The 144,179-nt window shown below is 40.9% G+C and overlaps 2 protein-coding genes and 1 pseudogene across 5 annotated transcripts; 2 read left to right on the top strand and 1 right to left on the bottom strand.

Moving 5' to 3' along the window:
- Positions 1 to 20,903: 20,903 nt before the first annotated feature.
- Positions 20,904 to 25,701, top strand: LOC137096184 (uncharacterized; annotated as a pseudogene).
- Positions 25,702 to 40,328: 14,627 nt separating this feature from the next.
- On the top strand, positions 40,329 to 121,380 carry ADRB2 (adrenoceptor beta 2). Of its 4 annotated transcripts, none has more exons than XR_009630749.2 (3): positions 40,329 to 42,276; positions 119,486 to 120,001; positions 120,780 to 121,380. XR_009630749.2 is itself a non-coding variant. In XM_060765097.2 (2 exons), exons 1-2 carry the CDS (start codon positions 41,073 to 41,075, stop codon positions 119,518 to 119,520), a joined length of 1,239 nt encoding a protein of 412 aa, XP_060621080.1. In that variant the 5' UTR covers positions 40,329 to 41,072; the 3' UTR covers positions 119,521 to 121,380. The 4 variants fall into 4 exon arrangements, 1 of the variants encoding a protein (XP_060621080.1); XR_009630750.2 differs by having other exon boundaries at positions 119,486 to 119,823; XM_060765097.2 differs by having other exon boundaries at positions 119,486 to 121,380.
- LOC137096055 (uncharacterized) lies at positions 65,975 to 69,377 on the bottom strand. Its single transcript, XM_067463715.1, has 2 exons — positions 68,757 to 69,377; positions 65,975 to 67,570 (listed from the first exon to the last, which is right to left on the bottom strand). The coding sequence occupies exons 1-2, from the start codon at positions 69,316 to 69,318 to the stop codon at positions 67,062 to 67,064; spliced, it is 1,071 nt and encodes a 356-aa protein (XP_067319816.1). The 5' UTR covers positions 69,319 to 69,377; the 3' UTR covers positions 65,975 to 67,061.
- Positions 121,381 to 144,179: the final 22,799 nt, after the last annotated feature.

Raw genomic sequence — 144,179 nt, forward strand, 5'->3', positions numbered from 1 at the left:
CTTCACAGCCCACCTTCATTTTCTTTCCAATATCACTTCAAACTGACCTGCAAGAAGGATTTTGTGGTTCCCAATGGGTGTATTTGGTATGCAATGTTCCTAATAAGTGGAATGTTTTTCCCTTGAACATGATGCCTTTATATACATATTTTCCCACCTTTTTGTTTACACTTTATTTCTCAAAAATGCCTTGTAAACCATGTGTGTGTGTGTGTCAACTATCAATTTAACTTCTAATATCAGATGGAATTTGGAGCCTTTAGGATATTTGGCCATCTTGTAAGCCTTACAAATGTATAAATGCTTATGGGGAGATGTGTGTTTTTTGCAACAAGGCAGGAAAGGTGCAAACATTCTGTTATCAAGAAAATCAAGTTCAAATACTGATCAAAAAATCTGTTTAGTTGATTTTACTTGCACCAGAAATTATCAGCTAGCTTTTAGATGTACGTATGTTTGTCTACACAGCAACCTAGAATTCTAAAGATAAATAGACCATTGCTAAAGGATTCTGGCTCACTGTGAGATGCAAATATGCCTGTGATGTTGAAGTATGGCTCTTCCTGGGAGTACTAAAACATCTATAAAAAATAAAAATAAAAAGCAGAGGCTTTCTAAAGGCTGCTAAAGTATTTTTCAGGGGTCAGTTTCAGCCCCTCATCACTCACATCTTTTCCCCTTCCATTGCACCCTCTAGTGGGTGCAATCAAGACATTTCAGACCCTTGTCTACATCATATGGTTTAGGACTCTGGTGGCCTTATTTATTTTATCCCCCCCCCCAAAGGAGGAATGGTTGGACTTTTAACTCAGGTTTTAAAGGATGGTTTTCAAAGATCCTAAAATGTCAGACTGGAGAATTGTGTGAAATGAGCAACTGCAGTCCCCAAATGATAGAACTTTCTGCTTGAACAAAAACAAAATGTTCACATTTTGGGTAGCATGAGGATTTATGGGGAGCAGAGATGGCTCTCTGTGGTCCTGGAAAGTCCAATGGGACCCTAGGATCTCTCAATGTTATGCATACCTGGTTTCTTCAATGTGCATGCACATGTGCATATATGTTCAATGTTTTCATTTAAACAAATAACTATCATCCAAAAAAACATAATGCTATATGACATTATTTATATAGTATTCTGTTAACAAAATCATAGAATCATTAGTGTTGGAAGAGACCTCAAGACCATCCAGTCCAATGGTCTGGGGGGGTGGGGTGGGGGTGGAATTTTCAGCTTTGGATGTGAAGGCAGAGTTTGTGGAGACAGTGTGCTGAATGTATTTTAGAAAGAAATTTTCTGCTGATTCTATTACCTTTTAAGGAGCTATCCATGGTGCTAAACTTAAGGTTATAAGAATATTCTTTTTAAGAGAATATTTTTAAAGAACCTTGGAAAGCTTATTTAACGTTGAGGTTAAGATCAGGAATAGACTTACCATTTTATATAAGGGAAACCATTTTACTATCTCATTGTATAAAATGGAACTTGAGCATCCACAGATGTTGATATCCATGAGGTGGTTTGGAACCAAACCCCAATAGAAACTAAGACCTTACTGTTACTGTATATGTTTTCTTATGTGCAGTAAATACTTTTCTATCCACTTACAGTGACATACAAAAAATTACCCAATCTGATTTACATCCTTATCATAGCTATATCCACTTGTCTGTATTTGTGAATACGCATTCAAATCATCTATTGACTTATGGTAACCCCAGGGATTTCATAGAATTTTATTAAGCAAGGAATACGCAGAGGTGATTTTGCCTATTTCTCTGAAATATAGCCTACAGCACATGGTGTTCATTGGTAGTCTCCCATCCAAGTACTAACTAGGGGTAACCCTAATTAGCTTCCAAGATCAGATGGGATGTGGTCCTTTAAAAATATAGCTTATCACATACAAATTGCAACATTTTATTATAATGCATTGAATGCTAGTGGTATGCTTTTTAACAGTTACAACTAAAACAATTAATGGGTATGTGTGCAAGGTGATCACTCCCATCCCACAAGATGCACCAGGACACACCCAAACACAAGTGTTTGGGGTAACAAATACCACAACGTATTTATTAGCTATAGCTAACTGCATGCTCTGCCAATTGCAAGTACTCCCACACAAATGGGTAGAGGCAACACACCAAGCTGAAACATCTGTATCTTTCCCCTGTTGACACAGCAGGGGGTGCTGTGTGGATGCCCATCCATTTGCTGATCAGGGTCCACCTGCACAGGCACTTCCATCAGCAGATAGAATGATAAATCTGTCCAAAGTTTGAAACTAGAGGGTATACAGCAGTGAAATCAAGTTCAGGGATCAGGTTATTTGCCTCCAAGTTGTGACAGAGCCGAAATATGAATATTAACAAAATACATGGATGGGTGGCTGAAGTGAGAACTTAAAGTGGGGAGATGGAGAAAGAGTGCACATAGACTTAATTTTCTAAGGAGAGGATAAGGAGGAAGCTAGGCAGTGAGTGAGTTGGATAAAAAACCAGAAATTGCAGGAGGCTGGCATTGTGGAGGCTGCCTGGATTGATTGTCAGATGTAGGGATGTATGCCACTTCAAAATGTACCTCCAAATATAATTCCCAGGTAGGTTACCTTACTTTGTTTCATAGCGAGGTCAGACATCTAGTTCTTGGTGTGCCTTAGAACCATTGGCTGAGATAGCTGTAATCTGGAACACTGAAAGTGCACAACCAGATGGCATTTTAAAAATATCTCCTCTCTTGAGTTGAATTTTAGTCATCCTCATTCCAGCCCAATATAATCTACACTGAATACATAACAGAAATCAAGGCAATCCTCCTATCATGCTGCCTCACTGAAGACAGACAGATAGTCAGACTTGCTTCATACTTGCTAGCCAGTCAGCTTGCCTAAAAAGTTTTGCAATGTGCTTCCCATGTGAAATCTGCAGGGTGTGTCAAAATAACATGAAAAGGTTGTGGGAGGTAAATCATCTTGCAAAGCTTTGGCATCACCTCCCTTTCCCACCACTTCTCTCATCACAAACTGACATCAGAATGAGACTTCAGTTCAGACTAGACAGAGTGAAGAACAGCGCCAAGCTTAGAGAAGCTCTGGTGTTTACCAAACTTTTCCTTAGCAGAGATTGTGATCAGTGAATTTGCTTGCAAGTGAAATGTTTAAAGTGCTCACAGCCAAGCTTTGGGTTTCTCAATATGTTTGTGCCAAACCATTCTTACTTCAATGTTGGTTAATTTTCTTTTTATTTTGTACTTATATAATTCATAACAAAGAGTTCTGTGAGTGTCATGGACTGCTGAAAAGACAATTAAATGAGTCCTAGTGCAAGTTAAGTTTGAAGTCTCCTTGGCAGCCAAGATGAAAAAACTGAGACTGTGATGTTTTAGAGATATCATGAGAAGACATAACTCACTTGAAAAAGTAACAATGCTTGCTAAGGTAGATGGTGATAGGAAAAGACAAAGACCAAAGACCAGATGGATAGTCTCAGTTAAGGAAGCCACAGCCCTTGAGCAGAACTGCTGATGACAGGGTGACTTGAGGATCTCTTCTTCATAGGGTCACCTATGTTGACTTGTAGACGCCAACTTGACAGCAGTTTAAACTTAATCTCCTTGAAATCAGTTGATATGATAGTTTAAAATCCATTCATATATGTGGAACCAATATATGACTAATATACATTGTTTGGATCCAAATTCTGAGTAGAGATTGCTAAAGCCAATAAAGCAGGAACTGAAAAAGAGCTTCATAGATAGTACTGCAGTGTTGCTTGAGTCTGACTGATTTTGAATCAATTTTTTTGGGAGGCAACATTTTAGGAAAAACTATTTGAAGGTAATATTACACCATCTGTATTCCAGAATAAATTAAAACAACAACCAATTATTGATATAAACCTGCTTTAACAGTGACATTGGAAGACAGTACTTAAAAGATAGTATCATGCTGATAGGAGCCACACTGAACAGGAAAACCCCACAGGAGCTATCTTTGTGTAAGGAAGCATGTGCAACCTTTTTTTTTTTCATATCATGCAAGTTGCCCCTTAACCCCTGAAATAACGAGACAGACAACAAAGGTATGGATTCAAATTGGGCAACTTTTATTGAATGTTACCTATTTAACTTTACCTGAGTGTCAAGGAACTTGGTGGCAAGCTGAGGCAGCGTCCCCAGCTACTTAGTGTGTGATGTCTGTGTGCCCTGGATCCCCAACCGGGCAACCTGAAGGTAAAAGTCTGGAGAAGCCTGTGTCCGATTATTGATATCAGCTTCTCTCTTTACTGGGCCAATTGATGTCCCCTCACCCATTTCTTGACTTCTAGGTGAGTGTTTGTTGTACAGTGCCCCCCACCCTTAATGGGTGCCATGTGTATACCTCCATGTCAGTGTTTTCCTGAACTATTTATGCTGGCCTAGTTAAACCAAACCACTCCATCTAGCCCCTAATAACAGTATAGGGTAGGCGAAAAAAAACCCCAGAACATGAGAGGCAAAAAATTCCTACCCGGCTCCAACGGGCAACCAAATATACTGTCAATGGGCGGGAGTGGTGGGCGGAAAGTCTGACAAGACTGAAGGTAAGAGGCTGGCTCACGTGGTAAGCCAGCCCCCGCCCTTCTTCCAGGAGGTTCTAAATGGAACCTCCCATTCTCTCCCTTCAGGGGGTGGGGCAAATCGCTCTCCCCACCAACTGCGTTGGTGTGGAGAGTCCCATACTTTAGTGGATAAGAATGATGGGGTAGGTGCAGTGATAGTGTGGTTTCCTTTTCTGAGTTATCAGCTTTTATTATAATCAGGTGATATATAATCAGGTGACCTTGTCTTACTCAACTGCTGAGTATGCCTGCCCTGTTTGACACAAGTCTGTCCATGCAAAACAGGTAAATATAACACTGAACGAAACATGTAGAATAATCACAGGATGTCTCAAACCAATACACCTGTTGATAAATTCTATAAGCTAGCTGGCTCCCCCCCCCCCCCATCCTGATGTTCAAACGGGAAGTTTCTGGTAACTGTGAAAGAAACAAAGTTGTACACTGTGAAAACCATCCATTGCATGGCTATCAGCCCCATTATCAGTAGACCGAAATCAAGGAAGAGCTTCATGAGAACCACCACTGATCTTAATGTCCCCCCAGCAACAGCAAGAGTACCCCTCTGTAGGCCCGTAGCCAGGATTTCGATTCGGGGGGGGGGCTGAGTTTCAAGGGGGGGCTGAGTCTGAGTGAAAGAAGGTCTACCCTAGCAAACCTTTTGTATCATTACCCCAATACCACATGTATATGGGATATATTGAGTATGGTGATCAGATCATGATATGAATAAACATAACAGTTTAAATAATGCCTTTTCGCAAACCACCATGAGAATTTGGGGGGGGGGGGGGGCTGAAGCCCCTCAAGCCCTCCCCCCCCCCCCCCCGGCTACATGCCTGCCCCTCTGGGCAGTTAAACCCAGAACTCCCAAATGGATGGCCCCCCACGAGGGTCTGCTTCCAGGGGCAAACCAAGAACGGGCAGCTTGGACAGCTTGGGCAGCCACACATGTACACCAAGAAACAGAGTGAGAACACAAGTCCCTGAACAGACTCAGAAGTGGAGTGGGCAGATCAAAAGACAACCTGACTAAATGGTGCTTTCTAGAAGAATCTTCCACCTTGTGCAATTGCAGAGCAGAACTAACAACTCAGGCTCTGTATGCCTATCCAAAACGCCCTGCCTCATGCACAGATGAAGAATTGTTTAAAGCTATAGACAATGTAGTCACCGTCGCCCATTTCTGTTCTAAATTTATTGTGCTTCCTCTATTTTTATCAGTTTTATACTTATTTGTGCAATGCTTTTGACACAGAATAAAAATAATTTTAAAAAATTATAATCAGGTTGGCAGTAAGTGGAAAATGTCTGGTTAGGGTATTCTTTGGCACCTATGTAATTTGCATCAGCAAAATTGTTCTGACACTTAAGCAGCCACAAATGTACACAGAGAAAGAGTGTGGGAACACACAAATCTGAAGCTGAACAAGTGAACCAAATTAAAGAACAAATGAACACACAACTCATATTTCTCCCCACCCTCTGATTAGTTTTCATTATGTACTTCATAACTACCATTCCTTGTAGTGAAAAAAAATACAGTAAGCAAATGCCGTTTTGCATTGTAAACTTACATAAATACTAGATACAAGAAGAAAGTTGAGGTTACTGACTTCCCATGCATGAGGTACAGTTACTTGGGAATATATGTAATTGCATTTAAGAACATTGCAATATATGCTTACAGTAAATGTCATAAATTGTACATTTGTAATCATACATGTACACAATTTTCATTAGACTAAAACAGGGGTCCTCAAACTAAGGCCCGAGGGCCAAATACGGCCCTCTAAGGTCATTTACCCAGCCCTTGCTCAGGGTCAACCTAAGTCTGAAATGACTTGTAAGAACACAACAACAATCCTTTCTCATCTGCCAAAAGCAGGTCCATACTTCCCACTGAAATACTCATAAGCTTATATTTGTTAAAATTGCTCTTCTTTTTAATTATTGTATTGTTTTAAAGTGTTTTTTGCACTACAAATAAGAAATGTGCAGTGTGCATAGGAATTCATTCGTGGTTTTTTTTCCAAATTATAATCTGGCCCTCCAACAGTTTGAGGGACTGTGACCTGGCCCTCGTTTTAAAAGGTTTGTGGACCCCTGGACTAAACCATCTAAAAATAGGAAAAGTTTTTTTCCCTTCTTATATCTAACCAGGTGAATCCTTTAAATCCCTCACAAGCCCAGGTATTTATGCTAGTCCTGCTTTCCATTCTTTGAGTGGTCATTTGAGGAGAGGCTGGGCTTCAGGATAAGGTGCAAGGCAGGAGAGGAATAATAAAATATTGACTAGTATATCAAGAATGCTAAATAGTTGTTTTCTGTTAGTCAATACCATATCCTTCAACTATCCTGATTTTTCCAGGATGGACACAATTAATTCTCTGTCATCCCACTTTGGCCCCTTCAACACAATTGTATAAAATCCACATTGAACTGGATTATATGGCAGTGTGGATTATCTACCCGCATTCTGAGTTATATGGCTGTGAGGAAGGGGCCTTTTTCAGCTGTTTCAAAAACATCCCAGTTTGTTATTCCTCTTCCTACTTTCCTTCTTTGTCCTCAGCTCACTGAAAACTGAATTCAAAGAGCAAAAGTAGTTTGCAGGGGGAAAGAAGAAAAGGTGGTGAAAATCTGCATGAATTTGTAGATTCAAAAAAATCCAACTGTTGCAACTTCTCCTGGCTTGCGTGTTCCTCCTTATTCGTTTTTGCCATCTTCACCATGCTCTAATGTTGTTTGGCACACTTGTCTGGGTGTCTACCTGTGAAATGTTGAAAGATTTTCAATAACAGGTCCGAAACGTCTGCAGAATACTGACACAGAGGAAGGCATTTGGTGGCATCATGCTTACAGAGTAGTGATTGCAACATCTATAGGGAGGAAACTGACTATCTTGTCACCAGTGGTTCACACAGTAACAGTAGGCACCCTGAAATAAGCCCAAATATGATACCCTTCCATTATAGCATGAATGTGAGCTAGGATTCTGTGTAACAGTCCATTCTGGAAAAAAATGAAGTGGTCTGAAAACAGAGAGCTGGAAAGAAAATTAGCTTTTCTAATTAAAGTTAATTCTAAAAGGTATTTTTATAGGCAATTTGTGTAAGCGCATGCTATTTTCTTGTCAGTGCCTTAAGGTTTTCCCCCTAAACATAACAAAAACAAAAAGCACAATTTAACAAATAAAGGGGGCAAGGAATTTTCATGTTAACAGTAATGAATTACTTAGAGTTTCAAAATAAATTACTTTTCAATAGTAACTTTCCAAACTCTGGCAAAATATGCCTTCATTTTGGTGATCTTTGTTGCAATAATGGAGACATCTGGTTGAGGAAATTGCCTGGGGATTCATGCACAAGTAAATGTATCCTTGACAGAATTATGTGTTTCTTCTTGAGTTGCTCAGAGAAGGGGGTCAGATGAAAAATACAAACAATCATAACAATAATAATCCCTGATGATATTATCACATTAAAAGCCAGCAACACAGCTGCTTTTCAGAAAATGAATGATGTCTCTTGCAATGCCACAGGACCTCTTCCTACCAAGAAAATGTAGCCTGACACCAACTCAGGTGTCGGGGTTTTTTTTGGGGGGGGGGCATGTTCAGCAATATTACATTAATTTTTGAGCATTTGAAGACTTGCTACCATAGCTGCTCTTCCTCACAGAAGTGTGTTTTAACAGGATTGAATGGGTCTTTCATCATATGCACTGACTCCCATTTTAATTTGAAAAATCTTGCCTAGAACACTAACTTGTTGTGTATAGCGAAAAATGAGGCATATCTAATCATAGATGATGAAGTTGCACCATGCTTAATATGATGTTGTTTATTTAATAATTTATTGCATTTTAAGCCTCCCCGTCTCACTGTAGTATACAACATTTCTCTGCCTCAAATATACCCTTTTAGCTGTGAGGTAGGCTGGAACTTAACTTGACAGTTTCATGGAGATCTGAACCAAGGTCTTCCCAGTCTGAGTCAACTGGTCTAAATGTTATATTGTATTGGTTTCAAGTCTTAGGTATTCTTGAGACTTACTCACACCCCTTCCATACAATTGTACAAAACCCATATTGAACTGGATTATATGGCAGTGTAGACTTGGTCCAGTTCAAAGCAGATATTGTGGATTATCTCCCTTGACATTCTGGGTTATATGGCTGTGTGGAAGGGCTCTCAGAATAGTTTTTTCTCACACTTTGTAACCTGGGATTACATTTATTAACAACAACAAGAACAATAACACTTGATGTAATTCTTCTAGTCCTTCCATGCAGGGCCCATCCACACAGCCATATAATCCAGAATATCAAAGCAGACAATCAACAATATCTGCTTTAAACTGAATTATCTGAATCTACTCTGTCATATAATCCAGTTCAATGTGGATTTTACACATCTGTGTGGAAGGGACTTAACCATCTAATTGCACTTTCTGATTAAAATTTGATATTTGTGAAAGGAAAACTAATATGGTAATGTTTGAGTTAGAAAATTTCGCCATTAAGTGACTTCCTATTCAGTTCTTACATTTCAAAAGTCATCTCATGAATAGATCCCCATTTGGTAACCTTGCAGGTTATTAGAAATTGTTGTTCTCTAATTGTGTTCTTTGTTCTCTAACAATTTTCATGGAAATGTACATTTGCAATCTTACTGAATGGGGAAGTTTTGAAGACAACTGAAATGAAATGTGAAAATGAAGGAAGAAAATGTTTGGGGATAATGTATTTTCATCTCAAAAAAATAGCTATGGAAATTTGACTGAAATAGGGTATTTGCAAAGGGAGTGTCTTCTTTCAAGAAGAGCCATTTCCCAGCTTTCAGCAACGGAAGGAGGCAAGATTAAAATGAAACCAGGATGACTAGCTTGATGTCACAATCAAAGATACAATATATTACATTTGGCTTCTTATATTCCCTTATCATTCACACACAAACACATGCGGGTTTGTATTTCACTGCTTTTCCTGGCTGCAGTTCATCCTCCCTCAGCCTTTAGAGTAACCTTGCAGAACAAAAAGAAAAGTCTATCTGTAGCAACATGTATGAGTTATTTTTAGTTTGGTGGAGGATTTAATAAGAAAGCTCTCAGAATTAATTTCCTTTCAGAGAGAAAAAAGGCAGCACATAACGTTCCTTTTCCTATAACATGATTAAGCAAGTTGCTTTCTGAATTTTGGGATAAATACTTGCATCACAGCTGCCTGACATCATTGGATTGGATCCGCATTTGGTCAAGGACAAGCTCCAGCCATTTTGTCATGATGAGAAAGATACAAGATAAAACCAAAATAGGATAGTTAGATGTTTTTTTCCAAATTGAGAAGCTCTGATATTTGGCTGCCTGTACGTTCCATGAATATGCATTCAGATCTAAATTTTATTTCTGCAATAGCCTACCACTTTGGGTTGTAAACTGGCTCATAAACTGCTCTGAACCCCTACATAACACAACTTCTCACCTATAGTGGACTTTCTTTCCCCAGCATCTGCCATCCACTCCAACTCAACATCATTTCTATTCTGTATTAACATGGACACATCATAGGAAGATGTTATCTCAGAGATGTAAAAATCCTTGCACTTCCAGCACCTCAGATATGGTTTTTTTTCATGTCAAGAGTGACTTGAGAAACTGGAAGTCACTTCTGGTGTGAGAGAATTGGCCATCTGCAAGGATGTTGCCCAGGGGGTGCCTAGACGTTTTGATGTTTCACCATCCTTGTGGGAGGCTTCTCTCATGTCCCCGCATGGAGAGCTGGAGCTGACAAAGAGAGCTCATCCATGGTCTCCCTGGATTCAAACCTGCAACCTGTCGGTCTTCAGTCCTGCAGCACAAGGGTTTAACCTATTGTGCTACTGGGGGCTTCTCAGATAAGAAACAAAATGAAGTTTCCCATCCACAGCAGACTGAGGAAACACACACAGCTTGGCTGGTGACAGTTTTTCCTGCTAGGGTAAAACATATTATTTCTTCCTTAATATTACAGTAACCAAATCCGTAATATGCATCAGTGATACCTTTATCAGGCCAACCTGTCGAAGGCTTTCATGGCTGGAATCACTGGGTTGCTGTAGTTTTTTTGGGCTATATGGCCATGTTCTAGAAGCATTCACTCCTGACTTTTAGCCTGCATCTACAGCAAGCATCCTCAGAGGTTGTGAAGTCTCACAACCTCTAAGGATGCCTGCCATAGATGCAGGTGAAATGTCAGGAGTGAATGCTTCTAGAACATGGCCATATAGCCCGAAAAACCTACAACAATGCACTGTGCTCACTTTCAAAGGTTGTTGGCTTTTCCAGCAGGCAAAGAAAGTTTAAAAAATGCAGAGGAAACAAAGTGATGTGTTGTAGCCTACGGGTCTAAATCTTGCATTTTTGGATGCTAGAATTAAAGTGTATTATGAAGACAGAAAAATGAACCCTCGACCCAGTCTCTGAAAAAAAAAAAAAGGTCATGGAGCAATGGGGACAAAGCCTATAAAAGAAGCTATAAAATTTGAGTTTCCTCTTGTCATAAACTCTTTTCCCTAGAGATCTAATCTGACCTTGTTCAGTGAAGCCAAAACATCCCTTTTTCTCAAGAGTTTAGAAATTTTCCCAGGAAGATCCCATGTTTCCAGGTCCAGACATAAAAGAAGTAAATTGAGGTGGACAGGTGCAGGTGTCCACCTCAATTTACTTCAATAAGCTAATTTAGATTGTTTCAATGAGCAACCAATACACTAAAATGTGCTACTAATATTTATCAAAATTTAAATTAGAAAAAGGTGTCTATCACAGTGTGGAGCAGTGAGAGCGTTACAATATAACCCCCCCCCCCCTTACTGCTAAGTGTTCATCTTATGCATAGCAGCCTTTCAGGAACGTATATTTGCTTTCCCTATGCAAATATGATTTATGGAGAAATAATACAAATAAATAGCCAACCCCCAATGCTCTCTCTCCCAAGGGAAACCAATTTCCAGTACCAGTTAACACTGGTACTGGAATTTCTCAACAGTCAAGGAAATGTATATCATAACATTGTTTTGTCTTGGTTTTTAGGTCTGTTCCTAAAGTTATTTGGGATGCTGGCTAAGAAAATGGCATTGGATAGACTTCATTAGCTCTAATTTCACCATACCAGCCATCTGAACCTTTCTATATAGTGTAGCTCCAAAACATTGGTTTAGTAAGGAAATTTTGGATTAGAAGGCCTTTCCATCTTTATGATTCTTGTGGCCTCTTACAGCTCCAAGATTCCAATACTTCATTTGCTTCTAAGTTTTCTGGTTGCAGTCAGAGGGGAAACCAACATCTGAAAATGTCTTCCTGAGACAGAGATAGGAAAGTACCATTCTTCCCAACTCCCTTGGTCTGTCAAATCATAAAGCACATTCACACCCTTTGATAGCAAATGCATTTGTTAAGCTTTCATTATGTGGTTAAGCAGCCTGTTTCTTATCAGAGAACATCTGATATATTTCACCATATCCTGTTTCCTACCACTGATGAAAGCATTGCATTGAAATATGCATATCTTGTTCTGCTCACTGTAGCAAAGTTAGCCTTTGAAAGTTAGCCTTTACATCTCCCATACATATATTCTTTCTTTCCACTGCATTCTTTCAACACTGAATCCATGGTACATATGTCTCAGAGGTTTACAATATATTTGCAATGTATGTATCAAAATACTCATTGATGTACCTTTCTTTAAAAAAGTTAAAAGACACATCAGGGCAATTGAAATAGAACTGTGGCAGTTGTAGCCCCAATGCATAAAGCCATATAAGTAATCATTACAGTCAAAATCATCCAGGCCATCATATTTCTGATTTCTATGTATGAATTCTATGTATGGGGATCCCAAGTAATCTTGTCTATCTCCTGAGGAATCTGTATAATGGCCAAACAGCAACAGTAAGAACAGACCACAGAACAACAGACTAGTTCAAGACTGGGAAAGAAGTATGGCATGGCTGCATCCTCTCACCCAACCTATTCAACTTGTATGCAGAACACATCATGCGATGTGCAGGGCTTGACAAATCCAAGGCTGGAGTTAAAATTGTTGGAAAAAAATTAACAACCTTAGATATGCAGATGATATCACTTTGATGGCTGAAAGTGAGGAGGAGCTGAGGAACCTTCTAACCAAGGTGAAAGAAGAAAGTGCAAAAGCTGGGTTGCAGTTAAACATAAAAAAAACCAAGATCATGGCAACCAGACTAATTGATAACTGGCAAATAAGGGAAGAAACGTGGAGGCAGTGATAGACTTTGAATTTCTAGGCATGAAGATTACTGCAGACTGAGATTGCAGCCAGGAAATAAGAAGTTTACTTCTTAGGAGAAGAGCAATGACCAATCTCGATAAAATAGTGAAGAGTAGAAACATCACAATGGCAATGAAGATCTGCATAGTTAAAGCAATGGTATTATCCATAGTAACCAATGGATGTGAGAGCTGGACCATAAGGAAGGCTGAGCAAAGGAAGATAGACACTTTTGAACTGAAGTGTTGGAGGAAAATTCTGAGAGTGCCTTGGACTGCAAGAAGATCATACCAGCCAGGCCCGTAGCCAGGATTTAATTTCGGGGGGGGGGGGGGGGGGGCTAAAAAAATTTCAGGGTGGGTTTCGGAGGGGGGGGGGGCTGAGTTTCAGTGAAAGAGGGTCTACCCTAGCAAACCTTTTGTATCATTACCCCAATACCCCCATGAATATGGGATATATTGAGTATGGTGATCAGATCATGATATAAATAAACATAACAGTTTAAATAATGCACCAGTAAGGCCTTTTCGCGAACCACCATGAGAATTTCGGGGGGGGGGGGCTGAAGCCCCTCAAGCCCCCCCTCCCCCCCGGCTACATGCCTGATACCAGCCCATACTTCAGGAAATAATACCTGACTGCTCACTAGAGGGAAGGATATTAGAGGCAAATATAAAGTACAAGAAATAATGAGAAGACAGGAAAGTTTGGAGAACATAATGATTCTGGGGAAAATGGAAGGAAAAAGGAAGAGGGGGCGACCAAGTACAAGATGGATGGATGGTATCCTTGAAGTGACTGGCTTGATCTTGAAGGAGCTGGGGGTGGCGATGGCTGACAGGGAGCTCTGGCATGGACTGGTCCATGAGGTCACAAAGAGTCAGAAGTGACTGAACGAATAAACAACAACAACAATGTATGGTTGTGAAAACCAGACAGCAATGAAAAAAAACATGAAAAAAAAATCAATGGATTTGAAACGTAGTGCTGGAAAATACTTCCATGGATGCCATAGACTATTAAAAGCACAGATGATTGGGTCTAAGAACTAATCACACCTGAAATCTCACTAGAAGTGAATATTACTAAATTGAGACTGTCAGAATGTGGACATATTATAACTTGATGTGACTCAGTGGAAAAAGCTATAACACTTGAGGGCAGCAGGACACAAGCATGGCTGCATTACAGTTTGATTCATTCTTGCAAGGAAGCCATAGACATGTTTTCAAGACTTAAGGAGGACAGTTGATGATTGGGACTCTTGGAGGCCTTTCATTCATAGAGCATTCGTAAGTTAAAATTGACTTAATTGCAAATAATGAGAATTCAAAATAATCTTCTAGACTATATTTAATTTTTCATAAAATAAATTAGCAAGGCATCCATATTCTCTCCCCCCCCCCCCCCGGTTTTGGAAGAGTATTTATAAGCTAATGTATGCAGATGTAATCAATTGAGCCAGAGCTAGAATTAAGGCCATTAATGAGACTTATTCAACAAGTGCAGTAGGAAGAAAGAGCAAAAGAGAAGAAGCCCCAAAGCGATTAAAGCGGCGACTCAGAAGGGAGGAAATTTTGGAAAGGGTTGTCTCAGAGAATTCCCATCAAAACCCTGAGCGGATTGGCTGCTGGGGATTCTGGGACTCATTGTAGACTAGTCCATATCCTTTTTTGACTTTTGTAAACAGAAGATTGTGGGGAAAATTATAGATCTGTATATTCATCTGGACTTGTTGCTAATCAATAACATGTCAAAAATATAGGTTACACTAGGTGGGTGTGATATTTAATAACGACCTCTGCCTCCATTGGCTAAAAAGAAGATTGACAGCCTACTGCTATATATTGAAACATACCGACACTGAAGTCAGTGAGGCATGCTCCCAGATAAGTGATATAGGATTGGAGATTAAAGCTACTGAGCTGACTCATACATGCTAAAGCAAGATGAGTAGGAGATAGGTTTTTCTTTAGTTTCTTCTGTTTTCTTCTATTTTGCTCAGATGGTCATTTATGTATTATCAAAATGAGGAAATGCATCACCAAAACAAAGAGACATAACTTTGAAAAATAAAACTGCGTATGCTGATGCATATATATTATTATATGAACATTTAGAAATAATTAGTATACTATAAATAGAAAACCAATACCCCTCACTAGAAGAACATAATCTCTGTGTCTGCTGTGCAACTATTAACTGCTGATGAGCAATTTCAAGACTGCATCTCTCCCTCCCACCCTGCCTTTTTATTACATTTTTTTACATCATTAAATACCCTAAATCAGGGGTTCTCAAACTTTTTAAACAGAGGGCCAGGTCACAGTCCCTCAAACTGTTGGAGGGCCAGATAATAACTTGAAAAAAACATGAATGAATTCTTATGCACACTGCACATATCTAATTTGTAGTGCAAAAAAACCTTAAAACCATACAATAATTAAAATGAAGAACAATTTTAACAAATGTAAACTTATTAGTATTTCAGTGGGAAGTGTGGACCTGCTTTTGGCTGATGTGATAGGATTGTTGTTATGCTTTCAAGTCATTTCAGACTTGGGTGTAACCTGAACAAGGGCCAGGTAAATTACCTTGGAGGGCCGTATCCAGCCCCTGGGCCTTAGTTTGAAGACCTCTGCCCTAAAGGAACCAGATCCTTTCTGATCTTGGAAGCTGAGCAAGGTTGGTTCTGATTGGTTCTTGGATGGAAGTCTTCCATCAAATGCCAGATACTGTATGCTATATTTCAGAAAAAGAAAATTGACAATTTCAACTCAAAGTATTCCCTGCCTAAGAAACCCTGTGAAATTCATGGAGGCCACCATATGTTAACAGAGAACTTCAAAGAACATATGTACACAAAGCACCAAAATTGAACTGAAAAACCTTTCAAAGAAAGGGCAACTTCAAATAAGGTTACCCTCTAAAAGACCCTCAAACAATAGTCTGATTTTTGTAAAACAGTCCATATAGTCACTTGTTTCCCTTTCAGAAGTTCCTCATATGAATATGAAAGTCAATATTTCAAAAAGGGCAATATAATTTATGGGCCATGGTTAGTATATTTTTGCCATATTAGTTACATATCATGTTTGTTAAAAGATAAAATACCTAATCTAAGACTAAAGTCACAGTGAAGCTTAATGAATGATTCAGCAGAAGCAACTGCCAGAAGGAAAACTTTTGTGAATTTCTGCCTTTCAGAGATGAAACGTCTGAGTTAAGTCTATGTGAGGGGAATGCACAAAAGTTTCAGTTAATCAAGATGTGTGCATTAAGTTCTATGTAAGAGACCTGTTCCCATGGTGGTTTGGTCAACCACTCTGCTCCTTAGAAAGAATCACTATCTCTCTGCATAGAGGAGGGAGAAAATGTGGAGGCAGTGCCAGACTTTGTATTTCTAGGTGCAAAGATTACTGCAGACGCAGACTGCAGCCAGGATATCAGAAGATGCTTACTTCTTGGGAGGAGAACAATGTCCAATCTCAATAAAACAGTGAAGAGTACAGACATCACACTGGCAACGAAGATCCGCATAGTTAAAGCAATGGTATTCCCCATAGTCACCTACAGATGTGAGAGCTGGACCATAGGGAAGGCTGAGCGAAGGAAGATAGATGCTTTTGAACTGTGGTGCTCGAGGAAAGTTCTGAGAGTGCCTTGGACAGCGAGAAGATCCAACCAGTCGATACTTCAGGAAACAAAGCCCAACTGCTCATTGGAGGGAAGGATAGTAGAGGCCAAGATGAAGTACTTTGGCCACATCATGAGAAGAAAGGAAAGCTTAGAGAAGACAATTATGCTGGGGAAAATAGAAAGAAATAGGAAGAGGGGCCAACCAAGGGCAAGATGGATGGATGGATGGATGGGATCCTTGAAGTGACTGGATTGGCCTTGAAGGAGCTGGGGGTGGTGACAGCCAACAGGGAGCTCTGGTTTGGACTGGTCCATGATGTCACGAAGAGTCAAAAACGACTGAACGAATGAACAACAACAACTGCACAGAGACATCTCAGAAACACATGCTTTAAGAGACACATGCTCTGACAATATGTTGTATCAGTAGCTAAGATATAAAAATGTGGGTAGTTTGGAACTACCAATATATTTATGCCTTAGTTTGTTGAAAATATAACCCTACTTTTTGCCCTCCAGCTTCAGACCTCATTCCATGGATCTCCATGGCCAAAGAAGACAAAATGACTATTAATACCAGTCACTGAAGATCAGCAGTGAGAGAGCACTGTGACCTTCATGTTTTTCATGTGGGTTTCTTGAAGTTCTGAGGTTGGGCAACATAAGCAGCCTCAAACTCTTTGATGTCTGAGATAAAGTTGCTTTCTGTGTACAGAAAGCCAACTTTAAATTTTCCTTTCTGCATTGACAATGGAGCAGAATCCTTCATCACGCCTGAATACAGTAAACTAGTTTTGTATCTCAGGATAAATAACGTAAAACAGAAAGTTCTGTCTTACTCTGCCTTTGAGAGGGTTGCCTCATTCTACATAACAAGAGAGCTAGCTTCTGGAAAGCAGTATGTAGAACAGCATTTGGATTGATTGAGTGGAGATCTTCTCCTGGTTGCATAATAAATTCTCTGATTCTACTTATCCTGCACTTACATTCTTCTAACCAGTATATAGGCCTCATCACATGGACTTCTGATTCTGTCCTAGGATGTCTCACATGAGTCAGGGCTACTTCTGGTGGGACTCCATCCTGGAAGCATGCTAGGACACCAGTGTAAAAACTGTGTTTTAACTCTTAGAAAAACATGAATTGTTCCGTCTCCCAGGAGACTGGGTTTATTGTCTTTTGGGTTGCTTAAATTGGTTGCCCCTTGCCTTTCGCCTAGGCCTCTGCAGCCTCTGCAAAGGCCTAAAAAGTTAGCAGCCAGAGGCAGGAAAGTCAGTTTTCAGGCCCTCTGCAATAATTGGCCAAAGAGTGGCTCTTTGGGCCCGCCCCTGTTTCCAGCAGCCATTTTGGAGTTCTCCCTGCCCCTTCAGTTTTAGAAAGAATCCATGATGTGCTGTTGGCAGACAAGGTACCTCAGAAAATATCATTGTAAAAACAATTGAGTAATTGAGTTTAATTTAGTTATAGATAGAGAGTAATTTAGTATAATTGAGTAATTGAGTTTAATTTAGTTATAGATAGAGAGTAATTTAGTATAATTGAGTAATTGAGTTTAATTTAGTTATAGATAGAAAATAATTTAGTTATAGATAGATTGAGTAATTTAGTTTAACTGAGACCTATAGATTATAGATAGATAGATAGATAGATAGATAGATAGAGATAGATATAGATAGATAGATAGATAGAGTAATTGGGTTTAACTGAATATAGATAGAGTTTATTAATATAGATGCAATTTATTATTCATTGATTGTTTGGTAACATTAATAAGCTGAGCCAAGTCTACAAGGACTTTGTTAATAAATACCCTGTTTATTGTTTAAAATTGAAGTGGACTCAGTTATTCCAGAAAGCTCAATTTGCCTAAAGAAAGACCCCAGCAGTTTCGCCCAGACATAGATAGCAGCACGTCAAAGTTTTATTTTAAAGCGTCTGGGCGTAACGGCACATGAATCATGATCTTCTCTGAGTAGAATAGTAAAAGGAGAGAGTCTATCTGGGGGACCCTCAAAGACAAACCGATCTCCCCGATTCTCTCTGCCATGATGCTACTTTTGACCTTTTTGAAAGACTGAGCTGGAAAATGGGAGTGGTGGCAGCCAGGGATGACCAGACTGTGGGGTGGTGCTAGCACTTTCCTCTCTCCATGAAAAAAAACAAAACCATTCAGTTTATCCATAGGTAATATCAAAATCCATAATTTTGGCCCCAAAACCTTCCGCAACTTATGCATGAAATTGACTCATACATGAATACATGTAGTATATTAACAAAATGTGAAGACATTGGAGCTACTGCTTGAATCTCTGCTTTCCATGTTATTACAAGTAAGGTTTTTGTATTGCCAATGTGGAAAATGTGTGATCCTTCTGATACGGAACTATCTGCATGGATAGGAATGATGGATGTTGTAGACCAACATCTCCTGGAGGAATATATATGCTCCACCTTTCCTTATGAAGTATCTAGAGTTGGATTCAGATCAAGCAGAGAAATGAGAATGTTGATTTGAGTGGAAAGACTGCTTTTCCTTCCCAGCTATTTCTCCACTCAAAATTACTCCTCTTCCAACATCTTTTTTCTCTTTCCCTAGAATTTAAAAGTCACGGGGGTTTGCATCTTTTACTAAGGGATTAAAAGCAACTTCCCCCTTCCTTCTGTCTGCTCAATCTGATTGTATGCCTTCAGTGTGAATCTTGAATTAGAATCCAGGAAACTGTTGAAGAAAGATAAAAATAAGCTCCTTCCTTAGTGATTTGTAGCCCAGAGTAATCTCAAAGGGCTCCACCTCATCTGTAAAACCAGGAAAAAGAGATATGATTAGAAAAGTAGTGCTAGGTGATATTGTTATGTTACCAAAACAACCACGTGCTAGAAGGTTTCTTGTCCAATTCTTTTGTTTGAAAGGGAGACAACTGTCATGAGAGGTATCCATTTGGAAAAAATAATCTAGAAAGGGCTAGTAGATGCATTTTAATCCTGTTTCAGATTCTGGTGAACCAATAGGTATGACCTGCCTTTTGAGCTCATGGATTCCAAAGGAGGAGGAGGAGGAGGAGGAGGAGGAGGAGGAGTTTATTTTTCTACCCTGCATCCCGCATCCATCATCCCGAGGGGACTCGTGGCGGCTTACATGAGGCCAAGCCCAAGGTAACATACAATTAAAAACAGAGCAATAGCATATTAAAATAGCATAAAAACAGCATAAACAATAATAAAGAAGCATAATCAGCAACAACAGACTCATTTTTGGAGGGGAGGAGGGGACCAATATGCAAAACTAGTTAAAGGATAGGGTGGTCAATAAGGTGGATGGAAACGTATAGTAGCATAGAAATAGTTGCATTAAAAAGAGCAATTAAACAGGATCAATTCAGCTTAAGTTAAAAATATACTAAAAAATATAGGAATTTGGATTCAGGTCATGATTCAAGTCATGATTCAGATCCTCTGTCACAGGAGTTGTCAGTCGAATGCACATAGTGGCCTGCATCTAAGACACTTACGTGAGTATCAGCTTTCAAGTGTGTAAAAGTCAGTTTCAAGTTCTAGATAATCAGAGCATTCAGAAAATGGACCTTCTGTAACAAGAGACTCCAGTTTCATCCTTCTGTCACTCTCTGACCAAATCTGGATTTTCCAAGAATTTAGCAGTCCAAGAAAAGTCATTCACTTTACAGTTACATATTAAGTCACATGGAAAAGCAACTCTTGAGCATAAGGAAGCCTGAGGGATATGCTGACAACTGTAGGTGTCAGTGTGTGGGAAGATCAGAAAGCTTATCTGGAAATAATAGCTGAATATGATTTACCTTGTTGTTGACATGCATACATATGACTGCACTGTTTTAAAAATGCTTCAATGTTATGCTATTATATAAAAAAAAACTACAACATTATGCAAAAATATTTTTGACAGGCATTGGACCTCATGAACTAGCTTATAATCATACTGGGATAATATTTCTGAACCCTGTTTATTTAATGGTTTTTGTTCGCTTTCAGTCATTTTATTATATGCATTGGTTTTGGATTGCATGTAGAAGAAATGTGGAATATAAATAAAATAAAATATATAACTTAGCAGGAGGAAGAGGAAAAGAGATGGCAGAGTCTTGCCATTTCCAATAAACTAAAGCAAAAGCAAACTGCTGGTGCCTCTCTCATGACTTCACATGGGGTAATTCTTGGCTGCATGTGCTGTTTCATTTATACTTTTGCGACGGAGCAACTTGATGTTGAGCAACTTCCGGTGGGACTCTGTATAGACAAACTGGCACACGGTGGCATGAAAGCAACATGAGAGGCTTCCTGTGTTGTATTGGATCAATGGGGGGAAGTCGAGTGGTTGCTGCTTCCTCCCATGGAATGGGGCGATGGGTAAGTCAGACAATGTGGAGTGTGAAGTGATGGGTTCCCCACACCCCCGCCAGGCACTGCCGGAATCACCAAGATGCATGGCAATTCTGGTGGCCCAACTGATGAGGTCAATAGCCTGTGTGTGCATTTGCCCTCTTGACCACATTCTGATCTTATTTGACTACATGTTCCTCAGTTTTCACCAGAAGGAGGAAGCAGAGATGAAGGAGAAGGCACTTTGTTAGAGGCTAAGTTGTCCCTGTCATTGTGATGACAGGAAAATAGAAGCAAATGCCACCCCTAACAAGAGATAAAGGTTTTCCTTGCCAGCTACTGGTTACTTCAGAGAGCAGCTTGCTGCTTGTCTTCCCCAATACTCTATTCCAAGTGAAAAGGGATTTACCATATGTTGCTTAGACTAACATAAGGCATGGGTAGGATTTCAGAAGACAGACAAGTTTACTTTGACAGCAGATCATAACAACAGGATCCCAGCCTATACCTTATTTTATTGCATTACTCAAAGCCTTGTGTTCATTTTAATGGAAAATGAAAGCAATATATTTTGATTAAACATTGTGTGTATGCATGCATGTGTGCACACAGGCTTATATGGCAGATGATTGATATGGCATAGCAAATGATCACCACTAAAAATACTACTGAGTGCAGCTGGTTTTGAAAACAGGCACATTCAAGTTTCCTATCCAGTCCTGACCCTCAGCATATCATTTATACTGTATATCATACCTAGCCATAATAGCTTTTGGTAGAGTGCCAGTCAGGTAAACACTAAGATGCCACAGGTAAGTCTTATGTTATGATTTTTTTTTTTACATTTGTTCTGCCAGATTGTAGAAGTTCAATGTAGATATTGCGACTACTGAATTAAAGTAACCAAAGCAACCTTTGGTAGAATGGGGAGACAAACCAAAAAGATGGGAATTACTACTGATTATTTTAGGAAATCCATTTGAAGCTAGAAAAAGGATTATGTACACAGTGATGAAAACTCAGGTTCATTCTGAGTTAATTCCTGGCTATATTCATGATTTTCCTGTACTTTGTTGTGCTTCAGGAAAAATCAGTGGTGATGCAGAGTTTGAGTGAAACCCTGGAATATCCCGTCTTTGGGAATGTGTGGCAGCAGGATTAGACCTAATTCAGACCAATTTGCTGTCCACATGGGGACACCACAGCCATCACCTTTTTCCTTAACTCATCAGCAGGGGGAAAAGGTGGTTGATGTGCCTATTGCCACTCCAGCTACCTGCAGAGCTCCATGCAAGCTCCTGGCCATTGCAGACATCCTGATCTGATGTCAGCAGAGTCACCCATGCAAACAGGAAGAAGGTGGGGAGATCAATCCTCTCCTCCTTCTTAGTCACACCTCTGGTGATGTCAGAATGGGGTGCCTGTGATGGCTAGTGCTCACACAGAGCTATGTGGTGGACTGAGAGCAGTGATGACAGTGGCACTGAAAGTGAAGTGATTATTCAGCAGAGCCAATGCAATTTTGGTCTGGCTGGACCATGTGGATGCTAACCTTCTACCAGAGCAAGTTTGGCAGGGTGTGTGTGACTGGTGCAACAGAAGGATGATTTCTAGACTCACTTAAATACAGTTGATAAAAGATTGTTATTCTTTCAACATCTGTTACAGATGCTAAATCAGGCTTTTACAAAAAATCTTGAAAAAGATTCCCCAGTGTCCCTAAATATCTTTCTTTTACTATGTAAGTTAAAAACAATATTTTGGAAGATGCTTCCACACAACTTAATACTACATATAAAACTTCCTTGCAGAACCTAATTTTAATTCAGATTTCTTCCACAAAGGAAAATAATATTTGCTTGCCTTTGTTTTTTGTAGGCACGCGAATATGTTGAGATTATTGTATTCCATTTAATCATTGTCTTTTCTTTTTCTCATACATTCAGTAAAGCTAATGAAAAAGCTAACTTCACACAGAAGACTGCAGAACAGCTATCTTCAATTAGCTTTGCTATGCTTGCTGAGTTCAGAAGATTGATAAAGACCTCTATTTTCTCTAAGAATATGCTTTAAAGGACATAATAGGGATTCTGTTAGTGTACCGTCCACCTCGCTGCACTACAGTCTCCCTACCTGAGCTAGCGGGGGTGGTCTCGAGCCTGGCGTTGGAGTCTCAACAGCTCCTTGTGCTGAGAGACTTCAACATCCATGCCGAGGCAACCCTCACAGGTGCGGCTCAGGACTTCATGTCTGCCATGGCAACCATGGGGCTGTCCCAACAAATATCTGGCCCCACCCACTGTGCTGGACACACATTGGACTTGGTTTTCTGCCAGGGATGGGAACAGGGTGGCGGTGTGGAGGAGCTGTCCATCTCTCCGTTGCCATGGACCGACCACTTCCTGATCAGATTTAGGCTCACTGCGCCCCCTAACCTCTGCAAAGGTGGAGGACCCATTAAGATGGTCCGCCCCAGGAGGCTGATGGATCCGAATGGATTCCTGACGGCTCTTGGGGATTTTCCCGCCACCTCGGTAGGTGACCATGTCGAAGCCTTGGTTGCTCTCTGGAATGGGGAGATGGCCAGGGCTATTGACATGATTGCTCCGGAACGTCCCCTCTCAAGTAGCCGAGCTAAACCAGCCCCTTGGTTTACTGAGGAGCTGGCAGTGATGAAGCGAAGGAAGAGGGAACTAGAGGGCGTGTGGCGTTCGGATCCGAACGAGTCAAATCGAGCACGGTTTGTGTCCTTTCTTAGGGCATATGCCGCGGCAATAAAGGCCGCAAAGAAAACTTTCTTTGCGGCCACTATTGCGTCTGCAAAGAACCGTCCGGCGGAGTTGTTTCGGATTGTCAGAGGTCTTTTAACTCCCACCACCGCAGGTGGGAGCCCTGACAATTCGGTCGCGCGCTGTGAAGCATTTGCTCGGTTCTTTGCAGACAAAGTCGCTTTGATCCGTTCTGGGCTGGACGCCGCGTTAAATGCAGTCTCCGAGGATGTAACAAGAGCACCTGCTTGTCCTATTTTGATGGATTATTTTCAGTTTGTGAAACCCGAGGATGTGGACAAGATACTTGGAGGAATGAGGCCCACCACGTCCATCCTAGACCCCTGCCCATCCTGGCTTCTGAGGGAGGCCAGAGGGGGATTGGCTGAGTGGGTAACAGTGGTGGTGAATGCCTCCCTTCGGGAAGGCAAGATTCCAGCGAGCCTAAAACAGGCTATTATAAAGCCGCTGTTGAAGAAACCATCACTGGACCCCACTAAATTGGACAACTTTCGGCCTGTTTCCAATCTCCCCTTCTTGGGCAAAGTCATGGAAAGCGTGGTGGCCTCACAACTCCAGGTATTCTTGAGAGACACGGATTATCTGGATCCGGCACAGTCTGGTTTCAGACCGGGACATGGTACCGAGACGGTCTTGGTCGCCTTAGTGGATGATCTGCGCCGGGAGCTAGACAGGGGGAGTGTGTCCCTGTTGGTGCTCCTGGACCTCTCAGCGGCCTTCGATACCGTCGACCACGGTATCCTTCTGGGGCGCCTTGCGGAAATGGGCCTTGGGGGCATTGCTTTGCAATGGCTCCAGTCATTCCTGGAGGGCCGCACCCAGAAGGTGTTATTGGGAGACTCCTGTTCCGCACCACAACCTTTGACTTGTGGGGTCCCACAGGGTTCCATACTGTCCCCCATGCTGTTTAATATCTACATGAAGCCGCTGGGTGAGATCATCCGGAGTTTCGGGGTGCGGTGTCATCTGTACGCAGATGATGTCCAACTCTGTCACTCCTTCCCACCTGCTACTAAGGAGGCTGTCGAGGTCCTGAACCGGTGCCTGGCCACTGTAACGGTCTGGATGAGGGCGAACAAACTGAAATTAAATCCAGACAAGACAGAGGTACTCCTGGTCAGTCGTAAGGCCGAACGGGGTATAGGGTTACAGCCTGTGCTGGATGGGGTCGCACTCCCCTTGAAGGCGCAGGTTCGCAGCTTGGGTGTGACCCTGGACTCATCATTGAGCCTGGATCCCCAGGTTTCAGCGGTGACCAGGGGAGCATTTGCACAGCTCAGGCTCGTGCGCCAGCTGCGCCCGTATCTCGGGAAGTCTGACTTGGCCACGGTGGTACACGCTCTGGTCACATCCCGCCTTGACTACTGCAACGCTCTCTACGTGGGGCTGCCCTTGAAGATGGCTTCAGCTGGTTCAGTGCGCGGCAGCCATGTTACTAACTGGAGCGGGTGGCAGGGAGCACACAACACCCTTGTTGTCCCAGCTCCACTGGCTGCCGATTTGCTACCGGACCCAATTCAAGGTGCTGGTTCTGGCCTACAAAGCCTTAAACGGTTCCGGCCCAAAATACCTTTCGGACCGCATCTTGGCCTACGAGCCCACGAGGACCTTGAGATCGTCTGGGGAGGCCCTTCTCTCGATCCCGCCTGCCTCACAGGCACGTCTGGCGGGAACGAGAGAGAGGGCCTTCTCGGTGGTGGCCCCCCGGCTGTGGAACGCTCTCCCTGCAGACATCAGACAGGCGCCCTCCCTCATGTCCTTCCGAAAAAGCCTCAAGACATGGCTGTTCGAGAAGGCATTTAATTAAGTGCTATAACAATGTGGTAAAGATGACTGGAATGGAACAAGGTATATGAGACTGGTTATGATTCCACTATGAGACGAAGCGGATTTTTAGTGTAGTTTGTAATTGTCGTATAGTTTATATGTTGTTGTAATTAGCCTTTTGTAAATTGTCTTTATATGTATTGTACACCGCCATGAGTCGCCCTTATGGGCTGAGAATGGCGGTTAATAAATGCATCAAATAAATAAATAAATAAATAAATAAATATTCTTCAATGTTTTGCAAATTAAAACCAGGACAAATGTGTCCAAATAGCATTAGACTGTGGCCAGGTTATTAATGACAAAGAACAAACAAACTAAGGGCCCTTCCACACAGCCCTATATCACGGAATATCAAGGCAGAATATCCCACAATATCTGCTTTCAACTGGGTTATCTGAGTCCGCACTCAGAAAATGTGGGATTTTCCGCCTTGATATTCTGAGATTTAGGGCTGTGTGGAAGGGCCCTGAGTTATCTGAGTTCACACTCAGATAATGTGGGATTTTCTGCCTTGATATTCTGGGATTTAGGGCTGTTTGGAAGGGCCCTAGGAGAGACTGCAGCAGTTTGCTTTTGTCTGAGTCTACAGAGAACAACAACTTTCTCTCCTCCCCATCCCTCCTGCTGAGTTCATTTTTTGCAATTTAAACTAAGAACTCTTTCACATTGCACAATCAACTGTATTTTAACTGTTTTGTGTCCTGCCTCAAGCCATTAGGAGAGGGGAGTAACTATTTTATTTATTTATTTATTTATTTGCTTTATTTCTATACCGCATTTTTCAGCCCTTGACAGGCGACTCAATGCGGTTTACATGGTACAATTATCAAACAGTGTCAGTGCAATTAAAACATAACAATGCAACAAACAGGATCAACAACATCAATCCACAACAATTAACAATCAACAAGACAGGTCAACAAGACAAACATAACATAACGCCTCAGTTGAAATCAGATCCATTCTCATAATCCTTGTGCCATTCCTATGTTCCATTTACTGTCTTCCTATGATTGGTTGCACTGCTTAACCAAACGCTTGTTCATAAAGCCAGGTCTTAACCATTCTCCGAAACGTCAGCAGCGAAGGTGCCTGCCTGATGTCTGCCGGTAGGGCATTCCATAGCCGAGGGGCCACCACTGAGAAGGCCCTGTCTCTCGTCCCCGCCAAGCGCGCCTGTGACGCAGGCGGGATCGAGAGCAGGGCCTCCCCAGACGATCTTAATGTTCTGGTCGGTTCATAGGTAGAGATGCGTTCGGAGAGGTAAGCAGGGCCAGAACCGTTTAGGGCTTTATAGGCTAAAGCCAGCACCTTGAATTATTATTATTATTATTATTATTATTATTATTATATCATCATCATCATCATCATCATCATCAACATCATCATTGCACAATGATGCCACTGGCTGCATCTCAGGGTTTGTAATCTGGTGATGAGCTATAACTCTCTGGCTAAGAATTGTAAATGACCCTCTTTAAACTGCAGATCCCAGATTTCCACAGGATTAAATAATGGCAATTAAAGCAGAATAATGCTGTTATTGTGCAGTGTGATCAGGATCTCTGTTTGCAAGAACTGAAGTAAGACAGGAGCTAAAAGGAGGAAAGAGAATCCAAAATGCTTTAAAAGCAATCGAAACCATGGGGCAAGGGACTAATCAGAACTGCCCTTGCCAAATAAGGACAGTTGGAATGTATGGAATATCAAAGTAGATGTTAGGCCCCTTCTACACTGCCATGTTATCAAGATAGATCATCCAGATTATCTGTTTTGAACTGGATTATATGAGTCTACACTACCATATAATCCAGTTCAAAAGCAGATAAATTTGGATTTTATATGGTAGTGTAGAAGGGGCCTTACAAGATTTGAAGACATCTGCAGAGATTATATATCTCTTGCACACAAAAGGATCACTGCAGCAGCATCTTTGTCCTAGCCATCATCAGACCAATGTTCTCCCAAAGCCTCTCTGTGGGAACCAGGCTTACTAAACTTTAGTCTCCACAATCTCACACATCATATCACCTAGACAATTAGTAATTTCAAAAACCAGCAAACAAAGGACGTAATGTACTCTTATCTTCATGATCCACCAATTTCCCCACCAGTCCTTACAAGAGAACCACACTGTACAAATAGTCTCTGTTTTAATAGTGCAGGCTTGTTCCAGTTTTCTATGTTGTTGCAGACCACTAGAGTCTATACACCTGAGTTAAGAGACTCCTCTGTGTAGTCAACAGAAAATTGCCCCCATTTGTTTTACTGAGATTTTGGAGGCCAGCATAAACTAATAATAAGAATTAATCAAACCTAGAAGCACTACTTCACTATTTCTCCTCCCCCCCCCCCCCCATATTTCTCTGAATGATCAGAAATTCTAATTTCTGAAATCCATTTTGTGAGTAGAATCCTCTTATTCAATTTCGCTTGCCTATGTGCAGGCCTGTAGCGAGGGGAGGGGGTTAGGGATTCACCCCCCCTCCCCAAATTTTCAGGTTAAAAAAATAAACCTGGTTTACTCATGAATTTTAACTGGTTAACCAAATCCCCATGCTAAGTCTATGAGACACAAAAAATTAACAGTCCTTCCAGAACTGCAAGCACTATCTCAAGCAAATATCGACAATTTATTCACACTGTCATTACTTGCAGCAATAGCCGATGTAGCAAAGCAACCAAGTTGGGGGGTGTTAGATTTGGAGGCCCTCATGAAGGAGACCAGACTTGGTGGGGGTGGTTGACAGGGGCAGAGCTGCAGGCTATTGAAGGCTGCTCTGCCCCTGCTGTGCTCTTTGCTTCAGCGTGAGCTAAGAGGCTGGTTTCAACCCCCCTCCCCGAAATTTTCAGAAATGCATTGATTCTTCTGTACACCAAGAACAACTTTGAATTTCTTAGCTTTACTGGGCAATACTCTGAAGATAGAAAATGAAAATAGTTTCAGCAAACTGCATTTCTTATTGTTTTACTCAACTAAATCAAGAGTTAATATCAGATTACTAGTGATTTACATTGTTACTAGCTCTGAACTCACTATTATCACTATGACCAAATGAGCTGAGATTCCTTCTGCAGATTTTCCCAAAGAACTTGTCACTTGACCAAAATAGGATGCCTCTATGTTTAATTTTCTGTTAAGACAGTTTTGACAACTGTACAAAATTCTTCAGAATTAATCATCATATTGAAAGTTTAAGAGCTTCAAACTGACATTCGTTGTATTTAGTCTCAAACTTGACAGAACAGGATTAAAATGCCCATATTTTTCCTTTGTCATTGTTTTAGTGGTTGATGTTCTAAAATGTTAACAACATTTGGATATTACATATAACGCAATACTAACAAATGATGTAGCACCATCTCTGCACCAAGTGCAATCCTCAAAAGTACACAAAAAAACCTTGTTAAAAGTCAGTCTTCTCAATCTATGCCTCCAAATCTCTTAACCTTTAGCTTTCCCAATTTGACAGGGACAGCTTTGATTATGCTACATAACAAAAGTTGAAAAATGTTCGGTATCTGGTTTGAAAATGTTATTCTTGTTTAATAGTGTGGCACTTACTTTGAAAGCATTTGTTATACTCCAGAAACTTTGTGTTTGTGACTGCCACAAACTATGTTGAATTGGTTGAGACCTGATGAGCTATTCATTGAAAAACTATAACAAAATGTGCTGCAGGATGTTCTGCAAAAACAAAGGCTTTGCAGTTTAATAATTTTTTCCATTTTTTAATGATAGAACCAATTAGGAAGTTACATTTATAACCCAAGAACAAAAATTGTGTTACATTATTCCACTGTCATGGCACTTTTCCAGTTCTTAGCAGGAAATGGGGTGCAGAGAGTCAGGAAGGCATTGCTATTCCACCTCCCCAGGTTGTGCATGATGGCTGTGGACATATGATCTTGGATCATCCATGGCCCCACTGCCAAAACACTGAGAAAGGTCTGGATCTTCCTGGAGTGTTTTTCTTCTTAAACTCAATGTCAAGCTGGATCTCATTAGCTTTGGGCATCAAGTAGATGCACCAGGTTAATGTGTTTCTTACACTGCATTAAATTGCAATATACATGCAGACTTAGACCTAATTTACACTGCCATATAATACAGTTTGAAACTGCATTATATAGGGTTAGCCGCCCCCCTTCGAATACCCATTAAAGAGACTGTGAAGCCGGATACGAAGACAACTGGAAGTCGGAATCACTCTTTCTACTCTCCCAACTCTTATTTCCTACAACCCCCCCCCCCTTTACCCTTTCTCTCCCTTCCCCTTCAATTTTGCACCACATCCTTATGATACCTCTCCAATCCCAAACCCTTACCTTTCCCAGTCTCTTCCCTACTTTCCTATCTCTTTTCTCATTTTTTGTTTTTCTTTTATCTCAATCCCCATTGTAAAAGATGTTTAATAAAAACTATTTTATACTGCATTATATGGCAGTTCAAATAAGGCCATATAACACAGTTATATATTCAGTATAGATATGGCCATAAATGTATCCATACTGGTAATTAGGCCTCTTACCATTTAAGCAGCAAGGAGTCATCCCCTCGTTTAGCTTAAATGGCTCTTTGTGCAGGGTATGTGGTATCTAAGAGTGAGTTAGTGCCTCAGGGTATGTATTTCCAATACCAGTTGATTTCTTCCATGATGCCTGACATCTGCTTAGTGTTAATTCATACACAGATTGTATATCTGTAAACAAATACAGCTGTTAGAAAATTCCTATAAGCTGCCAGCACCCTAATGGCAAAGGAACCCCATCATTAGTCATTGCTGTAAACCCTCGAATCTTGAAGAGTTAAGATTTGCAGAAAGATATGTCTTGCACTTTCCTGTCTTTTTCCTGGTGATGTTTTGTTGATCTTAATATCTGCACATAATGCCTTCATTTTGTTAAAAGATAGTGTGAAGATAAAATTCTGCATCTTGTGCAGTGGGGTTTTTTTTTTGTCATATCAGAAGCGATTTGATAAACTGGAAGACACTTCTGGTGTGAGAGAATTGGCCATCTGCAGAGATGTTACCCAGGGGATGCCTGCAAGAGGCTTTTCTAATGTCCCTGCATGGGAAGCTGGAGCTGACAAATGGGAGCTCATCCTGTCTTAAAGATTTGAACTGCTAACCTTCAGATCAGCGATTCAGGCGGCACAAGGGTTTTACCTATTTGCCACTGCAGCTTCTTGTGCAATGGTTACAAAAGTCTAGTCATCCAGATATTTTGGACTTTGATTCCTACAAGACTCAGCTGCCTTGGACAGATATTAGATGCTCTGAGATCAGAAGTTGGAAATACCTGAAAGACAGGAATTTGGGAAACACACAACTCAGAAAACAACTGTATTTAATTTGAAAGACCACTCTGTGTGTAGTCCTTTCTATGCTCCAGCATAACTCTTTGATTGCTTGGGAGCAGATTTTTTAAATATATGCACCAGAACACACATGCCTAAATCCTTTGATTAGTTCCAACTAAACCCATTGAACCAATGAGTTATATCTATGTGTTAACTCAACGAGTGTACTCTAGTTGGAATTAACCAGTTAGGATTCCAGTCAATGCCTTGTTTGGGTAAAATATAACTCACTGACTATATGTTCCATGCAAATCTATGTACGAGACCATATGCTCTTATTTTAAAACAAAGAACTATTTATAGAGAAGGCAGTCAGAACTGGAGTGGAGAGGGAAACATGTTACACTCGCCTATTGCATAGCATCAAAACTGTGTCTTTAGTTTTGTGCTTATTCTTACTCCTATTATGCAACTACAAGGGCACGTGGAAGAAAATGTGAGATTTTGGGAAAGGGTTGATGAGTAGAAAAGCAGTTATGTACTTTCTCTATGACGCTTCTTCATTTCAGATTTCCAAGGTTGCTTCTCATTTTATAAATGTCAGTGATTCTTTTATACATGCTTTCATGCAATGTATACAATGGCCTCTTGGGATCTACTAGGGTTTGGTTCCAGGACCCTCTGTGAATACTGCCATCCATGGATGTACAAGTCCCATTATATGCAATGACATAATAAAATTATGTATCTTACATAAAATAGCAAAACTCAAGGATTCCTTTTGGTATTTTTGTTCTGAATATTTTCAAGCCATGATGGTTGAATCTGTTGATGCACAATATGTGAACATGAAGGGCTGGCTCTAGTTGTGTCCCCGAGATGGCTAGATATAATTATATATAGTACTGGTATTCCTTATAAATATTTGTTTTTTAAAAATGCAGTTTTCAAAAGGCTCAAGATAACATAACAATTTGAGCTCTTTATTACATAACTACTTCTACTACTGACTGAAAAAATGGCATTCATTTAAGATATTTACTATTAATTGCTTTAATTAAATGCTTTCAATTTCTCTTTAGAGATAATTATTTCTCCCTTAAATGTTCAAGTAGACCTGCCAGTGGAACAATGTTTAGCACATTATAAAACCATTTGTTTCTTTCTATGAACATTATTCTCCCAATTAAATATGACAGTCTTTCTAATTCCCCTGGTCAAGCCCAGTCAAACACAGATTAAAATATAGCACGGTAAAACTTACAAACAAAAAACATCATAAAAACATAACATTACTCAACAATCAACCAATAGCTTAACATAGTGGCCATATACTGAGCTAAAGGGTGAGGCAGGGGCTTGTGCAAGGACAGGGCTGGTGAGAAAGTGCAAAAGCCAAGTGATAAGTTTGGGCTAGAAGGGTCAAGTCAATTTGAGCAATACATCTATAGGGTGGGGACAATGGTAAGGTGAGTTATGGCTGGAGGGGCTACAATTTTCTGGTGAACTGATTGATCAAAAGCACAGTGAAAGAGCCAGATTTTTAATTTTAAAAATTACCACCTACTCTGCACATTTCTACCTCAGTCCAATGTCATCTTCCTTTCCACTCTAGTTTGTTGGTATGAATTTTCATTCATGTAAGAGGAGAAAACCTCAGTTGCCTAAAATAGGACAGTACAAGGGATGCAGGCTATATGGCACCTATTTGCTATGGAGAAGCACTGCTTCCGTGGCTAGCCCTTTGACTATGTTATAGATGTATAGGAAGAAGGAAGCAAGGGAAGATTTCATAATATCTTCCTAAAATGCTGCCCTGCAAATATTGGATGGAATTCTGTCAGTGACACAGTCATGCATACTATGTATGCATGTTTTAACATGGTGTGGAACACTGTTGTCTAGCCTTTTGCATACCATTGCAAACCATCAAATGCTGCCGCCATTGGGAAAGAGAAAGGGAAGCAACCATGCAATGGGTTCAACTATGTAGTTGAAACAGGAGTGGTGGAAGAATAACAGTATCATCAATGCTCTGCCTCTTTCTCCCACATGTAAATTACAGAGGTAGGATGAAGTTACAGCAATTAGCATATCTCTCTCCCTTCCATTCCTGCACCCCCTCATCTCTGGAAAAACAGCTTCATAGAGCTTGGCTGCAACCCTAGGAGGGGAGGGGACAGATACAGACTGCTTATGTTCTAAATCTGCCTTCCATCATTTTGGTCATTGTCAACAATCTTCACCATTGGTTACACCCTCTGGATACTGCTAGGAGTTGTATTCCAAAAACATCTGAAAGCCATATGATTTCTATCTTTGAGTTAAAGGTTGATTGTGAAAGATCTACTTGATGAGCTGCTTTTAGCAGAGAAAAATACCTGCCAAAGCCTACTACCATTTCCCCTTAAATAAGATATATCCATAAAATAAGCCATAGCAGTATTTCTAAGCATTTGCACAATATAAGCCATACCCCGAAAAGACATAGTGATAGACGTGGCTATGCAATGTACAAGATCGGCTCCCCCTGTCAGGTCCTAGTCGTTCTATGCAGGCTGTAAGCCGAGCCAAAGAATGAGACATAGAAAGTGAAATTAAAAGGCTTCTCAGTGAAGTGAGGGGCAGGACACTCTGCTTCTGGTATTGTGTGTGCTCAGGGGGAAGAAGTAAAGTTGTGGCTGCTGTTTTACTCAGCACTGTGGGTCTCTCTCCCCCAGCAACAACCAGCAACCCTCTGTGGGTCCCTCTCACCCCACAAACACCAGTAAAGTTGCTGCTCCTCAGCAATGACCAGCAACAGTCTGTGGATCTCTCTTGCCCTCTACAAACATCAGGAGATAGGGGGAAAGCTTCAGCAAACAATCTGCTACTGAACCCAGAGAGATCATCCCATAAATGCAGATTGTTGACCATACTTATTAAAAATAAGAAATCCCCTGAAAATAAGCCACAGTGTGTCTTCTTGTAGAAAAATAAATATAAGACAGTCTTATTTTTAGGGAAACATGGTAGATGTTGTACATGTCTTATCATTGGCTATGCTGGCCTTTAGCTTCTGGAACTTGTAGCCCAACAACACCAGGAAGGCCACATGATTCCATCTGGACAAGTAAACTTTGTATATTCCTATATAAGCTAATAGAATACCAATCCTTCTTTTGATGTAATTTTTTGACAGCACAATTCCATGAATGTTTACTCAAGCATATGCCCCGCTGTTTTTGTTGGCATTCATTCCTTATTATGTGTGCACAGGATTACAATAAAAAGTCATTTCGTATGAAATAACTATCAAAACATACATGAATTCTTCCTTCTGCTTTAGACAGAATTTTGCCTACTTCTGACAATTATATATTATACTACTACTCTTGCAGGCTAAACATGCACTCATGTAATAAAATATTATCACACTTGCAAATCTCTGTAATTCAGTACAGTCATCGGGTAGTTTAGAGATTTTCCATAGCTTTCAAATAATGTTTATAATTGATGTGTAACAATACTAATTAAATACATTTTGGGAGGCTTTTGAATTAATTGTGATTTGCACTATTTAATTGATGTCACTCTTGTTCCTGAGTTCCGATATGCCTGCCACTTAGTTCATATTCTGTTCTTCCAATATTCAGCTATTTGCACTGTCTCTATTGTTCTTCTTGCAAGTAAATGTATTACTTATTTTAGGGATAATTTTACCTTACCTGCTTCAAACAGTGTGGTTGCAAAGCAAGGATGCTAAATTCAGAGAAGATATCCCAAAAGCAAGTGAGGAAAAACAACCTTGCAATCACTTTCATTGAAATACAGTATATTGGAATAAAGCCTTATGTATAATATTTGCTGATAGGCTTGGTGATGAAAGGTCTCTCATATACAGAGTTGAGAGAAATCAAAGTCAACTTGATGACTGTTAACAACAATACAATACAAAGATACTCCACTTTCTAGGTTTCAAATTAAACAGATCCTTTATAGATTGTGAAATAACTTGTTCCAGTTAGATTTATTGATTAAATAACATATCTGCATTTTATGTCTCCCTGAACTCATGAAACATGGATTTAATGAAGATCTATATCCATGTTTGCTGGTCTTGTCTCCTGACACTCCTGTTCTTGTGCAAGGTATTCATCAAAATAGAAATAATAACCAAAATATTGAATATAGTTGGAAGAGACCACATGGGCCATCTTGCCCAATCCCCTGCCATTCAAGAAAAGTACCGTAAAGAGCCCACGACAGTTTCTGTTTAAAAGCTTCCAAGGAAGGAGCTTCCACCACACTCTGAGGCAGAGAGTTCCCCTGCTGAACAGCTCTTACAGTCAGAAAGTTCTTCCTAATGTTCGGGTAGAATCTCAGTTCCTGTAATTTGAAATATTGCTCCAATCCCAGTTTCCAGGGCAGCAGAAAACAAGCCTTCTCCCTCTTACTTATGACATCCTTTCACATATTTATACATGGCTATCATGGAACTGTGTCTTACTTTAGGTCTTCTGTGTCTAGTGAGTGTCTATCAAACAGGAATCTGATTAGTTTTGCTCCCTAACTGATCACTGCACAGAACTGAAAAAGTCAAAATGTCTTGTTCAACTCTATTTCATAGCACTTTTCAAAAAGCTTACTTTCTAAATGTACTCCTTGGAAAAATGAAATCAGATATAATAATAACTTTTATCGTACCTTTCTATTTCATATGCAAGCAGAATTCAATATGCATTTTGCCTCTCAATCTCTTATGTTGATCTTTGGAAAGATAATAAATTAACAAAGGTTTGGAACTTAATATAAGGTGCTGCCTATTATATTTCCCTACTTGGAACACCAAGTAAATATTGTGTTACATGTCAACTGATCTCCACATAGAGGTGTGTGTGTGTGCCCCCACGTGCATGTGTGTAATAGATACGATGAAAGAAAGGAACAGGAAAACAATTACAACTTGATTAAGAAAAAGCTTGAATGACCGAATACATGGATTTTGACCAGGCAGGAGGGGTGTATTGGAACAGGACAGAATAGGGATTCTGTTGGTGTAACGCCCATCCCACTGCTCAACAGTCTCCCTTCCTGAGCTAGCAGGAGTGGTCTCATGGTTGGCATTGGAGTCTCAGTGACTAATAGTTCTGGGAGATTTCAACTTCCATACTGAGACTGCTCCATTGGGAGTGGCTCAGGACTTCATGGCCTCTATGACAACCACGAGTCTGTCCCAGATGGTGTCTTGCCCTTTCCATGCTGCTGGACACACTTTGGATCTTGTTTTCTGTGCAGGATAGGATGATGGTGATGGTGGTGTGGAGGAATTGGTCACAGTTCCATTGTCATGGACCAATCACTATCTGGTCAAGTTTAGACTAGCTGGGACTCCAAACTTCAAAGGAGTGTGTGACCAATTAAGATGGTCTGCCCCAGGAGACTTATGGATCAGGATGGGTTCCTGTCAGCTCTTGGGGATTTTCCTGTCACCTTGGCAGGTGATTCTGTTGAGGCTCTGGCTCACCTCTGGAATGGGGAAATGGCCAGGGTAGTAGACACAATTGATCATGAATGTCCCCTCTCATGGAGCAGAGCCAAACCAGCCCCTTGGTTTTCCAAGGAGTTGGTAATTATAGAGCAAGTGAGATGGAGACTAGAGCAATGTTGGTGGAGAACTCAAAGCAAATCTGACTGAGCACAGGCTAGAGGGTATTTGAAAGCCTACTTCATGGCAAAGGGGGCAGCAGAGAAATCATTAATTGCTGCTACCATTGCATCTGCAAAGAACTGACCAGCTCAGCTGTTTCACGTAGTCAGGGGACTATTACATATTGCTCCTCAAGGAGAAATCCCTGATTACTCAGCAGCCCAATGTGAAGAATTTGCACAACATTTTGCAGATAGTCACTCAGATCTGTTCAGAGCGACTATGGATGCTGTTATTGATACAGTTCCAGTGGATGTAACTTTGGCTTATCTAGTATTGATGGAAACCTTTCAGTCTTTGCAGTCTGAGGGTGTGGACAGGATCCTTGGAGAGGTGAGAGCTACCACGTGTATTCCAGATCCTTCCTGGCTGATCAAACAGGTCTCTGGAAAAACTCCTTGCTCAAGAGAGCCATTTACTATATTCAACAAAGGACCACGTAATCCCTCCAAGCAAAATTTAACTAGCCAAGAGGGACACGGGTCGAGAGGGCAAGTGGTTGATCGAACTGCAAGAGGCTGATCAAACCTTTAAAGCCATAAATGGTTCAGGTCCAGGCTATTTGACTGACTGCATCCCCTTGTACGAACCAGCCTGGACTCTGAGATCTTCAGGAGAGGCCGTTCTCTTGGTCCCACATCCAACTCAAGCTCGTTTCGTGGGAACGAGAGAGTGGGCCTTCCTTCTTGGTGGCTGCCCCTCAACTCTGGAACTCCCTTCTTCCCAGGGAAGCCAGAATGTCCTTCTAGTAGCAGGCTAAAACTTTTTTTTATTCAGGCAGGCTGTTAAAGATGAAGGTGTTTAAAACCTTCAAGGGCTGCTGTGATTTTGTGGTGTTATTTTATATGCATTTATGGTTTTAACCTGGATTGTTTTAATATTAATGTTGTTTAATGCTGTTTTAATATTTGTATATTTTAAGTTGTATTGAAATACTTTTAGTTGTGAGCCACTTTGAGTATGGAGAGAAAAAGCAGGATATAAATAAATATGTATATAAAAGAAAAGTACTTTTGAATGAACTACCCACATTATTTCTGGGTTGTTAAATTATTCTTCCCTTTCACTGACAAATCCCAAAAGACTAGAATACAAATAGAGACTCCATTTTTGTGTAGCTGCAAAATGAACTCATATTCTGTAGTGACCTTTAAAAGCTCATATGTTCACTTGTGAATTTTCCATTCTGTAGTGGCAGGTCATTACCAGGAGGATCTACCAGGATGGCAAGTTGTGGAGAGATGGAGGATAGTGTGGGTGTTAAATATGTGATGTGCATGTGTGTGTACACTTTGCCAGTTGACATATTGCAATGCCATTAATTTTCTGTGGTTTTCTTAGACAAGGAATACTCAAGGCAATTTTGCCCTTTCTTTCCTTTGAAATATAGCCTGCAGCTTCTTTTTTCATTGGCAGTCTCCCATCCAAGTACTAACCAAGGCTGGCCCTGCTTGGATACAAGTATCAGATAGGAGCTAATGTATATATACAATGGAAGAAAGGAACAGTTAAACAATTATGACTTGATTAAGAGAAAGCTTGAATGACTGAATTCATGGATTTTGACTATGCAGGAGGAATGTCATAGAAAGGAACCAATAATAACTGCAATGAATGAGAGATCAATAAATAGTTTAGGCCATAAGAAGAGGCAGGGTAGATGAAGTCCAAAATGTCACACCTAGGGAGGCAATGTTTTCTTCTGTTGCCAACCGTAGATGTTTAATAAAAGACCCCAGGCAAGTAAACATAAATTCTCCCAAACATAAAAAGCACGCAGGAGGTAATATATAGCCCTCATGACTTTACTGCTAATGAATTGATCTTTACACTTTAGAAAAGGAAAAGCACAATCTCATTGTACTTCTTGTTAATAGCAGCTATTGAGAAACACAAAATACAGTAAGTATGACTTCCTGGTGTTTTGTTTATCCCTCTCTGACAAAATATGTCCTCTCTAGCCATTGGCTAGGTTCTCTGGAGAGACTTTACAGTTTTCTTGGGCCAAAAATTATTCATTTAAAAAAGGGTTAGCAATTATTATTATTATTATTATTATTATTATTATTATTATTATTATATGCAAAGTCCAGAAATATACTCTCAACCGATACTGGGGTTGTGCTCCATTTAAAAGCCTCTGCATCTTATTCAAGTAGGGACTTCAAATGTGGCAACCCAAAAGCCCAGTAACTATTATTTTAGAAACCATTTTTATGACATTCATGCACCACCAACTGAGCTCCAATTGTCTTCCTCTCCGTTATTATCTCACTGAGGTCCCATGAGGTTTGTTGTTGTATGTCTTCATGTTTCCAACTTGTGGCAACCTCAAGGCACTTCTGTCCATACATTGCAGCAATAAATGCAGACATGATGCTTAAATAAATATGAGGCCTGTCATAGGTCAAAAAAGGGTGGTTGGAAAAAACTGCAGGGTGACACAGGCTGGATCTACACTGCTCTGTATTCCAGATTATCAGCTTTGAACAGGATTATACAAGTCTCCACTAACAGACAATCTGGGGTCAGATCCTGGGATACAGAGTAGTGTAGATCCAGCCGCAGTCTTTCTCTCAGGTCGCACCTACACTGACCATTTAATGCAGCTTGGAGCTAAACTGAGGTGGCTATACAACCAACTCCCACAAAAGCATCCATAACAATGTCATCATCAATGTGCACCAGTGCTCTCTTGTTTGTGTAATTGCCATTCCGGCCTCCTTCTGGTTTTAGGATATCCTAGGTGATCAATGATCATCTGCACAGGGAAAACACTTTCTTCAGCACCAGTTTGAAGCTGCCTGAAGTGGCCAGTGTAGATACACTGTCGGACCAAAGAGAAAAACATGCAGTTTTCGGAACAGGAAAAAGTAGTTCCCTGTAGATCAGTGGTTCTTGACCTGTGGGTCCGAAGGTGTTTTGGCCTACAACTCCCAGAATTCCCAGCCACTTTACCACTGCCCTAAGTTTCTTGTGAGGGGTCTGCTTGTGTGAATGGTTTACAGCAGAGGTTCTCAAACCTTTTAAACAGAGGGCCAGGTCACAGTCCCTCAAACTGTTGGAGGGCGGGATTATAATTTGAAAAAAAATGAATGAATTCCTATGCACACTGCACATATCTTATTTGTAGTGCAAAAACCACTTAAAAACAATACAATTAAAATGAAGAACAATTTTAACAAATATAAACTTATTAATATTTCAGTGGGAAGTGTGGGCCTGCTTTTGGCTGATAAGATAGGATTGTTGTTGTTGTGCTTTCAAGTCATTTCAGACTGAGGTTGACCCTCAGCGAGGGTCGGGTAAATGATCTTGGAGGGCCGTATCCGGCTCCTGGGCCTTAGTCTGAGGATCCCTGATTTACATTCTGCTTAGACAGATATAGATTCATGGGACCTTCAAGTTGGAAAAGCCCACAAGGGCCTGTCTGGTTCAGCACTGCCCATCTTGGAAGGATGTGTAACAAATACTCTCTGGAAAGATGCCTCCCAAGAAGAGTTTGCAGATTTCCAAAGGAGATACTGCTGCAGAGATTAACGTGTAGACCAGGCATGGGCAAACTTCGGTCCTCCAGGTATTTTGGACTTCAACTCTCACAATTCCCAACAGCTGGTAGGAGTTGGAGTCCACAACACCTGTAGGGTCGAAGTTTGCCCATGCCCAGTGTAGACTTTGACAAAAACGAACACACCATCGGTGCGATACATTGGTGGTCCGGCCATGCACACAGGAGTAGAAAGCCTCCCACCACGCTTTCCCGCCACGACAGGGCTAGATGAGTCCCCCGCACCCGCACGCCCGCCCATCCCTCGGGGCACCAAGCCCCGGAGTTCACTTCCCAAAGGGTCCTGCGGAGGATGAAGCCCGTGGAATCCTCTGAGGACGCCAAGTAGGAATGGACGTGGAGGGAGAAGCTCGGGCTGGCAGACTCCAGGCGAAGGGCTTCCGCCGCGGCGCCCCGGCCCCTTCCTTCCTGCTTTCCTGCTTCCCCGTCGCGGGCTCCTTCCTCCTGTTCTGTCGGGCGGTTTTGCCGGAGCCCAAGCAGCTCCGGCTTCGGATCAGGTGCCGAAGGGAGCAAGGAAGGATCGGACGGAAGGTCTCTTCCTCTTCCCAACGGCCAAGCCAGCCATTTCCCCCCAGCCTTCCTTCTTCCCTCGGCGATCCCCGCAGAAAGAAAGAAAGAAGGAAGGAAGACAGGCAGGCAGGCAGGCGGGCGGCAGCCGGACCGACGGGCGGGACCCCATCCCGGAGCGTGGCTGCGCGGGTGTCGCGCGCTCGGAGGGTGGCCGTGCGCCGGCAGCCCATTGGCTGGGGGCGGCTTGACGTCACAATTAGGAGTTCCTATAAACTCCCCTAAACCTAACGGGAGCCGGGACAAGTTCTTCGGCGGGCGAGGGATCCGCAGGCGCGGCGCGAGCGGGAAGGAAGGAGGAAGGAGGAAAGCAAGGAGGAAGGACGGACTGGAAGGCAAGGGCCACATGCGGGGCCCGGTCCCGCCGCGCCTCCAAACGGCACTTCGTCGCGGCCGCCGGGAAGCCAGAGCCGCCCGAGGCTGACTTGGGCTCCTGGAGGCGCCATGGAAGTGGCCAGCTCCCCCGCCAGCCCGCTCCTGCCCTTCGCCTTGAGCCTGAACGATAGCCCCTCCGGAGGGCCCAGTTCGGGCAATGCCACCGCCTCGGAAGAAACCTGGGTGGTGGGCATGGGCATCCTCATGTCCCTGATCGTGCTGGCCATCGTCTTTGGCAACGTCCTGGTGATCACCGCCATCGCCAAGTTCCAGAGGCTCCAGACCGTCACCAACTACTTCATCACCTCCCTGGCCTGTGCCGACCTCCTGATGGGCCTGGGGGTGATCCCCTTTGGTGCCAGCCACATCATCCAGCGCACCTGGAAGTTTGGGAACATCTGGTGCAAGCTCTGGACCTCCATCGACGTGCTGTGTGTCACGGCCAGCATTGAGACCCTCTGCGTCATCGCCATGGACCGCTACTTTGCCATCACCTCCCCTTTCAAGTATCAAAGCCACCTGACCAAGAATAAAGCCCGGGTGATCATTTTGTTGGTTTGGGTCATCTCCATTCTGACCTCCTTCTTGCCAATCCAGATGGACTGGGACAAAGCTGACATCCCTGAGGCTGAGAAATGCTACAAGGATGAAAACTGTTGTGATTTCTTCATCAATGGAGGCTATGCCATCATTTCTTCCGTCATCTCCTTCTACCTGCCATTGGTGGTCATGGTTTTTGTCTATGGGAGGGTCTTCCAGGTTGCCCGGAAGCAGCTCAAGAAGATAGACAAGTGCGAGGGCCGGTTCCACCAGCAGAGCTCCCAACAGGAACAGAATGCAGGAAGAGCCGGTCACAGGAGAGTGTCCAAGTTTTGCTTGAAAGAACACAAAGCTCTCAAAACCCTGGGCATTATCATGGGCACGTTCACGTTGTGTTGGCTCCCGTTCTTCATTGTCCACTTTGTGCATGCCATCAATGAACACGTGATCCCCAAATCCCTGTACGTGATCTTGAACTGGCTGGGATATGTCAATTCTGCCTTCAACCCCTTAATTTACTGCCGTAGCCCAGACTTTAGGTATGCTTTCCAGGAGATCCTCTGCTTCCGGAGGTCTGCCTTGAAAATGTACATCAACGGGTATTCCAATAGCACTGGAAAAAATGACTTCATTGGGGATCACAATAGCTTTCATGCGGGGCGAGAAAAGGCCTGTGAATTGCTCTGTGAAGAAGACAGCCTTCCTCCTGGGGAAGAGCATTTGCATTGTAAAGGTACTGTGTTGCATGGTAACGTTAATTTGCAGGGATGGGACATGGTTGATGACCATGGCTGTTGATGGTAATGACATGTAAAATGGGAAATAGAACAGCTGTTTGGACAACTGCAGTGGTCCCAAATGCAGGAAGAGATCCCACGCTGGCATGTTATGGTTATACCAATATTTAAGGAAGGGCATGATTGGATTTGCGTATATATCAATTAGAGCTCCTTCTTCCATTAAGAGCAAATGCACTGCTGGGCCTTGTCCTCCAAGGAACTTCTTTGTTGTGATGTAGTGTCACCATGTTCATCTACCTCACAGGTGTAGGAATTGCAAGCACTGAGCTGAGCTGCCTAAAAGTGAAATCCCTGCGCTTGAGAAAGAATTTGGTGCTATTGATGACGCATCCCCTCTTTAGAAGATGATGGCTCTAAGGATTCCTTTAAAGCAGACATGTGCAAACAATGACCCTCTAGGTGTTTTGGACTTCAACTCCCACCATTCCTAACAGCCTCAGGCCCCTTCCTTTTCCCCCTCAGCTGCTTAAGTGGCTGAGGGGGAAAAGAAAAGGGCCTGAGGCTGTTGGGAATTGTGGGAGTTGAAGTCCAAAACACCTAGAGGGTCATAGTTTGTACATGTCTGCTTTAAGGCAAAGATATCAAGCTCAATCTGACAGATTTAGGAATACTGTAAAGTCAATGTTTACCTTTTGTTTAAGTTATTTGAATGTGTCGTGTTTTAAACATTGTATGGAAATCAGTTCAAGGAGAACCTCCAAAATCTTTATTAATTATAGCTGATACAAATACAACAAACATAATGTTTAGCACCACGTTATTTTAGTTTTTCAATGTATTTCACCCTGTGAAATACCACTTTGAAATTTGTTTTTAATTGTCATCTTCAGGGCTTATGTCATTGAGAAGCTGAGAGTTGCCTTGCAGTGTAACTAGCCCACCCTCATCGCCCATTTATCATATTGCACCAGTAGTAATATTCACGGGTTTCTTCATTCAGGGCTCATAGTTCCATATTTAGACTCTTGGCAGATACAAGGCAAATAGTGAGGAACTTGTGTGGGTCCTTATTTTAAAATCATGAAACAAAATGTTTTGCAGCGGTTGCTGTGATCCATCCCGATGGTGGTTTATTGAACTCTTGGAGTTTATTTGGAAGTCCAATTTTTGTGATAATATAAAACAATGTTTTGATTCTGTTGAAGGTTTTGTTCAGTAACCTGTTGTGCCTATGCTTTCATTTCCTCTTCTGTGACTTCCCATTGAGGCATGACAGGAAGGCAAAAATTATGGTTGCTCCAAGCAGTGCTTTGCTAGTCTTGGACCAGCAAGTAATTTGCAAGCAATTCCATTTAAGGGACCTTGGCTAACAACTTCAGTTTAGTAAGTGATTCTAAGGGCATGACACTATAATGACAAAAGTAAATACTCCACTCCCTTCCAAGAAATGCCTCCTCTTCTTCTTTTTTAAATAAAAAAATTGCAGTCTACAGCAGCCTGGAAGCGGTGAATTCTGGAATAAATATGGGATTGATCTAGGTTATCTGTATTATATTGCTAAGCTAGTACATAGTGTGCTTGTCCCTGCCTGGAGGTGTTTAATCGTTATTAAGAGCTTATATTTTTCTTAACAATTCATATTCATTGAGGAGTATAGCTATTTCCTTCCCTAACTATGTCCAGTTTTCTCTGTCCAAACAGCTGTTTTTTTGTTGTTGAAGGTTTTCATAGCCGGAATCAGTGGGTTGCTGTGAGTTTTCTGGGTTGTATAACCATATTCCAGAAGCATTCTCTCCTGGCATTTCACTCAAATCTATGGCAGGCATCTTCAGTGGTTGAGAGGTCAACCCCTCAACCTCTGAGGGTGCCTGCCATAGATGTTGAAGAAACATCAGGAGAGAATGCTTCTGGAACATGGCCATACAGCCTGTCTTTTCCCACTTCTCTTTGTGAGCATTGCTGGGCCTCTATGAAATCAGTCTGTCATATACTCTGTAAGAACATGCAAAAATCATCAGTGTTGGCACCATTCAAGAAAATTTCCCTGATTACCAAAGATGTAGAAGTGTTGTGTGCCACTTGCGATAGCTATTCAAGTAATTCTCTGATCTGAGTAGGTGTATGTTTTGCCACCTCTTCCTTTAATTAAGTTAAACAAACATCTCAAAAGAAAATGTTGCTGGAGCTATTAGGATACTCCAGGAATCCAAAAATTCTTGAAAATTCTGAAAACTCTTTGCATCCCCATTTGAATCAAAGCTTTACTAAGAAGTGTAGGCAGTTGAAGGGCTATAGTGTCATCTCTGTGAGGCCATGCAACTTTGCATGTGTGTATGTGAGAGAGAGCTAGAGAGAGCAAGAGAGAGAGAGAGAGATGCCCAAGTGCATGTTGACGGATCTAGGAAAGAAAACCAGTCAGCCATATGACTATGGGCACTCTCCTCCACTTCCCCCACTCCTAGTTGCAGCTTTGGATGCAGCTCTCTGTCATTCACAATCCCATGTTTGAAAGCAGCTTGTTTGTGATCCCTTTTCTTGGCACAGAGCTCCCTCACCTGGCAGTCAAAGTTTAACTTCCATTTTTGGTCATGGGAGGGGAAGGGAGCGGAACAAAAAGAGATGAAAGGAAAAGAGGTGCCTTTTCCCAATGAGGAAGACTTGTTGTAACAAAGTCGATGATTCATTAAGTATGCATTTCAAGGCAATCAGTATTTTTATACACACTTTTGAAACTATCCCAGGAGATTTAGTAGGCAAAATGTATTTTTATGTGACATTTCTAGTACTGTCTGAGGAATGGCCAGGTTGGGGGTGGGTGGGGTTATTTTTTAAGTTGTGTACTTTGGCTGGCCAGATCTGAAGAGAAAGGTGAAAGAACCCCACTGAACTTTGGAAATGTTCCAGAGAGCTGCTTCTGTCAGAGCTTAATGTGAGAGGTCATTCCAACCTTTCAAAATAACATTTGATTATTATTATTTGGTCTATGGAGGAAAAACTCTTGTGTGTTCTCTGGCAAAACTGAAAGATCGGGTGCAGCTCTGTCCAGTCATCATTTGTTTGCCATTTAGCTTGTTTCATAGACTTTTTGACTGTCACTTTTCCTTTCTTATTATGGGTGGGCTTTATGCGAGTTGCCAGTTTTCAAGGGCTGCCAAAGCGGAAGATGATACCCAGACATGAGTCAACAGGTGCAGGAAAAGAGGGGATGATGGGGTGTGGGTCGTAAGTGGAGGAAGGCCAATACTCTTGCATGTCTGCAGAAAGAGAGACACCAACAGTGAGAAAGGCTAAGCTTTGAAGTCGGGATTTTTATTTGGAGCACAATGCAAAACAAACTTTCAAATGACCCACATCTTCATTGGTGATGTTTGCAAGGTAAACTTCATTTTCCTCAGATCTTTTGCCTCTATTCTTTCTTAGAAGATGAGTGACAAGGAATGGGAAATTGCTAAAATAGAGAACATGGTGCTTTTTGCATCTTCTATAATACAGGAACACAATTTCCATTTCAATATCCGTGCTAATCTTCTCATTATCACCATCATTATTGTTGTCTTCCTAATGAAAATCTGGCATTCTGAACTTCCCAGCCTTTCTAAGGTCAAAAGCTATTTTAAGCTTCATGGAACACTTAGTTCTCTGTAAACCAAAAAGAGTAAAGCACTTTTCACTGTTGTGTCTCATTTGACAGTTTTTTAAAAAAGGTTATGATATAGCTTTGACCCCTTCAGCACTTTCAATTATGCTAGTTCACTGACTTCAGATATCAGTTTGACTTACTGTGACGAGAACAAAACTTTTCCTTGTGTTTTCCTCATTTTGCCTCTGGTCTGCAGAGGAAACTAGAAGCTTTCAATTCACTGTTCGATTAGCAGTCTGGCTTTGTGCTGTGCCCCGCTGTCTAAACTAGGGGTTGAAATTGATAGCCATACCAGCTAGAGCTGCAGAAAGAAAGAAAACCCATTGTCTGGGTTCGTAATTTTTCCTTTGGGCTGCGAGGGGCAAGCTGCATAGGTAGCATAATGTGTTGTGTTCTTTGATGTTTGCAGAATCAGAAATTGTTTTCTGCAATTTTTCTGCAGGAGAGGGGCTACAGAATGAGTCTGAAGGGTATTGTGGTCAGGAAAACGCAATCTGGGGACTTTCTGTAGCTCACTTAGTAATGCCCACCTTGATCTAAAATGTGCTTATTTCTCTCTCTGCTTTGCTGAGTTAAGACAGCTTCATAGTTCATTGTTTGAATTGGGTGCATTTCATTTTAGCATTAGCTAAACTGATTTACAATATGTTTGGGTTTGAACTAAGTGAAAAATGGCAGCAAAATCTTTGGCTCTCCTCATACTTGTCCCAGTGGGTGGGGGTTTCAGGGTCCCAAGGCTCGCTATACTTTGTCTTTTTCGCAACACATTGTGGCTTGCTGCCAAGTCTGGAAAAGCTACTTGAAAAAACAAACACTACAACTCCTGAGTACGCGAAGTATGTCCAGAAAGTGCAGAAGGGGAGAGGATGGAGAAAGCAGCAGCACTTCAGACAATTTGGGAATCAGAGACTGTCTTCTCTCCCTTCAGTTTGGTATTGGCAGCTGATGTCAATCCATATTAGTCAGGCAATGAGTTCACTCTGGATTTTGCTCCAGATTTTAAATAAACTATACAAAGTGTTGAATCTTTTTAAAGGATAAGATTCAGCACTTTTGATCACTCAAAGGTAGGTAAAGTTTTCCCCCTGACATTAAGTCTAGTTGTGTCTGACTCTGGGGGTTGGTGCTCATCTCCATTTCTAAGATGAAGTCCCGATGTTGTCCGTAGATGCCTCCAAGGTCATGTGGCAGGCATAAATGCATGGAGCACCATTACCTTTCTGCTAGAATTGTATCTATTTATTTATTCACATTTGCATGTTTTCAAACTGCTAGGTTGGCAGAAGCTGGGCCTAACAGCGGGAGCTTACCTCACTCCATGGATTTGAACCACCAACCTTTCAGTCAACAAGTTCAGCAGCTCAGCAGTTTAACTCACTGTATTACGGGGAGGGGGGGGGGAGGAGGAGGAGGAGGGGTCACTGATCACTCAAACTTAGGCTAAAATCCAAAACACATTACTCACCTCCACTAAAATAGAAGTCATTAGCCACTACACATTTAAGGTTCCTTCCACACAGCCGCATAAAATCCACATTGAACTTAATTATATGGACTCAAATAATCCAGTTCAAAACATATTTTGTGGATTATCTATCTGCCTTGATATTATGGGTTATATGGCTGTGTGGAAGGCCCCTAAGATACCTTTATTTAGCTCTTTTGTTATCAGAGACTGTTAACAAACAATCTGTGTTGAATGTGTTGAATTCATTTGTGTCTACATATTTATTTGCTCAAAGCTACTGTCTATTAATGGTGTATCTCATGCTGCGGGCAGCCAGTTAAGAACATTTGGATTACTCCTTAAGGATGCTAATAATAAGTTTCCTAGAATAGTGCCTTAATGGGAAAAACATTGGGGAAGAAAATAATGTTTTGTTTTTTCAAAAAGCCGCTTGTAAGCACTTGTCACCTAGCCTCATCCGAATGAAGCCAAATCACTTTATGTACACACACAGAGATAAGATTATTTTATAGAAATATATTGACTATTTTATGTTGTTTAGTGTCTCAATCCTTTGAGGATTAAATTATCAGCAAAATGCCGGGGTATGTTTTTTTGTTTTTATTTTGCAATTTGTGTTGTTTATGATGTCTGTAGTCAGGGCAGCTCAGTGAAAAGGAACAGGGAGGCTGGAGGCAGCGGGAGAGAAGGGTGCAGTATTTTTCAAAACAGGACACCCAGTTTCTACAGGATTATTAAAGTATTTGTAAGTGTACATATTCTGTATAGCATTGGCCAAATGTATTCTCTGATGAAGAGTTGTTTGTGTTCATATTCTATGTGGGACATTTGTTTTGTACATATTAAAGCACGATTGTACATTCTGTGGTTTTACACTCCTGGGTTTGCTGAGCAAAATGCCACAACAAGCATACTTTCATTAAACTTGACAGATGCAGCTTGATAAGACACGTGCCTTATGGGGATAGTCATATTTTTGAAACTGCAGCATAGGTCTCCTGCTTGCATGCTTCCTTGGGGTGAACTGGGAGAAGAGTTGCTGAGTCCATGGAAAGCTGCTGTCTGGAGAACAAAGGAGTGTTTCCACCCTCTCTAAGCTGTTTGCAAGCACCTTCTTCACAATTGCATTTCCTGTACCACAATGTCCCTATGTAAACTTTTAGCGCACACTGTGCTGGTTTGTTTTTATTCAGCCCTGCCCTTCCCGAAGATGGGTGTAAGAGGAAGGGGACATTGCTTCAATCTTTGTGTGGAGGAGAGGGAGGACAGAAACTCACAACTCTCTGGTTTTGAAATAGCTGTCAAGTGTACTTTAAGCTGATTCAGAGCAATCAAGGTTTTTCTTCTGCATTTCCTCACTTACCCTCAAGCTGCAATTCTAAACATATTTAGCCGGGGTAAAGAAGAGTGAATAAATTGGGAACTGTTTCCAAGTAAACGTATTTTGGTTTGCACAGCAGCTGCAAAATAAGCATTGCAGTTTGATCCAAAATGTATTAACTCAGGGAGAAGTCCCTCTAAATTCAATTGGACTTTGCGTGTATTTGCTCAAGATAACAAATTCCAAAATCCTCAAAAAAGCAATAACATTGGTAACCTAAAATGCAGAAAATATTGGCTTTCAATGCTTCACTAGCTTCTTAATCAAGCAAAAATGTTAAAAATCATACTGGACAAAAAGCTGTGAAAATGTTAGAATTACAGGCATATATTTTGTCTGGGATGTTATTGGCGTCTACACTGCCATATAATCCAGTTCATAGCAGATAATCTGGAATTATATGGAGGTTTAGAAGGGACCTTAATGTATACATAAGCAGATTTCTAATCTCTTTCTTCACCAAACTGTTAATTCAAACTCTGTTTAATATTATTAACTACCAAAAGAAAGGAATGGTTGCAGAGAGTTCTAATTGCTTTCCAGTTCTGCTTCCCTTTAGCCACCTATGTGCCCATCTCTCCATTTTTTGATAGCCTGATCAGCTATTTTAAATCAAGTGCGCTAGAGCAGGCCACACAGCAGGCCACACAGGGAGTTGGAAGGAAATCACATGTTTTCCATGACTATAGGATATACAGCTATGCAAAGATGCACATTTTTTTAATGGAATCAGTTTTTAAGCGCACATTTTTAGTATGTGCTTTTCAGCTGATTCCACCTGCACTTTTCCCAAACATCTTTTAATCAAACCCCTTTTATCCCATGTGTAGAAGGGCCCACAGAAGAGGGCAAAACCAAAGTTAGAGCCAAGAGCCCACATTTAGGGCCCATCTAGACAGGCCCTATATGCCAGGATATGATCCCAGGTTTTCTGTTTATTCCAGACTATCTGGCAGTGTGGACTCATATAATCAAGTTTAAAGCAGAAAACCTCAGATCATATCCTGGGATATAGGGCATGGAAGGGCCTTTAGTCTCAGATGTTACTCTGTGTAGATTTTATATTATTTGTATTTTGCTGTATGGCTAACATGTCTATTGCTAAATATGTTTTATGTATTGGTTAGTTACATTGTATGCATTTGTTAGTTACATTTGTATCTTGTATTTCAATGGGCTCAAGAAAACCTACATGTTTCTCCTCATCCTACTTTGCTATCTCCACAAACGTGTACTCAAAGAAAACAACTGGCCCAAAGCTGCCCAGTGATCTTTATGCTCATTGAAGACCATAACACAGCGAATTCATAATTCTAAGCTTTAGGCCACTTTGGCTTTCACAAGCAAGTGTTCCTGGGACTAAATGCTGGAAAAGAAAGACAGGTTAAAAATGGGCATACCACTGTAAGAGAGAAATAAGAAAAGAGAAAAACGCCAGAGATGTGAAGCTCTATTTATGAAGTCCAATTTCAAACAAAATCTTCCTTGGGCACACTGTGAAATGCAGTATTTTATGTTCTTCGTCCACTCTATTTGAGTCCTTGTCGAAATTATCGACATTATTCTTAGTAGCACAGAGGATGACATGAAGGAAAGAGAGCTATCATGAATCAGGAGGAAGACAGCTAATTTTGATAATCTAATTGCAGAAGGTTAGTCAGTTGGTATAATGTAAACAATGACAAGGTTTGGGAGGGGAAAAAGCAGGGATGGGATGGGCAATGAAAACACCATCCTTGGAGCCTTCTTTCAATAAAGGACAGATTAGCTCTCCAATTGGATTTTGCAAAGAGCATAACATGAGTAAATATTTCAATGTATTAAACAAAAATTGAGCCTTCTTTGTAGTAGCAGGTGTTGCTGCTATTTTCTGGGTAACAATGATACTCAACCAGCAAGCAGAGCATTTTAAGAGTAATATTGATTAGCCCCTCTCTCCTCCTTATGATGTCCAAGGCAGGCCCAGGATATTTTCCTGGTCATTCCTAGGTACAGGGCCTGTCCCCATCTCAGGGCAATACGTGGAATCATGATGCTGGAAGAGTACACAACCTGGAAAAATCTAGAAAAACATTTTCTCTTCAGATAAATATTAACAGGCTGTCCTAGCACAGTGAAACCTGACACAGCTTAAAACCTCTGTGGACTTGGGAAAAATCAGGTGTTCTTTGTTAACCAAGCCTGTTTTACACAACATAATTAGTTGGATAGAGAACATTGACATGTCATAACACATGAAGTCAGACACAGAGACAGTGTGTCAGCTTTTTGGATCCTAGAATCATAGAACCATAGAATCATAGAATCATAGAGTTGGAAGAGACCTCATGGGCCATTCAGTCAAACCCCCTGCCAAGAAGCAGGAATATTGCATTCAAAGCACCCCTGACAGATGGCCATCGAGCCTCTGTTTAAAAACCTCCAAAGAAGGAGCCTCCACTACATTACGGGACAGAGAGTTCCACTGCTGAACGGCTCTCACAGAAAGTTCTTCCTCATGTTCAGATGGAATCTCCTTTCTTGTAGTTTGAAGCCATTGTTCCGCGTCCTAGTCTCCAGAGAAGCAGGAAAAAAGCTTGCTCCCTCCTCCCTGTGACTCCCTCTCACATATTTATACATGGCTATCATATCTCCTCTCAGCCTTCTCTTCTTCAGGCCAAGCATGCTCAGGTCCTTAAGCCACTCCTCATAGGGCTTGTTCTCCAGACCCTTGATTATTTTAGTCACCCTCCTCTGGACACATTCCAACTTGTCAACATCTCTTTTCAATTGTGGTGCCCAGAATTGGATACAATATTCCAGGTGTGGTCTAACCAAGGTGGAATAGAGGGGTAGCATTACTTCCCTAGATCTAGACACTATGCTTCTATTGATGCAGGCCAAAATCCCATTGGCTTTTTTTGCCACCACATCTCATTGTTGGCTCATGTTTAGCTTGTCCACGAGGACTCCAAGATCTTTTTCACACATACTGCTCTCGAGCCAGACGTCCCCCATTCTGTATCTTTGCATAAAATTGGAAAAGGTTCTAAACTTAAAAGCCACCCAGTTCAACCCCATTCTGCCATGCAGGAATCACAATCAAAGTGGTCCTGACAGATGGCCATCCAGAGCTCTACAGACCAGTTCAAAGTAGCTGTTAAAGCTGTCCATATTGATTTGGATATTGTGGGTTTTATTTTGGAGGGAAGGGCCCCCTGGGTGCTGCAGTTTGTTAAATTGCTGAGCTGCTGAACTGGCTGGCCAAAAGGTTAGCTGTTCGAATCTGGGGAGTAGGGTGAGCTCCTGTTGTTAGCCCCAGCTACTGCTAACCTAGCACTTCGAAAACAAGCAAATGTGAGTAGATCAATAGGTACCACTTCTGTGGGAAAGTAATGGCACTCCATGCAGTCATGCTGGCCACATGAGCTTGTCTACAGACAACACTGGCTCTATGGTTTAGAAATGGAGATGAACACCAGCTCCCAGAGTCTGACATGACTAGACTTAATGTCAGGGAAAAGCTTTACCTTTATATGGGAATGAGGCTAGAGAAAATAAATGGGAAGATGTAGTTGCCTTTCTTCCCTGCTTATAGATCTCCCATAAGCATCTGTTCGGTCACTGTAGCAAGAAAATGATAGACTGGAGAATCCTTTGGTTCTTCTAACAATCTCATGTATACATTTCTACTCTAACTAACCACCCACAGATGTGGTTTGGTGCTATCCAGGGGTTCTCAACCTTTGGGTCCCCAGGTGTTTTGGCCTACAACTTCCAGAAATCCCAGCCAGTTTACCAGCTGTTAGGATTTCTGGGAGTTGAAGGCTAAAACATCTGGGGACCCACAGTTTGAGAACCACTGTGCTATATAGTTGTGGATGGTTACACAGATTGCTGGACCACTCTCACAACCACCATGTCAGGCTACACAGAGAAGCCATTGAAATCCACAAACATGTGGACTATTTCAACAGAAAGGAAGAAACCATGAAAATGAACAAAATTTGGCTACCAGTTTTAAAAAATTCTAAAATTAAAACAACAGAGAGAAAAACAGGCAGGGACATCTAATCACCTTTCATTAAGAGTTTGCTCCAGGCACAGTCAGCCCATTGTATGCTAATCAAGGTGGTCAATTGAAAAGATTCACACCTAGCCCATCTTACAAAAGCCTTTTGTCTCACCCTGGTCTTTCCACAGATATATAAACCCTCTTTTTTCCCAGCTCCAGACCTCACCCTCTGAGGATGCCTGCCATAGATGCAGGCGAAACGTCAGGAGAAATGCCTCTAGAACATGGCCATATAGCCCGAAAAAACCCACAAGAACTGAGTTACACAGATTGTTTGGGTGGAGTCTAAATTTAGTTCTTTTCCTCTTTTGCTATGAGTTGGGATTACATAAATGGCTCCATAACTCTGCAAATATGCCTTCTTATTGCTGATAAATCAACATTTGCAATTCAAGGCACACAATTTCCTAACTCAGGTTTTTCTGACTACTGACTTTGCAAACAAGAGTACGCCCCCCCCCCCCCCAAGCTGTAGCATTATGAGTTTGTGCCTACATGTTAAAGTTTGAAAATGTTCCCATGATAGGAGGAAGTTCAGAAATCTATCAGCTGACACTTCAGGAAAAAATGTGTAGTGTCAGCATTTTAAATGGCAATTGTCAGTGTTTACATTAGATTGACATTCAGGTGGAGTCTTTTTGAGCCGTCTGTCTCTAATTTAACTAACATATTGCTGAAAAGAAGCATATGTCTACTACTTGGATGTCTTGACTTCCAGATGAGGCTCAACAAATTTTGGCTATAATTAATCAAGAATGATTTTCTGGAGTCATAGAAAATGTTCACGCATACAAAAACTACCAAATCCTGTATAGACCTACCCAACTTTTACTATGAAGGTCAGGGCCGTAAAGCCTTCATCTCCGTCCTGTGAAGGAATAGATAAGTAAAAGAGATAGGGCCTTCCATATGATGAGACAAACATTTGTTCTGTTCCCCCAACTATCTGATCAAAGTAATATCCACTATCAATTCTTTCAACTCATCTTCCAGGCAGCATTTCTGCAGGGCTAGAGGAACACATTATTGTGAGTTCAAGCCTGATATTATTTATTTATTTATTTACTCTATTTATACCCCACCTTTCTCTACCCCAAGGGTGACTCAAGGTGGCTTACATATGGCAATTATTCCATGTCTTAAACACATACAAACATTCAACGTAAATCAATTGAATTAATATTAATGCATATTAAACATACGTTCAGTATTAATGTCATCATAAACATTTTGGAACAAAGTATCATTCTTTCTATAAAAAAGTAGATAGCCCTGGAAATCTAAAGCTATATAAATGGACATATCTTGTAAACAAATATTTTAGAGGAATTCTGGATTGCTTTTGTGTCAGTTAACAGATTTGGTAGGCTATTTTATGCATGAAAGCAGCATTCACTATCACTGCATAATAATAGGGCCAGTGCTATTTCCTGATCATGATAGCATTCAACTTTTCAGTCTTTGGAAAATTAAAAACTGATAGTCATTTTAATTATTAGGAGACATGGATATTGATACCTATAGTTATTATGCCATCACATCAGGTGGGTAGTAGAAGTCCTTTCTTCTAACTTAGATATTGGGGTGCTTAGAAATGCTGTTTCTTTTCCAACACAAATGGTCCCAAGTTATTACCTTCAGTGACATGAACTTATTTCTACTTGCTCAAACGGAGGCTGCAATGGTGTACTACAGCTGATTTTGAGTGATCAAAAACTGGGAGGTATAGCTTAAATCCAATGGTCTCAAATAGAATAGATCTACTGACTCAATGTCATTTTCATCAGGATTGATTTGTCAACCCACCTTAATTCCTCAGGTCTACCTTCACTGGGACTAACAATTGGTCTCTATAAAACTAGTAAGGACACATTGTTTTGAATGACGAGAATTAGAATATGCAATTTTGAAGATGCCATTTCAGCTTATATTTGACTCGGCTTATACTCAAGTATATACAGGTATATTAATAAAACTTTTAAAAATAAAATTTATATTATTTGCCTTGGGAATGGTGAAACCTAAATGTAAAAATCAAATTTTCCTTGCTAAATACATATTATCAACGGATAGAAAGTATTTCCTAATTGTATAGTAAAGTTCCCATTTGTTTGAGATGTTTTCCAAAAAAACGTTGTTTCTGGCAACCTTTTGGATGTAAGTCATAGAATAATAGAGTCACAGAACCACCGAGTTGGAAGACAGCACAAGGGTGACCCAGTCCAACCCCTTGCCGTGCAGGAACAGCACAATCAAAGCACAAAGCACAATCAAAATCATAATTTTAAAATTAACTTTATTTTCACTCTCCCTAGCTCTTCTAACTTTGGAAGTTCATTGTTTTAATATCAAAGGCCATTCAATGATTGAATGACCATTTCAAGGTGACCTGGATGTACAGTAAACTTTGGTATTCTTGGATGCAATTTCTACCACACAGAACAAAATTCAGGCATTTGCACAAAATTTGTTTCTGTTGCTGCACAGTAAATGGTTAGTTTTTGTTCATCATTTATTTTTGTTCATTGTTTGTCATAGAGGATTCCAGGCACTTTCTCTCATGGTTAAAAACCCCCCTGTATTTTGTCTTCTGAAATCAGCAAAATAGAGCTGTTTCAACAGTATCTTTTATAGGGTATATTATTATAAAGATGGATTGCTCCCTGGAAGCCTATTCCTGAATATTGCAATGGAGCCATTTCAATTCTTTGCATCACCTGCAAATAGACTTAAGGAGAACAAGTTGCCTGAAGGAGAACAAGTTTATTTTATGTTCTGGAAATTTCATCTTTTGCACATTTATCCCCTTTCCTTTCTTAAACACACACATGCATAAACCCACAAGGATTTAAATTAGGTGGTACGAAAGCCTGGCAAAATTCTAATTATATCTGTTTGCATTTTTGACTGCTGCTTTTCTGCAGACTGCTTTCAGATCAGAGGCCAACTGTACATGGGAAAGAGAGTGTTTAGCAACTCCCAGGATCAGTCCATAAACATGAATCCAGAGTTGATCTTTGAACATAGATCTTGAAAGTCAGAGTGATCAGTCAAGAAGACCATGCCAATATGGGACATTGAGTTCAAATCCCTGCTGTTTCGCCAAGGATTGTCTGGGAGTGTTTGGCTAAGCCAGTATCAAATGCCCAAAGGAGTGATTTCATTTTAAAATAAACAACCTCACAGAAGTACTACGGATGAGGGTATTGAAGAAATAAATATAATTAATATACCTTCTGTGCTAGCCAAAATCTAGAAATCACCACAGTAATATATTACATTGCTGAGCACAAATTTTTAAAAGGTAGCAATATAACTTGATTATATAATTGATTATCTGGGTTAGTTTTGGCATGCAAAAGCCTTTTGAAGGGCAGCAGTTCTCAAATTTGGTTTCCTATAGTAGATAAACCTTTCCCCATGTCAGTTTTCTCTGCTCTAGTCCATTCTGATTCTTCACCAATGTTTTAGTATCAGAAGGATCATAGAATTTGATTATGGATGTTCCAGAAAAATGGGCCTAAATGTAATTGTTAGTTTGAACTATGTTGAGATTAACTTCACAATTCAGCAGCAGGTTAGTTGCACTTCAGCGCTTTCCAGTAGCTTCTTCCTGCACAGTATTTTCAGTCAACTGCTCCCACAGCCTGCAGTCATGCTGGAACCTTTTACAGACACTTGAGCACATGCCCGGCCATTGCCAATTTTACCATTGTCTTTCCCCCAGTCTAGATGATATTACAAACTTACCACAGCATACAGTTATATCTTGTCTTAGCAGACAGGTTCTTTAATTACATATAGCCTTCGACGAACAACATCACAGCACAAGGAGAAATATACACTGTACATGGTTTCCTTATATACAATTAATTTACACATAGCAATCTCTGATTGGTTACCAACTAATTGACCCAACCCAAACCCAGGATTGCATCATTCACAATCACCTGGAGTAGGCCAGAGTACATTCTCCAAATGATTCCCCATATACAATCAATGTATGACTCAGCATTCCCAATAGAAGCCTATTAGCAGTGCATGACTCAGTTTATTACTTTACAATACATTGTAAAACCTGACAAACTAGAACAGTTGTTGAATCACAGGAACTTTCACAAGTACAGATTTTTTTAAATTTCTATTGAGCTGCTCTATTTGGGGTCTAAAATTTAGGTCTAGGTTTCAGGTCTTATTTAGACATTCCACAAAATCTGGGCCCAGCCCAGAGTTGCAATACCATGAAGGTGGCAAAACACTCTGTGTCTGTCCCACAGCAAGGACCTTGCCTTTCCTGTCCCTTTTGCCACGTCTGGATGGCCTCAGAGCTCCAAATGATCTCCTGGCCATTGTAAGCTGCTTTTGCTGATACCAGTGATTTGTTGAAACTCTGGACTTAACATGATGTCAGATTTGTTTAACCCAGTTTACTCAGCATCAAGGATCAGCATCCCTTGAACGTTGCTTCAGCAATCACTTCGGGATATACAGCCAATATAGACAAGCCCTGAGATCATGAAAAAAGGCTTGTTAAATACAACCAGATACTATGTTATGAGAAAGATACAGATTGTCATTTTATGTGTCCCCAGTAGTCCCGAATTGTCAGGGTCAGCCTGGTCTAAGCCTGTCATTCCACTTTTATCATTCCACTTTTTCAACTGCTTTTAAGAAGTCCTATTTTAAGTCTTATCTTCTCAGTTAAACTCTTTGGTCTTCTTTCTGCTTCAGTTGTTAGAAACTGAGCTTAAAGTGTGGAAGCAGCTTGTACTTAGTTATTTCAGCAGAGAGAAGGGTGGAATCGTGCCTTTTGAGGGAAAAAACCAAACTGCTGCAGCCCTCTCAGCATGTCTGTTTCATCTTCATTCATTTGCCATCTTAATCCCGCTCTGCTGCTGTTGGGCCACATCTGTCTTCATTTTCATTTTTGACATGTTGGAGGTTACTATTTCTTGTTTTGAAGCACTCAAATTAAGAAACATCAACAGCCACGGTGTAATTTCAGCCACCAAATGGTGTGAGGAAAGAGAAATATGAAATCAGATTTTGAAGAATACTCTTGCTAGGAGAAGTTTCTGACTGAGCATGTTCCTTCATTTTATGATGCATATGAATTCTTAGCAGTGTTTTGCCTCCATGCCGAGAAGGAAATGTTTCATTTTGGCCTGGGTGGGGAGGGAACCTTCCAAATGATAGAGATTGCCTGTACTCTGTAATCTGTTGGATAATTTCTCCTTGATCATGACATGCCCATAACTCATTTCTCCAACTGAAGATGTAATGGTTTTTATAGTCTGTAGAGAAGCTAATGTGTGTGTACTTCTAAGTATGTAGCAGTATATTGGATCAATTTCTGAATAGATTCTCTGGCCTCTTCTACACTGCCATATAAAATCCAGACTATCTGCTTTGATAAACCAGATAATATGGTTGTGTAGAAGCGACCTCTGTCACAATTTATTTGACGGATGCCCTAACCGCCTAAGACTCCTTCTACACTGCCATATAATCCAGTTCAAAGCAGATAATCTGGATTTTATATGGCAATTTGGAAGGGGCCTAAGAAGAAAAGAACAAAAATAAATAAAGGTAAGAAATTTGATTGAGTGGAAACTAAGTAGAACAGGACCTAGTAATTTTAGTGTCTTAATTTTAGCAGAAGTAAAGTTAAATTGCATCTTCAAACTAGAAGATATTTTGTTTCCTGAAGCAGTAAAAAAAAATGTCACGTTGTTTGCCCAACTTTTCAACAGGGTGTCTTAATATGTCATAGAGGAAGTGGAAATTAGTGAGCATTCTTTATACCACTCTCAGCTGTAACATTAGTAATAATTTTTGGCTACCAGATAGAAAACTGGAAAAGGCTCTGTACCTTTAGTGATTGTGCAAAATTGTGCAAAAGAGGAAATGTCAGCATTGTTGCTTAATTTATAAACCAGGTGAATTTCCACCCACATTTGTGTTTTTGAGCTAATGAAGAAGGAGGGATATTACAATAGCCTTCAAGGCTAGACCAATTATTTGGTAGGAGGTGATAACTGCCTCAGGCAATTCATTTTGGAGATCACAAATGCCCATATCCATTCTCCACAGATTTTCCTTCAATGTTAGGTGCCCATTTGTATCTGTGTGTGCGTGCCATTTTTGCCTCAAAACCCCACATACAACTATTGCACAGAAGTTTCCAACTACAGCATTTTCTTTGTACAAAATTATCATCATCATCATTATTATTATTATTATTATTATTATTAAACTTTATTTATATCCCACCACCATCTCCCCCCCAGGGACTTGAGGCGGCTAACATGAGGCCAAGCCCGACACATACAGTAAAATAGCACTTTCTGTACAGGAAATGGGCACTAAATGCAGTTTCCTACACAAAATGCTGATTTCTGTGCAAAACCCCTATTTGCTAATTTTTAGCAGAATAAGTTCTAAGTAGTGAATGCATAGTCTTTAAAAAAAACTGCATAAGTTGCAATAGGGTGAAATCTGCTCAAATTTCTCATTGTTTCTTTGAGAACATAATTAGCAAAGAATTACATCCTTAAAACACACAAGGCAAGACTATCAGACTATGGAAAAACTGCTGTTTTTGGACATCTCTCAGAACCCACCACTCAGTTTGACTACTACAGCCTTTCTGTGCTCTTGGTGATATATATTGGGTCTTAGTCCACTTACAAGACTGTTGCCCTTCCAGCAAGTTAAATCCTTTTATGGGAGCTGTTATGATTTCCCATAAATAGGAGAAAGATAGTGGGGAATGGTTTCCTGCAGTCAGAACAGCAGACAAACTGTCCTTTATGGAAGGCAGTCTTTCCTTTCAAGCCTGCAGCTGTTATCTTAGAAGACTCTAAGTGGCAGCTGTGGCCAAATCTCACTCGCAAGATTCGGTGATGACAAACTGTGCAGCACCATGCTGAGCAATGAGGGAAGGAGAAAGAGTGGGTGTGCAACTCCACTGTACTTTACATCAGCAAAGCTGCAGAATTAAGGTCAGGAACGTACTTAGCTTATGAAGAGACGCTGAGTGGCTTCCAACTTGAGAGCAGTAGCCAATATCACAGGAAGTGACACCGTTTTTCAGTACGACCAAGTTTGCTTTGGCTTTGAGAGGCAAAAATGAAGAAAAGAAAACATACATCAGCCAAGAGAAAACTCTGGCTTTTGTAACTGTCAAGCTCATAAACATTCACCTTTGTTATGGTCCAAGTGGGTTTTTTAAAAAAGAAAAAACACATACATTTGCTACAATTACATCTAAGACTTTTATGGAAAACCTGGAGCTGGGAGGTGGGGTATGTGTGTTCAAACCCCTAATTTTCAGATAAAAAGGAACAACAATCCTGGTTTACTCATGAATTTTAACTGGTTAACCAAATCACTATGCTAAGTCTATGAAAATAAAAAATGACACCACCACCCCTCCACCCCCCGTAGTTTGAATTCATTGCTTTGTGTCTGCTTATGGAACAGCAGAAATCCATCCAATCCAAAAAGTGCAGAGATTTTTATGCATGTAACAGCTAGCTGAAAACAAGAACTGCTTTCAAAGTATCTTCAACACCTCTTTGCATTCTTACTGTTGTTGTGTGCCTTCAAGGTATTTCTGACTTATGGCACCCCTAAAGTGAACCTATGATGGGGCTTCTTTGGCATAATATACTCAGAGTGAGGTTGCCACTGCCTTTTTGTTAGGAGGCTGAGAGAATATGATGTGCTTAAGTTTTCTGAAAGGGGGAAGAGCAAGAGAGCAAGACAGCAATGACTGTTTCCAACTTTGGTCTCTCAGAATCTTAGTTCAGTACTCAAATCACTTCACCATACAAACTCTTTTATAGGCTGCTTGGTACTTATTGTTAAATAGGAATGTACAGAAGTATGTAGGGATCTATCAGTAATAGGGATGCAAGCAATAGCTATTATTTTTCATATACTCAGAGAAAAAATGGTATCTCAACATTTGAAAAAGCAACTGAGAAAAAGCAGAAAAGCAAGGTTCTTCTTAGTTTTAGGTATCTTTCAGTACAATCTCTGCAGAAATATATGTTGTTTTCTGCACAAACGTTCCCTGAAGGCAAGCATGGATTGTATTTTCAAAGCACTATTTTTTGCTTTATACCACCACATATTTTTCTGCACCAAAGATTTGTCCTGAATGATGTCCCAAAGTGTGTACAGTGCTCAGGAACTGCACAGAATCCCTTGTATTCTTAAGCAGCAGAAATCATTCATTATTGTATAGTAGAACAAAATAATTAAAGATTTTCAGGATATCATAAAGGATTTCTGCCTCCCAGTAGTTTAACAGTAACAACAACAAAATGATTTTGGGTAATCTAAATTATACTGCTGAAAAGCACAAAGCTGAAGCATTCAAAACAGGTTCCCCCCCCCCTTCTCTCTTACTTTATCCCACTACCCCTTCCCCGTTTCCGTATTTTAGCCTGACCCACTCCTGTCCCCCCACCTCCACCCTCATATTCTTTTAATGTATAGTTGTAAAATAGTTGAAATAAAGATCATTAATAAAAAGAACAGCCTTCACATGATGAGCCACATTTTTCTGTTCTTGAAGTTGAAGAGTGCTGCTTCAGACTCTTCTACATTTTTGTGACAAGACACAAAATGACTACACACTTTGTCAAGGTTCCAACTGCTACTACCAAAGCATGGACTCAACAGGTCAAATTATATGCCTGGGTTCCCTGTCCACCTTCTTCAACCCCCCTTCCTTTCTTAGCCCTTCTGCACTGTGCAAAAATTATTCTCATTACTTTTGGAATAGACCACATACATAGAATAGGAGTGAGGTCCTAGATTCTTTGCATCTTTTAGAGAGCTATTTATTTGCACTCAGATCTTTCTCATGGAAGGGGAAATCGCTGTTTGGATGATGTATGGGAAGATATTATGGGAGTGTCATTTCCTAGGGTTATTTCAAATCAAGGAACCAGGACATAATATCTACTGTTGTTTTTCTAGAATTTTTTGCTTAGAAGAATTTTACATAAAGGTTCCTGTATGCTGTGTTGTATATATCAGCTTCTACTAGGCCTTTTAAAAATGGAAGCTTGTAATCCAGGCCAAATTATGGTCCAAATGTGCCCTTGGTGATCTGTCAAGAATCCAGCTAAAACTCAACCAAACAGAGGCAGATCACCTGTAGGCCAAATTATGAGTGGTCCAGCCTCTCAAATCATTTTTTTCTCTTTTCTGCCCCCCCCCCCCCATCACAAATGCTTCTCTTCAGTAGGAAGATATTTGTCTTGTCAGATATATTAAGCCGGATCATTCTGTTCTTCAATATTTATCTTTCATTTCTTCATCGTCATCCTACATTTCAGAAGTAGCTCAATCATAGGCAGCATTTGGCAGTAGGTTTTCAGAATACAGAGGGCCCTTTGTATCCACCGGAGTTTGGTTTCAGGACTCTCCGTGGATACCAGAATTCATAGTAAAATCATGTTCCACATATAAAAAGGCAAAATCAAGATTTATCTTTGCAACAGTGGTGGGATGTTTTCAAACCATGGATGGTTGAATCAGATGATACAGAATCCATGGGTACAGAGAGCTAACTGTATTTACTAAACTGTATTTACTAATGAAAAGTTCTTGACAAAAAAAGGACATCAGGCAAAGTCTTCCAAAACTTCCAATTTGATTTTATGATAACACACAGTAGGATATTAGTTGAACTCTTGGAAATGTTAGAGTTTTGGGCTATAGCTAGCAACATCATCCAGCCAATATAGCCAATGGATTACAGCTCCAAAAATACATTTTGCAAATTCTAGATTAGATTTTTTTCCTGCCACAGCCAGTTGATCATAGGCTGGGTGGGATTGCATGATAAGTGGGATGATGTCACCATCCACCTTGTGAAGTGGCATAGGATCCAAGATAGCCTCTGTCAATATTCTTCAGAAACATTGACAGAGGGTATCTTGGACCCTGCTACTACCCACATGCTATTAGTGATAGATCTTATTTTCCATGTAATAATCTTTCAACATAACACTTGGGAGTCAAAAGTTTGTTAATTTATATTTGGAAAAGGCCAAGTTCATTTTCCAGATCTTCCTTTAAATTCCAGGGCAATGTGTTCTCCCAACAGTGAACAAATAATGGAAGCCTTAGCTAACTGGAATGTATGCATCTAACCAAAGTAACTTGAAGGCAGAGAAATAAGAGTCCACACAGGACTCTGCTGCAACCGTTGAAGAATATTAAATTCAGATACTTGATAATAAAAAAAAAGTGTCCTGACATGTAAAGACAATTGACTAAGAAAATTAGAACAGCCTCAATATTCTTCATGGTTTGGAACTTCATTTTGCACACATGTGTTTGTGTGTGGAAACATCATTTGCACACACACAAAATCACAGGGGAAAGCACTTGTACCTTTATGAAGACGGTGCAAATGCACAACAAATTATTACATATAAATCTTGCATGGAAATCTTGTTCCGTGCCAAAAGCATTTTTTTGCAGAAATCAATGAATAGAAAACATGTTTTGTGTTACCAAAATATCATCCAAAAGATACTATTAGTGGCTAGCTAAAAATATACAGGCTTAATAAAAAGTGTTAATATTTTCACCTCTGTAGCAAATAGCAGCTGTGGGAGGAGGGCACACATTATTTTGTCAGAGGAAATGGCATGGGGAGGTGATTTTAAAAACCATCAAATTGCAGTGGTCGTAAGGGGGTTTTTTTGGGGGGGGGGAGGGGGGAGACATTGGAAGACATAGTCACAGATCTTGCATGCTACACAATATGTGACCCTAGTAAAGGAAAATGAAAAGAAACATTTTAAAAGGAACAGTGATTAAGTTTTCTGTTCACTTTGATTTCAGAAGGATTATATTATTATAAGTGAAACAAATAATAGTCATTCTAAGGTGCTTTCTGCTTATATGGAACATCATTGACACATGGATCGGCTGTGACAGGCACTTTGAATATGATGAAGAGATGGATGTCCCTAAATACACAATGAATGTGGAGCAAAGTACTAGGTGCTTCATCACCCTTTGCTATTATAGCCTCATGATTCCACTGTATCCCAGGAAATCCTGGTGAGGCACCATTTTTCTCTGGTTGAGAATTGTCAATATTATTTCCTAAACTGCAGATCCCAGAATGCCATAGGATGTTGCCATTAAAGTGGAATAGAATCCTAGTACTATAATTGTTAAATTTGTAAGTGCCACTTGAAAAACTGTGTGTCAGCAATCTTGAGCCATAGAATCTATCCTTTGCTGATAGAGGTAATTTATATCAACAAAGTGCCAGGGTCTGCAACTGTGTTGAGGTGTGAAAGAGATAATTCCAACAGATATGTTTTTACATTTGTTTAAACAACAGGATTGCAACAATACAACAGGCTGGTATGATAAAGTCCTGAGTCAGATCACTGATCCATCGAACTCAGTATTGTCAACTCTGAATGGCAGCACCTCTCTCGGGTCAGGCAGGTTTCTTTCCTGCCTTTATCTGGAGTTCCCTAGTGTACTCAGATGGTCTCTTATCCATGTACTAAGCTTCTGAAATTAGATGAAATTAGGGCACAGTGCTCAGGTCAGGACTCTTCTTGGTGCTGATGTTTCAGGATCAAAACCAGAAGCCTAGAGATGACCTCTTGCAGTGGTGTGGCAGTATTAGATCTTAATCTTGTGAGGGCTTTATACATGGTTGGATTTCCTATTGAGATCTCCCAGTGTAGGCTTTTCTCTGAGTTGTACAACAGTTGAATGCACTTCCAGAGAGATATAGGGGAAATGCTACATAACCACCACAACCAGTTTGGATGCTATGCACTTCCCCATAGTCCAGCCAAGTAACACTGGTATAGGATTATGTTGCACTGGTTTTCAAAAGGGTCTCAAGTCTTACCCTTGGTGTTATAGATTCAGCTGGACTCTGCCCAGAGTAATTTTCTGTCAATTGTATCTGGTTCACTAGAAAGTAATAAAAACCTTTATATTCATATTTAGAACTATGGATTATCTATGGTACGCTCATAGATCAACTGCTACAACAGGGTTTGCACGGCTTCTATGAACAAGGTCTGTAATGTGCCGGTAGCTAGTACAGCATACTTTGTTGATTAACATTAGACTAAGCATAGCTGTCAGCATTATGATCCAGAAAATCACTAACATTAATCCAGAAAATGATTTGAAACCAATTAAAGTATATAATGTATGGCAAGGGAAATTGTCTCGCTGTGGCCTGCTATTATATTGTTATATGACATTGCCTTATTATAGGTTTCTAACAACAAAATTTGAATAGATCAGACTGAAAGTAAAGCTACGACAGACCACTTTTTGGTGTAAGGTGTATGCTATATTAATAAGAGGTTATGGTGTATGTATGCATTTAATGAAACTTGGGATACTATCATTTAGTAAGAAGAAACTATTGAAGGAGTCAAATTGCTCTGGAAACAAAAACAACTGAAGTTGGTCTGTTACATGCTCCCTGAGAGCCCCCCCCCCCCCCCCCCCCCCCCGGAAAAAAGAAATCTATTGAAGGGAAATGGGAGATCAGAGCCAGTAGCTTGCTTCTCTTACTGCTTCCTCCCCTTTGTGTGATTCCGGAGAAAGAAAGACTGAGCTCAATCTGGATTCTGGTCAACATGTGCTTCAGCTTCACCTTAATTATAGATTCTTGTCAGGAATTAACTGTTCTAGAATATAAGAAGTTCTGAGATAGTAAGTCAAAACGTCTGTCCACTGAGCCAACTGCCCTTCATCAACTATGCTTCTTCTTGGTTGTGAGCAGATAGGGTCGATTTTCATTTCTAGGAGACATGGGGTGCTGATTATGAGCTTTATTCATTATTATTTTAGTCACTAAGTGGTTTGACTATAGCTCTGGAAACCAGGTTTTGAATTCTGGGTTGCCATGATCACACTCTCTCATCCACAGAGAGGGGAATACTCTATCTGAACAAATCTTGCCAACATATGAACCTGAAAACATACGATCACAGCAACCATTGAAGTGTATTGTGTGGGTGTTCAGGGTTAGCTCTTTCAGTAGGCAGAATTGTATCTTTCACATTTCAGGAAGTAATATTTGCCCCTTAACCCCTGAAATAACGAGACAGACAACAAAGGTATGGATTCAAATTGGGCAACTTTTATTGAATGTTACCTATTTAACTTTACCTGAACTAAACTAAGTGTCAAGGAACTTGGTGGCAAGCAAAGGCATCGTCTCGAACTACTGAGCGTGTGATGTCAGTGTGCCCTGGATCCCCAACCGGGCAACCTGAAGGTAAAAGTCTGGAGAAGCCTGTGTCCGATTATTGATATCAGCTTCTCTCTATACTGGGCCAATGTATGTCCCCTCACCCATTTGTTGACTTCAAGGTGAGTGTTTGTTGTACAGTGCCCCCCACCCTTAATGGGTGCCACGTGTATACCTCCATGTCAGTGTTTTCCTGAACTATTTATGCTGTCCTAGTTAAACCAACCACTCCATCTAGCCCCTAATAACAGTATAGGGTAGGCGAAAAAACCCCCCAGAACATGAGAGGCAAAAAATTCCTACCCGGCTCCAACGGGCAACCAACATTATACTGTCAATGGGCGGGAGTGGCGGGCAGAAAGTCTGTACAAGACTGAAGGAGGGAGGCTGGCTCACGTGACAAGCCAGCCCCCGCCCTCCTTCTAGGAGGTTCTAACCGGAACCTCCTCCTCTCTGCCTTCAGGGGGTGGGGCAAATCGCTCTCCCCACCAACTACGTTGGTGTGGAGAGTCCCTTGCCCCTTAACCCCTGAAATAACGAGACAGACAACAAAGGTATGGATTCAAATTGGGCAACTTTTATTGAATGTTACCTATTTAACTTTACCTGAACTAAACTAAGTGTCAAGGAACTTGGTGGCAAGCAAAGGCATCGTCTCGAACTACTGAGCGTGTGATGTCAGTGTGCCCTGGATCCCCAACCGGGCAACCTGAAGGTAAAAGTCTGGAGAAGCCTGTGTCCGATTATTGATATCAGCTTCTCTCTATACTGGGCCAATGTATGTCCCCTCACCCATTTGTTGACTTCAAGGTGAGTGTTTGTTGTACAGTGCCCCCCACCCTTAATGGGTGCCACGTGTATACCTCCATGTCAGTGTTTTCCTGAACTATTTATGCCACAGATTGGGGGCAAATGTCCATTTCGCCCCCATCCCCCACCAAGCCCCTTAAAACTTCCTAAATGCTTAACTGCAAATCAGTTAAAAAGTGTGCGTTACCCAAATCCGACAAATGAACCCCGTCAGAACGGTAAAACTGTGTTTTGTCATGCGTGATGTCCTTATGTGGGATGTAAGACCCCCTGCCCCGTGCTAAAGCCGTGCGCATGGCCCGGTTCACCCGCTTTCTGGCCTTCTCGAGCTTTCTGACATCACCGCCTCCTGCCACCGAAGGCGTGGAATGATGGCCGACCAAGCGATGTGAACCCGGGGCCATGCCTGCCAAATCTAAAAATGTCAGCACGGGCTTGTAGATACCGGGCCCTGCTGTAAAGCAGGCCCAGAATGTTACCTCCGATATGGAGCACCGGCCCAACGAGGGCCCCGAACACCCTTCCACTCGACCAATGCAGTGGAAGCGCACCCAGATGCTGGCCAAAGGATGAGTTCCTGGCGTATCTCTCCGCCCAGTGGACATAATTATGCCCACAACAAGGATTCTCCAACTATGCACCAGCCTGGCAGTTCCTGCAAAATAAATGACAAACAAACAAGCAAAGGGCGAACCTATCGCCGGTAATCGACCTATTTCCCTCCGCCCCGTAACACAGGAATATGAAAACCCTCTAAAACCTTCCCATATGTACTTAACTGCCCCCTTATGGGAGAACTGATCCAGCCAAACCTACAACTGATTTAATTTAATTAGGCTGAGGCCCCTGTGCAACCGCAGCCTGTCCTGAAGGCTTTTTAACGAATTGAGTGTCCCTAGTATTACTCCTCGCAGCTCTCCCCTTGGGGCAATTTCGGGATGGGTGAGTCCCATAACAAATGGCACACGAGTGCGCGAAGCGACAGTCCTTCCGTGAACAGGCTCCCTGAGCCACAAATTCCCAGCATAAAGGCTTTTGGCCCTGGGACTGCAGCTGGGGAGCCCCCTGCCGAGAGGGCTGTCCCGCTATGTTCTGAATAGTGTGCCCACTGTCCGCCTTCAAGGCAGAGGAAGCCCTAGATGGGTTCATCACTTCGATCCAAATTTGATCATCAATCAAGTCCCAACGCTTGTCCGGATGCGAAGCCGCCTCAGTTCTAAACCGTCTATCATATTCCAGCCAAGCGTTAGGAGGGCCACTAACGTACGCTTTGTTAATGATATTCTGATACTGCCACAAAGCCGTAGCCCTTTCCGGGGCAGCATCAGAAAGCAGGTTCGCATACATTGTAAAACAAGGGAGCCAGTTCTCCCAATTCTGCTCAACCTTGCGTTTCTTCATTTTTTCCTTACTATCTTCGTCTAGCTCCTCCTTCTCCTTCTTATCCATATCCCTAAAATACAGTGAAAAGATATCAACATATTCATTTCTCAATATCTTCTCCAATGTTTTTGATGCCAAATGGGAACCCAAACCTGAGAGATTAACAGTAGGGGTCGCCTGTGGAGGCCATTTAGCAGTTCCCCAAAATTTGCTTGCCTCCCCAGTTCGGGCCGACTCTAGGGTGACAGTTACTGGCCTGACCGCTTGGGTGGTGGCATCATCCTTGTTTTCCCCTATCTTGGGATCCAAACCACCCACCGATGGAGCCCCTACTGCAACCTGTGACTGCGCACCCACCCCCGACTGAGCCAGCCCCTGGCCCCACGGCCATGTAATTGAAGTGGCCGAACTAACTGATGTGAGTGCGGGACTCCCTGATGTGAGTGTGATGCCATTACCTGCTGGGACAGCCGTCCCCAATTGTTCACGCCCTGCTACCTCGGAAGAAGCAGCCAACGACCCAACCGCCTGGGTGGACCCGGCCGCAGCACTGGACCCGGAGGCCAATGCCGCGGGCTGACTGGGTCCGGCCTCAGCAGCCGCCACGGACCCGGACGCAGCCTGCACATCTGGATGAGCCTCAGTGCTGGTGATGTTCTGCACAGCCGAAGACCCCAAAGTAGAGCCCACAGCAGCCCCCGGAGCAGCCGATTGGTCAGGAAGCCGGACCGCCTTCTCAGCTCCGACGGTCGAAGCTGCCTCTAAAATAGAAACCCGGGACAACAAAGACTTAAACAATTGCTTCTTACTTGCCCGGCGGGTAGACGAACTGGCCCCAACCAAACCGACCCCCCTACTCCTTTCAACTTGATTAACACGCTGCAACAGAGCCTCTAGGTCTTCCACAGAGACGCCATCCTCCTCTGATGATGACCCATCCTGACGCAAAGGTCGCTTGTGACCCGACTTTTCAACGGGACCCTTTCCCTTAGGGCCCCCTCTGTTCTTCCTCGAAGGCATTCTAAAGAAATAGAAAGGAGTAAAAGGCACCAATGAGAGCCAGCACCGCACCGTACCCTTGCCTCGGTGGCGGCCCCTCAAACCACCCTAAAGCCGAGTGTGAGCGCCCACCACCCATATGAACATAGAATCAAAGAGTTGAAATACACCCCCGGCGCCAGTCCACATCCCTTGACCGTGCCACCTCAGCGTCATAGAATCAAAGAGTTGGAAAAAAAAACACCCCCCAAAAAGCATAAGCAGCAGGAGAAGGGGAATAACCCCTGACCCCCTAACATAATAGCATCAAAGAGTTGAAAGATACATTCCTGTAACAAGCCACCACACCAGAGCAGAACACACAAATTAGCAGAACACTGTCTAGTTCCCCTATACAGTGACAAGGGGAGGGGTCATTTAAACTACAATACGCTCAGAAAAGGCCATTGGCACCATACATTTTTGCCAAAAGCTCATATGAGCACTGAATTATTATTTATTTATTTTACCAAAGTCTAATTACTTTATTTATTCGACTAAAATGATCAAGGGTCTGGAGAACAAGCCCTATGAGGAGCGGCTTAGAGAACTGGGCATATTTAGCCTGAAGAAGAAATGGCTGAAAGGAGATATGATAGCCCTGTATAAACATGTGAGAGGAAACCCCAGGAAGGAGGGAGCAAGCTCGTTTCCTGCTTCCTTGGAGACTAGGGCCCGAAACAATGGCGTCAACTACAAGAGAGGAGATTCCATCTGAACAGTAGGAAGAACTTCCTACTGTGAGAGCCGTTCAGCAGTGGAACTCTCTGCCCCGGAGTGTGGTGGAACCTCCTTCTTTGGAAGCTTTTAAGCAGAGGCTGGATGGCCATCTATCAGGGGTGATTTGAATGCAATATTCCTGTTTCATGGCAGGGAGCTTGACTGGATGGCCCATGAGGTCTCTTCCAACCCCTTGATTCTATATATTTATTAATTATTTAATTCTTATTTTATTTTTTATTTTATTTTTATTTTTATTACTTTATTATTATTATTATCATCATTGTATTATTAATATATTATTTATATATATATATATATATATATATTGTGTACGTATACCTTTGATTTTTAGTATTCTTACCACATTATAAAATAGCACAACACCCAAAAAGGAAAAAACCCCCAGGGAATGTAACTTTTGCATAACGTTTTCCCCAAAACATATACTCAAGGAGTTGGAAGATACCCCCTGTGCCATTCCCATCACCATGCCCATGGCTCCTATTAATCATAGAATCAAAGAGTTGAAATAGACACCATCCCCTCTCCTGCCCACAGGAGAATTCTCTTCAATCCCTCTGCCAACTGGGCATCCTAACCCCTCCAAATAGTTGGAATAGACCCAAGAGCCCCCCAAAATCTATTCATCCCATGATCAGGCAGTCCAGGAAATGCCGTGCCTAGAAACAAAATGGCGGCCGTGCGCCCAATCAAAATGGCCGCAGCTGCCTGAATAGCAGCAACTGACAAAAGCCACCGCCGCTAGCGAGGCCCGATGGGGGGTTAGGGGCTTAAAACTAAAGCGCGGCCGGATCGAGGCCCCAGCCTCTCCAACGGCCGAAGTGCGCCAAAACGGCCGCCGTTGCCGCCGAAACGGCACCCAAAATGGCGCCCGGTGCATCAGACGCCCAAAATGGCGCCCTGCGCAGCAACACGCAAAAGCGGAGCCCCAAGCCCCGAACGAGCCGCGCGCGCAAACCAGCTGCGCTCGACCCAGGCGAGGCGCTCCCCGAGCAGCCAGGCCCAGCCCAGCCCACACGCCGCCGCCAAAATGGACGGGCGAGGGGAAGCAAGAAGAAACCCTCCCCCCTCATTCAAACAGCCGCGGCGCGGCAAAGCAGCGGACGGACAAAGAAAGGCGAGGAGAAGCCCTCCCATGCCCCCGCCATGCGCGACAACGGCGGCAGCCGCCCGGGCCGACCCGAGCGCACGCCACCCGACTTCGAGCCTGGCTGTATCCATCCTCGGAGGGACGCCTCGCCCGCTGCCCAGGACCAGCAGGGGAAGGAGGGAAGGAACCCCCTCCTTCCCAGCCAGCACCAAAGACCGACCTGAGCAGCAGGCAAAGGCACGTCCGTCTTCGTAGAAAGTCTGTACAAGACTGAAGGAGGGAGGCTGGCTCACGTGACAAGCCAGCCCCCGCCCTCCTTCTAGGAGGTTCTAACCGGAACCTCCTCCTCTCTGCCTTCAGGGGGTGGGGCAAATCGCTCTCCCCACCAACTACGTTGGTGTGGAGAGTCCCCTCTTTTAAGTTTTGTGTGAGAGAGAGAAAAGAGAGAAAGACAGAGATAGGTAAAGGTTTCCCCTGACATTAAGTCTAGTTACGTCCAACTCTGGGGGGTGGTGTTTATCTTCATTTCTAAGCTGAAGAGCCGGCATTGTCCATAGACACCTCCAAGGTCATGTGGCTGGCATGGCTGCATGGAGCACTGGAGCACCATTACATTCCCACCAAAGTGCTACCCATTGATTTACTCACATTTGCATGTTTTCGAACTGCTAGGTTGGCAGAAGTGTGGGCTAACAGCGGGAGCTCACCCTGCTCCCTGCATTTGAACTGCCAACCTTTCCAACAGCAAGTTCAGTAGCTCAGCAGTTTAACCCACTGAGCCATCAGGGGACAGAGACAGGTTTTCCTTATTTCTTTCTTCTGAATGCAAGTTGCACAAAAGCACAGTACTGAAACTTTATCAGTGTTCTCGATAACCGCTTGCCCATTTCACTCTTGTGTGTATCTTCTCAGTCACCTGATACATCCGGACAACCATCATAAGCTTCCAGACAGTATTCTGAGCTGTTTTTGCCATCCAATCTTCTCAATACACTCCAGTGCACTTTTCTTGCGCTCCATGACTGCGACATGCCTCACTGATAAGTTAATCTTCCAACAACCACCACTTGCTGGGAGTAGTGTCAAGCTGGATTCTCTCTTGACTTCATTCTGGGAATGTTCATAAAAAGTAGCCTTGTTTATCACTGATCTAATCCAGATAGACTTTGTTTTGGAGCTTTTCTGCCTCAGGCTTCATTTCACACTCACTCATGTGATAAACCGAGTTCAGTTTTTTTTTCTTGCAGGATTGATAGTTTTGTCTGGTAGTTGCTGGTAAAAACAGGGCTCTCAAAGTAATAAACTTGGCCATGGTGTTGCCTTATTTTGCCAGATGTTTTTACATTCATAGATACCTACGTGAAAGAGTTAGAAGTAAGTATTATCCACATCACTCAGTTGGGTGACCCAGTTTGACTTAACAAAAGTAAAAGTGAGTCCTGTAATATTTCTAATTATGGTGAATTAACCCCCCCCCCCTCCTTTTCTTCCTAGAACAGCTAACGTTTTGCTTTCATTCTGAGGATATTATTACTGTTGTCAATATAAACATGATATCATGAAAATAAAGAAGTCACATTTGCTGCCCTCATCTTCCCAATAGGGTAACAAGGTGAAAAAGTAGACCAGTGACCCATTTCTAGTAGCTACCATATGAGGCTTGTGGGTGTGGATCACAGGAAAACAAAGTGAAAAGCAGTGGGCAGGGTTTGGATTGGAAAAAAACAAAAGATGTGGCACAATTTCACATCAAATACATTTAGTCACCTGGCTTTAAGGCAAAGGAGATACCAGAGCAGAGATAGATGAGTTCCAACAGACTTCATTTCCTCTGAGGATGCTTGCCATAGATGCAGGCGAAACATCAGGAGAGAATGCCTCTAGACCATGGCCATACAGCCAAAAAAACCTACAACAACCCAGTGATTCCGGCCATGAAAGCCTTCAACAATACATAGTCATAGGGAGGTAGTCTTCAAACTCAGTTTCATGGCCAAAAGAGATGAGCAGGAAGGCAACCAGGCAATACATATTCTGGCTGTAATTCTGAAGCTAGGACAGGAGAACTGAGGTCACTCCAGATCTCCAGTAATTCACTAAATATGTTTACAACATTCCTGGTCAGAGTTACAATGCCCCATGTGGAGATATATGTTTCTGAATATGTGGGATATTTGAAGGCAAGTTTAGCCCATTTAGTCCTTCATGCATTCAGGTATATAACTGCATAGGGCTTAAGCCTTTCATCTGGGACAATTGTTTCAACCTGATTTATTTTCAGGGCAGGAGGAGCAGGTGAGAAAGGGCTTTACTGGTGGGAAAGAGAATATCCCATATCTTCCAACATTTTACAGATGAAAATTGGGACATATGTGGCTGAGCAAATCAGAATGCAGTCACGATGGCAAAAGTATTAATGACAAATAAAAGACAAACTAGGATAGGCTGCAGCAGTTTGCTTTTCCCTTAGTTTACAGGGAAGAGCAAAATTCTGCCCCATCTTTCTCCCCATTAATTAAATGGAAATTATTTTGCCACTTTAATTCAAGTTTCAGTAAGCCAAAGACAAAGGAGAAATGATGGATTTTTTTCATGTCAGGAGTGATTTGAGAAACTGCAAGTCACTTTTAGTGTGAGAGAATTGGCTGTCTGCAAGGTTGCTGCCCAGGGGGTGCACAAATGTTTTACCATCCTTGTGGGAGGCTTCTCTCATGTCCCCTCATAGAGAGCTGGAGCTGACAGAGGGAGCTCATCTATGCGCTTCCCGAATTCGAACCTCTGACCTGTTGGTCTTCAGTCCTACCAGCACAAGGGTTTTACCCATTGCACCACCGATGAGAGAGGATTGGTTGGGGCAGTCTCTGCCAAATTGAAAGAGTTGGAGGATGGAATTTCCTGAATTATTTGTTCTTAGCAACATTACAAATCCCCCCCTCTCTCCCGTATTTTCTATTAGCTTTTGGAGTTCTTATCTTTCTTATGGGTTTCATGAATATTTAGGCTTACTAAACATAATTTCTTTTCACTTGAAGAAATCCCAAAGCTCCTTTTGAGAATATTGGGCCATTTGTAACTAGTGCTAAATATAGTGTTGTGTGTCCCAGTAAAAAATGATTTCTTATCCGTCTCCCATTGTAGGTAAATGCAGCATATCATTATACTCATTTCTCTTAAATGTCATTTGCCAAGCTCTAGATGTTGTATAAATTTGCAAAAAATCAACTTTTTTTTTCCTTTTTGAAAGATCAGCCACTGCTTGGCTGGAGCACCCTGAGCATATTTTGTAGAAAACATTGTGTGGTCCCTCCCTCCCCAGATGATTCCATTGGATTGGGAAATTTCACAACCCTACATCCATAGTAGACATGAAGAGTGACACACAGGTATTCTCTTGGTAGAAAAAGCTCACCCAAATCTGTTGACATTTCTAATGCATTTATCCTGAGTGGCTTTATTTCTGTGCGGTTTGTCAGCCATGCAAACATTTACTTTAATGAGAGCTTTTCAAAATATGTTGATTATTGACTGTTTCATTGCCTAATAGTCTGAATTATCTCCAGCTGCACAGGAGGCTGTATTTATTTATTTACAACGTTTCTACCCCACCTTTCTCCACCCTGGAGGGGACTCATGGCGGCTTACACTTAGGTAACTATTTTATGCCTTCCAAAACAATGTACAGTTAAAATAAACATTTAAATAGAATTATAAAATACATTAAAACATTTAAACATATAAAACAGTAGCCCTGTCTGTCTAAATAGTAAATTTGCCTTTACTTTGAACCTTCTCCTTTCATCCATATGTGTATCCTTTTTGCTGGTATTCTCAGAAGCATCTTTTAAAAACTAGCATTGTTTTCCATAGATCTTAAATGTCCCAGGAATATGGTTTCAGATTATGTCATATATGTCTTTATTACAAATATAAAATCTTAACTACTACTTGAAAGTTCTCATATTTGCCAGGATCTTTTGCTTATTTGCTCTGTTTTTGTGTTAATCTGTAACCAGCCTTTCCCAAATATTCCTTTCTTCACAACAATCCAATATTTACTAAGTTACTACTTATGTAGTAGTAACATGCTAACTGACCCGGCTTTAGGCATGTCTTCAGTGTTTTTACCCCTTTTAAAACTCGTGGCTGTTGACACATCTTTTTCTTCCTTTCTTTTTCATGCTTGATATTTGAATTTAAACTATTTCTGAACTATGCAAGAACAAGCTGTTCTGTTGGTATTATTACCACAACCACCGAGCCTTCTCTTTCTTGGCCATCTTCAAACACAGGGCTGCATAATCTGGAATTCAATGATTTTTTTCACTGATTTTATGGCCAATGTATTGCTAATTGCCTTAGTCCTCTTCGTTACACCTCTGTTTTCCTCACAGTATTTTCCCCATAGTTACTTGAGAAAACCAAGAGCTATGTGTGTAAATGCTTCCCCCCCCCACCCTTTGGTTAAATAAATAAATAAATCCTGAGCAGCCAAGACAAATGACAATCTAAAGTGAATTGTGTGCCGTCGCTCCTGGGGCTATTATTCTCAACAAAGGAGGGATGGACGTGACATCTTTCCCCCAGGGGATTGATTCTTGCCCTCCTTTAGGAAACTGGAACTCCCAAAAACCCAAAACGCTGTAAATAACTCAAAATAAGTTTTATTGATAACAAAGTCATTTCTTTAAAGCAATGAGCTGGAAAACTTCAGAGGGTGAAGGAAAACATACTTTACAGTCTCAATTAGTCCTGGGTGCGAGGCGTTTGAAGCTGAGAAGCCTCACCAAGTTTCCTCTTTCCTCAATGGCTGTGAATGCCGGAGCAAACCACAACCCCAGTTCAGATGGCCTATTTTTGAAGATTCAGGATCTTCCTCTGTTGTCAAAAGAACTGGTATGAAGGCGCTGGGGTCTCCTCAATGTTATCCAGGATGATCTGGACATAAAGCATGAGTCCCCAAGGTAAAAAACCTCAGAACTGGTGCTAAGAGGTAACTTAAATCAGGGTCTTTAAGAATGAAGTCTCTTACTCACGTCCATATGGCAGGACCTCTCATGGCAGAATGAAAAGAAAAGGAAGTTCTCCCCTCTTGCAGGAAGAGGTGGAGCCAAACAGTACTGACTGACAGCTACAAGCAACCAATCCATACAACTGTACACAAGCAAGGTAAAAAGGGGCAGGATTAAGCATGATACAACAGTTTAAATCTTATAACTAACAGTTCTATACATAGGTGGCGCCATTCGCGCCGTCACAAATTGTTTATGTGAGTGGCATGGCAAGTAACAAGGTATGCCTCTGCCCCTATCCCTATGTATTTCTCCTCTCTGGATTTGGACCATCTGTGACTGCTTTAGCTTGTTTTAAAGAAATAGAGAAAACATTCTGGAAATGTCAGGAGAGAACGCTTCTGGAACATGGCCACACAGTCTGGAAAACTAACAACAGCCCATTCTGGAAACTCAATGACACATATACTTTGCCCTTAATTATTTCAATGCCACTTCTTGTTTGGGGACAAAAGTAATCTGTATGCTATTTTACATCCATTTAAAAATCTTCTCTTGTATCTGAGATTGTGTCAAATAGACCACATTTTGCCCCTCCTGCTTAATACAATAAGCTATTGTCATTATATTTGTAAAAATATAATGTTCCTCTGTTCAAGGAGCTCCACTGGCTGCCTTTCATCTTCCGAGCCCAATTCAAGGTGCAGGTGCTCACCTATAAAGCCCTAAACGGTTTGGGACCACCCTACCTGCGTGACCGTATCTCCATCTACGAACCTATACGCTCGCTTCGATCATCTGGGGAGGCCCTGCTCGTGATCCCGCCTACGTCGCAAGCGCGTTTGGTGGGGACGCGGGACAGGGCCTTCTCCATAGCGGCCCCCCGACTCTGGAACGCCCTCCCAAAAGATCTCCGACAGGCCCCCACACTAGCAGTTTTCAGAAGGAATCTGAAAACTTGGCTGTTCCGTTGTGCCTTCCCGGATTAGGAACCACCATCCCAAGTCCTAATAGCACTTTAGCACAGTTAATATTGCTGCACACCGTACTTTAATCCCGACGCCCCTCCTACCATTTCAGCACTTTTAACCTTGTACCTCTCACCGGCCGAACCAGTTTTTAATATGTCCTGTTGTATAGTTGCTGTTGTATTGCTAATTTTGATTTGATTTGTTTTTGCTTTTTAATTTGCTTGTTTATTGTTTGTTATGTTTTCCATTGTATTGTGTTTATGGCTTCGGCCTGTGTAAGCCGCATCGAGTCCTCCGGGAGATGCTCGCGGGATACAAATAAAGATAATAATAATAATAATAATAATAATAATAATAAAAATACCCAGGATCAGCAATACATTTTGTGATCCATGTTTTCCCTGTGTCCAGTGAATACACTCATTTATGGGAAAGTGCTGCTGTCTAGGTCAGCGTTTCCCAACCAGGGGTTCGGGATCCCTGGGGGGTTGCGAGGGAGCATCGGAGGGGCCGGCTAAAACTATCAGAAAACACAGTATTTTCTATTGGTCATGGGGGTTCTGTGTGGGAAGTTTGGCCCATTCTGTCATTGGTGGGGTTCAGAATGCTCTTTGATTATAGGTGAACTATAAATCCTAGCAACTACAACTCCCAAATGACAAAATCAACATAGGCGTACCGGGTATTTGTGCCAAATTTGATCTAGTGAATGCAAATACATCCTATATATCATATATTTGCATTTCAATTCATAGCAGTAGCAAAATTTTGAAGTAGCCACAAAAATAATTTTATGGCTAAACTATAAATGGATAATAAATACATAATGACAAGTTAAAATATAACAATATTATAACCAGATAAGATGCAAATGGGTCGGCCACCCTTCCGAAAATCCAACCAAAGAGACCTGAAGCCAAAGACGGAGACAACTGGAAACCAGTATCTTTCTTCCGACCTACCCCCACCCCTCCTTCCCACTTTATCCCCCCCACCCTAGACCCTCTTCCCTTTCCCCCAAACCCCACCCTCCCAACATGATCCCAACCCTCCCTCCCCTCACATCTCTTATCCTACTTTTTTCTATCTTACCCCCTATTTCTTTTAACCATCACTGTAAAAAATCCTCAATAAAAAGTATTTTTAAAAATAATAATTTTATGGTTGGAGGTCACCACAATATGAGGAACTGTTTTAAGGGGTCATGGCATTAGGAAGGTTGAGAAACACTGGTCTAGGTGAACTTCATGTTCTAGCAATATACTGGCCAGTTTTGAGCAGACATTTTAACATTTGAGAAGCCAAAGAATTTTGATTTCTTCACTTCTGCTGCAGAAAGCAAGGCAGTCTTGTCATAAAGTATTTGTCTGTTTCTCTTCTCTGTTCCTTGTCTTGATTTTCACCTCACTGACCGATACACGCTGTCTTTTTTGAAGAGCTACCCAGGTATTTTGTGTTGCTTCAGACAAATTGTGCAGTTATCTTTCTGACCATGTGGTTTTCTGTTGCTTTTTTCCATGAGGTCCTCATTTCCTGCATGTGAGAGATTTTCTGTCTTGAAGTGAATACTAGAAAGATGACCAAATAGAAAAAGAGCAAGTATATCCACCCCCAACCCCGCCAATACACACACAAACCCTTATCTCTACTTAACATATTGCAACCATTAAATTGTGCTGGTGTAATCATTTGCAGTTATGACTTTTGACTTAACAGCATCTGAAAAAAAAACCTGCTCAAATATTCACAAGACATTGGACTTCCCAAGTTGAACTTGGGAAGTCCAAGTTCAACTTCCTTAAGCAGTGGCACTCACTGAGTTGATATTGGGCCAGTAGATGCAGTCTGCCCCCCTCATTATAACACAGTAAATATTGCATGCATAAAGTCAGTGTGCTTTGTATATGCCATCTATGCCCAACTTTTAGTGAACACCTTTGTTCTTCATTTCGACACAATGATATGTGACAGTGCTTGCCTGCATTTGCTTACCTTGATCCATTGTCAGTTTGTGCTCTTTATTCCAGAAAATAGGTCATTATGTAAAACCCTTTTTTTTGGTTAGAGTTGGAAAGCTGGTGGAGATGGCATGGTGAACATAACTTCATGTGCTTGTAGAAAACGATTTTAGACCAGTCCCTGTATTAGGTCTTATTATCTGTGGTAAGGCACAGTTGTCCCATCAGTTTCCCCAGTTCCTTAGATAAATCTTCAGTCTATTGTTTGCTTTGTTTTGCTCCATTGAGAAGTATGACAAATTGCTGAGGCTGCTCTTACTTGTTTGCAAGTGCATGCTCACCTTGGGTGTGGTGCTGTTGTCTGTCAGTGTTAAGCCAGTGTTCAGTGGTGAAAAGAAAATGCTGCTCTTTGTTATACTTGCCAGACATTCATCATGCTCAAAAAATGGCCCTACAGCAGCATTTCTAACTGCTTTCTGAGAAAACTACCTGTTGATAAGAGAATGAATTGGAGTAGTGCTGTGGTGTGTGGAAGGAGGGAAATGAGCTGGTCACGTTCACTGTTAAAGTGATTTATGTGACTGCTGTCAGAGCAGGATTTATGTTACTGCTGTCAGATCTACAGAATTATGCCATCTACAATAATCTCATCCTTTCTCTATCCATTCAAACACTGATTTGTGTATCAGTTATTGAAAGCCTTTGTTCAGTACCTTTCCTCATAAAGGTGATGAACAAAAAAGCTTAAACAAACAAAACAACTATGCCCCCAGTCTTGCAAAATGCTTTCCTTTCATCACCAACACTGAGCAAACAACAGAGACAGCCCAGACAATTCACAGCAACCCAACAAAGACAGGATTTACAGTATACATTCTCTGAAAAGATATGAGAGGAAGAGGTCCCTCTGAGAGGAGCCTCTAAAAGAATAATAATAGTAGTAGTAGTAATAATAATAATAATAATAATAACAATAATAATTATTATTATTGTTATTTGAAACACAAAAAGATTAATACACAGCAAACAAGGTCACTCTGCTCTTGTATTAGATCACATGTCGGACATTTCCCAAGCGTTTAGGACTGTGTGATGTATCGGCGAATAATGTGTGCAGATCCCAGTAGGGTGGTCTTTCGCAGCTGACAGATGGTTATTTTGTCAGCGCTGATTGTGTTTAAGTGCAGGCCAACGTCTTTAGGCACTGCACCCAGTGTGCCGATCACCATTGAGACCACCCTGACTGGCTTGTGCCAGTCTTTGCAGTTCGATCTTTAAATCCTCATATCTTGTCAGCTTTTCCAGTTGTTTCTCTTCAATCCTGCTATCACAGGGTTATTGTTATTGTTATTATTATTATCTTTTATTATTATCCTGCTCTTTCTCTCTAAAAAGGGTCTCAAAGCGGCTTACAGTAAAACCAATAAAATATGTTTTAAAAACTAAAAATATACAAACATTAAAATAGAATTTAATATTAACAGTATTTTAAATGGTTAAAACTTTTAAAACCAATTAAATGTTTTAAATGAGGGAAAGATCCTTGTATTGGAAGCTTTCAGCTAGTCCCAGAATCTGGGAAAATTAGTTGGTTGAAATTCTGGGGCCTGCCATGTCCAAACAAGTACCTTTTCCAAGCTGTGATGTAGCCTTCTCACGGCCCGACTCCTGATCTCCTAACTAGATTAGTAGTAATGGTAACAGCAATATTCCTAAGTATTTTAAGATAATTTGCAATGGTGATACATTATATCCCAATGGAAGTAACTGGAAATCAAACAGTTAAATGTAGCCCAGCCCTGATTAGCGAATACCTTTGTAACCTTTCAGAACTAGGTTTAATTTCTCTTTTAATTAATGGACTGGGAGAATTTTATGCTCTATGACTAGTTACAGGAGCAAAGAAAAAGCAGTCTTAAAAAAGAAGAGGCATAATGTTTCCTTGGAAATCTCTCTCTCTCTTTCTCACACAAAGCAAAACAAATATAGGTCTTGAAGCCTGGCAACTCTCTCAACTCTGAGTCGGCCACTTCAAAGTACATGTCTGCCTGGATTTCTTTACAGTTAAGATTCTGAAAATAATAATTCATCATTGGAATGAAATAATTCACTGTTGGAAGGCATCCTGCTGGCACAACTTTGCTAGATTTGGTGATGGTGGCAGGAAGGAAAGGAACATAGATGCCAGGACTATGTAAAAAAGAAATGAGTCCGTGGAGAAATAGACTACCTCCGCTCACTACTGTCTGTTTTCCTTCACCACTACTGTGCAACCTTGGAAAAATACTCAACTAGTAGTAAATAGTACTTACAGGATCCTGGGCACAATAGGTTATAAAGTAGGGTGCATATTACATGAAGGGTCTATTCCAGGATCGTTTGTGTAATGTGACTTTTGCATATAACCTAGAACTCTATTTTTCTTATCAGTGAACAATGTTTAGGACTTCTGGTTGAAGCATACCAAGGAATCATGCAGAAGGGCCTAACAATGCCTAGAACAGGGTTCACTCTTTTTGTTTTGCTTAGTGAAGCAAGGCCATCTCATCTGGTAAGTGAAAGCTCCACTCTGAGGAAAGCAATATTGGTACTCAGAAATAGATCTGTAAATTGATTCCCTCAGGCTAGTAAATAGGGATGCTTTCAGGGACTGAAAACTGTCTTGGGGCAGGGCTTTGGATGTTGTACAAGGAGCTACAATGAGGCTCTGAGTAGGTTCCTGAACAACATCTCAAAAAGGCATGCACATGTGTAAGGCAAGGGCATGCATTCACATGACATCAACAGAATTCTAGCCATTTATTAATGTTGAGATCAATTTTTCTTTTAAACCACAATTTCCTTGAAAGCAACCATGGTGACCTTAATCTGCTAAAGCAGATGCCCCCAAACTAAGGCCCGTGGGCAGGATGTGGCCCTTCAAGGTCATTTGCCTGCCCCCCACCCTCAGTTTTAGATTTAGGGTTGCCCTAAGTCTGAAATGATTTGAAGACACACAACAGCAGCAGCAGCAACCATCCTAATTAACTTGACTATCTCATCAGCCAAAAGCAAGCCCACATTTCCCACTGAAATCCAGGTAGGTTTATTTGTTTTTATTTTTAAATATTGTATTTTTCTTTTCCTTTTGCACTACAAATAAGACATGTACTGTGTGCATCGGAATTTGTATTTTTTTCAAAGTATAGTCCAACGTCACAATAGTCTGAGGGACCATGGACTGGCCGTCTGCTTAAAAGGTTTGGGGACCCTTGTGCTAAAGCATCACCATTTCAGTGTCTTGCAAAAGAAGGGGGGGGGGGGGGAGAGAAGGAGAAAGACACAAAGCAGACTCAAATAGAGGAATATAATTTCTTGCAATGTGTTGTTTTGATTCCACATATTTATTTTTAATTGATGTCCTTGTTGTAGCCAGAATTTGGGAAAATTACTTTTTTGGACTACAACTTCCAGAATTCTACTGCAAACTAATTCGGGCTCTGACACTGAATCAGTGTATTCAAGTATTTAATTTTTCAAAGAAAAGCAAGATTTTTAAAAAATTGAAAACATTTGATATTCTTTTATCACATCCTTTATTTACTTCTTTTTAAATTGTGTGTGAATAGCCCGTCAGCCACAGAGCCCAAGTACGGCAAATACATTTGATGAAGGCCCTGGAGATACAAAACTAAATTGTTAGTCATTTGCTAGATGATATTTTGGGAAGTCTAGTTCCTTATAACTGTTGAGTTAAAACAATCCAGCTAGCGGAGACGCACTGACTCAATAGGATCTTGGTACATCAATTTTTTACATTACCTCCATTGATGAAACCACTTTGCTTTAGTTGGAACTAACAATTGGGTTTAGGATATATTGTTCAGAATTCATAGACTTTTAGAAAGGTTACTGATACAGGTTCTTATGTCATGCTGAGGGAGCTCATCCACAGTAGTATATTAAGCCTTGCTGTTTGAGAAATGGAGATATTTGTACTTAATGCAACATATTATCTCAAAAATTACAGATCCCAGAGTTCTTGTGCAAAGTAGAGGAAGAATTGTCCTTTCTACACAGGCCTTAAAATCAGTAAAAAAAGTGGAATAAAAGAAGGGGTGGCTAGATGACACTTACCAAAAATGCACGCTGAATTGGACAAAAAACACATGTTTTAAAAGTCCTCTTTAAATTCACAATTGGCTGAAAAATGCACTGCTAGACGATTGTATATCCCTGCAGTAAAAAAAAAAAAAAGGCCACGAGAGCTGGTTGCAATGCCCTGGTGTAGGCTTCTCTCATCCTCATTTTATAATCTTGAAACAGCTAATGAGAGATATAAACAAAAGGAACCATGGACACACAGGTGGCTAAACTGAAGTACAAGAGGACAGCAATTCAAATGAGAACTCTCTCCAACCATTTCTTGTTCTCATATTTATGGAATTAAACAGAGCGTTAGTAGGCAGCAGCATGGCAGGCAAGTGACCCCAAAGGAAAATGGGGCTCAGGAGAGCAAACTTAAAGGTAGAGGAAGGGTGAGGAAAGATAACGTTTGTGTGCACATTCTTATATCTGCACCAGCACTCATGAGGTCCAACGCATCTCAGAGAGTCAATAAGAAAAAAATTAAAAGAAAACTTCTGGTGGAAGTCCCACATCCATTTTGCAAAATCTGCTATAACCAAGCCTTTCAGGATGCCTGGTGGCCATTTACTGGGACTGGGAGCTATGTGTTTGGACTTTCCTTAAGGTACTACAATATTTTTGCCCCACTTCTTTGTCCCAGATTAAGAGACTGTCTGGAAGATCCCAGAGATAGATGTCAGAAGGGACAGTCTGCCATAACAATAAAGTGAATTGACTGCAGGGAGCGTGGAATCAAGAACCTTACCAGGCTAAAAGAAATCTCACATCTATTTCATAGCTATCAGATCTGTCTACAAGTGCAAATTAGAAATCCAGAATTAAGATACAATTAAGCAAAGGGGAGTTAAAACCAACTTATCTAGTATGTGTCAACCTTCCAGACAAGTTGTTCAAAGGATTATAATTAATTTTTCTGGATAGAACAAGACCAGAAGAACATATTTTGAGTTAAAAAATTCTCCATATCCACAGGTTCTGTATCCACTGATTCAGCTATCCACAGCTTGATTTTTAAAAAATTCCAATATTCAGAGCTTTCTAAAACCTCACATCACAGTCCTATAGATCTTATTGAGTTTTCACTCTAGGTGAATTGCAGTCAAAAAATTCTTATACATTTCATGGAATTGAAAGCAGCTTATATAGCAAATTATCTCTTCTATAATAACAATAGCCCCCAGTATTATCAATCATATATTTCTTACCACCTCTTTAGTGTTTCATCTCCTGCATTGCAAGTTGTAATCATGAAGAGTTCCCCTTGGGCTTTTTCACATTCCTGAGCACTCATTTATGCAGAAAGCTGTCTTGGTAACTTGATTTCAATATTTTAAATCTGTGTAATTCTATTATTTTAGCAAAGGCTGGTTCATATGTACTGACTCGCACTATCATGGTAAATCCATTGGGATTGCCTCCGCTTTCTGCTTAGGTATAGTTTGATCTCAGATTGTAACAAGAGGTTCAGCTCAGACTCTGAGACATCATAGCATTGTGGCAACAATATTTTATAAAATGACAGGGTCTTTTCTCTTGGTTACTGTAAAATGTCTTGCAGTTTGTTATTTGTTAACCCTTGCTTGTCAAAGAAATGTGTCTGAAAATAACACAAAAATGAGTCTCTTTTTTTGGATTTCTAAACTGTATCTAAGGCCCATCAACACTGCCACATAATGCAGTTTGAACATCATTATATGGTCAGTGTAAACTCATATCATTCATATTGAACTGTATCAAACTGGATTATATGAATCTACACTGTTTTAGAATCCAGTTCAATCTGCATTATAATGGCAATGTAGATGGGGCCCATACGAGACAGTTATGTTAGTCTTTTTTAGCATAAAAGGAGATAAAAGAAACTACTAACACCTTTAATTGCAACTGGGAAGAAAAAAATGATTATGAGGGGGGAAAGGTCTATGATAGTCCCAGGTTTTTGCCCTGTTCAAACTAATTGTACTTTGGAAACCCACATGATCTTTTCTTCACTCCACACTATTTCCTAATGACTCTCAACAATACTGAGGACTTTTCCTTCTGTATAATAAATCAGTTTGCATTAACCCAGAATTTTATAAAATGAATACTATCTGATTGTATTCTGAAAATAGCTTAGATTGCACCACTAGGAAACACAGGTATTGTTTTCAGAGAAGAGATCAAGAGAGGGAGAGAGGATGACCCTAATGTTTAATAAGTGGATATTGCTATAGTGCTTTAGCATTTTGGCTGTGACTTCTGATAATAATAAACAAGGTTCAGTAGAAATACCATATTTAATTGCATAATTGTCATCACTCCATAATAATCACGTCCGTTGCATTTTTGGATGCCAAAAATGGTAATTTTGAATAGTCACACCCCAATTTGAAGCTGATTTCCCTCCCTCCCTCCTTCCCTCCCTTCCTTCCTATCTTCCTTCACTTCTTCCTCCTTTCTCCAAAGACATCTAGTCAAAGTTTTGTAAACAGCCTTGCCTCAGAAGGAGGGAGGAGGGAGGAAAGAAGAATGAAGTTTCAGAGACCCGTATTACATAGTTTTTAAGTTGTTTTAACTTCAGACAAAGAAGGAAGAAAGGGAAAATAGCCCCAAATGGCTCTGTTGTTTTAAAAACAAACATAAATGAAGCTACTTGTTTGAGACTGGATCTTCCCTTCTCCCCCGCTTTGGAGATAAGGCATTTTACTTTTCAAAAAGCAACTGAATTTTTTCTTTGCATAATAGCCACACACACCTTTTTATAACAAAAGGGGGTGGGGGAAGTGTAAATATTTAACAGTGAAAAAAGTAGCTTAAAATCAGCTTACTCTAGGGATTTCTTTTTCCCAGTTAAGTCTCAAAGCTGCTACTGTGGAGTCTTGTGCTTATTTCTGCTTTATATAGAATTTAAGGTGGAGCCCCTGGTGGTGCAGTGGGTTAAATCGCTGAGCTGCTGAACTTGTTGACCAAAAGGTCACAGGTTCAAATCGGGGGAGCAGGGTGAGCTCCCGCTCTTAGCCCCAGCCAGGCCCATAGCCAGGATTTCGATTCCGGGGGGGGGGGGAGGGCTGAGTTTGTTTTTGAGGGGGCTGAGACTGAGTGAAAGAGGGTCTACCCTAGCAAACCTTTTGTATCATTACCCCAATACCCCCATGCATATGGGATATGTTGAGTATGGTGATCAGATCATGATATGAATAAACATAACAGTTTAAATAATGTACCAGTAAGGCCTTTTCGCGAACAACCATGAGAATTTCGAGGGGGGGGGGGGGCTGAAGCCCCTCAAGCCCCCCCCCCCCCCCCCGGCTACATGCCTGGCCCCAGCTTCTGCCAACCTAACAGTTCAAAAATAAGCAAATGTGAGTACATGAATAGGTACCGCTCCGGTGGGAAGATAACGGCACTCCATGCAGTCATTTTGGCCACATGACCTTGGAAGTGTCTATGGACAACATGGGCTCTTCAGCTTAGAAAGGGAGATGACCCCCCCCCCCCCCCCCCCCAGAGTTGGACACTACTAGACTTAATGTCAGGGGAAAACCTTTAGCTACCTTTACCTATAGGATTTAAACTGAAAACCTGCAGTTGGGGAAAGCCCATGTCCTCGGCCTTGCCTGAAGATTTTGTTTGTGCTCTGTGGGCAGATGTCAAACCATAGCAAGTACCCCTTATCCTCAGGGAGCATGCCAATGAAAAGATCTGTGCAGTTCCATGGGCTTGCTAGGAGAAACTGGCCAATGCGATTGTTGGGTATGAACAAGGGAAGGTACCTGTACAGTCCACAGCATTCCCTTGCAACCTCCAGTGTATGTGTGCATGTGTGTGCATGCACATAATGTGTATGTAAAACCTCTCTATCAGTGTACACTGCCATGACTGGGTTTTGTCACGGACAGAATGGAGGGTGGAATGGAGAAGAGGCAGTGGCATAGACTGAGATGAATAAAAATTTGGTGGCAGAGAAAACCATCCAAATAGGCATCATGTGCTTCAGAAACAACTACCATATTAAATTAGGTAATCTAGCCATAATTTTTTAATGAAGTATAGTTCCCACTCCAACCAAAACTCCATCCTGGCAAGAAACAGGCAATTGGCCTATGTGCTCTGGAGTTTTTCCACTGGAAAGTGGGCAAGAGCTTAGATGCCCACAAGCCATTGGCACTCCTGGTCCATAATAGTGTAACAAAGATCACCCAGGAAGAGAGAACTGTCTCCAAGGCTAAAGTGGCATGTACTCATCTCCATCAGGCACAGACTCCCTTCTTTGTTCTGATTTTTTCTCATTATCTGAGGCAGTGGTAACCATGCCTTTTTAGGCTGCGTGACTTTAGAAGATCATACATTTTAGCTAAAACTCTTGTGACTAACCAAATATTCCTTGTTATTCTTAATAAATACATTTATTGCAGTCAAAAGACCAGGACATGACAGTAAATAACTCTTTCATAAAAGGCTGTTTTCCAACCACGGTAGAGCACACTTTATGTGCACTATCTTTTTCCTTTCAAGATCTGTCAAAAGAAGGACTGGGGTTTTATTATTGCCGGACTAACATACTTTCTCTCCTCTTAATACTTTCTAAATTATTTTTATATATCCCATCCTATGCCACATGAATCTCATGATAGTTTAGTTTAAGCATACTAAAAGCATACTAGACTACAATGGCAGTATCTCCCTATATAGCCCAAAGGATGTATGAGCCAAGCAAACAAGCTGAGAGAAGTACCGAGCATGTCCCAACCTCCGGAAACCATGGGAGAATCTATCATGGCAAAAGCTTCTTCTTGCTGCCAGAAAGATAATGCAGCATAATAACCAGCAAAAGCTCTCAAAAGGACATGCTCAGGTGATAGTGGAGTTTCAGGTAACACCTCCTTGGAAAAGTTCTCATCTGTGGCTAAGGATTAATGAAGGCTGGGACCACATGTTCTGGTTGGCCAATTTAGGCCCTGAAAAGGAGAGTCAGATGAATGGCCAAACCTTTGACTGGAAAGGGCTTGTGATCCATCACCTCTACTTTTGAGGACAATAAAGAATAAAAGGCTTATAGGACACAGGAGTAAATCTTAGATGAGCAAGGTATGGATATCTTTGTTGAAACATGAAGTTAAGTATGAAGTGGAGAAAGCATAAAATACGAAAGAGGTGAAAAACTATTTCAGTAGCTAGTTGGTTACACTTATTTATATAGAGGTGGTTCAACCTGCTTATCCAGAGTAAGGCTGGCAATTTGGGAATGTGCTCTGGTTTCACAGGTTGATTGTGGCACAGTGGCTATTGATTATGAAGAGGTGTTTTATAAATGAGTGTTTTATACCTTGAGGCCCATTGGGACATTCTCTGTGGCAAGCTCTGGTTAGTCAGGTTGATCCCTATATCTGGAGGAAAGTGAATACAGGCATTCCTCAACTAATGGAAATGATAGGTTCTATAGGTTTCTTCTTAAGTTGAATTTGTATGTATGTCAGAACAGGTACATTTTTATGTGTAACTCCAGCCAAATATAGATACTTTTTAGCTTTAGATATCGTAGGGAAGGGTTAACACTCCTTTGGTATTTTGTTATGCTGTCTGTGTCCCTGTTCTTCTGAACACCTCACTTTCTGTCCCTGTGATAATTGGATTTTGAAAAACTGGCTTGTTATGTAAACAACAAGGATTGTGATAAAGCTTCAGTGGATACACCATTTCCCTATGACCACTCTTTCAGAAGTGAATTTCTCTTCTGAGGGGCTGATTTTTCACACTTCCTGTTGTCTCACCCCTATTCCCACAATATCTGTTTTGACTTGGGTTATCTGAGTCCACACTCAGATAATGTGGGATTTTCTGCCTTACTATTCTGGGATATTGGGCTGTGTGGAAGCACCCTCAGATATTCCAGTTCGAAGCAGATATTGTGGGATTTTCTTCCTTGATATTCTGGGTTATATGGCTGTGTGGGAGATCCCAGGAAGAGAAGAAGCATTTTGTTCTCTATGTAGGCTGGGAGTATAGCCAAATAATGTTCATAATGCGAACGGGTCTAATGCATACATGAGCATAACTGTAGTAACTGCTGCAGATCTTACCCAAAGCAGAATTATTCATGCAATCATAGGGAGCAGCAGCTTTTGTAAGGCAGCTTCCTCTCTCCCTTTAATTTCTGGTGCCAGCATTGCTATGTCTTCTGCCTCTTCATTTTTAGGAAACAGCCTCTCTATCGAAGGCCAATTGTCCTTGATCCTTAGCAGCAATTGGGAGAATGGGTTTTCATCAGGCAAGCTGTCAAGTACTTCTATCTGCTCCATAGGTCAAGCCTTTATTGCTCTTAGAAAGTTTAGTTTTTAACCAAAAGTTGTCTATATGCCTTTAGTCTTCCACAAAGTTTGATTTTATGATCATAATGTTGAAGAGAGGAGAAGATGGTTGAAAACAAATACTAGAAGATTAAATAGAAATCCTCCAGTCTGTAACAACTGTGCCATGATGTCCTCCTGTTGAAGTACTCCTGGGCAGTTCCAGATAGGCAGTTATCCTAGAACCATCCATATTTTAAAAATATGGATGTTCCTGGGGGCCTGTCCACACCCAACCCAGAAAGCTTGTGCTTTCTGGGGTGGGTGTCCAGATGCTCTTGTGGGAGTGGTCCACAAGAACATCTGGAAGCCCTCCCCCAAAGTTCCCAACCCCCCTTTTAAAGTAAAGAAAACTTACCCAGCCTCCATTGCACTCTTTTTGCAGCTCTCCTGGCACATAGAAATTATGTGCCAGGAGAGGGGGGAGGAAAATCGCTCCTTCCCCCCTCCTGGCACATCATTTCTATGTGCCAGGAGAGCTGCTGCAACACTATACTGGAGGGCGGGTAAGTTTTCTTTACCTTTAAAAGGGCTTTGGGAGAGGGGGGTGGGTATTCCCAGCTTTTTCCAAGAAGACGCAGAATAAATACACTATCTAATTAATTTTTCCCGGTTTGCAGCAAATTAATCCAGGATTGTCCAGGACAGCCCCTTCTTTATTGTGTGTGTTACCGCAATAAAAGGGCTGTCTGGATGCGGCCCCAGTTTATATTCTTTTGTTCCTGAAGATGTTGTAATTTAAAAAAAGTCACGAGCACATTATGCTTTCTATCAGTGTATCTTGAATATTTAAATTCTTATTGATATAGTGGATTATTTATTTATTTATTTATTTGCAGTATTTGTATACCACCCTTTTCAAACCTGAAGGGGATTCAGGGCAGTTCATAGTGTTGGCAACAATTCAGTGCCATCGATAAAAACAGTATAAAACATCCAAATTGACACTCCCCTTATAAGCATTAAACATTATTAAACACAGCACATATCACACAAAGACATAATCATTGTATAATACTATATATTATTATTATTATTATACAGTAACACAAGAAATATATAAGAAATACCATCACAATACAGTAAGCTTGACCATATTCTTCATCTGACATGACAGTAAGCCATGTAATCAAGTTGATTTTTAAAATGCTTGGCATCACCTGATGTATAAAAAATAACATATCTCTTATTGATAATAGTGTTTTCCATAAACAGAGGAAAAAAGAATATTATTGTTCATGCTCCTTTGTTGTGAATCTTTATAACACTAAAATTTTGTCTTTGTTGAAATACAGCTTTATTTTTACAAAATAGAGTGATGCATAAATTAAACAAATAGTTCTTCTTAAATTGTGCTTTGCTGAATGTTTGATAATTTCAGTTTTAAAACAACAGTAACATTTCAGAGAAGTTGAAATATTCTCTTTTTGAAAAAGCAGCTAGATATTGCTGTTTAAAATTATCTTTCCTCCTAGTCAATTTTGACTTTTTTCTTCCTTCCTTGACTGATTGAAGCTAATCAGAGATCATACTTCCTGATATTACCATAACAATCACTAGGCTCTATTTTCCACTGTCAAACAGTTTTTAAAAATATGGCTTTTGAAACTGTCAGAATTCTTTGCTAAAACAACTTCCATTTTTTTTGCTAAAACAACTTTCAACCTGTGAAGCAATGTCTCTGCCAAAAAACAGGTTGTGGGAATAATATAGTGCAATTATAGCCAAAAAGAGTCCTCAATCTCGGTATTACTTAGGCTTCCCTTTGGAATTCTAGGTTATTTCTTGTCTCGCACCTATATTTCAGGACATGGGCTCTCGGCAAGGTGTTACATCATGCTGCTTTCATTTTATTATATAACAGGCAATGCCTTAAATTTAAAAATCAACCTGGTTGCATGTCATACTGTAATGTCTGAATGAAAAAAGTGGTCAGGCTTACAATATTGTGATAGTATTTCTTATACAGACTTGGAAAGGTCCTCATGAAACACAGTTCTCATTTTTTTCACAGATTATGAATACCACTCCCACAGAGAGTTGAGACTACAGTTTAAAAGATAAAACCCAGCAAGCTACAAAAATAGCGACTGTGTACAATGTCAGTCCCCATGTGATTATGTGATTATAATTAATGTTATTGTTTTTAATCTGCTATGTATTTATGATTTTACATTGTTATTGATATTGTGGCATCAAATTGCTGCCTGTGTTAGCTGCCCTGAGTCATCCCCCCCCCGGGGGGGGGGGTGAGAAGGGTGGGGTAGAAATGTTGTAAATAAATAAATAAATAAGGTGCAGAAGTGAACATTCAATAAGTCCTCGAATGTAGTAAATAAAGCGTAATCCCTAAACATGGTAAAAAACTTGTTTTGGAAGCCATGTTTTCAGGTGTTTCTGGAAAACTTGAGGAGTGGGGGCTACCCTAATCTCTTTAGGGAGGACATCCCAAAGCTAGGGAGGCACCACCGAGAAGGCCCTCTCTCTCGTCCCCATCAATTGTGCTTGAGATGGAGGTGGGATGGTGTTGGGGTTCAGCCTGAGTTTGAACTTGAACCTGATTCTCTGTTTGTTCCTCCTGATGCTAATGAAAGTATATTTACTGATGCTAGTGGAAATGTATCTTTTGATGCCAATGCTCCTGAAATTAGTGAGGAAGAATCTGCTGTAGGTTCGGAAAATGCCAATGTTCCTGAAATTAGTGAGGAAGGAACTTCTGTAGATTTGGAAAATGAAAGTATCAGTGTTAATGAGAATGTTGCAGAGGGAGACCTTGAACTTTCCCTCCCTTCTGCACCTGTTAACTGTAATGACAACAGAAGGAGCCAAATTTGGGAAGACAGAAATAAAACACTCAGTTTGCGTCGATCCTCCCGAATTCAAGAATTAAAAACATTAGCTTCAAAACAGAAGGGCAGTTCACGGAACCGATTCTTGAGTTTTAATTGCAATACGGCAGGCTGATTCCCTCAGTTCAGGCATCGTTTCAGAATTGATGAAGACCTTGGCAGTTCTCCCGGTTCCATGGCCATAGTATGGAAAGATTTCTAGGATATCAAGTACGGTTAGTGGATTGCTAACAGATTCAAGTATTTCTCAGAGAGGCTTTTGGTTTTGCTTTGTTCATGTAAATTCATGTTTGCTGATTTTGCTGTGGCTTTTGACTTGCATTTTTCCTTTATTTTGTAACCATTTTTCTTCAATAAAAAAGGATTGTTTTTCACAGCCAAGTGTGGTGGATAGTTATCTTAGGCCTCGTTCTCTGCTCTGGATTGCAACAGTATGCCTGAACTCCCATCATCCCTTTGATTTCTACTCCACCAGGATTACTTTTGCTGCTTTTTCTGGGCTTTGTGATTTTGTTTGGATTACTTTTGCTGATTTTTCTGGGCTTTGTGATTTTGTTTCCCTGCTGAGACCAGGATTTCTTCAGGATGTCCAATCCTACAGCAGCACCAGCACAGGCCCCCACCGTAGCAGACTTCCAAGCATTGCAAGCTCTATATGCCACTCAACAACAGGAACTGGCAGGTCTTAGAGCCAGGGCTGGGGCTCATCCATCATTAGCCCTGCCAACCAAATTTAATGGGGATGCCTCTGCGGTTCGAGTTTTCAAAAGACAATGTATTTCCTTTTTGGCAGCCAGGGAGGCTGAATTTTCCACAGAAGAAAACAAAGTAGCCTTTATTTTCAGCCTTTTGGAAGGGCCTGTGGCTCTTTGGGCTACCACACTACTTGATGCTAATGCCCCTGAAGTGAATTCTGCTCAAGCCTTTTTGGATTACCTTCAACGCACGTGGGGTGGACAGGTGACTCAGGAGTTGGTGGACCGCAAGATGCGTAGGCTACAGCAAAGAGACAAGCCTTTGGCCCACTATATTGCGGAATTCAAGGCCCTGGCTCCTCAAGTGGGTTGGAATGATGTGGCTTTTCGTGGACAGTTTCTGGAAGGGTTAACCCCAGAACTACAAGGGGAAGTGTTGCGGGTGGCGGACCTTCCTGCCACCCTCGATGGTCTCATCACTCTGAGTCTCCGGCTGGATGGTAACTTACACATGCGGCGGCAGTGGACCCGTGGAGCGTCTGAACGGCCGGTCCCGAAGGGTGTCCCGATCCCTGGACCCAGGGCACTCAGCCGGCCAGTTTCGCCCACGGCAAGTTTGGATGAGGAGGAGCCGATGCAGTTGGGGCACATCTGCCCCAAGATTGATGCTGCGGAGAAAGCCAGGCGCCAGCGTTTAAACCTCTGTTGGTACTGTGGAGCAGCAGGCCACTTTTCACGGGAGTGTCCAGCAAAGCGGCAGCCGGTGCAGAGGGCAGCGTTGGCGTCAGTGGAGTTGCCGGAGAGGGAGGATATGCCCCAACAGCCGGCGGGGGAAGGCTTCGACCGGGCGTAGAAAGGCTCGCCGGCTCGGTCACTGCTCCCCCCACAGAGCCACAAACTGGAGTGCTGTTCCTGTTATTGGTCACCCTGTGGTCGGCCAAGAAAGGACCCATGTTAGTCCATGCCATGGTGGACTCGGGTGCGACTAACAACTTTATTGACCGGGACTGTGCAGACTCCTTAGGATTGGATTATTGGGATCTGAAAGATCCGAAGGTGGTACAAACCATCGATGGCCGGCCTTTGAAATCGGGGCCAGTGAGTCAATGGACAGTGCCTACAAGGATGTGGGTTCGAGAACATGTGGAGGATATTTCTTTTCTAGTGACCAAGGTTCCGCATTTTCCCATCGTGTTGGGTGTCGCTTGGCTGACACTGCATGACCCCCAGATTTCGTGGGGATGTCGGGAATTACAATTTGCTTCAGAATATTGTCACCGAAATTGTTTGGTGGCTCAAGTGTGTCAGGCCGAGGAAGTCGAGACCCTTGTGACTTTGCCCAAAAAATATTCGGACTTCTGGGATGTATTCAGTGAAAAGGAAGCTGAGAAGTTACCACCCCATAGGCCATATGACTGTGCAATTGACCTGGTGCCTGGGGCCCCGATCCCTCGGGGCCGGTTATATTCTCTCTCAGAGCCGGAGGTGGTGGCCCTACGGGATTTTATAGATTCCAATCTGCGAAAGGGGTTCATCCGGCCCTCGCAATCACCGGCTGGAGCCCCCGTCTTGTTTGTCAAGAAGAAATCAGGGGAGCTACGATTGTGTAATGACTATCGGGCGCTGAATGAGATTACCATCCGAAACCGTTACCTGCTCCCGCTTATCCCCGAGTTGTTGGACAGACTGCGTGGGGCGCAAGTCTACACCAAGCTTGACCTTCGGGGAGCTTACAACTTGGTCCGGATTCGGGAGGGTGACGAATGGAAGACCACGGTCCACACTCGTCTAGGTTCCTACGAATTTCTTGTAATGCCATTCGGACTTTGTAATGCTCCTGCCACGTTCCAGCACTTTGTGAACGACGTGTTCTGCGATTTTTTGGACCGTTTCCTAGTGGTTTATTTGGATGATTTTTTGATTTTCTCCCCGAACCAACAACTTCACAATCAACATGTGTGGGCTGTGTTACAGCGGTTGCGAGATCATGGATTATATGCCAAGCTGGAGAAATGTGCTTTTGACCTGACTGAAGTTGACTTTTTGGGATACCGAATCTCACCTCAAGGCATCGCCATGGACCCTGCCAAAGTCGAGGCAGTGTTAGGATGGAAGGGTCCCACTAGTAAAAAAGATATTCAGAGGTTCATGGGCTTTGCCAACTACTACCGAAAGTTTATTCCTGACTTTGCCCATTGGGCGGACCCGATTACACAATGCCTGCCGGGAAAAACCCCGTTTCATTGGACGGAGGCAGCGGAGATTGGGTTTCAGAAGCTGAAACAGCTATTTACCTCTCAACCAATCCTCCAACATCCGGATCCCCAGATGCCGTTTGTGGTACAAGCAGACGCTTCAGATGTGGCCATTGGCGCCGTGTTGTTGCAGCCCGCGGGACAGGATCTAATGCCCTGAGCCTACTATTCCAGACAGCTGACCACACCAGAGAGGAATTACACCATTTGGGAAAAAGAATTACTGGCCATCAAAATGGCATTTGAGAACTGGAGACATTGGCTGGAAGGGGCACGTCACCCCGTGGAAATACACACAGATCACCGCAATCTTGAGCACCTCAGGACGGCAAAAAAGCTCAATCAACGGCAGCAGCGTTGGGCGCTCTTCTTTGAACGTTTCCACTTCCAGATCCGTTATGTAACTCCGGCACAGACGAAGCAAGCAGATGCTCTATCAAGAAAACCGGAATATACAAGAGGCAGTGAAGAAACTTCAGAGGCACCCCTGTTGCGCCCTGAGAACTTTGCAGCCACCATGGTGGCTGGGAAGACCAATCAGTCAGGCCCTACGGATCAAAGGAAGACGAGGACAGCGATTCCAGATGCATCTTCCCTACCAGAACGCATTCGAACCCATCAAGAGCAAGATTTGTGGGTTCAGGAACAGCTGGTACGGGGAGTACAGTTTCCATTTCATGTCAAAGAAAGACTTCTGTGTCGACGCTCTCAGGTTTACGTGTCATTGGGACCCGAGAGGGAAGAGATCCTCAAGTTATGCCTCAAGTCGGCCAGCGGGACACTTTGGCCTATTCAAGACGCTACAGTTGATTTTGCGAGACTTTTGGTGGCCAAAGATATGTCGGGACGTTGAGAAATATGTGGCCACCTGTCCGGTATGTCAACGGGCCAAGCATCAAGTGGGCAAACCCGCCTGTTTACTACAACCAATGCCCACGCCAGCCAGGCCGTGGGAAATCATCTCAGCAGATTTCATCACAGATCTGCCAAAATCCAATGGAAATACCACAATCCTAGTGGTAGTGGACTTATTCACCAAGATGGCGCATTTCATCCCTTGTGCCGGCTTGCCATCGGCAAGAGAGACAGCGGATCTGTTCCTACACCATATCTTTCGTCTCCACCGATTACCCAAGAGCCTTGTTACCGACCGAGGAGCACAATTTACCTCACAGTTTTGGAAGGCGGTTCAACAATTATTGGGCATTGACGCCCGGATGTCTACCGCGCACCATCCTCAGACGGATGGCCAAACAGAGAGGGTCAACGCTACTTTGGAACAATATCTACGATGCTATGTCAATTATCAACAAGACAACTGGTCATCCTTGCTTTCACTGGCAGAATTCTCTTATAATAACGCCACACAGAGTTCCACCCAGGAGGCTCCGTTCTTCGCCAACTATGGATACCACCCTCGCTACTACCCAACGATAATAGAGTTGGAAATGTTCCGGCCGCAGAAGATTGGCTTCAGGAGTTAATCGCGGTACAAGAAGTTCTAAAGGCACAGCTGGAGCAAGCCAAATTGGATTACAAACGGGCTGCTGAAGGGCCGGACATCCAGGTAGGCGGATGGGTGTGGCTGTCTACCAAACATCTCCCCCTCCAACGACCCTGCCGGAAGCTTGATGCTCGGTTTGTGGGACCTTATCGTGTGTTGGCTCATATCAACCCAGTGACTGTCAAGTTACAACTTCCCCGGGACATGCGTATTCACCCTGTGTTTCATCGGTCTTTGCTACGACCGGCTGATGGGATACGTCCAGATCCGGGGAGGGGACCGCCACCTCCCCCAGTACTTCGGGAGGGGGAAGAGGAGTTTGAAGTTCAAAACATTTTAGATTCCCGCTTCCGACACCGCAGACTACAGTATCTGGTCGACTGGACGGGGTATGGACCTGAGGAGCGATCCTGGATTGATGCTCGGGACGTACATGCTCCTGACCTTGTCGCACGCTTTCATCGAGATTACCCTGCCAAGCCCCGGCCTCGGGGAGGGCCAAGGGGGGGGGGGCTTGGGGGGGGATAGTGTTGGGGTTCAGCCTGAGTTTGAACTTGAACCTGATTCTCTGTTTGTTCCTCCTGATGCTAATGAAAGTATATTTACTGATGCTAGTGGAAATGTATCTTTTGATGCCAATGCTCCTGAAATTAGTGAGGAAGAATCTGCTGTAGGTTCGGAAAATGCCAATGTTCCTGAAATTAGTGAGGAAGGAACTTCTGTAGATTTGGAAAATGAAAGTATCAGTGTTAATGAGAATGTTGCAGAGGGAGACCTTGAACTTTCCCTCCCTTCTGCACCTGTTAACTGTAATGACAACAGAAGGAGCCAAATTTGGGAAGACAGAAATAAAACACTCAGTTTGCGTCGATCCTCCCGAATTCAAGAATTAAAAACATTAGCTTCAAAACAGAAGGGCGGTTCACGGAACCGATTCTTGAGTTTTAATTGCAATACGCCAGGCTGATTCCCTCAGTTCAGGCATCGTTTCAGAATTGATGAAGACCTTGGCAGTTCTCCCGGTTCCATGGCCATAGTATGGAAAGATTTCTAGGATATCAAGTACGGTTAGTGGATTGCTAACAGATTCAAGTATTTCTTAGAGAGGCTTTTGGTTTTGCTTTGTTCATGTAAATTCATGTTTGCTGATTTTGCTGTGGCTTTTGACTTGCATTTTTCCTTTATTTTGTAACCATTTTTCTTCAATAAAAAAGGATTGTTTTTCACAGCCAAGTGTGGTGGATAGTTATCTTAGGCCTCGTTCTCTGCTCTGGATTGCAACAGATGGAGAGGAGAAGATCTTTGTGCCCATGGCATTTCATGGAAGGTGATGCTGTCTTGAAAATAGGTTGGACACTTAGTGTATTGGTTTTAGCATTGGACTATGACTTTGGGGACCAAGATTTGATTTCCTGGGCAGCTATGGAAACTCACTAGGCGATATAGGGTGAGTTTCATACTTTCGGCCCAAGAAAACCCTGGAATAAATACACCTTAGAGACAACATAAACTGAAAACGACTTAAAAGCAGACAATAATAGAACTTCTTGGATACCTGTTATATTACCTTGACAATCCGAGGCTGGAAAAAGCTATAACGCTAGGGAAGATCCCTTGGAGAGGCCTGGGACTACATCCAGTTCTGGGTCTAGACAGTATACTCTACACGCTTTTGTTTCTACTATTCTGTAGCAAGAGTGTGGGCAGCTAACATTATACACAACCCCACCTAAAATAGTTAAATGAATGGATCATTTGGTGAATGATCATTTGGAGGTGAGATTATAGTTGCTTTTTTGTACCATCAATATAGGCATAGGAGAGAACAGAAATGGAAGGACAAATAAATATCTGCCTTTCTGTATCAAATAGTCATTGGATCTGGAGAACAGGCAGGTCTCCTACTTTCATTTCGATAATTATGTCATTACTGCAGTGGTCCTAGTGCACACAACATGCTTTAAATCCTTGGTCATGCCAAACATTGGAAAATTACTTTTTTGGACTATAACTCCCAGAACCCCTAATCAAGGATTCCAGGAGTCATCCTCAATATTGTTTCTGGCTTTTATTGCCTGATTGAGATGCAAAGCAGTTCACAACATTAAAAAACAAAAAGTAAAATTTTAATGAGCTATTTTATATTGATAACCACTCCTAGAAGCTTGATTTTGCATGTTCTATGGCTAGAGAATTTCAGATGGAGCTAGACATATAGTTTAACAATTATGTAATTGTAACATCACTACAATGTGTGAGTGGTTGTGCCAATATGGTTCCACTTTTTAAAAAAAAAAAAATCCCATTTTTAATTGGGGAGAAACAGCATCAAGAAAAATGTGGAAGAAAAAAAGATCAAAATTTCTTAATGTTTAGGCAGAAAGTATTTCTCACTTATGTTACTCTGGGCACATCTACACTGTGCAATTAATGTTGCTGATGGAAGCCTGGTTCTGCTTTCTAGTCTGGCACAGTGTTTTCTATGGTTCCATGGCAAATGTCTTGATTTGAAAAACAGATATCAGTTTCCTTGCTGTCAATCACCAATAACTCTTTAATTGTAATTTTTATTTTTGCTGTCCAATTCGATTTCTTCAACAGACAATAAATGCCACAGAGAATATCTTAGGTACAGATTATTTGATTAACAAGTAATGGCCTCTCCAGTGCTGAAGTCTGAATATATTAGAGCAGCTGCTTACCATGTTGTCTGTTGCATAAGTACACATAAATGAGACAATAACATCTTTTTACACAAATTACCTGGAAACGTCTGAATTAATAGTGCTATTATTATGCATCAGAAACAGTGTTTTAATTGCTTTGCCTCTTCCTCCAGCACATATATGCCACCCAGAGACATTCTTGGAGTTAGATCATGTTGCAAATTCACATGCAGCATTAGGGAAGGCAGGTCCACATTTTCTCTGCATGAGATGAGACTTGGGTTCCTTGCACCATTAGAATCATGGGGCTTTTTGCTCTTTTGCTCCACTTACTGATACTAGGTGGTGGAAATCAAATGGAAGGTATGCCTGTTATGAGATAACTTGACATGAGGCACCCAAAATAGTAGTTCGGCCAAGAGAAATAGAGCCACCCTGGGCAGGATGTATAACTGGGAGGTGTGCCAGAACCAGGATGATAAGTAAGGGAAGTGAGAAAATTCACAAAGCAAACACATTATCGACCAGCTCTTTTTCTAATAAAATGTATTTAAAGTCTTTTCCGCATTTTGAATTAAAATAATTTAAAATGGCACCCATGGAGTTGTGGGGAAACATTAAATGATTACAGAGAAAGGAAGTACACCCAGTGCTCTGACTGACATCCTGTTAGTGAATTAAGATGGTAAAGATTAGACTTTTTTAGTCATTGTGGAGGCCGGAATTACCTACTGATCATGCAATGACCCCAACCCCCCCCCTCCCCAATCCAATTTTTCTCAGCTGAAGCCACAACCACCCCATCAACCTGGCCTTTTCCTGGTAGAGGAGAGTAGAGGAGCTCAGCTGTTTTCCTATGGCTAGAAGCTGTGTGCCAGTCACCTCAAAGGAACTCAAGGAATCATGCATCCAATTACAAAAGTCAACAAAATCAAACTTTTTGTAATCATCAGAAATGGGAGTAGCACAGTTTAAATCAATTTTATGCTGATTTTAATTATGTCTTTATTTTTTTCCATCACGTTAACATTTTAAATATCACAAATGGTACATTACAGCAGCCTACTGTAAGATCTGCACATTTCACATCATATTCGTGTAACACAAGCCAACAAGCATTTTTCATCAGATATAATTTTAGGTCATTCTTATAGAGTTTTTGGTGCTGAATTCATATCTGTGTTTATTTTTTCACTATCACGTGTAGTTTTTGCAATGAGGCTAATCGAATAATTAATGCATCTACGTACTGATATCAATAGAATCTAATCACAAGCCAACAAGTATTTTTCATCAGATATTATTTTAAGTCAGCTTTATAGCATTTTTGCACTGAATTCAGATATGAGTTTGATTTTTCACATGTAGTTTTTTCAGTCAGGCTAATTGAATAATTAATGCATTTACGCACTGATATCCATTAGAGTCTATTGATATTATTTGATCAGCCTCATCAAAAAAACTACACATGATAGAGAAAAAATAAACACAAATTTGAATCCAGTGCAAAAAGCTCTTTGAGAATGACCTAAAATCATATCTGTTTTTTTTTTCGTGTCAGGAGCGACTGCAAGTTGCTTCTGGTTTGAGAGAATTGATCATCTGCAAGGATGTTGCCCAGGGGACGCCCAGATGTTTTGATGTTTTACTATCCTTGTGGGAGGCTTCTCTCATGTCCCTGGAGCTGACAGAGGGAGCTCATCCACGCTCTCTCATGATTCAAACCTCTGACCTGTCAGTCTTCCATCCTGCTGGCACAAGGGTTTAACCCATTGCGCCACTGGAGGCTCCTATCATATCTGATAAAAAGGTAGGCTACTTCTTCCTGTCACCCATACCTTCTTCCAGCAAGACCCTTCTTCTTTCCTCATTTGTCTCTGAGCAGGGGAGGGGAGATCTTCTAAGGCATCCAAAATTTAGAATGAACTAGGGATCAGGAAGAGGTTCATAAGAAAATCCACGGACAATTACTTCCTTCTAGCTCTACATAAAATTCAAATGTCATTGTCTCATTCAAAAATGATGTTCCCCTGTCTTAATTTTTCTGCAGTTATTTTTTGATGCCAACTATGTAGCACCTGTTTCCATGGGGTTTACTTTCCAAGAACCCTGATGGATACCTGAAATGATGGACTATACTTTGGACTATGCTTTGGCTGGAAACATACATACTTGGGGTGTATTTTTGGTTGTTGTTGTTTATTCATTCAGTCAGTCACTTCCAACTCTTTGTGACCTCATGGACAAGCCCACGCCAGAGCTCCCTGTCGGCCGTGGCCACCCACAGCTCCTTCAAAGTCAAGCCATTCACTTCAAGGATACCATCCATCCATCTTGCCCTGGGTCGGCCCCTCTTCCTTTTTCCTTCCATTTTCCTCAGCATCCTTGTCTTCTCCAAACTTTCTTGTCTTCTCATGATGTGGCCAAAGTACGTCATCTTTGCCTCTAATATCCTTCCCTCTAGTGAGCAGTCGGGCTTTATTTCCTGAAGTATAGAATGGCTTGATCTTCTTGTGGTCCAAGGTACTCTCAGAATTTTCCTCCAACACCACCGTTCAAAAGCATCTATCTTCCTTTGCTCAGCCTTCCTTATGGTCTAGCTCTGTCATCCATAGAATGCTATGGGGAATACCATTGCTTTAACTATGTGGATCTTCATTGCCAGTGTGATGTCTCTTCTTTATTTTATTGGGATTGGCCATTGCTCTCCTCCCAAGAAGTGAATGACTTCTGATTTCCTGGCTACAATCTGCATCTGCAGTAATCTTTGCACTTAGAAATGGAAAGTTTGTCACTGCTTCCACATTTTCTCCCTCTATTTGCCAGTTACTGATCAGTCCGGTGGCTATAATCTTGGTTTTTTATGTTTAACTTCAACCCAGCGGTTGCACTTTCTTCTTGCACCTTGGTTAGAAGGCTCCTCAGCTCCTCCTCATTTTCAGCAATTAAAGTGGAATCATCTGCATATCTAAGGTTGTTAAAGTTTCTTCCAGCAATTTTAACTCCAGCCTTGTATTCGTCAAGCCCTGCACATTGCATGATAATATAATATATTGTATGAAAATATATCTTGTAAGCCGCTCTGAGTCCCCTTCGGGGTGAGAAGGGTGGCATATAAATGCCGTAAATAAATAAATATAAATAAAATTGCATGATGTGTTCTGCATACAAGTTGAATATGTCAGATGAGAGTATACAGCCATGCCTGACCCCTTTCCAATCTTGAATCAATCCGTTATTCCATGGTCTATTCTCACTGTTGGTACTTGGTCATTATAAAGATTCCTCAGGAGACAGACAAGATGGCTTGGTATCCCCATACCACCAAGAACTTGCCACAATGTATTATGATCCACACAAAGGCTTTAGAATCTATACATATAATAAAAGTCAAAGTTTGTATGCGGCAGATAGAGGTGTGATGGTGTGGCGGTGTATGTGCCAGCATTCTGATTGGCTGCCACTGTGGTGCATATGGTCTCTGATTGCCCGGCTTCAACAGGAGCCCCTGTTGGAGAAAAGGGTTCATGACAGAAACGGAGACATGAGAGAAGGAAATTTGCATATGGTCTCTGATTGGCCAGCCTCAGTTCCAAGATTCCGAGATGACAAAGAGAGGAAAGGAAAAGGCCAGGGGCTGGGTCAGAAAATTACCAATACAGACCAAACTTGGCACACAGAGCCGGGGATGGACCACAGATTATGGGACTTGCAGTAACTTTGCTCAATTCCTGAGACCACTGCAACCCTCATCCAATTACCGAAAAAGACCAAACTTGGCACACTGAGTCTCCATGACGCACTCTACATCCTGGCGTGGTTTGGAGGAGGATGCACCACGGACGATGGGACTTGCAATATCTGCACTCCCTTCCTAAGACCATTACAACTGCCAACAATGATGGATTAGGACCACAATTTACACAGAGAGCCCGCATGACCCACTCTACATCCTGCTGCGGTTTGGAAGAATTTGACAATGGATGATGGGACTTGCAGTCACTTCACTCGCTTCCTGAGACCAGAGACCCTTGCCAATGACTGATCAAGACCAAACTTGGCACACAGAGTCCCCATGACCCACTCTACATCCTGGTGCACTTTCGAGGAGAACAGACCATGGATGATGGGACTTCAAGTACCTCCACTCCCTTCCCAAGATGGCTGCAACCCTCATCTAATGACCGATCAAGACCAAAATTGGCACACAGAACCCCCATGACCCACTCTACATCCCGATGCTGTTTGGAGGAGGACGGACAATGGATAATGGGACTTGCAGTGCCTTCACTCACATTCTGAGACCTCTGCGAACCTCATCCAATGACTGATCAAGACCAAACTTGGCACATAGACATCTCATGATCCACTTTATATCCTGGTGTCGTTTGGAAAAAAATGGGGATGGATGATGGGACTTGCAGTAACCTCACTCACTTTCTGAGACCAATGAGACCCTCGCCAATCAAGACCAAACTTGGCACACGGAGCCCCAATGACCCACTCTACATCCTGGTGCAGTTTGGAGGAGGACAGACCATGGATGATGGGACTTCAAGTACCTCCACTCCCTTCCCAAGATTTCTGCAACCCTCATCTAATGACCAATCAAGACCAAACTTGGCACACAAAACCCCCATGACCCACTCTTCATCCTGGAACAGTTTGGAGAAGGATGGACCACAGATAATGGGACTCACAGTACCTTCACTAACTTCCTGAGACCACTGCGAGTCATATAAATAACTGATAAAGACCAACCTTGACACATAATTCCTTTCTCAAATAACCCGGCAGCGCCGGGTCCCCAAGCTAGTAGTCAATAAAACAGAAATTCCCTTCCTTTCGCCATTATCCAGTGGATGTTGGCAATTTGGTTTCTTGTTCCTCTGCCTTTCTAAACTCAGCTTGTACATCTGGCAACTCCCGTTCCGTGTATTGCTGAAGTCTAATTGCAGTACCTTGAGCATTACTTTACTGGCATGTGAAATAAGTTTGAGCATTCTTTAGTATTTCCTTTTTTTGGAGCATCGGTAAAAGTGGCTATTGAATCTGTGGATAAGTATTTCATGTTTCAAATTTTGGATATCATTTCACACATGTGAAGTAGGCTACGGTCCACGAAAGCTGCAACAAACTCAATAGTCCTTCACATGCCAATGATTGTTTTCATTGCTATAGTATAGACAAGGTTGCCCTTTGGAAACTATTTTCCTGCACTCTTGATCTTGAAACTAGAGGCTGTAGCCTGTAGGAATGCTAGAAAGAAGGATAAAGAATGTACTAAATATTGGGTAGGTGGGGGAGTCGAGGAAAGAGTGAAAGAGCCTGCTGAGAAGCTTCTTTGTGGCAGAATGGTTCAGCAGTTTAAGCTAAATTGTATCCTTTCATCTGAAAGAGATGGAGATTTGGAGGTTGCAGATTCAAACTCTAGAAAATCCATTAGCTATGGTTCCACAAAGAACAGGATCACTGCATGAAAAGAATGCTAAGTGTTGTCTTTGTTCCTCTGCTTCCAAAAATAAATAAATCTGAAACATAGTTTTGATTAGCTGAGCTGAATATTTTCAATTCAAACTACTATGTTTTAAAAACACCCCATTCAGGCTAAAGTCACATGAAATCCCGTGAAAGGACATTTTATTCAAATGTCTTGGCTATTGAGGCCACTCTGGATTTGTCTAACTGCTTTAATCAGTAATTTGGAGATAAGATGCTTTCTCCTTGGGAGCCTGGTATATTTTTCAAATGATCCCATTTAAAACAGTGTGTCTTTGGGTGGCCAAATGTGTCTTGAATAAGTGCTTCAGTTATTCGTAAAGTTGTTTAATACAGTAAACTACAGTACAATATAGTGCCTGCATATAAAAGCCTTTCAGCCATTGTCCAAAGGCAAAAAGATATTCCTGGTTACTGGCATCAGTTCAAATACATGTGTTATTGGCCATTAAGATTCTAGTTGGTATATCCTATCAATGTGGTTTGTACTGTTTTATGTGGGTGCTCTGTGGTTTAGTGGCTGTTTTATGTCTATCAACAAAGTTGGATGCTGCAACATTTTTTCCCATGCTAATGTGACACTTAGCATGAAAAATTTCAGTGGTTGTTTGTGGCTAGCCTCCCCAAAAATATGTATGTGTGAGTAGCGTTTGGTCACTATACAAGTGAAACTGTTTTGCATAACCCAACATACCAGTTGTCAGCTGCCAAGGTTTTGGCATAGCTTGAGGGCTTTGGTTGCTCTTTACTGGCCCCATTTCTACTTTTTCCAGCTTGGTCTCCTGTCTTTTATTAAGAGAAATATGCCATGAAATCTCACCCCAAGATGTATTGTCTGTTTACACTCTTCTTCCTTGCATATTTCATGCTAACTTTTGTTTCTTTGTTTAAGGGAAACAAGTTTATGTTGGAAGGTTTGTGATACTTTGTGCACTGCGGGCAGTCCCTGAGTTACAAACACCTGACTTATAAATGACTCATAGTTAAGAACAGGGGTGAGATAACAGAAAGTGAGAAAAACCTATCCCTTGGAAGGGAAATTCACTCCTGAAAGAGTTATCATGAGGAAAAGGTGTCTCTACTGAAGCTTTCTCACCAATCCTTGTTTCCACAATGAGCTATTCCCCCCCCCCCTCAAAAAAAATCATATCAGTTTGACCAAAAGTGATTTGTAATATTTGGTGGTCCATTTTGTGTAATCCCTGAAAACAAAACAGGGAGGAGGGAACTGAAATGCTCGGCAAAATGGATCAAGAGAGCCAGATTTATCAGCTACTAAAGAGGATGGAGTTAAGTCTGCATAATACCTGAGGCAGTGGAAAAGTTCCCTAGGCTCATCCTCTAGGGAGGGCCTTGCTGGGCACTTGCTTTCCCAGCAGCACTTGTGTGTGGTGGGCATTGAAAAGTCACTGAGTTCCTCTTGGAGCATTATGGGAGTTGAAGTTTTTTATCTCTCTCTGTTTCTCAGCCAATAAAAGGCCTGGTTGTGTCCATGCTCTGATTGGCTGAGAATGGACTCAATTGGCAACTACAATTCTTATTTTTAAAAATGTTGTGGGGAAAACTTAAAATAATTATTTTAAAAATCAGTAGATTGATGAATTTTTCTGAAACTTGTAAATGGGGCCTAAAACTGAGGTAGGTTTTGTTGTAGTCAATGGGCTGAATCTTTGCCCAATGAAAATGGTAACACTCCTCTCGATTAGAGTAACTTCCCAGTAAACAGAACTAGGGGTTAGCCACAAATGGACCCCGAAAGGCATACCTTTTGGCCAAATTGCACAAGCCTCCTATATAGTACTGGAATAAAGATACACATGTTTAAAAACTGTTGTGTTAAATATAAGGGTTAGTTTCATATAGAGGCTATTTTCTTTCTGATCTACATCCTGCTTCCTAAACCTAGGAAATTCAGGACTAATTTGGATACATAAGTGCAAATGTTGTACTATTTGCAAATCATATATATATAGCAAATACTCATATCAGTATATTGTAAGTACAAGCAAATGGCCAGAAGTCAAACATCTTGTTTGTAAGTTCATAAGTACTCTGCCAACTAAGCAACATTCTCAGGTGGGTTCCAGTATATGTAAAAAATACTAGGAAAAATAAAAAAGTATATAGGTTTCTCCCAGATATTTTATCTGCAATTGCTTCTGAGAAGGAAACTACACAAAACTTGAAAGACATAAGTAGTAGCTTCATCCTTCCCCCTTAGCACATATACCTAAGTGTATGTATGTGCTGGACTGGGATCCTTCTATGGGGACAGATACTTTATTTCAGTTGAGACTTCCAAAGGATAATAATAATAATAATAATAATAATAATAATAACAACAACAACACTTTATTTGTACCCCGCTACCTTCTCCCCAAGGGACTCAGTGCGGCTTACATGAGGCCGAGCCCAAATACAACAAGACAGGCAATAAACAACAATACAAGCAATTAAAAATAAAAAAAACATAGACAATAAAAAAATATACAACATTATCAATAAGACAACACACAACTAAAAACAGTGGGAAGGCCAAATGTGCAGTTAAAATTGGAAATAATGTTGGGACATAGACAAAAAGGAGATAGTGGTGTTTGTGGAAGGGTATACAAGCAGACCTAAAGAAATGTAAAGTGCTTTGGAGAACAAAGTGCTATGGGATCATTATTCTGGGAAGGCACACTGGAACAGCCACATCTTCAAGCTCTTCCAAAAGGCTGCCAAGGTTGGGGCCTGTCTGATGTCTTTAGGGAGTGCGTTCCAAAGTTGAGGGGCCACCACCGAAAAGGCCCTCTCTCTCATCCCCACCAATCGCGCCTGCAATGCTGGTGGGATCGAGAGCTGTGCCTCTCCGGATGATTGAAGGGATCGTGTGGCAATGCAAATCACAGACATAGTATGTGGGGACAATGCAGTCCCTCATAGAATTAAGCTTCTGCACGTAAACTAATGTGCACAAACAGTGGTACCCCACTTTGCCACTTTGAAGTTTTGTCTGAACAAAGCTGAAAATCTGCCTCAAGCATAACCTCTGATGCTTCTTACCAATCTATAAACCCCAGTAGCTCATAGGAAGTAGCCATTGAAGAATAAGTCTATAAGGGTTAATACGGGAGGGAGTCTGGTAATACTTTATTTATTTATTTATTTATTTATTTACTATTTACAGTATTTATATTCCACCCTTCTCACCTCGCAAGGGACTCAGGGTGGATCACAATGCACACAGACGTGGCAAACATTCAGTGCCATCAATATACAACATATAGACAAGAGACACAGAGGCTATTTAACTTTCCAGCTTCATGAGGGTATGCGTTTTGAATTCTGACAACCGGGGGAACTGTTGCTTCACCATCCGATTGGGTACTTCCTCATTTTTTTGCATGCTTCTGGAGAGTTTTTTATGGCATCATAAATTAGTTACATTAGTCTCCTTGCATAAGCAGTACCTAAATTTCTTACTTGACAGCTGCAACTGTCTTTCGAGCTGCAAAGGTTGACAGCAAGCTAGACAAATGGCCAAGAGCTCACTCTGCCCCAGGCTGGCTTTGAACTCATGATCTCTCGGTCAGTAGTTATTTTAATTCAGTTGACTCCCAACCAGCTGTGCCACAACCCAGCCCATTTATTTATCCATTTATTGGATAATATTCAAATATTATTTTACCATGCTCTTGGTAGTGTATGTTTATACGGAATGAAAGATGCCCTCCCAGCGAGGACTCAATATGCACCATAAATTGCATAGAAGAGAAGCTGAGAAATTGACTACATGTCAAAGCTAGCTTTTAAGTATCTCTAGAATTGCCTGTACGGTGTAAATGGGAAGCATAGGCCTAGGCCGACAGACAGCCATGCATCCTCTGACAGATATCATGACTCTACAAAGCATACTGTAAAACAAGTAATGCCAGAACACTGTTATGCTCTATAGACTTTACATAGACATCCTGGTGATTGTCAGGATCTCATAAACTTGTCAGCAGAAAGAAACCCAGGAGTTTGATTATGGGGAAATAACATTTCCCAGAAACAGTCAACACAGTTAGTTGGTGGGAATCACAGTTTTTTTTTCAAATTCCACAAGCAATTGCCTTGCATCTGCATAATATTTCCATTCAGTGAAGCCAAGTGGCCACAAAGGTTTCCTCGTTAAAAATCTAGACCCATTTTTATCAGAAACATATTAAAAATAATTTATTGCAATTAAAATGTTCACAGGCTAGTAAAGGAAGCTCTTGCGACCCTATTTCATCACCTTTGATCTCTTACCTTATCTGCTTTCATTACTGTTGCCCTTTCTGTCATATCTCAAATAAGATAAACCTGGCGTAAATATGCAGAAAGAAGTCTTGATTTTAATATGCAATGTTTGCTATACAACAAGGGATCCCTCATATTGACTCCACCACAACCATCTTTATGTTTCAGAACTATCAATTCAAAATGTCACCAAAGTATGGATCTTTAGAAACTTAATGATTGTTCATATATTTTCAGGATTCTAATCCATGCATAATTTTAAAGTAGATATCAAAATTAATTATAAAATAGCTTTAAAATTAATTTCAAAATAGTATCTAGGACTAATTTTAAAGATCTTATTAATGCTGTTCCACTTAGTGCAGAAGTTACTATGTCAGTCTAGATACCCTATTAACTTTCCATCTCTTACTAAAGGCACTTCTTCCCTGAAGCCAATATATAAGAAGAGTGAAAGAAACATTGGTATTTTCCAGCAATGAAAAAGCAGGAGAGGGGCAAAGAAATCCCGTCATTGTTGAGATACAAATTGAGTCTGCCTGTCTTGTCAAAGCAAGACATAACTCTGAGTTTCTCAACTGAGCAGCTTCTCAATCAATCAAACCTCCAGTGAAATTTAGATGTCAGATTAGCTGACTCTGTCTCAAGATTTCTGAAATGGCACAAAATATGCCTTGGAGGTCTGTCATCCATAGGGTTATCATAAGTCAACTTGATGGCAATTTTCTCTGTGGAAAACGTGTTTGTGTTTCTTTCTGTTTGTGAAGCTAAGGAGACCCAGAGACATGGGAAGACAGAGAGAGGAAGAGAGGAAAAACAGGGGTTGCTGTGAGTTTTTCAGGTTGTATGGCCATGTTCCAGTAGCATTCTCTCCTGATGTTTCACCTACATCTGTGGCCAGCATCTTCAGAGGTATGTTAGAAATGAGGCCAGTGGAGTGTCAATATACCTGAAATGTCCAGAGGGAAAACACAGGCTGATTGATCACAAAAGAATAGCAGGTTGACTGAGTACATAGAAATCCTATCCTCCAGTGCCACAATATACTTCAAAGAACAGCTACTGAATTTTCAAAATCTGGAACTTATAATAGAAATGGTCCAATCCCACAAAATCCATACATGAAAGCACAAATTTCCTTCAAGATCTAAGGGATCAGACCAAATCTCAACTGTTTATTTAAAGAGGAAATGTCTCAAGCTGTCTTTTTACTGCCAAACAATGAAATGATTTAGGATTTATAGACAGATGTGTGAATATACTATCTCCTTTTCCATTCATTGAGCTAGGAGGGCAAGGTCAATTTCTAGGCCTGGGTAACAACGGAAAAATTTGTTTCTAAAATCGATTCGTTTTTTGGGAGTTTTTGCGTTTTGTTATTTAAAATAATTACAAAATTTTCCTTTTAAAAAGTTCAATATTTACGAAATTTCGTAAATGTGAAAAAAATTACAAAACATTAACGAATCGATTTCCGAAACAATAACGAATCGATTCGTTAATGGCGGACGCGACCGCAAAATACGCTAAAAAACCTCCAAAAACTTCTGAAGCTTCCCTCTCCCTCTGTTGTTGACTGTTGGTGTGATATTATAATTTTTTTTCACTAATTAAACAAAAAACAACCATAAAACTTGCCCCAGACATGCGGAAATAATAACGAAATGACCTCAAAACAATAACGAAACGAATACAATAACGAAATATGAAGCATTTACAAAACGTATTTAAAAATTCGTTTTTTTAAAAAAATTGCTCCAGAATGGTTCGTTATCGTTTTGTAATTAAAAAAATTAACGAATTATTAACGAATTACGAATTAACGAAACGAAACCGCCCAGCCCTATCAATTTCCCTTTCCAGACAATCCCAATGTCTCCTCGCATCTGCTCCATTTGGTTGGGAAACTCTTCAAGGTAGTTTTTTTGTACAGCATGGGAGCAATTTGGAGGAGAAAAAAAACATCCTGCTGTTGTAGCCCTTGGGTTCTAATGCAATGTTAGATCTAGGTCAGTGTTTTAACATCAACACCATGGGCTTACCAATTGAGTATGAACCTCCTATCACTGCAGCAGTAGAACAAACTGCTTCATGATGAGCTCTCCTCATAGACATTTGAGCATTTGGGTGGGCATTATGAGTGAGTAACTATGCTGCCATACTGCACCAAGCACAAAATTGCATCAAAGGACCTCCTCTTCTGTGATTATGAGCATATCTGCACTGTACAAGTAATCTAGTTTGACACCACTTTAATTGTTATGGCTCAGTGCTATGAATCATGGTAGATGTAGTTTGATGAAGCACCAGCTCTTTTGGGCAGAGAAGTCCAAAAGCTCAAACTACAGCTCTCATGATTCCATAGCATTGAGCCGTGATAGTTAAAATGGTGTCAAACTGCATATATTCCAGAGTGTTAGATACATCCTGTGTGGTCTTTACAGGAAACAAATTTGAAGGACTTAAACAAGGGAACAGAAACTGAGTCACAGAACTTCAGTACGTCCACTTCAATCTGAATGAGGCTGGCTAATGCTGTTGCAGCTTTATTAATAACAACAGTTGCCCTTGACAGAGGGTTGAATTCATTCACTTTTGAGTGTTCTTGCACAACAATCACACCCACCCGGTTTCAAGAGCACTGTGATATGCTTTAAGTATTCAGGTTCAGATTGAGTGCCTGCCTGGAGATGAGATGGCAGAGGGTTGCTTACATAGTTATGAAAGGGGAAGCATTTGGGAAAGAAATTAAATGTGACAATTGACACTTAATGACTGGCTGTCTCACTGTGGCAGGAGGAGATGGAAGCAATTAGCCTCCTGTAAATGAGCCCCAACGGTGAAGAACAATATTCCAGAGCCCAGTGCTCATCAGTTGTTGAAAGTAATGCATTTAATCCCCATGACCTTACTGATTTAATCAATTGCTTTGCATCCTTCACTTTCCCTCTCAGGTTCAGATCTCATTGCTTCGTAGGTGGGAGGTGAACTGGCAGGTTCAAAGAAGTCCATTTGATTAAATATCAAACAAAAGAAAAGTGGATTTCCTCACTATGTCCTAATTGTACCAATTAGTATTTTGGAGGATATTGTTTTAATAACGCCCTTCCACAAATTCTTCCAATCTCTTGTGGCACAACCATGCAACAAGGACTTTTCCAGAGCTCAGATTAGGTACTAATACAGTAGCTAAACTTGAATGTCTGTGTTCATTTGAATTCTTATTGAGCTCCTTTAATGCTCAATAAAAGTCTGGAATAGATTCATCACCCTAATGACATGGAAATCATCTGTCATTTGCAACATAATATATCCATTGATGTGTAAGAACATGAGTGCTACAGTGTTTAAACATCAATTCACTATTCTTGGTAAGGAAGAAAAGAGGGCTTACAACAGCAACTGTCATCACTACTTAAGTCTTGTGGGATCTTTAAAACCAACCATTTTATTGTGGTATATGCTTATGCCTTGGTTAACATACTACAAGACTGCTTTATTTATTTTTTTGCCAGGAACAAGGAAACAAGGAGGGATTTCATAACTTTGTTTTGTCAGTTCTTGCTGTCTTGTTCCATGGTTTAGTTAAGCTGAAAAATTATTCGTTTCTGAGTTCAGGGTGGGAGAGGACAATGTGCTTCCAATAATCACAATCTGTAAAGGAGCAACTTCTTCCACCTCCTTGGGACTATAGCCATTTGTTATATGTGGGTGTGTTTTCCTGGCATAGTGGCACCACCAAGTGGCGATGTTCTATTCTGCGGTACAATTAATGCTAAATGACTAGAAAGAGTTAAATAGGAGAAAATCCACAAAACAAAGATATCTTATCTTGATTAGCTAAAGTGCCCAAAATATATTATGCAAGCTTTTGAAGCTTTTCTGGCTTCTTCACCAGTCAAATATATTAAAAACCATACAGGAGAAGAAAAATGTGTTAGATTCACAAATCTACATTATTTTCAAATGTTGCTTCTGTGGAGGGGTCACATTGTATGCAAAAGCCATTCCCCTTCTTTGCCATTTTGCTACATGGCTAACATGCACACCATACAATCATAGAGTTGGAAGGTACTACAAGGGCCATCCATCCCAACCCTCTGCCATGCAGGAATACACAACCAAAACTGTCACACACGAATATACAACCTGGATATGTCTCCTAGAAAGGGTTAAGGAAATTACTTTTTCATGCATAGCTTTCAAAACATGATGCCAGCCCTACAGAGTGAGCAGAGCGGACAGAGCACAAGCTCTTCCTTGTTCTCTACCACAGAACTGTTGGAATGAGTGCAGAAAAATAGGAATTTTATATAGGAAGCCAATGTCTTCTGTTTCTTTAGGAAAGAAAGTACTTTTCCTAAAGTACTTTATCCATTTACAGTGGAAAAATGTAGCCTGTGTATCATGAGGGTCACACAAATGATTGGTTATGATTATATCTTTGTGGGGAGAACAGAGAGAGTGGACAGTGCCTCAGTTATAATGGTGAGTCTTCAACCTCTACCCTTGTTTTCATTCAGCTTAATTGACTGAAGTATGCAGCAGAGTAGGCTTGCCCTTTGGAAAGGACATTTTTCATTTGAAGCAATGAATAAAAGGAGGAGTTAGTGTTCCTTTCTGCAGTAGCCATTTTTCTTTGAAACTGATGAATTCACAACTATAGTTTAGTCCGCTTATAGCAGGTACAAACAAACTTCGGCCCTCCAGGTGTTTTTGGACTTCAACTTCCCTAATTCCCTGCCAGCTTCCTGGGAGCTGAAGTCCAAAACACCTGGAGTGCTGAAGTTTGCCCATGCCTGGCCTATAGCTATTGCTTTTGCTGTGCAACTGTGCAGTCAGTCATAAATGCATTATTGTAGTCATACGTCTTGGAAGGATAAGCCACCCACTTGAAATAGATTTGCTGCCAGGCTAATGTGTCTGGAATGAAAGACAAGGTCGCATTCTAGACCAAGTAGCTAGAACACTAAAAAATGGAAAGACCTACTATGGGGCCCTACAATTGTTGTGGGCACTGTCCAGGGTAAAAGCTCTCCTCTAGAATATTTCACTCCATTTTGAAGCTTTTAGTTTTCTGATTCCCTCTTCTTCATATATATGTACAAAACAGATAACTTTCTGTGTCCATTGAACATGGTTAGATCTCTACTAGGCTATTTTGACCATGTTTCTTTTCAACACTAAAATAGCTTTGTGCTTTTGTAGATTGTGCTGTTCCCCCATGCCTACTGTTGATACATAATTCCTTCTTGTGCACAGATGGTGCCATTTTGGTTATATTGATCAGCACTCATTCCAGGACCTTGCTAATAGAAGTGATATTGTATTATATACCCACTGTCATGCCAGGTTAGTGTATTGATTTACAGCCTTACTAAAGTGTAGTAGTAGTAGTAGTAGTAGTAGTAGTAGTGAGTTTTCAAGTTACTTCTGACTTATAGTGACCTTTTGGTGATCCCCATCTCAGAGTATCTTTGGCAAAATTTGCTCATAGGGGGTTTGTTTTTACGTTCTGCTGATGTTGCCTGAGGGAAATCAGCAGGTTTCCATAGCCAAGCGGAAAGTCAAATCCTGGTTTTCCACTAGATCATGTCAACTAAGTATTAAAAAATCAAAAGCAATATGCTTGTTTTGCCCTTTAGCCTTTCAAACCTTTCCCCTACATATATTGGTTTTTTTTAACAAACTTCTCTTTGGTGATTTCCCCCCTATCCATTTCCTTTACATGTCCCTTTTAAATCTTAACTCAGTTGAAAGTTCTTTGGATATCTATTCTGGTTTCTTTAGACTTCTCTTGTTTTTTCTCTTTGTTTGCACTGTATAGTGCCATCAGTATCCCACTTTTCTATTATTTCTTTGTATGAATCCCATTATTAATGGGATTGCTCCCCTGGTGAAGCCTAAATGGCTCTCACTATACTTACACTGCTGCAGGGATAGGAGGAATACATTGGCTGGTGGAATGGCAGCTGTGGACTTCCAAGCACAGGTCCTCCCTCTGATCGTTGCTTGGTTGCAAGGTCTGCCTGAACACCTTCTGCTTATAAGTGTGCATCTAGAGAAGGAAAAGCTATTCCCTCTGAACAAAGGCCAAAGCCGCTCCCCCCCCCTTCCCCTGCCCCAAAGAGTAACAAAAGCTGCTTCTCTCAAATGTCCCCTTAGCCCAGTGTTTCTCAACCTTTCTAATGCTGCAACCCCTTAATACAGTTCCTCATGTTGTGGTGACTCCCAACCATAAAATTATTTTTGTTGCTACTTCTTAACTGTAATTTTTCTACTGTTATGAATCGTAATATAAATATCTATTATGCAGGATGTATTTTAATTCACTGGAACAAATTTGGCACAAATATCTGATATGCCCAAATTTGAATACTGGTGGGGGAGGGGATGGGGGATTTATTTTATCATTTTACCATTTGGGAGTTGTAGTTGCTGAGATTTATAGTTCACCTACAATCAAAGAGCATTCTGAACCCCGCCAACAATAGAATCGGGCCAAACTTCCCACACAGAAACACTGTGCCTTGAAGGGACTTGCTGGCGTGATCCTCCCTTCAACCTTGCACACTCTCCCTTGCCTGCTTGGTGCCATGCTGCCATGCGCCGAACATGCCTGCCCTCCTTTCCCTGCTTGGAGTCTCAGAAACAGCTCTCCCATTGGTTGAGAGGCCAGTCAATCATAGCAGAGGAGAGCTTTTGGTGGGAGGATTCGCCATCGGTTTCCAAAAAGGAAGAGAAGGACAGGCAGAAAGATCTTCAGCCTTCTCTACCAATGGGGTTCCTAAGACCATCAGAAATACATGTTTTCTGATGGTCTTTGGGGACCCCTCTGAAACCTCCTCACGACCCCCCCCCCCCTCCACAGGGGTCCTGACTCCCAGGTTAGGAAATGCTGCCTTAGCCAATTGTTGGCAGGAGAGAAGAGCTGCACTGGGTAGCTTACAGCTGTCTTTGCAAACTTAGAGCAAAGGCTTTGCAGAGGGAGGTGCTGAAGGCCTCCCTGTATAATGTCTTTCAAATACATACATTGATTTTACTATTGACTACACCAGCATAAGTTGCAAACAGGATTCCTACCATTGTGTGGCTTTGAAGGACATGTCTAATTTAATTCCTGAAAGATGGTCGTTAGAGTCAGTAATTGTGGAAATGGACAGTATAAAGGGTTAACTTCAAAACGATTGGGATTATAACTGACTGACAGACCAAAATAACGATAAGAATGGGCAAGAAGAAGCATTATGTTTCTTAAACAGACTCCAATTTCTATCACAGTCATATACCATTGAAGCACTAACTACTCAAGATGATAGTATAAACAATGGAATGGTCATTGATAATGCAACTTTTTTTTTTTGGCAAGAGTGAATATATGGTTGTATGAGATTATAAAGCATTAACATATCGTTTGTTGCTGTTAAAAAGGACAGAGAAGCAGAAAAGGGTTAGGAAACAATGGGCCCTTCCACACAGCCCTGTATCCCAGAAAATCAAGGCAGAAAATCCCACAGTATCTGCTTTGAATTGGGTTGTCTGAGTCCACACAGCCATATATTCCAGTTCAAAGAAGATAATAGGGATTTTCTGCCTTAATATTTTGGGATGTAGGGCTGTGTGAAAGGGCCCTTGGTGCTAAAGAACCACTGGAGACTCAGAGGCTGGAAGACAGAACTTCACAGCTATCCAGAATGTTTGGATTCCATCTTCTATAATGAAATAGGCCATGCTGAGTGAGGCTTATGGCAGCTAAAATCCAACACATCTGGAAGCCAGAGTTTCCTCAGCCCTGGCTTAGTGGCTGGGGTGGATTAGGTAATGGACTGGAAAAAGGAATTTGATGGTAGGATGTAGGAAAGGCGAGTAGCCATAAAAAGGAAATATGACAGTGACAAGCACTCCCTCACAATGAAAAGCACTGATTCTAAAGACAGAAGGGGCTATGTAGTATCAGTATAAATGTGTATACAGGGAGGAATGGAGGCTCAGGAAAAGTAAAAAGGGTGTAATAAATAGTGTGCTTACGAATCAGCTCTTTTAGATATTTTGCAGAGGGTTTCATCTGGCCATCTTGATGCAACATCTCTATTTTATAAAACCTGCTGATGGCTTTCCAGAATAAAGATCCATGAAATGGGACTAAAACAAAGGCATGTTTGCATTTAGGGCAACCAGTCCTGAACTGCAGTTAAGCCTAGAGGAACAGTTTGCATGAGTTTGCTATTATTTCCAGCTCAGTTAATGGATTTGGCCAATTTTTATTCATGTTGTCAGCAAGGAGAGCCAGAGTTTATGAAAGCTAAACCTCTCACTCAAATCAACAGATAGGTAGAATTCTGGTTTTAACATCTGATTTTTGACTCTTCAAAGAAGATATTTAGTGGAAAGAGTCTGCTTTTTTTAGAAAAAAGATTGTGTGTTCTTTTTCTTTTTCTTGTACATAGCAATCAATAATTTTCTAAGACAGTAACATAACAGTCTAGTTTCCATTGCAGTCTCTACAACATGAATGGAATTCTTGCATCATTTGATGCAGCTGCGTAATGGTATAAGTTCACTGAAGGGAGGAAACAACAATTCTTCTTTATTCCTCTTTTATACAGTAAATAGAAGATGTAAATTGCATAGCACATCACATTGCATAGCACTACCTCAGGGCAATACAACTGTGTAGCCAGGAGTGTCTAGGCTTCCTGTAGCGTAATTAGGTTCCCTGTGAGGGCACAGAAAACTACATGACAAACTTACATAGGTTTCTAATCTTTTTAACACTCAGATCTTCCAGGTGCTAAGATTACCAATAGTTGTCCATTAGAGATACACACTGTCCTTCAGAACTACATTTTCCATGTGAAAGAAAATGCCTAGTGAACTATTAGGTCTGACTATTTCATGTTCTGTGTCTGTTCTTGTGTTAAAAATGCAACAATGCTCAGGCTTAAAGAGTTAAAAATGTCTTAGACCCCTTTACACGCCATATAAAATCCAGATTATCTGCTTTGAACTGGTTTATATGGCAGTATAAAAGGCCCCCCAGAGAGAGCAGCAGTGATAGGGTTAAGTACTTTTCAGTGATTCAAAATATCCCCATCTCTTATCTACCTATCCTTCCACTGAAATATGCTGTAGACACTGTGAGAATGATAACTGTAAATGTTTCTAGAAATGCTGACAAAAGAAGAGGAATCTGTTGTGACACGCATTATGAGACTTAATCCAATTATTAATAGGCCAAGGAGGAAAAAGTGTTATTGATAGTGGTTGTATTATGTGACTCAGGCCTAGGGTAGACTAGTGTTTGACTGATTCATCCTAGATATATTCTTAATTAAAATGTACACAGAGATAAAACTTAACACAAAGAGTTGTTGAACTGCTGCAGGGAATGTCTTAATCATCTTTGTCAATGTGACAAGCATATTTATATTGCATAGATAATATGGGAAACCTAATGTTGTAATGGGATGGGGTCCCTCCTGCTTGAGCTATTGACCCCCAAAACTGAGGTTGTTGGCTTCTCAGACAATCATGTTGGAAACTCTGTGGAAGCTATAACCTCACATACCCCCCCCCCCCCCACACACACACACACAATTCCGCACTGCCTGCTACTTACTGACACCAGCTGTGTAATAAGATTATTTTAATTTCTTGATGAATATTATTATTTTGGTCATTATTTCAGTTATCTTACTATCTCAATCAGCATTATGGAAATTGAAAATCATCCACAGTTAGGAATCTTGTACTTTTTTGTTCTTATTTCCTTGAGAATTTTGCTTGACCCTTTTCTGTGGATGCCTAAACTGCATTTCTCAATGCCCTGATGAAGTCAGAACTGAAATCCCAGAAATATGGGAACTGAAGGAAATCTCATTTTAATCTGTAACATGTTCTGTTATGGTCTAGCTGCTTTATTATGTTTCAATTGTTATTTTTTAAAATTATGTCTACTTTTATCCCAATGCACCTGCATGTTTTATACCTTGTTGTTAGCCACATTGAACCCCCAATTCAAAGTGGCACAAAGTGACTAATGGGGGATAAAAGCAGGATATAAGTAAATTATTATTATTATTTCTAGAGGACAGAATTCTGATTAGAGGACTAATTACATTTGCCCTCTATACCTAAACTCCCGACTATGACCTTTGACCAAACTATTTTTCTCTCTCCACAGAGATTCCTGGGTATCCTGGAATGGTTGAAAGCTGAATGGGCAAAACTGTCCTCTTCATCATTTGCAACTGGCCAGAAGCTTGTGGGAAGTTGAGATCAAGTTCAGCTATACTTCTGTCCCAATGGGGAAATGATATGTTCCTTTCCAGAAGGATTTTAAAAAGGCAGAAAGTATACTGGGACAGTGGGCTGTGTGATGCACATGGAGATCTGCAGTGAATGAATCATACCAGGGACACAACTTTGAGAGATCAAATTCATTCTGCAAATCTGCTGCTTGAGATTGACTTGGTGGAGTCTATGCAGTGCAGGAATGAAAGGTGTTCTTGGAGCTGAATGGTATGAGTTCCCAACATCAGGGGAAACATTAACACAATCTTTTTTACACATACTGTCTCCAGAAGATATAAGAAGCTGAAAAAGGATTGGGAAGGACACCAAGCATCAGGCTTCCCAGAGAAGCCTGCAGATTGTTCAGCTTGGGACTGGATCACAATGGAAACCAGGCAATTTAGAGGTAAAATGAAATTTGGGGAAAAGGCACTGAAGAGCAGTATTAAAACCAGCTTGAATTCACAATACATTGTCAAAATCATTTTTAATTACCTTTGGCCAACTCTTTCAGAACAAAGAATCTTCTCCTAGAAGTCATGTAGCACCATATAGTAGACAAAAAGAAATCATTATCCTACAATAGGATTTTTAGAAAAAACCCTCAGTATTTTCTTCTGAAAAACATATTTCCTCAGTATTTACCAGCTTAGTTTTTCAGATACAGTTTGTTCTGAGGTTGACGTCTCTGCAATTTCATTTAAGATGGCGAGATGTCAGAATCTGGAGGCAGCTTCTTATTCTGCCCCCCCTTTCTCCTCCTAACTACCCCTTCTTCATACCCATTTATTGATGTAAGTTTACATGCATGAGCCTAAAGCTATTATAGTATGACCAAACACTTTCTCTGGCTGAGAAACCTTGACTTGTTTACTCAACTCACATCAGGTGCTGAAAAATACTCCTCATTATTTTGCTAGGATAAAATCTGGCCATTCCAGATCTTTTTAAGAAGGAAAAAGAGTTTCAGTAGAACTTCTGGAAAGAACAGACAAGTGTGGAGGGGGGCTTATGGGAGGAATTTAGAGTGGAACAGCTCAGGTAATGGGATACTCTTTAGAAATGTGGTTTTACTATAGCAAACCTGCATGCCTGGTCCACTAAGAACTCTGAAGCATTTAAAACACTGCTTTCTGTTGTAATTTTTCAAAGCCTAGAAGCTAACACTGAGCTTTACGTTGCAGAAGAAAAGGCCCTTTGTTTTAATGGCTATAGGAAGGCGTTGTCCTGTAAAGCATAAAGGATGCCTGGAGCTTTTCCATGAATTATGAAGATACCATGTCCCATCACTTCTACGTGATGAAATCCAACATTGCCTAGAATCAAATGACTTTTCAGCCATCATCATTTGTGACTACAAAAAAAAAAAAAAAAAAAGGAGAATTGTGAGCTCTCAGCTGCAGGAAAACTCATCCATCAACAGAGAGACTGCTGTTCTTGTTGTTCAGGACAAGAAATGATTGTATGGCTGCTTGCTGTCATGGACTATGCACATGTATGAACTTATGTTTCTTGGACATTTTTAAATTTCTGAATCCCTGTGTGTTACAGTGGATTTAGAGGGAGCAGATCAGGCATTCTGATGTGGAATCAAGAGTTGCCCTAGAGTTGGAACTGTTATTTATGTATTTATTTATTGGATGATTTATTGGTTGAGGATAGTGACAACGATCCTGAAGATGTAAGAGGTGATTGCAGTTTCTTTGTCTGCCTTCCTTGCTAAAGCAGAGGCAACAACAAATCTCCGTAAGCCACTGATTCCACCAAAATAAAACTGAGACTTTATTACATGACTATGTCTAATATTCATAGAGAAACAAAGGCCTTTCTTACTGCAGAAGTCCAAAAACAGGAAGAGATATAGGAAATTAGCCTCCTCCTGCTAAATGCCTTCCTTTTTTCTTCTTATTTTCTTATATATATATATTTGCTGCTTTTTCAATAATGCCATGCCTTGCATGGAAAGCAAACTACATTTAGAGAGAAGCAACCTATTACAATGCCATCATTGTGTACCATTGGTGGGCCAAGAGGATATAAACCAGGCTGATTTTGTTACCATTGTAATGTTTATCTATGATATATTCTCCAACTGAAGCTTTCCATTGCACCTTGCTGTCTTACATCACAAGCCAGTTGCGAAGGAGCTCTGTAAGCAAACATTTCCATTGGCTACGCTGGCACTCAGCCATAATCCATTAGGAAAGAACTAGGCAGGACAAAAATGATCCATAGGGAGAGAAGCCGAAAAGGTGATGTCAGTTTGCAACAAACAAACAGGTTTGACCCATATATTCCAACAGTTCTGTTTGGGCAGGGACAGTCCCAATTCATCCTCTGCTGTCCTACTTTTACAGCTGTTTTTAAAACACCCCTGTTTCTCTCTTCCCCTCCCTTTCCCCCCTTATTTCAATTACTGCAAACTTAATTCAAAGTGGAGAAGTATTGTGTATTCAGTTAACTTGGCAAGGAGGGGAAGAGAGGAGTGAGTGGAATGTTGTCCTTCCTAGTAGATTCAAGCAGAATTAAATTGTTTAAGCTTGTCTTCTAGTAGATTCAAGGCTGTGTGGATGTGGCACATTTAACTTGGATAAATTATATACAGAGGAGAGTTAATCCCATGACCTAGTATGGGTTTCCTAAGCCAAAATCTATGTCTGCACACACTTGAGGCAGCTTTTCAATTAAAGTGCATACAGCTCAGGAGACCCTGCTTAAAGAGTATTTCTTATTTGCTTTAATTTGGCTATTAGCACTTGTCTCATGGAGACAATATTATCAAATAAAACAATATGATTTTCTTTAGAGAAGTCTTCTCCAATCTGGTAGCTCCCACATGTGTTAGAATACAACTCCCATCATCTCAATCAATATGGCCATTGATTTAACTATGGGGTTTTAACTATAACTCAGAATAAAGGCTTCCATTCAAATTACTTTGGCATTAATGATAACACTGGCCAACACTCATTTTGGTGCCTCAAATGTTAGCCCTATTTCTGGGTATATTTGAGCTGCTGATTTAAAAAAAAATGGCACCCGTTTTCCACAATCAGCTCTAGTTTTGAGAGGCAGAACAAATGCCATCTACCAGTTGTCATCCGTTCATCCATAGAAAATCTTGATAACCATATCTAAGAAACTAGAACTCATGTGGTCTATCCAATGCAATTTTCGGAATCAATGCCTCAAGTAATCAGGATGCCAAAAATTATTTTTGGTCTGTGTAAATTTAAAATTGTTGTTACAAGATGTACTGTACCATTCCTTCATCAATGCACACTCAAAAATAACTGAACGGTTTGTACCAAATTGAGCTTTCATATTAAAGGAAGGTAGGATAATTAATTTTAGAAGCTCTATAGAGACATTCTCATGTACAGTATAAGTGTTAATCTAGTAGAAAGGACACCAAGCATCAGACTTCCTAGAGAATACAAACACAAGGAAAGTACTGGACAAACGCATTCTCTCTCTTTCCCCACTTTTAATCACCCTTTACATATATAACAGCTTTGTTTATCTGTGGAGATAACGCAGGATTCTAACATCTCAAGATTCTACAAGGACAAAAGAACTTCTGTAAAAAGATGTCAGCTTTGTGAAGAATGTAAATAACAAAGCAGGAAGGAGTAGAGTTTGCACCCTTGTCTTCACTTTCTTCTTCCATATAAACATAGAATGCAAACACACACATGCATAACACATTAATAATACTAGAGTGAGATATTATGATGATGACAAAGTAAAAACCAAAAATTCACTTTTGTGTGTTGGAGAAACAGAACAAGGGCAGTTCATCAAGATAAATTGGCTAGTATCGTCATAGTATAATGCTGGCACATCTCCCCCCCCCCCCCCCAACTCAGCTATACAGTAGCTGGTGAAGTCTATGAATGAGGAGGGGAGATGATAGCTGTATATTGTTCTATAGACATACACAACAATAATGGGATCTGTTGTGAATTTGTCTGTAGAGACATAGCTAGACACTTCTCATCCCACAACCACTTCCAGCTGCAACATGGCCAGTAGACCAGCAACATGACCAGCAAGAGACATGGATTTTAAGGCAGGTGAGAAGAGGGACAGGAGTAGTTCTGCCTGGACAAAATTGTACATCTATCCTTTGATGCAGCCTTTGTTTGAGGTAAGACAAAGCAGTTAGCATGGACCACACTTCAAAGCAAAGCTACACTTTTAGAAATACCTTGTATGCTGTGCTGCAGTGAGCTGCCTGAATGATAACTCAGGAATGTTACCATGCAAGCTTAGAAACACCAGCAATTTTCTGCATATCATAATCCCATTTGAAAAGGACCCAGCAACAACTTGAAATATCCCTGCTGTGCTGTGACTGTACATACTTATCATCATTTTACACATAACATACATCTTTCTTTGCTGCACCCAAACCAAATCAAGTGTTTTTCTCCCTGAAATACAAAAAAATGCAATTATCCTGTTCAAAGGTTCTATTTGACTGTTTGTGCAAAGTTTACTTTAGCTGGAAATAGTGTTTACCTAAAGAGATATTATTCTTCAAGATTCTGAACTTTAAAAACTACCTTTGCTCTTTTGAATTTGGAGACCTCTTTCACTGAGTCCTTGCCATGTAATCATCACAACAAATCAGGTCAAACATTCTGTGCTAGTGTAGAAGTCCTCTCTCTGGAAAGTCCTCCTCACCATGGTTCTGCCAAATTTTATTGCTGGAGCTCCCTCCTTTCAGGATACTTCTGCCTCTTTTCAACCATGGAGGGTTATGTATGACTGCCAGAAGTAGTTTAACTCATGTGATGAGCTCAATGCCTCTCCATGTTTGAATAGAGGCTGAAATTTCCTACAGCTGGGAAATCTGTCGATATGATAGGGTGGTAAGATAGGTGCCTACTGAGAAGCTTTTAGGTCATAGAACACGATGTAGCTGTCATTAGGAACACTAATGAAGAAACAAAGAATCCACTCAACATCCCAATGTTGTGAAGTACATGCTTTGGAAGTCACAATCACATGGGTTTTCTGATATTTGTATAAAATTTTCTGTGTACACAATGAGCAAGGCTCTACATCAAGCAGATAGGCACTACTAATTTATCTGTGCCATTCCATGTCCTCCATCATACCATAGCTTTCAAGCATAGGAGGAGTGGCTTCAGGTACTTCTTACTCATGGAATGGGGAGGAAAGTGGTAAAACAGGCAAAGGAGAAGCAGTTGGTCTCAGAGAGGAGAAAGATATTATTATTATTATTATTATTATTATTATTATTATTATTGACACAAAAACACAGTATGTCACAGCAAACGAGATATATGCTGGATTTCGTATCACAAAATCATAAGTCAAACACTTCCCAAGTGTCAAGGACTGTGTGATGTATTTTTGAATGATGCATGCAGATCCAAGTTAGGTGGCCTTTTGCAGTTGACAGATTGTGATTTTGTCAATGTTTATTCTTTCCAAATGCCAGCTGAGATCTTTTGGCACGGCATCCAGTGTACCAATTACCACTGGGACCACTTGTACCGGTTTATACCAGAGCCTTTGAGGTTCAATTTTGAGGTCCTGATAATGGCTGAGTTTTTCCTGTTGTTTTTCATCGATTCGGCTGTCACCTGGTATGGCAACATCAATAATCCAAACTTTTTTCTTTTCACAATCGTGATGTCTGGTGTATTGTGTTCCAAAACTTTGTCAGTCTGGATACGAAAGTCCTACAGTATTTTTAGGTGTTGTTGTTGTTGTTGTTATCATCCTTTCCTCTCCTTTTGGCTTGAGGTGGGGTATAACATAGTTAAAACAGCAAGGTAGAATAAAGCACTATTAAAATACATATAACCAATACACATGGGGAAAATGCAATTTAAAATTTACCTATAAATTACAGATTAAAATTCACAAGTTAAAACTGACTGGATAGGCCTGACAGAAGTGATAGGTCTTGTGTCTTAAATTCTGACAGCTGGTTAGTAGGGCTGGGCGGTTTTGTTTCGTTAATTCGTAATTCGTTAATAATTCGTTAATTTTTTCAATTACAAAACGATAACGAACCATTCTGGAGCAATTATTAAAAAAACGAATTTTCAAAAACGTTTTGTAAATGCTTCGTATTTCGATATTCGTTTCGTTATTGTTTTGAGGTCGTTTCGTTATTATTTCTGCATGTCTGGGCCAGTTTTATGGTTTAATTAGTGAAAAAAAATTATAATATCACACCAACAGTCAACAACAGAGGGAGAGGGAAGCTTCAGAAGGTTTTGGAGGTTTTTTAGCGTATTTCGCGGTCGCGTCCACCATTAACGAATCGATTCGTTATTGTTTCGGAAATCGATTCGTTAATTTTTTACCATTTACGAAATTTCGTAAATATCGAACTTTTTAAAAGGAAAATTTTGTAATTATTTTAAATATCGAAACAAAAAAAAAACCCAAATACAAATCGATTTTAGAAACAAATTTTTCCTGGAGAGATGACTCCAGGAGAACTCACAAGTTGCAAACACAGTCTTTCAAGGGCAGTGTAACCCCATCCAAAATTGATTGACACACCTCCATTCCTATGTTAGGACCCTTAATTGCAATCACTTCTGTCTTGTATAGATTCAGTTTCAATTTGTTTTTCTTCATTCAGCCCATTACCTCCTCCAGGCATTCATTCAGAAGAGACGGGCTATTCTTAGCTAAAGTGGGTTTTGAAGGCATGGAGAAATATATCTAGGTGTCATCAGCATACTGATAGCATCCCACCCCATGCCTCCAGATGATCTCTCCCATGTAAACATTGAAAAGCATTAAAGATAAAATAGCTTCTTGTGGAATGCCACATAACAGCTCCTTTTTTGAGGAGCAGCCATCCCCGAGTACCACCACCTGGAACTTGCCTGAGAGGTATGACTGAAACCACTGTAGCACAGTGTCCTCAATTCCCCAACCCCCCAGGCGTTCCATAAGGATACAGTGGTTGATGGTATCGAAAGCTGCTGAGAGATGTAGAAGCACCAACAGGGACACATTCCTTGTCAGGAAATTATCCACTAAGGCAACCATAGCAATCTCAACTCCATATCTTGTCCTGAAGCTGGTTTGAAATGAGCCAAGGAAGTATGTTTCATTCAAGACTTCCTGAGGCTGAAGAGCAACTGCCTTCTCAATTACTTTGCCCCAAAAAAAGGAAGGTTAGACACTGGCCTGTAATTATGAAAGTCCTGAGGATCCGGGGAAGGTTTTTTCAGCAGTGGTCTCACCACTGCTTCTTTTAAACAGGATAGAAATTTCCCTTCGCTAATAGATGCATTGATAATTGAAATCTAATTGCATCTCCTCCCTGGATGACCAGGCAAGAAACCAGGGACCAAGAAAGCAGGTTGTCCACATCAACAGTACTCATCAAGTAAAACTGATCCAGTATCATCCCACTCACAGAGTTGCTGGACACCTCATTATTGACTTCTGCTCCAATGATAGTATCTCTTATGTGAGAGATTTTATTTGGAAAATGGTTATTAAAAACCTCACAGTGAGCTGCTGAAGGTTCTAGCAATGGATTCAGAGGGGAGGGTACCTGGGTTAAACCTCTTACCACTCTGAACAGCTCAACTGGATGTGGATCCATAAATGCAATGTGTGTAAAGAGTCTTCTTTGCTGCACGTATTGCCACCTTACAGAAATGAAGATGGCCTCTATATCATGTCTAGTTGCATAGAAGTTGGGGTTTCCACCATCTTCATGTTGCACACAAGACTGGGGATGCACCTTTATTTATTTATTTATTTATTTATTTATTTGCAGTATTCATATTCTGCCCTTCTCACCCCGCAGGGGACTCAGGACAGATTAAAATGTACACATATATGGCAAACATCCAATGCCAATTTGACATACAACGTATACAGACATACACAGAGGCTATTTAACTTTTTCTGGCCGCCAGGGGAGCTGTCGCTTTCATCGTCCGTCTGCGACACTGATGAAGTACTTCCACATTCCCCGCATGCTTTTGCTGGAGTGCTTTGCTGGAGTCTTTTTTATGGCCTCATAAATTAGTTAATTTAGCCTCCCCACACAAGGTGGTACCTAATTTTAATACTTGACAGATGCAACTGTCTTTCGGGTTGCAAAGGTTGACAACAGGCTACACAATTGGTTGGAAGCCCACTCCAACCCAGGTTGGCTTCGAAGTCATGACCTTTTGGTCAGAGTGATCTTAATGCAGCTGACACTCAGCTAGCTGAGCCACAATCCCGGTGCCCAGAACCTTTGAACCCAGAACCACACCAAAGTACTTATAAGCAAACAGTTTATTGAAGAATAAAAATAGCTTCAGCAAAAAAATAAAATAAAGGAAGTTTGAAAGTATAATAGAATATTGTCCATAAATACACTCAATTAAGCAAAATAAGAAATAAAGCAAGCATCAAACTCAGAAAGCAGTAATGTCCCAGAATCCAAGACAAAACCCACAGAACTAAAGTCTGTGAGTCTAGAATAGTCCAAGAATTCAAAGTCCCATAATGATTCAGGAACAAACTTGAGCAATTAAATCCAAAGGCATGAACATAGATCCAAGGAAGGAAACAAACAGGAATCTCAGCATGAACATAAAGCCATGAATACAAGACAAGGATGCTCTTCAATTCTAAACATTGGTCTCACTATAAGTTACAGTTTTAAAAGCCCTGTAACTATTCAAAAAGCCATGGCAAAAGCATTCCGTTTCCCTTAGGAAACCTCTCTCTGAACCCTTTTTTATCTTAATCTTTTAAATTGCCTTCTACCCCCTTCCAGGTGGTGGTTGATTGATTTGACCTCCTATCAAAGATTGTCTGGTCCTCCCTTGGTTTGCCAATTACTGCATTCTTTTCACATTCTGACCTTGACTATCCAGAGTCTCAACTTCTTTTTCTGGCTGTACAAACACATCTACAGCAGGCTGGTTAGCTATCCCAGAATCTTTAGCTTCCTTCTGGCTAACAGCACTCTCCTGATCAAAATCCCCATTTCCAAACCCCCGCGAGTCTGCAGGAAGTTGGTCATTTAACTCAGGTATTGAAACCTCTGCAGACTCAGGCATAGAAACCTCTGCAGAACCTTGATCATTTAACTCAGAAGACTGAGGCAAAAAAACAAAAAAAAACAATTGCAGACAGAACCCCTACACTTCACTCTAGTTGCCATCCTTCCCCTTTTCATTTCCCTAAGAGTCTCCGTATATCAGAAACCCTGGTTAGTAATAGGCTGGAGAGGATATCTGGGAGCAATCATGTTAAGAGCTCTGGTTAGATTTTGATTCCAATTATTGACCAGGGATTCAACAGGATCATTCATGATACTTGCCATAGAACCCTCAAAGGTGGAGTCTCAAAGGATCCATTAGCCTTTGAGAGCAAACCATTTTAATAGGTTTTCCACCCCTCCAGAAGTAAGTTGTGGCTGTGATACTAGCCCTGACCAGTAAATGATCTGTCCATGACAACTCGGAGGTGACATCAGGATATGTTTACAAGATATCATGATGTGTTCACAGATGGAGTGCTTCTTTCCCTTCCTTCTCCTTGAAACCTAAACCAGTCTCATAATAATCATTGGAATTATGTCACTATTGCCTCTGCATCTGTAAGTTGCAGCCCCTTTGTGTAGCAGTTGCCTCTCCCCTTGGCAACTGATGGGGACAGGTTTGGAGCATGAGTAGAGATGGGAAGGACTTAGGGGAAAGTCAAACACACAAGTCATTCAAGGGGGGAAAGTGCAACACCTATTATAAGATCAAGCCATCTCTGTATGTTAGTTTGGAAACCAAAAGCATAAATAACTCATGGACTATTCGTAGGAAACAAACAAGGATCTCAAAGAGGGAAATAGGTTTTTGGCAAAGCAATGACATGCCCAAGAAAAAGAAGAATCTAGAACAGACTGTTCCCAGAAACTCAGATGAAGAACTCCTATCAGTGGCGAATCAAGGAAATAAGAGTGAGTCACACATGAAAGTACATTTGTAAGAGACAGGAGTGAATCATACATGAAAGCACACGTGCGCACACTCACGAGGAAATGTAGGATTTGCCATATTTCTACTTTCATGATAAAGAAACAATGATGCCAGATACATGAGAAGAGGAGGAGCTCAAGAAGGAAAAAAGCAAGAGAGAGAGAGAGAAACAGATGTGCCTGGAATTCTGTGAATGTCTTTCATTTGTGTTCATTTTCCTGCAGATATGATAGGACAATTTTGTCCAGTGAGCAAATTCCATTTTAAGTTTCCATTTGGAGAACCAGGATTATACATGTGGTTCCTTTGTGTAGATAGATATTCAAGGGCCTAGATGCACATGACCATGGGTCATGTGTCCTCAGTTGCATGAAGCTGCCATTCAGCACATAGGTTACATAGCAAACCAATATATCACTTTCCAGGAGAAGTTTGTACTGTACAATCCCAATGAAAAATCTGGACCTTTGTGTTCCTATGATTTTGACATAGGGCAACTCCTTGTATGGTGCCCTATCAGTCATCCAGCTTTGATTTCTCCCAGGTGTCCAATTTGTCTAAAATTGAATTTAAAAATAAGGTAAGAGACTGACAAACACAGAAGCAACTATCAGATAAGAGATTTGAGGGCACGAGGGAATAACCTGAACAAATTGGCCCCATATAGCTTTTTTCAATCTTAACACAAATGCTAGGCTGCCAGACAAACAATCATTTGGCAAAATAAAATCATGCAGTAATCAATATGTGTACAGATACCAATTAATGAAGTGTTTGTTCACTGTCCTACTAGACCTATCCAGCATTTTCCTTTAAGGTACAAAGAAGACATAGGTTTAAATCATGCTCATTCTTGCAGGGGCAGCGAAAGAATAAAATCCACTGGCATAGCAGCCCTTAAAGAATGAAGGCATTGAAGAAAAAGGACTAGAATTCACTTACTCAATGAATGTATAACCATTGTAATTGCATGGCTACACAGTATCTCCCAGTCCCCCCAGTCCCCACATAGTGTCTCCCAGTCCTACCAGTCTCCACTTATCAGGCAGCAGCCATTGCAATCAATGAGGATCTCTTCCCCTGTTGATCAGGAAGTAACTGACTGATGTTAACATCCCCATTCCTTACATTAGCAATCTCCCAACTGCAAACACATAACACCAAGCTTCATATACACATTTATGAATACATATAAATACAAATAAAAGAATATAAAATCTTTAAAAATGAACAATTTATGTTATTAAGACCATTAAACATGAAAATATTAAAATGCATTATAATATTAACCCATGTTAAATCAATCACACCATATTTAAAGGTTATGGGAGCCCTTTCCAGTTCTTTCTCTACTTCCTCTTTCCCAAGTAGAGAATAACGTTCTGCAGCAGGGGGCCAGAGATCTTAGCTTCTTGGGAAGTCTGCATTGATATAAAACACCCCTTCGTGGCATATGTTCATCCTTAACTTGTGAAAGTTACTGAGAATAATAGAACAGAGAATGGGCAGAGGCTGTTCATTCATGCTTTTCCCTCCCTCAATTGTTTTAATTTCACTGCTTACAACAAAACTGTTGCACCTCAGAGTAGATTCACCTTGCTGAAGACACCAAACCACACACAGCCAGAAGTCTTTATGGTTTAATAAAAATAAAAGGTAAAAAGTTCATAAAAGCAAAGGTTAATGTGAAACAGATCAATATCCTAAAGCACTTGAAGCTTAATCCGAAAAGGCACCAGCAAAGCAAAAACCCAAGAGAACATAACAAGGCCCTGAAATCATGAACACAAAAACTGTAAATTAAATCCAGACAAGCATAGGCAAACTTTTTAGTAGAACGCAAAGTTGCTTTGACAAAGATTTGGTCTCACACACATGGCTTAATATCCTTTGCAAAACATGAAGGCGTTTCTTTGGCCCCTGGCCTCCCTCTTGTTAGCTATCCTTTCACTCCTTTGGACTCGGAATTCCAAACAGTCAGCCTGATCTAAGGTTCCCATTTCGTCAAGGTCAGTCTGTTTGTTATTGTCAGCCTGTTTTCCTGTTTGCTCATTATTAGGCTGAGAATTACCTTCCTTCTCTGAGTCAATCTGCACCTTCACCTGGCTATTTTCAGTATCAACACTCTCATGCTTTGCTGTGGGAAACTGCACTTCTTCATTGTCTATAACAGGGACATCTTGAACCAAACTGTGAACCTGAGTCCCATCACCCTCATCAGAGACAGACTGTGATTCCAGTTGAGTCACAACAAAAACACCTGAAGAGAGCTAGTATACTTCACTCTTCAGGTTTTCTGATATTAAATCGCTTTGAGATTTGTTTCACACTTTGGAACTAGACAAATGAGCAAAATCTAGAATATTGTTTTCTAAAACAGGATCATAGAATCACAGAGTTGGATGAAACCACATTGGCCATCCAGTCCAACCCCCTGCTATGCAGGAAAAGCACAATCAAAGTATCTCTAACATTTGGCCTTCTAACTTCTGTTTAAAAGCCTCTAAGGAAGAGCCTCCACCACACTTCGAGGGCGATTGTTCTAATGCTGAGCAGCTTTTACAGTCGGGACATTTGTCCTAATGTTCAGGTGGAATCTTGTTTCCTGTAATTTGAGCCATTGCTCTGAGTCCTAGTTTCTAGGGCAGTGGAAACCAAGTCTGCTCTGACTTTCTTATGACATCCTTTCACATATTTATATATGGCTATCATGTCTCCTCTCAATGTTCTCTTCTGCAGGCTAAACATGCCCATCTCTCCAAGGTGCTCCTCATAGGGCATGGTCTCCAGACTTTTCATCATTTTAGTTACCCTCTTCTGGACACCTTCCAGCTTGTCAATATCTCTTCATACAGCCCCTGGGAACGTGCTGTTTTGCCAGCAGTCGCCAATGAAAGAGAAGGTTTGCAGAGCTGCTGCTTAAGTGAGGCATCCTTGTTGAAATTCATTTTGTTAGATTTGGCCCAGCTCTCTAATCTGTTAAAGTAATTTTGAATTCTGATTCTGTCCTCTGGAGTATTAGCCTCTTAATTTGATGTCATCTGCAAACTTGATAAGCATGTCCTCTAAACCTTCATCCAAGTCATTAATGAAGATGTTGAACAATACTGGGCCCAGGACTGAACCCTGTAGCACTCCACTTCATCTTCTTTCCAAGATGAAGTGGAACCATTAATGAGCACTCTTTGGGTGCCATTGCTTAACCAATTACAGATCCACCTAAGCTACATTTAAATAGTTTGTTTACAAGAAGGTCATTGTTGAAGGCTTTACTAAAATTGATATGCTACATCCACAGCACTCCCTGCATCTTCCAAGCTTGCCATTCTATCAAAGAGAGAGAGAGAGCGAAAAAGAGAGATAAGATTTGTCTGGCATGACTTGTCTTTGATAAATCCATGTTGATTTTTAGTAATCACAGTATTCCTTTCTAAGTGATTGCAGACTGCCTCCTTAATTGATGTCAGACTGACTGGAGTCCTCTTCTTGAAGATAGGGGCAACATTTACCCTCCCTCCAGTCTGCTGGCATTCCTGTACTCTAAGAATTCTCAATGATTATTGGCAGTGGTTCTAAAATGTCTTCTGCTAGTTACTACAATACTCTTGAACATATTTCATCTGGCCCTGGAGACTTGAATTCATTTTGAGTAGCCAGGTATTCCTGGACTACTTTTTTTTACCTATTTTGGGTTGCATTTGGGTCTGCTCCATATTAATCAGGTTGAACACCAATCTCTTTTGGGAGGAAGACTGAAGCAAAGAAGGTGTTGAGCAGCTCTGCCTTTTCCCTATTCCCTGTTAGCATTTCACCACCTTCTCCACACATTATTTGACATCTCTTCTTTTTTTTGCTGTCACCTTGAATATTTCCCTACAGGACACAACGGTCAAAAGTTCAACACCTCTCCTTTCTCCATAAACCCTGAAAATAGTTGCAACACTTGGTTTTTCTTAGGCAGACTGCTGCAATAAAGTTTCTAGATTCATCCTTTCATAGTTAGATGTGCAAAGTGAATTATAACAGTTTAAACGGTCTTGATTAGAGTATGTAAATTTATTTTATGTAGCTTTTGTTAGGCAGACAGCACTTGGAAACAATGCTGCTTGGGTAGAGCTATTTTATTAATCTTATATTAATCTGTATATATAATCTTCACAAAAGGCAAGCAGCTCTTATTCATCCACATATAACTTGAATAATAATAATAATAATAATAATAATAATAATAATAATAATAATCTTTATTTATACCTCACCACCATCTCCCCGAAGGGGACTCGGGATGACTAATATGAGGCCAAGCCAAGATACAATACAACAAAATAAAATACAAAACAACAAAATTTCATCATAGTAAAATACGTAAAATAGCAAGATAAAATAAATAGTACAAAAAAACCAGTGCAAAATAACATAATAGAAAGTCGAACACAATAAGCGGGCCAAATGCACAAGATAAAATGATAAAACCCTGAGTGAGATAGGAGTGGAAAAAGTGTATTTGTGAGGGTGGAGCCCGAAAAGGACAAATAGTGGGGTTGGGCCTTGATTAAGGACGGGGGAAAGCGCATCATGAGGACAACAGTTTAGATGGAACAGACAGAAATAGGATATATGGTCACTCCGAACCAAAGGCACATCGGAAGAGCCAAGTTTTCCAATATTTCACAAAGGCTGCTAGGGTGGGGGCTTGCCTAATATCACCAAGTATTTCTCCTTGGCTGCTCATCATTATACTGTCAGTGAAGACAAAATAACCTTTATCAGAAATGAAGAAATGTCTTCACTTTGGACATAGAGAAATATTTGCATAGGAATGGTTTTCCTCCTGCAGTTTGAGAAGATCACCAACAACCCATCCTTTCTATCCCTTTGAAATGCATTTGTAACTTATTATCTTTCCTATATGGGGCTGAAAGCAGCATACATGGATTTAGCCATTGGGAGTGGGATAAACGGCTAATGTTTATTTTTATGTTTTCTGGGCAACATGCTGTTGAAAGGATGCATGGTTAAGAGCATTTTCCTTCCCATCTGTTTTAAGGAGTGACCTTGTTCATTTTCCTATGGTGAAAAGAACAACAACAAGCAGTTAGCTATTCACCACTGCATATCTGACAGTGACAGGAAAGGACCAGGAGAAGAAAATTGTGTTTCAAGAAAGTAGAATAGTAATTAAAACAAGATAAAAGCATGTTAATTTGGGGGGGGGGGGAGAGAGAGAGACAACAATTGTGACCTGATGCTACCTTTGAAAAGAGAAAACAGGCCTGGGTGATCTTCCTTCTAGGGGATATCTACCCATCCCTTTATTACTACTCTCCAAAGCAGTTCTACTCTTCCACTTAAAAGGTACCTTCAGTAACTCTGAATCCTCGTTCAGCTTTGACACTTTAGAAATTGTGCTGCCCACAGTGTTATCATACCGGCTGTTGGTGAGCAAAAGTAAATCAATTAAATTAGTATTTCTTTTTTGAAATTTTCAAATATTATTTATTTTAAATCAGATTTTCTGATTAGCTAGTCTCCACCTCCATTTTATAGAAATAGGCTATATTAAAGAAGGCCATATGAGAAACAAATAAGTTAACTCAAATGCAAAGTTTCCAGTCACCAGTTACAAGTAGCAAGTTACTTCTAATTAATTACCAGAGCTGGTTAAATAGATTGTTACAGATGATACTTTTACCAGAATTTTTAAATAAATGATATTGTCATTGTTTCACACTTCAGAAGTAGTAAATAAGCATAAAATATATGATGCTATATATATGTGTGTGTGTGTGTGTGTGTGTGTGTGTGTGTGTGATATATAATTTTCATATTACCTTTTCATTACCTTATAGAGCAATTTAAAACATTTGTGTTTTGAGCAGAATTTTGTAAGTGTTATGCTTTTTTAATCTGTTTTAAGCACGCACACTGAAAAAGTAACAAATAATGTAATATATAATGTAATGAGATTTCTTATACCTTGGCTCAGACAATAACCAACATGGAGACTGTAGTCAGGAAATCAGAAGAATAAGACTTGGAAAAGTTGCCATAGAGTAATCAGATGAGTTCTTCAAAACATGTATTTGCATGCCAAAGTCAGAATCATCCAAACTATAGTACTTCCAATTTCTATACATGATTGTGGCAGTGGAATAGTGAAGAAAGACATCAGGAAGAGGGAAAAATTAAATATACAGCTGGAGAAGAGTCCCATAGAAATCATGGACTGCTAAAAAGACAAATTAATGGGTCTTAATTAAGCAAATTAAGAGCAAATCAAGCCTGAACATATTGCTACACTTTGGACATATCATTGGAAAAGACAATAACACTAAGGAAAGTGGAATTCAGTAGAATTCAGTAAGGAAAGAGAGAGATTGATTCAATCAAAGAAACCACAGCCCTGTGTTTGCCACACCTGAATGATGGAGTTGGTGTCTGGGGCTCTTAGAAGTCTCCTATTCATAAGGTTACTATAAGTTGAAGTCAACTTGACAGCAAATGACAACAAAAGTAGTGACTCACTTACATTTTATCATAGTACTCATGATAAAAAATAATTGGGGGGGGGGGGGGGCTGTAATGGATGTCATCTTTGAAGTTACTGGCTTGACCTTGATGGACCTCAGGGTAGCCACAGCTGATGGGGAGCTCTGGCACGTACTCGTCCATGAGGTCATGAATAGTCGAAAGTGACTGAACAAATAACAACATTGAATCACACAATAAATTATTTTAAAGGTGATTTTCCAAATTCTGTAACTAAGATTATGTAATTCTACAAGTAGATATAATGAGGACGGGGCATCCTCCATGAATACGAAGTTCTGACTAACTTTTGGTCTGGGGAGAAAACTGATGTGTGTAGGAAAGAGTGGAATGGAGTGGCTGAATCCAAAACAGGAGATGCTCTATGCAGCAAAATGTTGCTATAGATCCCACATATTTATCTACCAACAACAGCCCATGGAGATCTTTATGCGTCTGTTATGACCACATTTTATCTTGGGCAGCAGAGTGTGAACAGATCTCTCCCACTGAGATGTTAATTTATGCAAACATGGACAGTTATTCCGCTTGCTAATATAGTTCGTGCTCTTTTCTAACTTGGTGTTTATTGGTGCTTCAAAAAGTATTGAATTTATCTTCCCGGCAATATTTACTAATATAATATTGAAATTCTGTTTAATCTCTGCAAAACCCTTTGCTCAGAAGGCTTAGGAAAACCGACAAACTGTAAAAGAGCACTGCTTTGTAAAAGTATTTTTTGCCCTCATCCTCAGTTTTTAATTCATAGAGTTGGCTTTGGGGGGGGGGGGGTGGCTTTTAAAACTGCCACTATGGTAAACAATAAAATTACAATAAAGATATACTAATTCCTTTGCCCTCCCCCCCTCAATCTTCACCGGCACTGCCATAAGGAAGGGAGCTATGAGCATGACTAATCACAGTCATCTTAACTGTAGTTTGGAAGACCAGGTCCCAATGGTAGAGAATTGCAAAAGGCCCTGCCGTAAACTACATTTCCCAGAATGCAAAGCTGCTTAGGACACAAATGAAGCTAAAGCACCCAAGTGAGGGCTGGCCCCACCAGTCGCCATTTAGAGTTATTCTAAATAAAAGAAATATCTGCCAAGAGGACTAAAGAAAGTAATAGTACCTGTGCTAAGTTGAAGTTATGTGGTTGGATGTTATAAAGACAGATGGACATTCAAGGGGATTGCTGTTGTCACTTTTTCGGGGAATAAATTGTTTTGGTTTAACCTTTTAAAAATCCCCAAATATCTGTAGATGTGTGAATCTTTCTGTAACTTCTGGGGATTGATGCCCTCATTATTTTGTGCATTGTCTATAAAATTCATGTAGATGGCTCTTGTACTTTTTTTAAAAAAATGTTGTTTATGAAAACTTTGAAAATTCACCAAAATTTTGTGGATGTTCTGAAATTTGGTGAGCTAACTGTGGTAAATGTGTTTTACCACTGTAAGTAAGTAAACTTTATTATGATCGATGTGAGCTAACAATTGTCTATTTCTCTCCTTCAGGCAAGCAACTCAATGGAAGATAATCACTTTTTTTTCTCCAGGCATCAAACATGGTGGCGTACTGTCAGCATTCTTATAAATGAAGTTGTTGCAGAGAGGAACATTTGCTCAGACAGAGTAGAAAGCAATGGCCCAAGTTACAAAAGAGACACCTAAAATGGTGAGATCAAGGAAGGACCCCCGGGATGGAAATGGAGACTACTGATGGAAAAGTAACAGTAAAAAGAAAGTTTGTGTAGATGATCCATCTTCCCCCTTTCTGCTGATTTTCTGGCATAAGGGGAAAAAATGGAAGGAGAAATGTAAAACCACCAGAGTGTATCAAAAGTGTGCAATTATATCAGCATCTGGTGACCTAAAGACATGCCTATCACATGGTTTTTTTTGCAAGTTTTATTCAAAAGGGGGGGGGGGTTATATTCACATTTCTTTGAGGCTAAAATAATGTGACCTGCCTAAGGTCAAGTTGTGGGTTTCTATGGCAAGAAAGGATTTAAATCCTGGTCTCCAAAAGCATAATCTAATGCTCAAACAACTGGACAACAGTGGCTCTCTTTGGTCCCCATAAAACCTTTTAAATGAAGGTGGTCCACAAGAAAAGACAACTTTGGGAATCCGATTTGGAAGCCAGACAATCTTCAGCCTGGAACCCAGAATTCTCTTCATTTGCAACCAGGATTGGCAGCTTCCAAGAGTAGGGGTGTACTAAGGATACCACTTGACGGACTGCTGCTTCTGTACTACTAAATTGCTTTAGCATTCCTTATTTAAAGAGATTTTTTGAAAATATAATTTTACCAATTGAATATAACAAAGAACATTGAACCAGTAGGTCTATGTTATCCTAACACTTCTTCCAAATAGTTACAAACAAAGCTTGCTTTAATTATTTAATCCCACTGTATAAGTAAAACTCATTTATGTTAGATATATCCCATCTCCAGTGCCTGTACCAGATATGTGAGAGGCACATGGGCAAAGAGCTATCACTGGGGATCACTCTTGTGTGCCTATTCTCCTGCATCCTCTCCAAGATGCTGATACCATTCCCTCATTCTTTCGCTGGGTCCTGTAGTATCTAAACAAGGTGATGGCTACACCCTTTCTTTGCTTTTGTCTTTGTTTTACTGCTCAGAAATGACAGCAAGGAGGAGCCTTGAAGCTGCAAGGTTCTTGTGACTGGCAGTGGGCCTCTTGGAAGTCTTATATGTGCCCTCATGTGCCAATCTATGGCACTGTTCCATCTTTGTGTGTGAGAGTGAGAGGTGTTTTTGTTTTCTCTGAGTGGAAACCAACAATCCGTTTAAAAGAAACAATACAAAGTAAATGAATAATCATTTCCTTCCACATCTGCATTCATTTCTCTCTGTCCTTGGTTGTCACTGACCTAACATAACCCAAAGCAAAATTCCCTTTAATGCTTTTTTGGGTTTGAAGTGGATGCTGCCAAGAGGAAGTCAAAATAAAAACATTTCATGACTTACAAAAGTGGTTCTGTGATTGTATCTAGGTTACCCTCTGAACTCTTTCCAGATGATGGATGATCTTTCCATCACCTTTGAGTGATTATTCTTTTCCAAGACATTGCTTGCCCATGGCTGGCTCAGCACTGCTACCCTATTCCTAGGCATTTCCAGCCTCAGTGTCAGGAGATCCTATTGTACTCATTCTCAACAAACTATTCACAACTGCCCTGTTACAGATACAAATGTCTCTTTATTATATTATCCAGTTCAATAATTTCAGTTCCTTTCTTGGAGCTCTATTACGTATCTTGACAATAGTTACACCCCAAGAAGGAGGTACGGGCAGCAAGTCTGAGATTTACAGGACTTAAAACAACAACAACAACAACAACAACAACAACAACTGAGCTTAAAAGTGACACATCACAAATTACATTACTTCCTGCAATGTGTTATTTTCAGTGGTATGAAGGAAATACCACCCAAAATGTGTAAATGTCTGATTATGTGTTTATGTTAAAATCACACATCAGGCAAAAAACAACTCTTACTATCAGAAAGTTCTTCCCTAAATTTAGATGGACTCTCTTTTCTTGTAGTTTGAAGCCACAGCTTTGTGTCTCTAGAGCAGTAGAAAACAAACTTTCCCCTCTTCGGTATGACACCCAGTAAATTGATGGGCACTTTGGAAACCCTAATATAAAACTGCAGCATGGCTTTGGAGTAATAATCTTTATGAACACAAAGATGTCAGTTAAGCATAAAGATATAATATTTTTCAATTCAGTCTAATACTCTGCTGTGGGATTAAGGGCTATAACCACCATATATTGTGATTAGATTTCATGAGTTTCTCTTTTAATGTGGCCCAATGTACTTCATCATCTTCAGTAAGGCTTGCACTTTTACAAGCCTTAAAAACTATATTGCAGTGGAATTGACGGTGCCGGGATTGTCATCATTTGATTGCCTGGCACAAGGAAGAAGCAATCACCAATTATGTTAGTTTTCTACTCATGATGCATCCTCTATCAGTGCAGACTGCTGTTAGCTGCTTGAAAATTGAGATATTTCTATATGCATAAATCTTATGGTGAAAGTATGGAATATACCCCGTCATTTTATGTCTTATTATAATTTTATGTTTCTAAGGCAGACAGTAGTTCTTGGTGTTTGTGGTAATGGGTTGGAGGAATACATTTGTACCTCATGGTCTCTCATTGTGTGGGATTGGAGTTTGTTACCATGGAAATTAAAATGTGAGAAGCCATAACTTCCTCTAATCTAATGTTCCAGCACATTTGTAGATTCAGACTATTTACCCCTCTCTGTTCCTGACTACTTTAAGCTGGGTTGAGTGACAAAGGGCATGGCCATACAGTCAACACAATGCGGCCACACAACCTACCCTAGGCCAATGGGCTGGGGAGAACTTTGCAGTTAGTTTATGGCTGGCAAAAAGAGTAGACAGGAGATGAGAGGAGGAGAAGGAAGAGTGAGAAGATCTCACTGTGCCAGCAGATGTTCAAGCAGTGTCACATTGGATTTATGCCCTTGCTTTTGCACTGCAGTCCAAGCAATGCTAGAATAAGTGTCTCAGCATATGGTCACCAAGGCAATGCCAGATGGCTAGGAGCAGAAGGTGAATTTAGCTTGTGGATGAAGCAAAGATTCTGTTTGTTTAAAATAACAGCTCGATCCAAAGCACTAGTGGGAAAATCGCCTTGTTGAACATTTGAATTCCGTTTGAGCTTGCTTTTATTTTATAACAGATTTAGTCTACCTATTTACACTGCACACTCAGAGTGCTGTGATTCCACTATATCGGTCATGGCTACATCCTGTGGAACCCTGGAGTTTGTGAGATGCACCAGACGATCTAAGAATTTGAAAGGTTCTTCACTCAATTGGCAATCCCAGGTTTCCATAGGATAGAACCATGGTGGATAAAGAAGAATCTCAGCATTGTAACTGTGTAAAAGGACCACAAGATTGAGATCCTAGAAACTGGAGAAAAAAATGTCCTACTCCCCTATTGCTGTAGCATGATGATGCTTAAATACATTTATTTAGGACCCCCCCCCCCCCCCAGGGGAGATAGGGCAGAATATAAATAAAGTTTTATTATAGTGTCTCTAGATAGAAAGCCAGCATGGCACAATAACATGAGTGTTGGACTATTACTCTAGAGCAGTGGTTCCCAAACGTTTGGCCTCCAGGTGTTTTGGACTTCGGCTCCTACAGTTCCTAACAGCTGATAAGATGGTTGGGATTTCTGGGAGTTGACGTCCAAAACACCTGGAGGCCCAAATGTTGGGAACCACTGCTCTAGCGAATGGGATTCAGATGCCTAGTCAGCCATGGAACCCACTGAGAGATCTTTGGGCAAGTTGCAATCTTCTATCCTCAGAGGAAAGTAAACTCTCACTAAACAAAACTTGCCATAAAAGTTCCACTTTAGCTTCATGTCATCGCAATTGGAAATGACTTGAAGACATATGGCAATATCAACAGCAACAAGAAGTGTCTTTGTATGTACACCGAGGTGCATGATATAAGAACATGGGTTCTTCAGAGCATTTTCTAATTTCTTTCACATGGCAAAAATGCAACAAACATTTTCTTTGGCTTTTTTTTTCTGAAAAAGTAACATTTCACACATGATGTGCCCAGTAAAACATGAGGCTAATTTAATGGGGGATGCTGTTCTTGTCTAATGTGCTCCTGATGCATATCACTGTTTTATAAGTCACAATACTGCATTGAGAACAGCATATAAATTTTGACCTGAAGCAGTAAACAGCGAATGCAAGTTTTTGGGGTGTGGCAGCAGGAAAGGATGACTCTCTCCATGAAGATACATTAATTATCTCTCCCCCCCCCCCCCCCTTCCCTCTTTAGAATCATATCAGAAATAGGATCTGCAGAAACCAGGCATTTATTCAATTAATCTCAAACCTTGTGCCGGCCTGAGTCGCCTTCGGGCTGATATGGGTGGAATAGAAATAATGTAAATAAATAAATAAATAAAATAAATGGTTTTCCTTCCAGGATCTGGCTAGACTGCTATTGGGGGGGGGGGGGGGGGGGAGTTTAAAGACCCCTTCAACATGTGACTAGTTTTGTGTTTATTCTCATCATGAGCTTTATTCCAAATGTCTTCATCACTTCATCACTTTAACTTTTCAGCATCTTTCTATAAAAGAGGTTTCATTACAACCACCTCTGCACAGAGTACCAGGTGGATACATGTACAGTAGTATAATAGTTAGAAATGTAATCCCCTTAACATCTGTTTAATATGCTTCATTTCTTGTTTTTTTTTTGTTCCCAGTATCAGCTGCCTAAATACCCCAAAGTCATCAGATCTTGTCTAATCTTGGAAGCTAATCTTGCCCTATTTAGTACTCAGATGAAAGATCACCAATGAATTCCAGGTACTGGGAGTAATTTTTTGAAAGACGGAACTGGCAAACCACCTGTGAGTATTCCTTATATAAGAAACCAGAAACCCCTCATTGAGATTAATTTGGGTTGCTATAAGCTAACAGTGACTTGATGGCACATACACATCAGTGAGAAGTGACAACCAAATTCAACTGGGTTGTGAGTTTTAAAGGCTCTTTTCAATGTATTTAAAATATTTTAATCTGTTTTTTACCTCAATCCACTGTATTATTTAATTGTTTCAATGTTTGTATTGAACTTTTAAAACTATGATTAAGGTGTGGGATTGTTTGCTGCCTGGAGCCCCCACGGGGAGAAAGACAGGGTATAAATAAAGTAAATAATAAATAAATAAATAAATAAATAACTGGGTAGTGTCAACGAGCATAGATCCACTGACTATTGGCATGTTTCCATTATTTACCTCTCACTTTAGTTTTATCTACTGAAACACAATGTAACAGTGTATTTTTTCTTATTTATTTCAATCATTAGAAAAGCACACTCATCAGATCCAGAGTTAAATTAAAATTTGGTGAGTGGCCTTAGAAGGAGGACAGGCAGCAACATGTCTTCATTGTGATTATGTTATGTACTGTAAGGAATGCAACTCTCTGGTTAACCTGCTCTGCTCACACTGGGGGGCCTAGAGATTCTAAAACAGAACACCTCTCTATGACTCTCTATGGACCTCTCCAGAAAGCCCAGGCAAAACGTCTTGCTTCGTTGGTATTTTGCGAGGGATCAGCCAGACAAATTTGTTGCCCCACGCACAGTTTGCTCTTAGCAATGCTTTCCCCATCACATGGGGAAAGCATTGCCCTTGTGGGGTGGGCCCCGTTGGAGCCAACATAACATGGAAAGCTTCCTGTGTTGGGGTAAAAGCATTCAGCAATACTTTCACCTCAGTTGTGGGCAGAGCCTTTGGCAGATGTCACACACATCATTTGATGTCCGGCATCGGTCCCCATCCCCCAGACAGGTGAAAGCATCCTAGGATTCTAAAATCACCTCATCTGATGGAGTAGTAGGTTATCCAGTACAATTTTATTTTTCGCTTCCAGTCAAAGTTGGCCATAGAGTCATGCTGGAAGACCTACGGAAGAGTCCCCTCATGGAAAGAAATATAATAAAAAAATAATTCCTGTTTTTTTCACTTTCACAGGAGTTCTTTGCCCCTAACCCAATGAATGAGAAAGGCTGACTATAGTGCCAATATAAGGAAGATCCTGGCTCAGGAACAGTGAGGTGATGGAAACAGATTCTGTGAATTGGGTGGATTTTGTTGTGCGAATGTTATTCTGCTGCTAATATCAAAATGACATTACACTACAGGCTGTTTAGCTCCTGAGGATAAAATAAAATAATGAGTGGAGGAAGACAGAAGAATGTACCATTTTATTATTCACTTTAATCAGCAAAATCTCTTGGGTGTGTTCTAACATCTCTGTTACTTATCTAAAGAAACTTAAGTCCTTTTATAAGCCCCTCTTCCTTTGGCAGTAGCAAACACTCTTTCAATCTGAAAATCTAGGCTTGCATCCAATCGATTCATTCAATTACTTATTACATGTGAGTCTATATGTGTGTGTATGTATCCTATGGATTTATTTTCAGGACTAACAAAAAGATTTAAG

Source organism: Anolis sagrei, chromosome 2 (genome assembly GCF_037176765.1).
Source record: "Anolis sagrei isolate rAnoSag1 chromosome 2, rAnoSag1.mat, whole genome shotgun sequence".
Lineage (NCBI taxonomy): Eukaryota > Metazoa > Chordata > Lepidosauria > Squamata > Dactyloidae > Anolis > Anolis sagrei.

Excerpts from the sequence above, each read along its gene's own strand:
- ADRB2 (XM_060765097.2), top strand. The coding sequence starts at position 41,073 with ATGGAAGTGGCCAGCTCCCCCGCCAGCCCGCTCCTGCCCTTCGCCTTG. Across the intron at positions 42,277-119,485 it reads AGAGCATTTGCATTGTAAAG|AGATTCCTGGGTATCCTGGA; the intron begins GTACTGTGTTGC and ends CTCTCTCCACAG.
- LOC137096055 (XM_067463715.1), bottom strand. The coding sequence starts at position 69,318 with ATGCCTTCGAGGAAGAACAGAGGGGGCCCTAAGGGAAAGGGTCCCGTT. Across the intron at positions 67,571-68,756 it reads GGGGACGGCTGTCCCAGCAG|GAACTGCCAGGCTGGTGCAT; the intron begins GTAATGGCATCA and ends TTTATTTTGCAG.